We start from the raw sequence: 110,324 nt of genomic DNA, 5'->3' as shown, positions 1-110,324 counted from the left end.
CTCCTCATCAGCATCTCTCTCCAACCCATTGTCCAGTCCAATCTGTGTCTGGCTTCGGGAATGGTTCCTGTCCTGGGCCAATGGAAGGTTTGAGGACCATGACAGCCGGGGTCCTTCTTGTCTCAGTCAGACCATTAAGTCTGGACTTTTTATGAGAATTTGGGGTCTGCATCCCACTGTTCTCCTGCTCCCTCAGGGGTTCTCTGTTGCGTTCCCTCTCAGGGCAGTCATCAGTTGTGGCTGGGCACCATCTAGAACTTCTGGTCTCAGGATGATGGAGTCTCTGGTTCATGTAGCCCTTTGTGTCTCTTGGGCTCATTATTATCTTCTGTTCTTGGTGTTCTTCATTCTCCTTTGATCCAGGTGGGTTGAGACACATTGATGCATCTTAGACGGCCGCTTGCTAGCATTTAAGACCCCAGACGTCACTCTTCAAAGTGGGATGCAGAATGTTTTCTTAATAGATTTTATTATGCCAGTTGACTTAGATGTCCCCCTGAAACCATTGTCCCCAAACCTCTGCCCCTGCTTCGCTGACCTTCGAAGCATTTATTCAGGAAACTGCTTTGCTTTTGGTTTAATCCAGTTGTGCTGACCTCCCCTGTATTGTGTGTTGACTTTCCCTTCACCCAAAGTAGTTATGGTCTACTGTCTATTTAGTAAATACCCCTCCCCCACCCTCCCTCCCTCCCACCTCTCGTAACCACAAAAGAGTGTGTTCTTCTCATTTTAAACTATTTCTCAAGATATTATAATAGTGGTCTCATACAATATTTGTCCTCTTGCAACTAATTTCACTGAGCATAATGCCTTCCAGGTTCCTCCATGTTATGAAATGTTTCACAGATTCATCACTGTTCTTTGTCGATGTGTAGTATTCCATTGTGTGAGTATACCATAATTCATTTATCCATTCATCTGTTGATGGGCACCTTGGTTGCTTCTATCTTTTTGCTATTGTAAACAGTGCTGCAATAAACATAGGTGTGCATATATCTGTTCGAGTAAAGGCTCTTATTTCTCCAGGATATATTCCGAGGAGTGGGATTGCTGGATCGTATGGTACTTCTATTTCTAGCTTTTTTAAAGGACGCGCCGAATCGATTTCCAAAGTGGTTGTACCATTTTACATTCCCACCAGCAATGTATAAGCGTTCCAACCTCTCTACGTCCTCTCCAACATTTATTATTTTCTGTTTTTCGGATTAATGCCAGCCTTGTTGGAATGAGATGGAATCTCATTGTAGTTTCAATTTGCATTTCTCTGATGGCTAGTGATTGAGAGCATTTCCTCATGTATCTGTTAGCCACCCGAATGTCTTCTTTAGTGAAGTGCGTGTTCATATTCTTTGCCCAATTTTTAATTGGGTTGCTTGTCTTTTTGTGGTTGAGTTTTAGCAGAATCATGTAGATTTTAGAGATCATGTGCTGGTTGGAAATGTCATAGCTAAATTTTTTTTCCCAGTCTGTAGGTGGTCTTTTTACTCTTTTGGTGAAGTCTTTAGATGAGCACAGGTGTTTGATTTTTAGGAGCTCCCAGTTATCTGGTTTCTCTTTGTCATTTTTAGTAATGTTTTGTATTCTGTTTATGCCTTGTATTAGGGCTCCTAACGTTGTCCCTATTTTTACTTCCATGATCTTTATCGTTTTAGATTTTACACTTGGGTTTTTAATCCATTTTGAGTTAGTTTTTGTGCATGGAGTGAGGTATGGGTCCTCTTTCATTTTTTTGCACGTGGGTAACCAGTTATGCCAGCACCATTTGTTGAAAAGACTGTCTTTTCCCCAATTAACTGACACTGGGCCTTTGTAAAATATCAGCTGCTCATACGTGGATGAATTTATATCTGGGTTCTCAATTCTGTTCCATTGGTCTATGTGTCTCTTGTTCTAAAATCAGGTAGAGTAAGGCCTCCCACTTTGTGTCTTTTTCAGCAATGCTTTACTTATCCGGGGCTTCTTTCCCTTCCATATGAAGTTGGTGATTTGTTTCTCCATCACATTAAAAAATGTCATTGGAATTTGGATCGGAAGTGCATTGTATATATAGATGGCTCTTGGTAGAATAGGCATTTTTACAATGTTAAGTGTTCCTATCCATGAGGAAGGTATGTTTTTCTACTTACGAGATCCCTTTTAGCTTCTTGCAGTAGTACCTTGTAGTTTTCTTTGTACAGATCTTTTACATCTTTGGTAAGATTTATTCCTAAGTATTTTATCTTCTTGGGGGCTACTGTGAATGGTATTGATTCGGTGATTTCCTCTTCGATGTTCTTTTTGTTGATGTAGAGGAATCCAAGTGATTTTTGTATGTTTATCCCGTAGCCTGAAACTCTGCGGAACGCTTCTATTAGTTTCAGTAGTTTTCTTGAGGATTCCTTAGGGTTTTCTTTGTATAAGGTCATGTCGTCTGCAAATACAGATAATTTTACTTCTTCCTTGCCACTCCGGGTGCCCTTTATTTCTTTGTCTAGCCTAATTGCTCTGGCTAGGACCTCCAGCACAATGTTGAATAAGGCCAGTGATAAAGGGCATCCTTGTCTGGTTCCCGTTCTCAAGGGAAATGCTTTCAGGCTCTCTTCATTTAGGATGATGTTGGCTGTTGGCTTTGTATAAATGCCCTTTATTATGTTGAGGAATTTTCCTTCAATTCCTATTTTGCTGAGAGTTTTTTATCATGAATGGGTACTGGACGTTGTCAAAAGCCTTTTCTGTATCAATTGATAATTTCATGTGGTTTTTGTCTTTATTTTATTTATATGGTGGATTACATTAATGGTTTTTCTAATACTGAACCAACCTTGCATACCTGGTATAAATCCCCCTTGGTCATGGTGGATTTTTTTTTTGGTATGTTGTTGAATTCTATTGGCTAGAATTTTGTTGAGGATTTTTGCATCTAAGTTCATGAGGGACATAAGTCTGTAATTTTCTTTTTTTGTAGTGTCTTTATCTGGTTTTGGTATCAAGGATATGCTGGCTTCATAGAATGAGTTAGGTAGTATTCCATGCTTTTCTATACTTTGAAGTATCTTTAGTAGTAGTAGTGTTAACTCTTCTCTGAACGTTTGGTAGAACTCTGCAGTGAAGCTGGCCGGGCCAGGGCTTTTTTTTGTTGGGAGTTTTTTGATTACCTTTTCAATCTCTTCTTTTGTTATGGGTCTATTTAGTTGTTCTACTTCTGTTTGTGTTAGTTTAGGTAGGTAGTGTGTTTCCAGGAACTCATCCATTTCTTCTAGGTTTTCAAATTTGTCAGAGTACAAGTTTTCGTAGTAATCTGATTCTTTTAATTTCAGTTGGGTCTGTTGTGATATGGCCCATTTTGTTTCTTATTCGGGTTATTTGTTTCCTTTCCTGTATTTCTTTAGTCAGTCTGGCCAATGGTTTATTAATTTTGTTAATTTTTTCAAAGAACTAACTTTTGGCTTTGTTAATTCTTTCAATTGTTTTTCTGTTCTCTAATTCATTTTATTCTGCTCTAATTCTTATTATTTGTTTTCTTCTGATGACTGACGGATTCTCTAGGATATATTCCAAGGAGTGGGATTGCTGGATCGTATGGTAGTTCTACTTCTAGCTTTTTAAGGAAGCGCCAAATCAATTTCCAAAGTGGTTGTACCATTTTACATTCCCACCAGCAGTGTATAAGTGTTCCAATCTCTGCACAGCCTCTCCAACATTTATCATTTTGTGTTTTTTGGATTAATGCAAGCCTTGTTGGAGTGAGATGAAATCTCATCGTACTTTTGATCTGCATTTCACTAATGGCTAATGATCGTGAACAGTTCCTCATATATCTGTTAGCTACCTGAATGTCTTCTTCAGTGAAGTGTCTATTCATATCTTTTGCCTATTTTTTAATTGGGTTATTTGTCTTTTTGCAGTTGAGTTTTTGTGGTATCCTGTAGATTTTAGAGATAAGATGCTGATCAGAAATGTCATAGCTAAAAACTTTTTCCCCAGGCTGTGCGTAGTCTTTTTACTCTTTTGGTAAAGTCTTCGGATGAGCATAGGTATTTGATTTTTAGGAACTCCCAGTTACCTAGTTTTTTTCTGCATTCTTTATAATGTTTTGTATACTGTTTATGCCATGTATTAGGGCTCCTAACATTGTCCCTATTTTTTCTTCCATTATCTTTATCATTTTAGATTTTATATTTAGGTCTTTGATCCATTTTGAGTTAGTTTTTGTGCATGGAGAGAGACGTATGGGTCTTGTTTCATTTTTTTGCAGATGGATATCCAGTTATGCCAGCACCATTTGTTAAAAAGACTGTCTTTTCCCCATTTAACTGTTTTGGGGCCTTTGTCAAATATCAACTGCTCATATGTGGGTGGATTAATGTCCGGATTCTCAATTCTGTTCCATTCGTCCATGTATCTATTGTTGTACCAGTACCTGTTGTCACATCTTTTTTTATTTTTTTAATTAATTTTTATTAAGCTTCAAGTGAACATTTACCATTCCAATCAGTCTGTCACATGTAAGTTTACATACATCTTACTCCCTTCTCCCACTTGCTCTCCCCCTATTGAGTCAGCCCTTTCAGTCTCTCGTTTCGTGCCAATTTTGCCATCTTCCCTCTCTCTCTATCTTCCCATCCCCCCTCCAGTCAAGAGTTGCCAACACACTCTCCAGTGTCCACCTGATTTAATTAGCTCACTCTTCATCAGCATCTCTCTCCCCCCCGCTGACCAGTCCTTATCATGTCTGATGAGTTGTCTTCGGGGATGGTTCCTGTCCTGTGCCATCAGAAGGTCTGGGGAGCATTGCCTCCGGGATTCCTCTAGTCGCAGTCATACCATTAAGTATGGTCTTTTAGTGAGAATTTGGGGTCTGTATCCCATTGGTCTCCTGCTCCCTCAGGAGTTGTCTGTTGTGCTCCCTGACAGGGCAGACATCGATTGTGGCCGGGCACCAACTAGTTCTTCTGGTCTCAGGATAATGTAGGTCTCTGGTTCATGTGGCCCTTTCTGTCTCTTGGGTTCTTAGTTGTCGTGTGACCTTGGTGTTCTTCCTTTGCCTTTGCTCCAGGTGGGTTGAGACCAATTGATGTATCTTAGATGGCTGCTTGTTGGCATTTAGGACTCCAGACGCCACATTTCAAAGTGGGATGCAGAATGTTTTCATAATAGAATTATTTTGCCCATTGACTTAGAAGTCCCCTCAAACCATGTTCCCCAGACCCCAGCCCCTGCTCTGCTGACTTTTGAAGCATTCATTTTATCCCGGAAACCTCTTTGCTTTTAGTCCAGTCCAATTAGGCTGACCTTCCTTGTATTGAGTGTTGTCTTTCCCTTCACCCAAAGCAGTTCTTATCTACTGATTGATCGATAAAAAACCCTCTCCCTCCCTCCCTCCCTTCCCCCTTTGTAACCACAAAAGTATGTGTTCTTCTCCGTTTTTTCTATTTCTCAAGATCTTATAATAGTGGTCTTATACAATATTTGTCCTTTTGCCTCTGACTCAATTTGCTCAGCATAATGCCTTCCAGATTCCTCCAAGTTATGAAATGTTTCAGAGATTCGTCACTGTTCTTTATCGATGCGTAGTATTCCATTGTGTGAATATACCACAATTTATTTACCCATTCATCCGTTGACGGACATCTTGGTTGCTTCCAGGTTTTTGCTATTGTAAACAGAGCTGCAATAAACATGGGTGCGCATATATCTGTTTGTGTGAAGGCTCTTGTATCTCTAGGGTATATTCCGAGGACTGGGATTTCTGGGTTGTATGGTAGTTCTATTTCTAACTGTTTAAGATAACGCCAGATGGATTTCCAAAGTGGTTGTACCATTTTACAATCCCACCAGCAGTGTATGAGAGTTCCAATCTCTCTGCAGCCTCTCCAACATTTATTATTTTGTGTTTTTTGGATTAATGCCAGTCTAGTTGGTGTGAGATGGAATCTCATCGTAGTTTTAATTTGCATTTCTCTAATGGCTAATGATCGGGAGCATTTTCTCATGTATCTGTTGGCTGCCTGAATATCTTCTTTAGTGAAATGTGTGTTCATATCCTTTGCCCACTTCTTGATTGGGTTGTTTGTCTTTTTGTGGTTGAGTTTTGACAGAGTCATGTAGATTTTAGAGATCAGGCGCTGGTCTGAGATGTCATAGCTGAATATTCTTTCCCAATCTGTAGGTGGTCTTTTTACTGTTTTGATGAAGTCTTTAGATGAGCATAGGTGTTTGATTTTTAGGAGCTCCCAGTTATCGGGTTTCTCTTCATCATTTTTGGTAATGTTTTGTATTCTGTTTATGCCCTGTATTAGGGCCCCTAGGGTTGTCCCTATTTTTTCTTCCATGATCTTTATCGTTTTAGTCTTTATGTTTAGGTCTTTGATCCACTTGGAGTTAGTTTTTGTGCATGGTATGAGGCATGGGTCCTGTTTCATTCTTTTGCAAATGGATATCCAATTATGCCAGCACCATTTGTTAAAAAGGCTATCATTTCCCCAATTGACTGATACTGGTCCTTTGTCAAATATCAGCTGCTCATACATGGATGGATTTATATCTGGGTTCTCAATTCTGTTCCATTGGTCTATGTGCCTGTTGTTGTACCAGTACCAGGCTGTTTTGACTACTGTAGCTGTATAATAGGTTCTGAAATCAGGGAGAGTGAGGCCTCCCACTTTCTTCTTCTTTTTTAGTAATGCTTTGCTTATCCGGGGGTTCTTTCCCTTCCATATGAAATTGGTGATTTGTTTCTCTATCCCCTTAAAATATGACATTGGAATTTGGATTGGAAGTGCGTTATATGTATAGATGGCTTTTGGTAGAATAGACATTTTTACTATGTTAAGTGTTCCTATCCATGAGCAGGGTATGTTTTTCCACTTAAGTATGTCCTTTTGAATTTCTTGTAGCAGAGCTTTGTAGTTTTCTTTGTATAGGTCTTTTACATCCTTGGTAAGATTTATTCCTAAGTATTTTATCTTCTTGGGGGCTACTGTGAATGGTATTGATTTGGTTATTTCCTCTTCGGTGTTCTTTTTGTTGATGTAGAGGAATCCAAGTGATTTTTGTATGTTTATTTTATAACCTGAGACTCTTCCAAACTCTTCTATTAGTTTCAGTAGTTTTCTGGAGGATTCCTTAGGGTTTTCCATGTATACGATCATGTCATCTGCAAATAGTGATAGCTTTACTTCCTCCTTGCCAATCTGGATACCCTTTATTTCTTTGTTTAGCCTAATTGCTCTGGCTAGGACTTCAAGTACGATGTTGAATAAGAGCAGTGATAAAGGGCATCCTTGTCTGGTTCCCGTTCTCAAGGGAAATGCTTTCAGGTTCTCTCCATTTAGAGTGATATTGGCTGTTGACTTTGCATAGATGCCCTTTATTATGTTGAGGAATTTTCCTTCAATTCCTATTTTGGTAAGAGTTTTTATCATAAATGGGTGTTGAACTTTGTCAAATGCCTTTTCTGCATCTATTGATACGATCATGTGGTTTTTATCTTTTGTTTTATTTATGTGATGGATTACATTAATGGTTTTTCTGATATTAAACCAGCTTTGCATACCTGGTATAAATCCCACTTGATCAGGGTGAATTATTTTTTTGATGTGTTGTTGGATTCTATTGGCTAGAATTTTGTTGAGGATTTTTGCATCTATGTTCATGAGGGATATAGGTCTATAATTTTCTTTTTTTGTAATGTCTTTACCTGGTTTTGGTATCAGGGAGATGGTAGCTTCAGAGAATGAGTTGGGTAGTATTCCGTCTTTTTTTGCTTTGAAATACCTCAGTAGTAGTGGTGTTAAGTCTTCTCTGAAGGTTTGGTAGAACTCTGCAGTGAAGGCATCTGGGCCAGGACTTTTTTTTGCTGGAAGTTTTTTGATTACCGTTTCAATCTCTTTTTTTGTTATGGGTCTATTTAGTTGTTCTACTTCTCTTTGTGTTAGTTTAGGTAGGTAGTATTTTTTCAAGAATTTATCCATTTCTTCTAGGTTTTCAAATTTGTTAGAGTAGAATTTTTCATAGTAATCTGAAATGATTCTTTTAATTTCATTTGGCTCTGTTGTGATGTGGTCCTTCTCGTTTCTTATTCGAGTTATTTGTTTCCTTTCCTGTTTTTCTTTAGTCAGTCTAGCCAATGGTTTCTCAATTTATTTAATTTTTTCAAAGAACCAGCTTTTGGCATTGCTAATTCTTTCAATTGTTTTTCTGTTCTCTAATTCATTTAGTTCAGCTCTAATTTTTATTATTTGTTTTCTTCTGGTGCCTGATGGGTTCTTTTGTTGCTCACTTTCTATTTGTTCAAGTTGTCGGGACAGTTCTCTGATTTTGGCTCTTTCTTCTTTTTGTATGTGTGGATTTATCGATATAAATTGGCCTCTGAGCACTGCTTTTGCTGTGTCCCAGAGGTTTTGATAGGAAGTATTTTCATTCTCGTTGCTTTCTAAGAATTTCCTTATTCCCTCCTTGATGTCTTCTATAACCCAGTCTTTTTTCAGGAGGGTATTGTTCATTTTCCAAGTATTTGATTTCTTTTCCCTAGTTTTTCTGTTATTGATTTCTAGTTTCATTGCCTTGTGGTCTGAGAAGATGCTTTGTAATATTTCGATGTTTTGGATTCTGCAGAGATTTGTTTTATGACCTAATATGTGGTCTATTCTAGAGAATGTTCCATGTGCACTAGGAAAAAAAAGTATATTTTGCAGCAGTTGGGTGGAGAGTTCTGTATAAGTCAATGAGGTCAAGTTGGTTGATTGTTGTAAGTAGGTCTTCCGTGTCTCTATTGAGCTTCTTACTGGATGTCCTGTCCTTCTCCAAAATGGTGTGTTGAAGTCTCCTAGTTTAATTGTGGAGGTGTCTATCTCACTTTTCAATTCTGTTAAAATTTGATTTATATATCTTGCAGCCCTGTCTTTGGGTGCATAAATATTTAATATGGTTATGTCTTCCTGATCAATTGTCCCTTTTATCATTATATAGTGTCCTTCTTTATCCTTTGTGGTGGATTTAAGTCTAAAGTCTATTTTGTCAGAAATTAATATTGCTACTCCTCTTCTTTTTTGCTTATTGTTTGCTTGATATATTTTTTTCCATCCTTTGAGTTTTAGTTTGTTTGTGTCTCTAAGTCTAAGGTGTGTCTCTTGTAGGCAGCATATAGATGGATCGTGTTTCTTTATCCAGTCCGTGACTCTCTGTCTCTTTATTGGTGCATTTAGTCCATTTACATTCAGCGTAATTATAGATAAATAAGTTTTTAGTGCCGTCATTTTGATGCCTTTTCATGTGTGTTGTTGGCCTTTTCATTTTTCCACATACTTTTTTGTGCTGAGACATTTTTCTTAGTAGATTGTGAGATCCTCATTTTCATAATGTTTAACTTTATGTTAGTTGAGTCGTTAGTTTTTCTTGGCTTTTTTCTTGAGTTATGGAATTGATATTCCTTTTTGTGGTTACCTTATTATTTACCCCTATTTTTCTAAGTAAAAACCTGACTTGTATCATTCTATATCGCCTTGTATCACTCTCCATCTGGCAGTTCAATGCCTCCTATATTTAGTCCCTCTTTTTGATTCTTGTGATCTTTTATCTATTGATTTCCATGATTCCCTGTTATGTGTATTATTTTGTTTATTTATTTATTTTTTAGAATTAATCTTAATTTGTTTGTTTTTGTGCTTTCCCTATTTGAGTTGCGTTGATATCAGGACGTTCTGTTTTGTGACCTTGTATTTTGCTGGTACCTGATATTATTGGTCATCAGGCCAAACAATCTCCTTTAGCATTTCTTGCAGTCTTGGTTTAGTTTTTACAAATTCTCTAAACTTGTGTTTATCTGTAAATATCTTAATTTCTCCTTCATATTTCAGAGAGAGTTTTGCTGGATATATGATCCTTGGTTGGCAGTTTTTCTCCTTCAGTGCTCTGTGTACGTCGTCCCATGCCCTTCTTGCCTGCATGGTTTCTGCTGAGTAGTCTGAACTTATTCTTATTGATTCTCCCTTGAAGGAAACCTTTCTTTTCTCCCTGGCTGCTTTTAAATTTTTCTGTTTGTGTTTGGTTTTGGCATGTTTGATGATAATATGTCTTGGTGTTTTTCTTTTTGGATCAATCTTAAATGGGGTTCGATGAGCATCTTGGATAGATATCCTTTCGTCTTTCATGATGTCAGGGAAGTTTTGTGTCAGGAGTTCTTCAACTATTTTCTCTGTGTTTTCTGTCCCCCCTGCCTGTTCTGGGACTCCAATCACTCGCAAGTTATCCTTCTTGATAGAGTCCCACATGATTCTTAGGGTTTCTTCATTTTTTTTAATTCTTTTATCTGATTTTTTTTCAGCTATGTTGGTGTTGATTCCCTGGTCCTCCAGCTGTCCCAGTCTACATTCTAATTGCTCGAGTCTGCTCCTCTGACTTCCTATTGCGTTGTCTAATTCTGTAATTTTATTGTTAATCTTTTGGATTTCTACATGCTGTCTCTTTATGGATTCTTGACTTATTAATTTTTCCACTATGTTCTTGAATAATCTTTTTGAGTTCTTCAACAGTTTTATCGGTGTGTTCCTTGGCTTTTTCTGCAGTTTGCCTTATTTCGTTTGTGATGTCTTGAAGCATTCTGTAAATTAGTTTTTTATATTCTGTATCTGATAATTCCAGGATTGTATCTTCATTTGGGTAAGATTTTGATTCTTTTGTTTGGGGGGTTGGAGAAGCTGTCATGGTCTGCTTCTTTCTGTGGTTTGATATGGACTGCTGTCTCCGAGCCATCACTGGGAAACTAGTTTTTCCAGAAAATCTGCTAAAAAAAAATGCAGTCAGATCCCTATCAGAGTTCTCCCTCTGGCTCAGGCTTTTCGGATGTTAATGGAGCCGCCTGGGGAGGGTGGGGGAGGGGCCAGAGAGCTAGGAGTGTAGCACCTCAGAATATAGCCAGAGTTGTTTGTCTTACTTGGAATGACATATCTGAGATTTCCGCGGGGCACGTCGCCTATATGTACTGGGTGTGTGGAGATTACCCCCTGGGGGGTCTGGCCCGCTGGCGTCACGGTCAGATCCTCCGCTGTCAGCCCCACCCTCAAGGTTAAGGCTCCCCTACTGGGACGGTGCACTCCCGTCTCCAAAATCCGTCGCTTCCTCCTGGGGGCTCCCCGTCCCTTCAGCCGCGTCACGCACCGCTCCCACGAACCAAGTGCGACTGTGCGTCCCGGCTGGGACGCCGCTCTCCCCGCTCCAAGACCAGCCACTGCCTCCCGGGGACTTCTCCATCCCGCGCACCACGCCCCTCGCGCGAACTGGGTGGGCGCCTCCCACACGAATGACTGGACCCCCCCCCAGGGTCAATTCAGGGAAATGTAGGTGGTCCCCGCGCTCACGCCCCGCCTGCGCCGCCAAAATCCCAGCGGGGCGGCTCCCCGGCTGGGACGCTGCTCTCCCCGCTCCAAGACCTGTCGCTTCCTCCCGGGGACTTCTCCCTCCGGCGCGCCACCCCACTCGCGCGAAATGGGTAGGCGCCTCCTGAGCGAACGAGTGGGCCCCCCCCCGGGTCAATTTAGGGAAATGTAGCTGGTCCCCGCACTCGCGCCCCGCCTGCTTCCTGCCAAACTCCCGGCGGGACGGCTCCCCAGCTGGGACGCTGCTCTGCCCGTGCCAAGACCAGTCACTGCCTCCTGGGGACTTCTCCCACCGGGTGCGCCGCCACGCCGCCCACGCCAACTGGCTGGGCTCGCTCCCGGGATGAGTTCGGGGGCTAGGGCTGGGCCCCTTGTCTGTGCCATCTGCCCCCCTGGGCTCTGCCCCAAATCGGGCTCCGAAGGTCACCTGCCTGGTGCGCTGGCTCCTGGCTCTGAAAACAATCGCTGTCTCCCCGTTTTTGTTCGTTCTCCGTCTCTAAATCTGTGTTTGTTGTTTAGAGTTCGTAGATTGTTATGTATGTGATCGATTCACTTGTTTTTCCGAGTCTTTGTTGCAAGAGGGATCCGCGGTAGCGTCCACCTAGTCCGCCATCTTGGCCCCGCCCCAGGTACTCTGTCACATCTTTTTAACAGATGCCATTTAAACCCTTACACTTCCTCCAGCACACAGTGATCAGCTGTCTATGATGGGTCACGTTGCCCCTCCTAAAGTTCTGCAGCACAGGATCCAACACTACCTCAGGCCAGCTCCCTCCATGCAATCCAGATCCTTCCCAGGTGGGAGTTAGGCACCCATCTCTGTTTCTCCCTAATGCCAGGGTAAAGGGAAAGTTCACCTAAGGACACTTCTACAACACTCCCCTGTGGATCAGCTGGGTTTAAGAATAAAGAACTTGTCATTGATTTTCTTGTGCACTTTCCACTGCAGTCATTATGTTCCCATGAGTTACTCTCATTAAGTCGCAAGAGGTAATAATCCCCACTGAAGACTGAATTTGAGGGTGGAAGAGTATAGGGGTGCAATATAGATTGGGAGAAGGGAGTCAAAGCCTCTGAACATAGACTTTGAGATGGAATGAAGTAGGAAGGACACATCCATGTCTAAGGAAATTCGGTTGAAAAGGCTGTAGAGTCAGTAGCACTGGGAACCTGATTCTCATCCTGATTTTCACTCCAGAGAAAATCCAGCAAACATCTAATTCTACTCAGAGCACCAAGTTCTTATCTTCAGAAAATATTACTACTAGTCTTCATTGGAAACCCTGGTGGCGTAGTAAAGTGCTATGGCTGCTAACTAAAAGGTCGGCACTTGGAATCCACCAGGCACTCCTGGGAAGCTCTATGGAGCAGTTCTACTCTGTCCTATATGGTCGCTGTGAGTCAGATTCGACTCGACGGCAGTGGGGTTTTTTTTTTTTTTTTTTTTTTTGGTTTTAGTCTGCTTTACCTATCTTTGCACCCTTTAATTTTCAGATAAGGGCCTTAACATGAAAGGATATCCTCGTATGATAATCATTAAAAGGGCTCACACTCGAGAGTGGATAACGGTGCCAAGTCATTCCACCTACCTACTTTAGGAAAGAAACCATAGGTGTCTGCCATGCAACCATTCTCTCCTGGAACAAACTGCTTGTTGTCGTGACTGTTCAACTCTAATCAACTGCATTGCTCATATCAGAAACCTCAGTGTCATTTGTCACTCTCCCTTCTCTTCCTACATCCAATACATCAGCAAGTTATGACATTTCCCCCTCTAATTGCATCTCAAACCCATCTATTCCTCTTTATCTCTACTATCAACACATTGTTAGTCCAAGCCACCATTACATCTTCCTTGGATACAGTTGCCTTCTTCTTTTTTAGTACAAGCCACCGTTATCTCTTCCTTGGATAGAACTACCTTATTCTTTTTCTTTATCTTTGCCCCCTACTTTTTAGCCTCCCTGCTTCCAATCTTCTCTGCTGTTTTCCTGTTTAAAGTTAAAGTATCCAAAAGAATGAGCCTTACTTAAGATAATTAGGAGGCCCCACATAGCATAAGGAGCCCCAGTGGCACAGTGGTTAAGAACTCAGCTACTAACTTTAAGGTCTGCAATTTGAACCCACCAGTCACTCTGCAAGAGAAAGATATGGAAATTTGATTCCATAAAGATTACAGCCTTGGAAACCCTATGGGGCAGTTCTACTGTGTCCTATAGGGTCACTACGAGTTGGAATCAACTCAGAGGCAACGTGTCTGGTGTTTCGGTTTGGATGGCATAAATGGTTAAGCCTTCAATTACTAGCTAAACAGTTGGTAGTTCAAACCCTCCCAGTGGGCACCTCGGAAGACAGTCCTGGTGATCTGTTTCCAGCCTTGAAAAACCTATGGAGCAGTTCTAATCCACACATATGGGGTCGCCATGAGTCGGAATTGACTCTGTGGCAACTGCCTTACTTATCTAGTGCTGCTTTAACAGAAATACCACAAGCGGGTGGCTTTAACAAAGAGAAATTTATTCCTCACAGTCTCAGGTTAGAATTCTGAATTCAGGGTGCCAGCTCCAGGGGAAGGCTCTGAGGGAAGGTCCTTGTCATCAATCTTCCCCAGTCAAGGAGCTTCTCAGCGCAGGGACCCCAGGTCCAAAAGCTGCACTTTTCTCCTGGCTCTTGTTTCTTGGTGGTATGAGGTCTCTCTGCTCACTTTTCTCTTTTATATCTCAAAAGAATTGACTTAAAACACAACCTAATCTTGTAGTTTAAGTCCTGCCTCATTATCATAACTGCTGCTAATCCCACCTCATTAACATCACAGAGATAGGATTAGGATTTACAACACATAGGAAAATCACATCAAATGACAAAATGGTGGGAATACTGGGAATCATGTCCTAGCCAAGCTGACACATAATTTTAGGGGACACAATTCAAACCATGACAGTGACTAACAACCACAAAGTTATAATTGAGCTTTAAGTGGTTTAAGGAATTTATATTAATCAAAATTAGTAATCGAGTTTAAATGCTTAAGAAATATTGGTTATCAATATTTTGTTCATTAGATACACAAGTTTAATAAGGTAGATTTTGAAGAAAACACAAGGACAGTAACAGTGAAGAGCTTGGCGTACATCAGAAGTCCTGTAAATTCGCACCCAGTCTGAAGACGGCTGGCTTGTTATATACCTCTTACCACACCACTGCCCTCCCCCAGAAGCAGACAAACATAGGGAGAGTAATCCCAGGGACAGTTCATAACCTAAGGCAATCTGGGCACGCGGCTTCTTTGCAACCAGAAATAAACTAAATAACTGCTACCATTTATTAAGTATTTACTATTCTTCCATCGATCAAATATTTACTGAGATACGTGATGGCCATTGTGGTAGATGCTAAAGACCGAATAACTAAACAAAAGACGAGAAGAAGCCCCTCCTTTCACAGACTTCACTATCTATCTACAAAAAATAAAGTATAATGCTACACATTTTGTGCATCTATAAGGTAAAAAAAATTTTTTTTTTAACAAATTGCTTGCGTGCAGCGTATACAATTTAAAACCCTCTTATTTTCATTTAGGAAACGCTGGTGGCGTAGTGGTTAAGAGCTATGGCTGCTAACCAAAAATCAGCAGTCCGAGTCCACCAGGTGCTGCTCGGAAACCCTATGGGGCAGCTCTACTCTGCCCTATAGGATCACTATGAGTCGGAATCGACTCAGTGGCAACGGGTGGTTGTTTGTTATTTCATTTCAAGTGATACTGGAAGCCCTCCTACACCTCCGCTGGTGGTAACTCATGGCCATGAGCTGGCCGCTCCACATACAGCACCACAGCCACAGTCCAGGCAGGAAGCAGAGAGGAAGGGGGCCAAGAGAAAAAGTACCCATTGAGCCTGTCCAGCCCCCATCCCTAGTCTTTAAGTAGCTGGATGAGAAGCCCTATCTAGCAACTTTGCTTACAACTATAGGATCGCTGGGCTATAATCCACTCAATGGCAACAAGTTCACAGTGGTTAAGTGCTCGGCCACCAACGAAAACGTCCGCATTTCAAATCCACCAGCAGCTCCTTGGAAACCCTATGGGGCCGTTCTACTCTGTCTTGCAGGGTTGCTATGAGTCAACGTTAACACGTTGCTTTTTTTTTTTTTTAATAATAGGGGAAGCTAAAACATAGATTTTTCCCCCTGCTGTTTGTCTTTAAGTTGGCCACAGTTCCTTCAACCAAAATCAGGGTTTTATAGCAGTAAAGGAGGAAATGGATGTTGGGTTAGCCACACGAATGACAAATGCGTTAAAAGACTTCTGGGTGATGCAAATGGTTAAGTGCTTACTACTAGCCAGCTCCACTACTAGCAGAAAGGTTGGCGTTTTGGAACCACCCGCTCCACTACTAGCAGAAAGGTTGGCGTTTTGGAACCACCCGCTCCACTACTAGCAGAAAGGTTGGCGTTTTGGAACACACACACACACACACACACACACACAGAAGAGGGAGGTCAGAGGAAATTGGGGCTTCCATCTAAATCCTAGCGTCATAGAGAAGGGCCAGGGTCTTTGCTGTCAAGGGGATGAGCTTCCCATATTCCCAGGGCAGACGGCTGAAGTCACAACTCAGTCACAGATATACCTCCCCTCTCCCTCCACACACATTCCCAATCTTATCCCTACACGGTGACAAACAGTCACAGCTACACAATCACAGGCCCTCCAATCCCCAATCCCACCACACAGTGCTACTACACAGTCACAATCCAGAGGGGCCAGAGTCTCAGCCGCGCAGTCACAAAGCTCTCTATACCTGCGCACAAAGTAAGTCACAATCACACACCCACCGCAGAGACAGAGTCATACCCGCTCAGTCACAAACCCCGTATCCACACACACAGGGTCACACAATCACAATCATACACACATACATCACTGGGACAAAGCCAAACAATCAAAATTTCACAGCCACCCCTTCCCAGCCCGCTGCAACCATGCAGACTTGATACTCAGTCTGCGTCCCCGCCCCCGCCTCTGGTTTCCACAACCGGCCTCCCCGGGATCGCGTAACCTGTACTGGCGGGGCGGAACAGTTTAAAGACCAGCCCTCGAGCGCCGGGTAACTACCCTCGGAGCCCGGAGCCTGCCGGGAGCGGGGGCGAGGGACGCGGAGCCTTCTGGGAAGTGTAGTTTCATGCTGCCACCTGGGCGGGCAAGATGGCGCCCGGCCTGACCGCGACCAAAGGGATTGCCTTCCAGCGCCGCACCGCACCGGGGGGGTCTTCTGGGGCGGGGGGTCTCAGCCTAGCCTCGAAACGCGGCTCCCACATGGACCCAGCCCGACGTGCTTGAGCTGAACCTTCTCCTGAGACTTGGCTTACTTACACCCCTCCCCCCAGCAAGAAGACAGTCTCACAATCTCTGGGGGAGGAAAGAATGATCACGGTATGTTTTGGACGTAAAGCAGATTCTGTATGTCCAAAACATACCGCTGCACGTTCTGGGAAATGTAGTCCACAGTCAGAAAAATGGAGGCCAGGCCAAGATCGGCTGGTTTCGTTCAGTCCTAGGCTGAGTCCGGAGGTTGTCTGGGAGTGCCAGCCCGCCCCAGGAGTGCGCAGGCGCAGACTCCCGCGTTCGCCATCGTTGTCTTTGTCTCCTGGTGAGTATGATTACTGCTCCGCGCAGGGCGGCGCCTGGGTCGTAGCTGGGCTTTTACTTCCCGAACCGGGCCGGGGAAGCTCAAGGGGAGGATTCGCGGAGCCTGCGAGGAGGCTGAGAAGGCTGCAGGAGGACTCGTCTTCTGTGACGTGGTCGTGTTCAGAGCTTATGTGGATGGGGGAGGGGTACAGAAGGAAACCGGGGTGGGTTCTGGGGTGGCTGAACGTGGATGTGACGGGATGTTCGGGGTGTCGAGTGAGTGAGAACCTGCGTTTGCAAGTTTGTGTGGATAGATGGATGGATGGGATTGTGAGCTTTGTGAGGCAGTAACCTCTACGGTTCACTTTTGTAGTCTCTAAAATAATGATAATAAGAATGCTTCTGGAGCATCCATTTTTCTGGAAGATAAGGGAAAAGTCTATTATTGATTTTTAAAGTATCAAAGCAGACTCATTATGGAGTAGAAACAAAACCAGCTTTTTTTTTTTTTTTTTTTTTTTAAAAGAGGAAAGATTTCTGAAAAACTTGGTACAGAGTGCTCAGCCTCCCAGTACCTATTTATTTTTCTTAATACTTTTGGGAAGCTTTGGTAGGTCCACTTTGAGAAGCCATAAGCTAAGGAATAGCTCTAAGAGGTAGTGTCCTTTAGTGTAGACGGCACAAAATTGGGGGTCAGTGATTCCTCGATTCTAGGTCTGTCAGGAAAAACTTTGGATCAGAAAAGTTAAGAAATCTATTTAAGACCCTCCAGTTTGTCAGTGAGCATGCCAGTCTCACTCCAAATTTGCCCAGGTTTTCCCCCAAACCAAGTGACCTTTGTAAATATGTTGAAATTTTCTTACTTACAGGGATACTTTTTTCAAGTACTTTGTCACTTCTAACATATCTTCCAACTAAACGTAGAAGGAAGGTACCAGAGTATAGAATTTATATATGGAAATAAAAGTGTTGATATATACAAAGTATAACAAGTTAAAAGCTAGAGAAAAAGTTAAAAGTTATTTACAACAACAACGAATCAGATGAAACGCCTAGGGATGAACAAGAAATTATAAAATGTATATCCCCATTGCTGTCAAGTTGATTCCCGCTTAAAGCAACCCTACAGTACAGACTAGAACTGCCTCATAAGGCTTCTAAGGCTGTAAGTCTTTATGGAAGCAGACTGCCACATCTTTCTCTGTGGAGCAGAGTGGCTGGTAGGTTTGAACTGCCAGCCTTTTGGTTAGCAGCCAAACACTTAACCACTGCGCAGCCAGGCCGCCTTATAAAATCTATATGAAGATTATTTTAAAATGCTATTAAAGGACTCAAAATAAGACTGAACAAATGGAAACGTATACTATAACACAGATTGAAAAAGTCTGCAAGGTATTTTGTTAAATGAGGAGAGCAAGGTGCAGAATATTTGGTGTGGTATACTACAGTACTTTTTTGAATAAGGGGATAAGAATTGTAGCGAAACCTGTCTTTTACCCTGTTAGAAGTGAAAGCAAAGGGTTTTATTGAGATATAGGGAGATGCGTGAATCAGGAGACATGCTAGCATCCAGGCAGCGTACTGTAGTGTTCCGAAGTGTGGTAGAGTGAGGTTTTTATGGGGTAGAGTGAACAAAGGGCTGGGTACTGGCAGGCATGCGACAAAAAGCTACAAGGGGGTCATTAAACCACAGTCTTTGTTAACAATCTTAACATTATCGATTTGATTTTCTAACTTCCTGGAACATGTTGGCCAAGGCATTCTCCCTGGATCAAACTGCACAAACATTCTTGGCAAAAATCTTTTAACAGACATTTCTTGTACAAACCCAAATTTTGACCCTTACTCTTTTCAAGCACTTAAACCTTTACGAGAAGCTCAATTATCTTTTCAGAATAGCAGAAGCAGATATTTTAGGCTAAGCTGCAAAAAAGCAGCAGTTAATTCAAAATGGAGTTAAATTTAGACCTGGGTCAGCCATTTTGGTCACGTCCGGCACCTCTGTTTTGGAGGTCACTTACTCAGGATATATATCTAATTACATGAAGAAACTTGAAATTTACACAGAAATAATAAAAGTGGCTGTAGGGGAAAGGAGATGCAGCAGCTAGTGCAGGGATGAGAACCGCATTTTCCCCGCCTTTTTCCTGTTTTATAGTTATACATTTTCAACTGTAATAGATGTCCGTGCTCATCCCGTTCCTTTTTGGACAATTATCGCTGCCTCATTCTTTTTTTTTTTTTATTAACTTTTACTGAGCTTCAAGTGAATGTTTACAAATCAAGTCAGCCTGTCACATACAAGTTTACATACACCTTACTCCATACTCCCACTTGCTCTCCCCCTAATGAGTCAGCCCTTCTAGTCTCTCCTTTCGTGACAATTTTGCCAGCTTCCAACCCTCTCTATCCTCCCATCCCCCCTCCAGACAGGAGATGCCAACACAGTCTCAAGTGTCCACCTGATATAATTAGCTCACTCTTCATCTGCATCTCTCTCCTACCCACTGTCCAGTCCCTTCCATGTCTGATGAGTTGTCTTTGGGAATGGTTCCTGTCCTGGGCCAACAGAAGGTCTGGGGACCATGACCACCGGGATTCCTCTAGTCTCAGTCAGACCATTAAGTATGGTCTTTTTGTGAGAATTTGGGCTCTGCATCCCACTGATCTCCTGCTCTCTCAGGGGTTCTCTGTTGTGCTCCCTGTCAGGTCAGTCATCGGTTGTTGCCGGGCACCAACTAGTTCTGGTCTCAGGATAATGTAGGTCCACTGCCTCATTCTTGAAATGTTTCCTGCACTTTCACATCAGTACTCTCATTTTTCTCATTCCAGGAAAAATCAACAAACAAAAACCCCTCCGAAAGTATGTTTTTTGCTTGTCCCTTAACGAGTGGTGTTCCTCAGTCCCTGACCTTGATCATCCTCTAAGTACTCTGTAAGAAGTCCTGGTGGCGCACACAGTTAAGCTCTCGGCTGCTACCTGGAAGGTTGGCAGTTCACACCCACCCAGCAGCTCTACAGGAGAAACACCTGCTGATCTGCTTCCATGAAGATTACAGCCAAGAAAACACTATGGGGCAGTTCTGCTCTGTCACGTGGGGTCACTGAGTCAGAATCAACTGGATGGCACCTAACAACAACAAGAAGTACTCAGTGAGCAATGGCATTCTACTGCTATGGCTTCAGCTAACACAGATGACTAACAAATGTCCATTTTTATCTGAGGTTAGCCTGACCTCCTGATCTGACTGCCTAACGGACAGCTCTGCTTGGACATTGCACAGGAACATCAAATTCTTTATGTCCAAAATATACTGATAATCTCCTTCCTGCAGCCTGCCTCTATCCTTTCCCCCGTCTACATGACCTGTCTCAGCAAGTCACACTTCTGTCCAGCCAGGTTCTAGGCCTCTTACCTCTGAGAACAGGAAGAGCTTGAGTAAGTTTGATCTTCTCATCTGTTATACCCACTTCAATTTGGAGACCAAGGTCTCTTCATCACACAAATAAATGATACATATATTTGCTGAATCAGCGAATGAGCGTGTAATTATAGGACATAAATTATATTTAATTTCTCATTGCCGCTGAGTTGATTTAACTTCATGGTGACCTCACTTGTTTCAGAACGGAACTGTATTCCGTAGGGCTTTCAATGGCTGTAATCTTACGGAAGTAGATCACTAGGCATTTCTTCTGTGCTGCCACTGGATGGATTTGAACCACCAACCTTTCAGTTAGTAGTCCAGTGCAAACTGTTAGCAACACCGAGGGACCATATGTAAAATACTCTGTTGCCCTTGAGTTAATTCCAACTCAGTAACCGTGTAGGACAGAGTAGAGCTGCGCTGTAGGGTTTCCAGGCAGCGGCTGGTGGATTTGAACTGCTGACCTTTTCGTTAGCAGCCGAATTCTTAACTACCACTAGGCCGCTATAAATTTTATTAGGCCTCTATAAATTGTTTAAGAGCTTTGACCCATGAATACTATCAAGTAACTTCCTATACGTTTTGTCCATATCACTCAAGGTTGGTGACTTCACATTTGTGAAAAAAGCGTCATAGTGAGCTTATGGGGAAAAGTGATACTAAAAAATGTGACTGTTTAATCAGGAAAGAGCCACAAGCAAAACCCACTGAGAGAAACCTGTACATGTTGTGATCCTGGAGAACTCTGGCACCCAGTCTTGTAGTTTCTGTGTATAACCTCTGTTTTTCATCTCTGAGATGTGTGGAGCCTTTAAGTGGCATGGTGGATTTGGTCTCCATGTGCTCACGTGTATGTGTGTGCTTCAGCTTCTAAAGCAAAGGCTTAACGTTCCTTTGTTCTTTTCACAGGCCAGCTTCCTTTGCTGCACCTTCCTTATCTTTCAGAAGCTCTGAGAGTCCCTCAGGGCTCAGCTTGAGTTCTGGGATGCTGCCTTGACCCTCAACAGCAACATCCAAGTTCTCTGTCACTTTTCTGTGTACAAGTTTAAAATCACTGCTTCAAACAAGAACAACAATGGATAACTGAGAAAAAATGTAAAGGAAGTGCTGTCCTGGTAAGTGAGAGCCAAGGAGATGTGAATGGAATAAAGGCTCAGATAGTTACTCAGAGTTTGCAGCCTCTGAAGGTTTTTTTTTTTTTTTTTTAGATTTTCTTGTCTTTTGGAGTAATGGTTATTGGGAATTCTTTAGATATCTAAATGACATTTCCAGGTCTTTTTTCTGGATCTGTGCTCTTATTTTCTTAGCTTCTGAGGAAAATAACATCAATCCTGGATGTCAACCTCTCCGCATCATTTGCAGCCTCAGTTTCCTGAATTTTACAGTCTTATTTCATGTCTGTTCTCTTTTGAAGTAACATCCTCAGTTTCTCACCCCCCCCCCTTAGATTCATTTCCTTAAGCACGCAGTCCTTCATAGATCTGTGATCTGTCAAAAGCTGTAGCACTTGGGTTCTTTTAAAAATTTTAACATTTTATTATCTCTCCTTCCTTTCACTGTTATTTACCTCAGATTTGGATTTTAACCTCTTCAGGATTGTTCCCTAGTGTCGTCTTACCTCCAGACATGATATCTCAACATTTCTCCTCACCCCCTGCCTTTTGGCAGTATTGCAAGCTTGGAAATTACTGCTGCTTTCCTATTCGTTCATCCCCTATGACTTTTGAAAAGAAATAATAATATTATTCTTCAATTTTGATACGTATGCTTGACAGAAAATTAAACAGTAAAGATCTTCCTCTCACTTCTGGCCCTCAGTTCCACATTCTGTTCCCCACAAGCAGCCGCTATTAACAGTGTCTTGTATATGCTTTCACATGTTTTTGTGAATGTACAAGGCTTTTAGGCAAAATTGATTTGACTGAGACAAGATTATTGTGGCCACTGTGTTGAGAATAGTTACACAGAGGCAAAGACAAAAGCAGGAAGGTCATTGAAGAGCCTGTTAATACAGGAAGACATCATGTAGCTTTGACCTTGGTAGTACCAATGAGACTTGTGAGAAATGGTCAGATTCTGGGCATATTTTGAAGATACAGTCAACAAGGTATGAAGATACAATGGATGTGTGAACTTAAAGAAAGGAACTGTCAAGGCTTGAGCAACTGAGAAAATGAGATTGCTGTGTAAAGAGATGAGAAGAATTTTGGAGGATCTGGTTGGGAGACAGTTCAGGAGTTTGGTTTGGGGCAGGTTAAATTAGATCCCTGTTAGACACCAGGTGGAGGTGTTGAATAGCCAATTGGATATATTAATTGGGTGGTGAAAGAGGTCCAGCCTGTGATTGACATTTGTCAGTCATTGGCACAGACATGGTATGTTAAGCAGTGAGACAGCAATAGTACACTAAGAAACATTAATCCTGGTAAAGCTTAGTGCCAAAAATAAATCTCCAAGTATACTGCTTTAAAGTAATACAAGAGGTGATTTTTTTTATTATTATTCTTTAATGAAAGTTTACAAATCAAGCCAGTCTCTCATACAATAACTCATACACAGCTTGCTTTGTACTCCTAACTGCTCTACCCTAATGTGACAGCACACCCGTCTCCACCCTGTCTTCCCCATTTCCATTCAGCTAGCCCCTGTCCCCCTCTGCCTTCTCATCTCCCCTCCAGACAGGAGCTGCCCTCATAGTCTCACGTGTCTACTTGATCCAAAAAGCTCACTCCTCACCAGTATCATTTTCTATCCCATAGTCTAGTCCAATCCCTGTTTGAAGAGTTGGCTTTGGTAACGGTTCCTGTCTTGGGCTATAACAGAGGGCCCGGGGACCATGACCTCTGTGTCCCTCTAGTCTCAGTAAGACCATTAAGTCTAGTCTTTTTACAAGAATTTGAGGTCTGCATCCCTCTGTTCTCCTGCTCCATCAGGGATTCTCTGTGTGTTCCCCGTCAGGGCAGTCATCGGTGGCAGCCAAGGAGTTGATTTCTTGCTCACGATCAGTTACATGTTGAGTAGTCCATATTTGCCTGGTGGTTCTGGTCCTTGTAGTCCTTTAAGGAACCACGTTTTCTGGGTCGTAGGATCTCTGTCACAACTACTTAATGCAGGCATCATGGCACAAAAACATCCACAGAGTATAAGAAAATGGACAAGAAAACTAGCAGACGTGTCAGTGTTTCAGTAAAGGTGTTTACACAAACAGGTAGTAGGGTGTAGTTTGCCAACCCCTGCTCTAATGGGTTACTAGTTACACAGAATACAGTTAAGAGTTTGCTTGAATTAGAGCATTGCTATATATATTTTGAAAATATTTTTTAAGCCACAAGATCCACGTACTGTCAGAAGGACCATTTTACCTGGTGTTTAGATGATGTTGCCTAGTTAGTTCGAAACTGCCATTTTACAGTATGAAGAATTCAATTCTGAGATGTATGAAGGATGTCGATGTAATCCCTATAAAAATACAAGAGGCTCTAGTTGCCAAGGAGGTATATTTTTGTGTTACTGTTTTCTTCTGGCTTGTTAGGAATATAGTAAAGTTTTGATCTGTTGTGCATCATATTTTTGCAACTTTAACAAATTTTTAAAATTGAGTAATGCGAAATAAATGGTATTACTGTTGCCTGTTCGTTAAAAGTTTAGTAAAGTTCACATGTTAAGCCATCTATTTCTTGGGCTTTTTAGGCCATGAAATACCTTAACAATCGTCTCTCTTTTTTCTATGTTTAATTTCCTGTTTAGATTTTTTATCTTTTGTGGCCTAGGGTTATATTTGCCCCTTTTTCAAATTTATTTGCATAGGGCTGGACAAAATAATCTCTATAATCCTTACTTTCTATGGTTATGTCCAAATAATCATTTTTTATTTTGATACTTTATTCCTTTTTAATTTTTCCCCATTAAATCAGCTTATGGAGCCTTGGTGGCACAGTGGTTAAGAGCTACAGCTGCTGGATTGGCAGTTTGAATCCACCAGCCACTCCTTGGAAACCATATGGGGCAACTCTGTTCTGTCCTGTAGGGTCGCTATGCATTGGAATCGACTTGATGGCAACAGGTTTGGTTTTTGGTTTAATCAGCTTATGAATTTTTTGTCTATTTGTTTTTAGTACATTAATTTATTTTTAATAATTGTTTTTCATGTTTACTTTGCCTTATTTTAATTGCTTAGTTTATTAGTGTTATGTCTTTTTTTTAATAATGTAAACATTTACGCTGTAACTTTCTCCAAACAAGGTTCTGATGTATATTGTTTTTGTGAATAGTATTTCTGCATGTTCTTCAATCTTATTCTAATTCCCCCTTTCATCAAAGAGCTTGTTGAAAGCCAGTACATTTTTAAATTTATAAATGAAGTTTTCGTTTTAGTTTTTGTAATTTCTGTTGTTTTGTTGTTGTTGTTGTTCAGAGTATCTTGTCAGCCTCATTTCTACTTTGTGGAATATTCGAGGTTTTACAGACCTATTTTGAGAAGGGGTATTTAAAAAGATGGTGAATTATCTATTTTCAGGATACAGAATAATCTGATTAGCTCTACGTTATTAATTAGTACATGTTTTTCTTTTACATTGTTTTATTTTATAGGTTTGATCTCTCATTGGATCCCTGGTAGCATAGTGGTTAAGAGCCCAGCTGCTGACCAGAACTAATTCAAAAGGGACTCTCTCCTATAGGGTCAATTTAATCTCTCATAGATTGAGAGAGATGGTGTGATACGAAAACTTCGACCGTCCTTTGCCTTTGGTTCCTGAAAGATAGCTCTCGGAATTTGCCAGCAATTAAGGTGCCTTTGTTTTCTAAGAGGAGCCCTGGTCACAGTGGTTGAGTGCCCAGCTGCTAACTGAGAGGTCAGTGGTTTGAACTCACCAGCCGCTCCACAGGTGGAAGTTGTGGTAGTCTGGTTCTGGAAAGGTTACAGACTTGGAAACCCTGTGGGGCAGTTCTGTTCTGTCATATAAGCTTGCTGAGTCAGAATCAACTCGATAGCAACCGACTTTTTAATAGCATCTTTTCATGTGCTTGTTGGCCATTTGTATATCCTCTCAGGTGAAGTATTTATTCAGATCCTTGGCCCATTTTTCGATTGGGTTGTCTTTTTCTTGCAGAACTGTAGTAATTTTAAATCTTTATTCTCTATATGGTTCCCAAAGTTTTTTTTCAAGTTCGTAGATTGTCTCTTCACTTTGTTGATACAGTTATTTGATGTAGAGAAGTTTTTAATTTTGTTAAGATCTTATTTATCTATTTTGTCTTTTCTTGCTCGTGTTTTAAGTTTCATTTCTGAGAATCCAGTGTTGAAGACTAGGTCCCAAAGCATTATCCCTGTTTTCTTCTAAGAGTTTTATGGTTTTAGGTTGTACATATAGGTCTTTGGTCCCTTTTGAATTAGTTCTTGTGTGTGATGTGAAGTATGCGTCTAACTTCATTCTTTTGTGTATGGAAATCCAGTTGTCCGAGCAACATTTATTAAAGAGACTATTTTTTCCTCTATTGATAGATTTAGCACCCTTGTCAAAAATTAACCATATGGGAGGAACCTGGAAGGCATTATGCTGAGTGAAATTAGTCAGTTGCAAAAGGACAAATATTGTATAAGACCACTATTATAAGAACTTAAGAAATAGTTTAAACTGAGAAGAAAACATTCTTTTGTGGTTACGAGATGGGGGAGGGAAGGAGGGTGGGAGAGGGGTGTTCACTAACTAGATAGTAAATAAGAACTACTTTAGGTGAAGGGAAAGACAACACACAATACAGCGGAGGTCAGCACAATTGGACTGAACCAAAAGCAAAGAAATTTCCTCAATAAACTGAATGCTTCAAAGGCCAGTGTAGCAGGGGCAGCGGTCTGGGGACCATGGTTTCAGGGGACATCTAAGTCAATTGGCATAATAAAATCTACTAAAACATTCTGCATCCCACTTTGAAGAGTGGCATCTGGGGTCTTAAATGCTAGCAAGCAGCCATCTAAGATGCACCAATTGGTCTGAACCCACCTGGATCAAAGGAGAATGAAGAACACCAAGGACACAAGGTGATTACAAGCCCAAGAGACAGAAAGGGCCATATGAACCAGCGACTACATCACCCTGAGACCAGAAGAACTAGATAGTGCCCGGCTACATAGGCTACAACAGGTGACTGCCCTGACAGGGAACACAACAGAGAACCCCTGAGGAAGCAGGAGAGCAGTGGGATGCAGACCCCAAATTCTCATAAGACCAGACTTAATGGTCTGAGACTGGAAGGACCCCAGTGGTCATGGTCCCCAGACCTTCTGTTGGCCCAGGATAGGAACCATTCCTGAAGCCAACTCTTTAGACATGGATTGGACTGGACAATGGGTTGGAGAGGGATGCTGGTAAGGAGTGAGCTTCTTGGATCAGGTGGACACTTGAGACTATGCCTGGAGGGGAGATGAGAGGGTGGAGGGGGTTAGAAGCTGGCGAAAAGGACACGAAAAGAGAGAGTGGAGGGAGAGAGCGGGCTGTCTTATTAGGGGGAGAGTAATTGGGAGTGTGTAGCAAGGTGTATATGGGTTTTTGTGTGAGAGACTGACTTGATTTGTAAACTTTCACTTAAAGCACAATAAAAATTATTAAAAAAAAAAATTAACCGTATGTGTGTGAGCCTATGTCTGGACTTCAGTTCCATTGGTCTGTATGTCTGTCGTTATGCCAATAAGAGACTATTGTGTTACTGTAGCTTTATAATATGTTTTGAGATTAGGAAGTATGAGTCCTTCTCATTTTCTGTTTCAAGATTGCTTTGGCTATTTGGGGTCCTTTGCAGTTCGGTGCTTTTTCATTTCTATAGAGAAGACTGTTGGGAACTTTGATGTGTATTGTATTGAATTTATATATTGTTTTAGGTAGTATTGTCATTGTCTTAGTCTGAGTTCTCTAGAGGAGCAAAACCAATGGGTTTGATGGCATATGTATGTACTTTTGCAGTAGCAACAACCAAAAAATACATGTGTATGTGTGTAAACATATGTGTGTATATATCCTGTTGCCATTAAGTCAATTCCGACTCAAAGCGACCCCATAGGACAGTGGAACTGCCCCATAGGGTTTCCATGGAGCAGCTGGTGGATTTGAATGCTGACCTTTTGGTTAGCAGCTGAGCTCTTAACTACTGTGTCAGCCTGGATGGAAGGTGTAGAGCAGACCATTCCCCAACACTCAAAAAATAAGAATATTACCCATGAGTACTGTGCTCCTTTAAAAGGTCATCTGTATGAGACCAAACAGTCAACAATTAATTTAAAATAAAGATGAGAAGTTAAGGGGTAGGGAAAGTAGATCAATGGAAATGGAACAACCAGAACAAAAATAATGAGAATGTTCACACACTGTGAAGAATGTAACCATTGTTACTGAACACTTTGTGTAGAAATTGTTAAACAGGAACCTAAACTGCTGTGTAAACCTTCACCAAAAACGCAATAACTCTTTAGTTACCAAAGTTTAATTTTTTTGGTGGCATGTATTTTCAGTATTGGAATGCATGCTTACTAACTGAATGTGTTTAAAGTTTCGGTTGTTAACACAGATTTTGGGGACTATTGATCTGATAATACAATCCACCAATGAAGCTAGTGGCACATTGGTGCTGCCGCCAATCTGTAATATGACAATATACCAATGAGATCTATAGTAGTAATTTGTTGTGGGCTCCTTTCCACTAGATTATGTGGGGAACCTCTGGTTTTTGAAATATGACACAGAAAAACCAAAACAAACCCGTAAGGGCTCCCTATCTATCATACAGGAATTATGCTTCCAAGCCTTATCTCACAGAAATACAAAGGGGAAAAAAGGCAAAAGTTTACAAAACTAACATCCAGGAAGTATCACCTAACAGAATGTTCAGCCTACACAACAATGAGGCTCCAACTCAGGTCTGCTGATCTTCACGCATTTCGAAAGAGACCCACCTTGATGCTAAATTCATTAGAACTGGAATAACGTAGTACGTTTTATGAGTTGAAACTGACTCAGCAGCAACGGGTTTTTTTTTTTTTTTTGGGTAAGAGGTCCAGAGGCATAAAAAGTGGCTGTTACACCGTTAATACCAGTGGTAACGGAAGAGATAAAATATTATTTAAACAAAAAAAAAAGTCATGTGGGATTCACTTATTAATTTACAGCACTCTTTTCTTTCCTTCCAAAAATTTCTTAATACTTTTCCTCTACTGGTGTCTCTTCAGTCTTTAAATTTTGTTGAGTATTTGCCTCCCTCCACCACCTTTACTGTTATTTTAATAGAGGAAGATGTAGAAATAAATACACGAGTTTAGTATGTATTGGTTTAACCATACACCCTCTTTAATAATTCTTATATTCATTTCACTTTTTGTTCTGTCATCTTAGGTGAACACTTCCACGTCTTATATCTGCCCTGTCATCCTGTTTGGCACCAGTTCTTGTTTTCTTATACTTTACTATGAAGTGTGTACGGTTACATTTAAAAGCACTTAAAACTACATGTACCTATGAATATCATTTGCATTTGAACTTTTCTTTTATACTGGGGAGCTAGACTTGAAATAAGAATCTACAGTAGTATATTTCTGAAATTATATAATTAATAATGGAAAAATTCACAGGTGGTACTGGTGATATTGATAATGATGATAGTTAATTTATTGAGGACTTACTAAATGCCAATTACTAAAATGCCTGTTAACTCTCATAAATGTTTCTTTCTTTTTTTTTTTTTTGTGCTCTCTTAGGAAAAAAAGCCTGGGAAGTTTATAAACAGAAACATATAATAACATGAAAGATGTGTCAGTCAGGTGTTATGCTTCTCCATGAAAATACAAACTGACGAAGAAGTCAGAAAACATAAACTGGAAAATATTTCCGCTTAGCACAGACTTTAATTCTTCAAAACTGCACCTCTGTGTACGTGATGCAATTTGAATGTTTGGAAAAATAATTTATAGTTAAATATGAAAGAAGCTGTGTAAGAAAGAACTATTGTGAATATAATGAGAATTCTATATTTTATGCCCTTTTTATAGTCATGTCATCTTAGGGTAATCAGTATGAGAAAAGAAATTCAATTTGATTAGATACCTGAGAGTTAATCACTGGAGAGAAAGCATCAATTTAGTGAATATGACAAAGTTTTCATCCATGTCACATCTCAAGCAATACTAGGGAAGTCTTGTAGGAGAACTCTGTGTAATAGGAATGTTGGAAAACCTTCAGCCTGAATCAGATCTTCAGCATGTACAAATTCACACTGGAGGAAAACGTTATGGATATAACAAATATGGGAAAACCTTTAGCCTGAAGCAAAACCTGATAGACCATAAGAAAATGCATAGTGGAGAGAAATCCTATGAATGTACTGAATGTGGTAAAGTGTTCTCTCGAATCTCATCCCTTACTCAAAATTTGAGAAGTCATACAGAGAAAAAAACATATAAATGTAATAAGTGTGGAAAAGCCTTCAGCCAGAAGGGAAACTTCCTTTCTCATCAGAAACATATTGCTGAGAAACCTTACGAATGTGGGAAGGCTTCTATTCAGATGGCAAGCCTCATTAGACGCCAGAGAAATTATACCGGAAAACCATGTGCATGTAAGGAATGTGGGAAAACCTTTAATGGCAAATCATCTCTCTCTGAGCATGAGAAAATTCATACTGGAGAGAAACCATTTGAATGTAATCAATGTGGAAGAGCCTTCAGCCAGAAGCAGTACCTTATTAAACATCAGAACATTCATAGCGGAAAGAAACCTTTTGAATGTAATGAATGTGGAAAAGCGTTTAGCCAGAAGGAAAACCTCATTATCCATCAGAGAATCCACACTGGAGAAAAACCATTTGAATGTAAAGGATGTGGGAAAGCTTTCATTCAGAAGTCAAGCCTCATTAGACACCAGAGAAGTCATACTGGAGAGAAACCTTATACATGTAAGGAATGTGGGAAAGCCTTCAGTGGCAAATCAAATCTCACTGAGCATGAGAAAATTCATATTGGAGAGAAACCCTATAAATGTAATGAATGTGGAACAATATTCAGGCAGAAGCAATATCTCATTAAACATCATAATATTCATACAGGAGAGAAACCCTATGAATGTAACAAATGTGGAAAAGCCTTCTCTCGAATCACATCGCTTATTGTACATGTGAGAATTCACACAGGTGATAAACCTTATGAATGTAAAGTATGTGGGAAAGCTTTCTGTCAAAGCTCATCGCTTACCGTACACATGAGAAGTCATACAGGTGAGAAACCCTACGGTTGTAATGAATGTGGAAAAGCCTTCTCTCAGTTCTCAACCCTTGCTCTACATATGAGAATCCATACAGGTGAAAAACCTTATCAGTGTAGTGAGTGTGGGAAAGCTTTTAGCCAGAAGTCACATCACATTAGACATCAGAGAATTCATACTCATTAAAGCCATGTGACTGCCTTTAAGAAAGCCTTCAGCAAAATTTATACTTAACAGCACATCAGAACATTCACTTTAGAGCAAAGTGACATTAATGCTGAAAATTCTTCAGCAAAAACTCAAAACTGAGATTTTTAACAACTATCGTGGTATGATGAACACCTGTACCCCTCGAGTTTCCACAGCAAACGTTGTTAATGCTGTACTTTTAGGAGCATTTTCATTAAAGTCAGGATCCAGACATGGACATTGCTAACTCACTACTAATCAGTATGCTCCTAGAAGGCCTACCTGATACAGGAAGACAAAGGTACAAGAGATACACGGATCTGAACTTGACACAAAGTTGTTTTTAAATTATATGATTTGATATATGTATGACTTGTAAAGCTATAATCAAAATTACTTGGTTTTGATGTAGTCATAGATAATAGAGATTAGAAAAGAATATCATGTACAGAAACATGCATATATGGGAAATTGGTAATAGGGTGGCATCTCAAATTAGGGACATCATGGATTATTCAAAAACTGGTCTCAGGTTAATTAACTCTTCTGTGTAAAAATAATAGATCTCTGCGATCATCAAAATACTTACTATGAGTTTTAAAAATATTGAAGATTAGAATGCAAAAAGCAAAACTTAAAAAGAATTTTATAGAGAATGTCTTTAGAACCTTGGAGTTAAAGGAATTTCTAAAATAGCTTGCAAAACCAAAAACCAAATCCACTGCTCTCAAGTCAATTCCAACTCATAGCAACCCTATAGGAGAGAGTAGAATTTCCCCATAGGGTTTCCAAGGAATGGCTGATGGATTTCAACTGTTGACCTTTTGGTTAACAGCCAGGTTATTAACCACTTCGCCACTAGGGCTCAGACAGGTTCCAGAATACGCACTCTTAAGTATGTATACATACCTCATACCAAATAAACTGACACATGTACCCAGGGAGCCGCATACCTGTATGTTTGTTGCAGAATGAATTATAGTAGTCAGAAATTGGGAAAAACATGGCACTTGTGAAATGGATGAATCAAGTCAGGTAGTCATATAGTAGAATACTGTCTAGCAGTTAAGTAAAATATATTAACAGGAAGATCTGAAAAATCGTGTGTAAAAATGAAGGAAAATTATGAGTATTATAATGAAAGTTATGTGAATAAAATCACCACTAACCAATACTCGTATACGGATAAACATCTTTATGTAAAAGTAGTGGGCTCTAGAAGGAAGGGAGGTAGAAGGAAAATGGGACCAGGTGTGGTACTGGTAGTACAAAAGTACGTTGGTTTTGTATACTAATTAAATTGAAATAAAGATTTCAAGTAAGTATAACAAGATTTTAGTTAGTTCTGGTTGTTATATATGTGTATATATATATGTGTTCATTCTATTTTTTGTGCTGTTTCTTAACTTTTTGAATAAGAGGTGGAAATAAGGTGGGGAAGCTGTACATGTAGTACATGTTATAATGAACTCACTTGCTCATACTAATATTTTTATAAGAAATATTTCTAAAATCTTTAAAATATTAAATGTTTATTTTAAAATTTGGGGTGGCAGCTTAACACATCTCATTATTTAAATTTACTCTTACATGTCATAAGTAATGTGCATAGTCTTTACTCAGAAGTTGTAGCATGATTCTGCCACAGGTTCTTTTTTTTACATAATTTTAAGGATTATGTCATTAAATGATAATATTTGCACACACGTGGAAAGAGTTTGTTTTTACTGAAACATCAGAAATTTCAGTTCTCCACATAACCAGTATGGCATTGTTGTTCTTAGGTGCCATCCAGTCAGTTCTGACTCAGCGACCTTATGTAAAACAGTATGAAACACTGCCCAGTCCTGTGCCGTCCTCACAACCATTGTTATGCTGGAGCCCACTGTTGCAGCCACTGTCAGTCCATCTCATTGAGGGTTTTCCTCTTTTCCCTGACCCTCTACCAAGCATGATGTCCTTCTCCAGGAACTGGTCCCTTCTGATAACATGTCCTTGAATCCAAGGAGCATTCTGGTTGTACTTCCAGGATACATTTGTTCATTCTCTGGAAGTCTGTGGTATATCCAGTATTCTTCACCAACACCATAATTCAAAAACACCAATTCTTTGGTCTTCATTATTGTCCAGCTTTGACCTGCATATGAGGCAATTGAAAATACCATTGCTTGGGTCAGGCGCACCTTAGTCTTCAAGGTGACATCTTTGCTTTTTAACACTTTAAAGAGGTCGTTTGCAGCATATTTGCCCAATGCAGTACATCATTTGATTGCTGCTTCCATGAGCGTTGATTGTGAACACAAGTAAAGCCCTTGACAACTTCAGCATTTTCTCCATTTATGATGATGTTGCTTATTGGCCTAGTTGTGAGGACTTTTGTTTATGTTGAAGTGCAATCCATAATGAAGACTGTAGTCTTTGATTTTCATCAGTAAGTACTTCAAGTCCTCTTCACTTTCAGGAACCAAGGTTGTGTCATCTGCATATTGTAGGTTGTTAATGAGTCTTCCTCCAATCCTGATACTTGTTCTTCATACAGACCAGCTTCTCAGATTATTTGCCCAGCATACACACTGCATAAGTATGGTGAAAAGATACAACTGTGATGCACACCTTTCCTGACCTTAAACCACACAGTATACCCTTGTTCTGTTGGAACAACTGCCTCTTCATCTATATACAGGTTCCTCATGATCACAATGAAGTGTTCTGGAATTCCCATTCTTTGCAGTGGTATCCAAAATTTGCTTAGATCCACACAGTCAAATATACTTGCATAGTCAATAAAACAAAGGTAAACATCTTTATGGTATTCTCTGCCTTCAGCCAGGATCCATCTGGCAGTAATGATAACTCTCATTCCATATCCTCTTCTGAATTCAGCTTGAACTTCTGGCACTTCCCTGTGGATGTACTGCTGCAACCACTTTTGAGTGATCTTCAGCAAAATTTAATTGTGTGTACTGTTAACAATATTGTTAGATAATTTCCGCATTTGGTTGGTTCACTTCTTTGGCATCCAAAAAAAAAAAAAACAGATCTCTTCCAGTTGGTTGGCCAGGTAGCTGTCTTACAAATTTTTTGGTATAGACAAGTGAGCACTTCTAGCTCTGCATCTATTTGTTGAAACATCTCAATTGGTACTCCATGAATTCATGGAGTCTTGTTTTTTTGCCAGTGTCTTCAGTGCAGCTTGGACTTCTTCCTTCAGTACCATTGGTTCTTGATCATATGCTACCTCCTGTAATGGTTGAATGTCAACCAATTCTTTTTGGTACAGTGACTCTGTATTCCATCTTCTTTTGATGCTTCCTGCATCGTTCAGTATTTGTCCATAGACTATTGCAACTTGAGGCTTGAATTTTTTCTTCTTTCAGCTTGAGAAATGATAAGCATGTTTTTCCCTTTTGGTTTCCTAACTCTAAGTTTTTGCACATGTAATATTTTGTCTTCTCAAGCTTTCCTTTGAAATTTCTTCAGCTCTTTCATCATTTCTTCCTTTTGCTTTAGCTACTCGATGTTCAAGAGCAAGTTTCAGAGGCTCCTGGCATCCATTTTAGTCTTTGCTATCTTTTTAATGACTTCCTGCTTTATTTTATAGGTCAGCTTATTATTCAACTGGAAGGTGGCCTCTAGGAGTGGCTTCAGTTCAGAGTTAGAATGTTAGGGCAGTAGTCTAGGGTGTTAGTGCCTTCTTTTGAATAGTGATGCAGATGAGTATACAGCATTTAAATCTGAGACGGATTTCAGATACATCAAAATTTATCTTAAATGGGCAATAATGAGACGCCTATATAATTGAAGCACTGCACTGCTTCTTATTAGCAGTTTTGAAGGTTGTCTTGAGGTAAATGTGTGTGGTTGATTTCCTGAGGTAAGATTTCTAAATAACATACCTGTATATCTACATGACTCTATCCTTTTCATCATTATTTCACTATTTTTTGGCTTTTTTTTAAATTGTGCTTTAAGTGAAAGTTTGCAAATCATTAGTCTCTCATACAAAAATTTATATACACCTTGCTATGTACTCCTAGTTGTTCTCCCTCTGATGAGACAGCACACTCCTTCCCTTCACTCTATTAGTGTCCATTTGGCCAGCTTCTGACCCCCTCTGCCCTCTCATCTCCCCTCCAGACAGGAGATGCCAACATAGTCTCATGTGTCTACTTGATCCAAGCAGCTCACTCTTTACCAGTATTGTTTTATTTCCCGTAGTCCAGTCCAATCCCTGTCTGAAGAGTTGGCTTTGGGAATTGTTCCTGTCTTGGGCTAACAGAAGGTCTGGGGACCATGACCTCTGGGATCCTTCTAGTCTCAGTCAGACCATTAAGTCTGGTCTTTTTTATGGGAATTTGGGGTCTGTATCCCACTGATCTGCTCCCTCAGGGATTCTCTGTTGCGTCCCCTGTCAGGTCAGTCACCAGTTGTCTGGCTGTTCTTTTTGAGAATGGTGGTCATGGTGGTATTAGAAGTCAAGATAGTAGTTACCCTTAGCACGTGGGAAGGAAAAGTAGTGACCTGAGAATTGTTGCTTTTGAGAATCCCTCAGTCAGTGTAATTTTTGTTCCTTTCATAGTAATATGTATTCTCTGTGTTGCTCTTTGGATCTTCTTTTTCTCTTACGTGTTCTGCACTTATAATGAGACTGAATATATATTCTATTTATTGTGTTTGGGATTGGTTGTGTTTCCTGAAATTGAGATTTGGTGACAGTAGTCAGTTCTAGGAAATTTTCACCATTAGCTCTTTGAATATCGCCTCTCCAGTTTTATTATTCTCTCTGCAACTCCAGTGAAACTTCAGTCATACCTTTTCACTTGGTCTTACATGTCTTTTTTCATATTTTGTATCTTTGTCTCTGTGTGCTATATTTTGTGTCATTTCCTTAGATAATTTCCAGTTGTGTATAATCTACCATCTAAGAAGTCTTATCGAGTTAATTCAATTATTTGTAACTTTAGTTTTTGTAATCTATCTGGTTTTAATCATTTCATTTTATCCTTACATTGGCCCTGTTAAAGAAATTGAGGCTTAAGTGGGTTTCTTAACCAGTCAGTGATCACACACATGAAATGGCAGAGATGGGATCAATACTTGTGTTTGACTTCCTTTATCCAGTGTATTTTCTACTCCACTCTCTTCTCCAAACACTTTAATTAATAGGGACACTGTGCCACAATATTCCTGGCCGAGAGCAGAGAAATGAAGCTTTGAGTGGAGGAAGAATATATATTCACACAGAGAAAGTAGGTCAGTAGAGATGTATCCGTAGTGATGTAGTCTTTTATTCGTGTTCTGCTTCAGGCATGGGTGGTACTGAGATGGTTTCCAAGGTTTCCTCATTTTCCTGGATCATTAAAATACAGTTCACGTAGGAGAGTAGTTTTCCACCCAGGTATCTCCAAAATGGAAAGATGAAGAGTCTAAGTGATGTCTGGTGATTCAGCCTGAAGTTTTTAAATGTATAAAACATTTCCAATCTAGTGTTTTGTCTTAAAAATATATAAAATTACATATACTATATGATTCCATTTCTGTAGAATTCACAACAGAAAATATTCTGGTATTAGAAGATAGCAGTTAACCTTTGAGGAAGGAAGACTAGGTGGAGGCATGAGGGGGCTTTTGAGGTGGTGGTAATGTTCTGTTTCTTGACATAATTCTGGGTGTTCCCATTATGATAATTTGATCTGTACACTTGTATATTTATATGAATTTGTATATTTTATACATATTAATGATCTATTTCTAAAATATCCTTATTTATTATGAAGTAATGTTTTAAAATACTAAATTAACATTACCAGTACCAGTTACTATCAAGTCGATTATGACTCATGGAGAACCCACATGTCAGAGTAGAACTTTGCTCCATAGGGTTTTCAGTGGCCGACTTTTCAGGGTAGATTTCCAGGCCTTTCTTCTGACCCTAACCTTTTTCTTAGCAGGTAAGCTCATTAATCGTTTGCACCACCCAGGGACTTCCAGTCTTCCTGTAGAGTTGATTGTGTAGGAAAATGCTCCATATTTGCCCTGTGACTTTGCTTGTCATAACTGTATTACTTTTTAAAAAATTGTTTCCGTATTTTAAAAATCATGAGGATCATACCAGGATTATTTAATATGAAAATTCACTGATTTCTTTTACTAATGGTTTCCTCAATCTGTAATAAAATTGGGCAATCACCAGTGAAGAATGAAACTATTTAAAATTTTCACTATTAATTGAATCATAACCTTTTGAAAGAGTAAGTTTTTATTTGATTTTAATATATTTACTAATCAACGTTTATACGGTCCCCCCCGAGATATTTAATAAAACCCATTTGTAAATTTAGGAATGGACCCAAATGGCTGGTCTCATTACAATAACTAGCTTTTGAGTTTGACACACGGGGTGCAAGATAAAAATTCCAAGCACTTCGGATAAAAATTTGAGGCAATCTAATTTTTTACCTCATTTATTATCCTCCATTTGTTTATGTGAGACATGGAGCATACTATAGAGATGACAAATATTTTGTGGGATCACCAGGTGACAAACTTGGTGTAAATTACATTTTGGAATTTAAAGCAAATATTTGAAACCTTAAACAGATACTTGGGATTTCTTTTCAAATGAAAGCATTCAGTGTGACGACTCCACATGCCTACGGGACAGATGAACATTAAGTGAGACTGATGCGCATGTGGCAGAACTGCAACACTCAGACCTCGCTGGTGGGAATTGAAAACGGTGCGACCACTTTGGCAAGCAGTTTGGCGGTTGTGTTTGTTTTTTTTTTTTAAAACAGATTTTAGGTTTACAGAAAATTTAGAATACAGAGTTCCCCTGTACTTTGCACTCATTTTCCCCTATTAACATATTGCATTACTATGGTATATCTGCTACAATTAATGAAGCAATATCGATACATTTTTATTAACTAAAGCTTATTTTTTATTCACATTTCTTTAGTTTTTATCTTTCTCTGTTACAGGATCCCATTCAGGATACATTTAATTGCTACGCCTCCTTAGACTACTCCTGGCTATGACAGTGAAAGTGGGGGGAGGGAGGAGTTGGGGTGAGTGTTGGGAAACAAGACAAAAGAGGTAGGGTTGTGAGGGATCTGTCAGTTTCTGTCCCGTCATATAGGCCCTGGTAAGGTCTTTGCATTTACACTGAGGTATAAGGCCCTTGGCCAGAGTCCCTAAGGTTGGTAGTTTGAACCCACCCAGAGGCGCCTCGGAAGACAGGCCTGGTGATCTGCTTCCAAAAGGTGACAGCCTTGAAAATCCTATGGAGCAGTTCTACTCTGCACACGTGGGGTCACCATGAGTTAGAACTGACTCAATTACAACTGACATAAAGCACTGAAGGAGCAGAAAGTGATGTGATCCAACTTGTATTTTACAAGGATCACCCTGGTTATAGGGGTGAAGTTGGAAGCAGACGAAATAGTGGGCTCTTTCAGTAGTTCAGGTGAGATACCATGGTAGCTTAGAGACCACAGTGCTAAGAGTGGAAATAATGAGAATTGGTCACATTTAAGATCTGTATCAAATGTAACACCAGCGGGATTTTCTGCTTGAGTGGATGTATTATTAGCCATCCTAGTGGGAGTGGAATGGTATCATTGTGGTTTTGATTTGCATCTCTGATCGCTGATGTCAGTGAACATCTTTTCATATGTTTGGTGAACATGAGTGCCCTCTTTGTTGAAATGTCTATTCAAGTCCTTTGCCCATTTTGTGATAGGGTTGTCTTTGTTGTTGCCAAAGTTTTATATATATATTGGTTATTAGGTTCTTATCAAACCAAGCCCCAGTGCCATCGAGTCGATTCTGACTCATAGTGACCCTATAGGACAGAGTGGAACTGTCCCACCCACAGAGTTCCCAAGGAGCGCCTGGTGGATTCGAACTGCTGACCCTTTGGCTAGCAGCCGTAGCACTTAACCACTACACCACCGGGGTTTCCTAGGTTCTTATCAGATATATGGTTTTCAAAGATAATCTCTAGTCAGTAGCTCGTCTTTTTCCTCTTTTAAGTCTTCTGATGAACAAAAGTTTTTCATTTTTATGAGGTCTTATTTATTTTGCCTTTTGCTCTTTGTGCTTTTGTTAGATAATCCATTGTCAAAAGCTAGGCCTGACAGTGTTGCCCCTGCTTTTATTCCTAAGAATTTTATGGTTTTAATTTCACATTTAGGTCCTTAATCCATTTTGAATTTGTTCTTGTGTATGGTGTGAGGCACGGATCCTGTTTGATTTTTCTGTATGTGGAAATCCAATTTTCCCAGCACCATTTAGCAAAGAGACTCTTCCTCGTTGGATGGACTTAGCACACTTGTCAAAAATCAGTTGGCCACAGATGTGTGGGTTTATTTCTGGACTCTCAATTCTATTCCATGGTCTATGTGTCTATTGTTATGCCAATACCAGGCTGTTTTGACTACTGTCACTATATAGTATGTTTGTATTCCATATAGTTTTAATGGCATCTTATTATGAGTGAGGTTGCATATCCCTTTGTATATTTGAGAACAATTCATAGATCCTGTTCTGTGAATTATTTTTTCATTTCTTTTTCTATTGTTAGTCGTTTTTCTTGCCAATATTTTGGTGTTCTTTAAGTTTATATAGTCTTATAAATGGGAGATTAGCTATTTGTAACATTAAATACAAATATTTGTTTTCAGTTTGCCTTTTTTTTTTTCAAGTAGTAGAGAAGATCAATTTTTTTATGTTACAGCTTTGGAATTGTGAATAGTTAGAAAGGCCTTCCCCATTCCATGGTTTTAAAGGAACTTGCCCAAGTTTTGAGCCTTTTTTTTTTTATTGTACTTTCAAGTTTTGACCCATTTGGAGTTGACCCAGAGTTCTGTACAAGGTATAACCCATTCTTTTTTCCCCAAAAAGTCCACCAAACCATCCCTGTCACCTTTATTGAAAATTCCATTTTTTCCCAAATGATTTGAGATGCCACATTCACCATACACTGAAATTCTTTAATGACGGATTTTCTATTCTGTCTCACTGGCCTGGCCAGTCAGATGATAGTCCCAAATTACTATAATCTTTTAAGATTTAGAGTATATATTGTCACCTAGTAAGACAAGCCTTGACTGCTATGCATCGCTTTTTCTCCCCCAGAGACACTATTCTGGCTTTTGTTCTTCCACTTGAATTTTAAGAATAATCCATCTATTTAGAAAAAAAAATGAAGTCCCTGGGTGGTGCAAAAGGTTAACACACTTGGATGCTAACTGAAACGTTGGAGGTTCAAGTCCACCTAGAGCCACCTTGGAAGAAAAGCATGGCAATCTACTTCTGAAAAGTCTACCTCTGAAGGCCCTGTGGAGCACAGTTCTATTCTGTACCTATGGGGTTGCCATGAGTCAGAGCTGACAGCACCTGGTTTGGTGGTCACACAGGAGGAATTATCATTGTCCATGACTCAGCAAGGAGATGACAACTGGAAGCTCTGCATTGTCCATGACTCAGCAAGGAGATGACAACTGGAAGCTCTGCATTGGGAACCTTCCTGGACTCTGCCCCAGGCATCTTTTCCCTTGGCTGATTCTAATCTGTATCCTTTTGCTGTAATAAACTAATTGTGAATGTTGTGGTCCGCAGTTGAGTTCTGTGACTCCTTTTAGCAACAGTGGTCTTGGGAATCCCTAAAGTATGCATTTGGTGTTAGAAGTGAGAGCAGCCTTGTGGGCTATCCTCAACTTCACAGAATTCCTACTCAAGAATATGGTATAACTTTTTATTTGCCCAAGTCTTTTTTTGTATCCCTCAGTGTTTTTTTTTTTTTCCTGTGTAAGTTTTGTGTATTTGTTAAGGTTATTGCTAAGTATCTTACCCTGTGTTGTTTTTGAAAATGAGGTCCTTTCTTCCATGGTTTTGTTTGTATATATGAAGACTATTTATGCAAACTTTATACCCAGCTACCTTACTTTATTTAAAATGACTTAAAATCTAACAGTAGCAAAACACTTGGAGAAAACGTATTTGTAGTTAGAAGTGATTTATTACCTAACAAAATCCACATGGTCTGGGAGCAACCAGTTAGTAAATCAGATGATACCTGCAATCCTTGACGAACTATAAACTGACACTCCTTGACCACATCTAGACCATGGTTTTCTCTAAAGAAAATTTGCAGTGGTCAACACTACTCCTCAAACTTTAAAGTTATTCCTTAATCCGGGACTTCTCATGTCAGCCCCCTGTATCCCTACACTACCTCCCCGCCCCCCTCCCCCCCAGGGCCTTAAAAGAACCCAGAAGATTGAATAGCTGTGTCCCAGGGCCTGGCTTATATGCAACAGCCGGTACTCCATAAAAGAAAATCCTCTGCAATTCTTTCTTTTTGAAGAAAACAATATTGTTTTCTACTTCATTAATATCTTTTTCCGGTTTTATACAGAAATCACGTTTTAAATCATTTATCAGCTCAATTATGTAGCCTTTTCTCCTCCAGATCTTCAAGAAAAATTGATGCTGCTGGAAGATCGATTCTTGTTTTACAGATGAAGCTCAAAGATTACGCTCTCCAAGATATGCCGTCCCAGTCGCACCTACAGTTATAGTCATTTATCATTTTCACGCGTCTACAAAATCTTGAACCTAGTTTCTCCCTCACTCTTTTACTCCAAACCCCAGCTACACCCACGGTTACACACACCCGCACACCTGCTTCCTGTAAACCTGCCTGCCTGCCCCCTCATCCTCCTCAGCAACCCATCCCCAGATGTGTACACAGAAGTCAGAAGCTCAAAATAACAGTCGCTAGGCATTTACGGAGACTCCTCCCTTTTAGCTTCCAGTCCCTTCGCGGTTCAGTGATCAAAGCGCTTGGCTGCTAACCAAAAGCTCCGCAGTTAGAACCCGAAAGCCGCTCTGTGGGAGAAACTGTGGCAGTCTGCTTCCTTAAGAGATTTACAGTCTTGGAGACCCTATGGGGCAGTCCTACTCTGTCCTACAGAGTCACTACGAGTCGGGTTCACTCCGCGACAGTGGGTTTGGTTTTGGTTAGTCCTGCCGCACGCTTAGCGATCTTTGCCCTTCGACCTCCTCAATGTGGTCAGAGGTTTCTGGTCTCCTCCCCTTCGCTCTCCTCATCTGGTTTACGGTCTGAGAAGCCCCAATCCCACATCCCTGTGAGCTTGAGGTACCTGAAGCCAAAAAAAAAAAAAAACTGCCATGACTCATAGTGATCTTATTATGACAGAGTAGGGCCGCCCCATAAGGCTTCCAAGGCTGTAAACCTTCACGGAAGCAAACTGCCACATCGGCCCATGGAGCAGCTGGTAGGTTCCAAAAATCGATCTTCCCTTTAGCAGCAGAGCACTTTTACCACTGAGCCACGAAGGCTTCTAGCCGAAACCAAACTCACCCAGAAACAAAGGCCAAAATGGCGGCCCAGGCCGTCTGCGCCTGCGCAATCCTCGGCGCTCTAGCACTCCCGTGACTCTCCGGGGTGTGGCCAGGCTCAGGTTCAGCTTTGCGAGGATTCCAGGGAGCTTTCCAACGGTCCATCCGCAGCTTAGCCTGCGCCGAACTACACTTCCCAGAAGGTCCAGCGTTGCGAATTCTCTACTCAAACAAACTTGCCCTCCTCTTCCCAACCTGTCCAGCTCTTAGGTATCGTAGGCCGGGTTCGGGAAGGAAGCCCAGCTCAAATGCTCCGGACTGGCCTTATTTAGGAATCACGGCCCGAGGTTCAGTCGGGACTTTGTGAGGTTTCCGGGGCGCAATTTGATGAGGTGGTGCAATCCTCGCGGAGCCGCAGCTAAGCGCTGAAAGGAATCCTAACGACCGACATCGAAGTTCTTCGCCGCCGGTACGTCTCTAACTACGTTTCCGAGAGGACTCCGCGGCATGACCGTGCTTCTCGCGGGAATTCAGCCTCAAAGTCACGCTCTGGCGGGACCCTCAGGGCTGCACCGGCCACTGCTCCAGTGCTGTGGGGGTCTCTGCTACTTCGGAAGCTTGAAAGGCTTGAGGTAAGGGGCCCGAGTCCAGGGCGAGGCTGGAGCCGCAGCCTCGGTCTTGGACGGGGGAGGAGGCGAGGTCGTGAAAGTGTCTGTGTGGTGAATGACCGTACGGTTGTGACGGGCTGTTCCCGTGGTGGGTGGTGTGGTTCTAACTACAACACCGCGCACAGCACAGTCTGGGAGCCTGTGGCTGTTGCGCGACCCCGCCGTTTGTGTGTGATTGTGACCACGTGCGGCTTTGTGTGTGCGGGTGTGGGGAGCTTATGATTGGTTGGGTGTGATCGCGTTCGTCTCCGGAGGGCTGTGTGATTGTGTGACTGACGTGTGAGGTACTGCATACAGGCGGAGGTACCTGTGACTGCGTGACCACGTGCAGGTGTGGGGGTGCCTCTGACGGTGCTGTTGTAACTTGGTAATAATATGCGGTTGTGCGTGCTCCCTTTGGTAAATGTGATTGTCCTTATGTGACCGTTTGAGGTGTAGGGTGTGAGGCCCTGTTGCCTTGGGGGTGGGTTGCCTATAGAAGTGTATCCCCATGGTGAGTGTGCGACTGGGTATGTGTGTACAGTTTTATCACTTATGTATAGCTTCCTAAGCATTATACTGTGATTTTCCGCGGTTTTTCAACTTTATATGAATGCTGTCATAAGTCATGTCTTTTGCTATGTTTATGAGTATCATCCGTATTAGATACGTTAAAAAAATAATCAAAACATAAAGAAATTAAAACATAGGGCTTGTTTCAGCAGTTATGCCATATGCCTATAGGGAGTCAATTCTGTTTATTAAAAAAAACGAATGGCTTAATGTAGGCTAGTTACAGTGAAGCTTTTAAAGTGAAGAGGAGGGAGCAGAATAGAAAAGCAACCATTGGCTAATTTAACGTGGTTGATTAAACCATGCCCCTCCCCGCTTGCTGAAATCAGCTGGCTTCAGGTGGTATCTAGGTCTCTAGCCTGGTGGAGTGTGGCAGGCATCATTAATTTGCACAAATCTTCGGGTGTCGTCTGGAGATTTTAAAATGATAAAAGGTACTGGAGAAAAGACCTAGCCATCTGCTCTCTTAAAGATTAAAACCTAGGAAACCCTATGGGGCAGTTCTACTCTGTTCTATAAGGTGACTATGAGTTGAAATCAACTTGACAACACACAACAATGAAAACAACTTCAATTATTCAGGGAATTCGTGGGGTTAGCTCTCAGAAAACAAGGGAAATTACCTGAAGTTACATTCTTTGCATTAGGTGAAGTCCAGCTAGTTTATGGTTAACAAATGTCATTGTCACAAACAGGGTTTGCAAAGACTTAAATCATTGTGTCAATCTGAGCCTCTGTTTCCTTATTATTAACAGATATAATAGTGGTTTATTCATTTTCTTTACTATTTTGTATTCTAGATTTTAAGTATACCACAATTTTTCATCCCTTCTAATAATGGTGGACGTTTGAGTTATTTCCGTTTTTTTAATTTTATGAACAATGCTGCCATGAACATTCTTTTACACAGGGTACACCTGCATGAGTTCACCTACCCAGGGAGTTGCTGGGTCATAGGATATATTCCACTTTACTAAATAGTGCCAAAATATTTACCATAGAGGTTACACAGATTTGTACTTGCACAGCAATGTTTTCGTTTTTCTTAGTCGTGAAAATATACAAACCAAAACATTCACCATTCAACAATTGCCATTTACAGTTCAGTGACATTGATTACCTTTATTGCTACCCTTTTCCAAAACATTTCACCATCATTAATATAGACTTAATATTCCTCAAACAAAAATTCACCCTTTCCTCCTTCTTTCCAACCCTGTTGTTGTTAGGTGCAGTCGAGTGGGCTCCGACTCATAGCGACCCTATGCACAACAGAACAAAACACTGCCCGGTCCTGCGCTATCCTTAGAATAGCTGTTATGCTTGAGCTCATTGTTGCAGCCACTGTGTCAGTCCACCTCCTTGAGGGTCTTCCTCTTTTCTGCTGACCCTGTACTCTGCCAAGCAAGATGTCCTTCTCCAGACACTGATCCCTCCTGACAACATGTCCAAAGTATTTAAGACACAGTCTTGCCATCCTTGTGCCCAAGGAGCATTCTCATTGTACTTCTTCCAAGACAGATTTATTCACTCTTCTGGCAGTCCATGGTATACTCAACATTCTTCCGCCAACACCACGGTTCAAAGGCATCAGTTCTTCTTCAGTCTTCCTTACTCATTGTCCAACTTTCACATGCATATGATGTGATTCAAAATACCATGGCTTGGGTCAGGCCCGCCTCAGCCTTCAAGTCTTTGCTCTTCGACACTTTAAAGAGGTCCTTTGCAGCAGATTTACCCAATGCAATGCATCTTTTGATTTCTTGACTGCTGCTTCCATGGCTGTTGATTGTGGATCCAAGTAAAATGAAATCCTTGACAACTTCAATCTTTTCTCCGTTTAGCATGATGTTGCTCATTGGTCCAGTTGTGAGGATTTTTGTTTTCTTTATGTTGAGGTGCAATCCATACTGAAGGCTGTGGTCTTTGATCTTCGTTAGTAAGTGCTTCAAGTCCTCTTCACTTTCAGCAAGCAAGTGTCATCTGCATAACGCAGGTTGTTAATGTGCCTTCCTCCAATCCTGATGCCCCGTTCTTCATATAGTACAGCTTCTCGGATTATTTGCTCAGCATACAGATTGAATAGGTATGGTGAAAGAATACAACCCTGGTGCACACCTTTCCTGACTTTAAACCAATCAGTATGCCCTTGTTCTGTCCGAACAGTGCCTCTTGATCTACGTAAAGGTTCCTCATGAACACAGTTAAGTGTTCTGGAATTCCCATTCTTTGCAATGTTATCCGTGATTTCTTATGATCCACACGGTCGAATGCCTTTGCATAGTCAGTAAAACACAGGTAAACATCCTTCTGGTATTCTCTGCTTTCAGCTAGGATCCCTCAGACATCAGCAATGATATCCCTGGTTCCATGTCCTCTTCTGAAACCGGCCGGGATTTCTGGCAGTTCCCCGTCAATATACTGCTGCAGCCGTCTTTGAGTGATCTTCAGCAAAATTTTGCTTGCGTGTGATATAATTTCCACATTCGGTTGGATCACTTTTCTTGGGAATAGGCATAAATATGGATCTCTTCCAGTCAGTTGGCCAGGAAGCTGTCTTCCATATTTCTTGGATAAACGAGTGAGCACCTCTAGCACTGCATCTGTTTGTTGAAACACCTCAATTGATATTGTTTTTTACCAATGCCTTCAGAGCAGCTTGGACTTCTTCCTTCAGTACCATCGGTTCCTGATCATATGCTACTTCTTGAAATGGTTGAACATCGACTAATTCTTTTTGGTATAATGACTGTGTATTCCTTCCATCTCCTTTTGATGCTTCCTGCGTCATTTAATATTTTCCCCCATAGAATCTTTCGCTATTGAAACTCAAGGCTTGAATTTTTTCCACCACTAATAATCTTTGGTTTCTGTTTATTTGCTTATATATAAGTGAGATCATACAGTATTTGTCTTTTTGCAACTGACTGACTTCTCTCGGCATAATGTTTTCAAGGTTGACCCATGTTGTGGCATGTACCAGGACTTCATTTCTCTTTTTAGCTACATAATATTCTGTTGTATGTGTATACCACATTTTGTTTATCCATTCGTCTTCTGGTGATGAACATTTCAGTTGTTTCCACCTTTTGGCTATTGTAGGAAGTGTTGCAGTGAACTTTAGTGTACAGGTTTCTGCTTGTGTTCCTGCTTTCACTCCTTCTGAATGTATATGTGGGATTGAGATTGCAGGGTAATATGGTAGTTCTGTATTCAACCTTTGGAGTAACTGCTAAACTGTTTGCCATGGTGGTTTCACCACATTACATTCCCACCAGCAATGGATGAGGGATCTGGTTTCTCCACAACCTCCCCATCATCTGTTGTTCTCCATTTTTTTGATCTTTCAAATGTGGTGAGTTTTTATTTACATTCAAATGTGGGTGAGTTTTTATTTACATCCCCCTATGGCTGCTAACCAAAAGGTTGGCAGTTCACATCTACCAGGAGTTCCGTGGAAACCATATGGGGCAGTTCTGCTCTGTCCTGTTGGGTCACTATGAGTTAGAATCGACTCAGTGGCAACGGGTTTGGTTTTTTTTTTTTAATAATTTTTATTGTGCTTTAAGTGAAAGTTTACAATCTCTCACGCAAAAACCCATATACACCCAGCTACACACTCCTTTTTTACACACTCCCAATTACTCTCCCCCTAAAGAGACAGCCCGCTCTCTCCCTCCACTCTCTCTTTTCGTGTCCATTTCACCAGCTTCTAACCCCTTCCACCCTCTCGTCTCCCCTCCAGGCAAGAGATGCCAACATAGTCTCAAGTGTCCACCTGAGGGTTTTTTTTTTTTTTTAATGGCTATTGATGTTGAGTATCTTTTCAAGTGCTTGTTGGCCATTGAACATCCATTTTGGTGAAATGTCTGCCCATTTTTTGACTGGGTTTTCTTTTGTTGTTACATCATAGAAGTTATATATAGTTCAAATGTTATTAGGCCCTTATCTGATACATGAGGCCCTGGTGGCACAGTGGTTAAGAGCTCGACTGCTAACCAAAAGGTCAGCAGTTCAAATCTACCAGCCGCTCCTTGGAAACCTTATGGGGCAGTTCTGTCCTGTAAGGTCGCTATGAGTTGGAATCAACTCGATGACATTGGGTTTGGTTTGGCTTTTGGGGATCTGACATATGGTTTCTGAAAATTTTCTCCAAGTCTGTAGGTTGTCCTTTCACTTTGTTGATAAACTCCTTTGATGCAAAAAAGTATTTCGTTTTTATGAGGTCCCACCTATCTATTTTGCCTTTTGCTGCTCAAGCTCTTGTTATCATATTTCATAATCTGTTAGTATCAGTTGATTCTTTTTCAGGACTTGGGACCTGTCTTAGTCATCTAGTGCTACTATAACAGAAATAGCACAAGTAGACAGCTTTAACAAAAAGAAATTTATTCCCTTACAGTCTAGGAGGCTAGAAGTCTGAAATGAGGGTGCCAGTTCCAGAGGACGGCTTTCTCTTTCTTGTCGGCTCTGGAGGGCGGTCCTTTTCATCAATATTTCCCTGGTCTAGGAGCTTTCCAGCACAGGGACCTCAGTTCCAAAGGAAACGCTCTGCTCCTGGCATTGCTTTCTTGGTGGTGTGAGGTCTCGCTGTCTCTCTGCTCGCTTCCCTCTTTTATATCTCAGAAGAGATTGGCTTAAGCCACAATCCAATCTTGTAGATTGAGTCCTGCCTTATTAACATAACTGCTGCTAATCTCATCTCATCGACATCATAGAGATAGGATTTACAAAACAGGAAAATCCCATCCGATGACAAAATGGCGGACAGTCACACAATACTGGGAACCATGGCCTAGCCAAACTGATGCACACATTTGGGGGACACAGTTCAATCCATGACAGGACCTGATTGCACAATGCAGTATCACCAAAAACTAGTTTGACCAATGTATATGAAAACTTACAATGTATAAGACCTTTGTATCAAAAAAATAATCCACCACAACCAAGTGGGATTTATACCACGTATGCAAGGTTGGTTCAATATTAGAAAAACCATTAATGTAATCCACCATATAAATAAAACCATAGACAAAAACCACATGATCTTATCAATGGATGCAGAAAAGGCATTTGACAAAGTTCAATACCCATTCATGATAAAAACTCTCAGCAAAATAGGAATTGAAGGAAAATTCCTCAACATAATAAAGGGCATCTATACAAAGCCAACAGCCAACATCATTCTAAATGGAGAGAGCCTGAAAGCATCTCCCTTGAGAACGGGAACCAGACAAGGATGCCCCTTATCACCGCTCTTATTCAACATTGTGCTAGAGGTCCTAGCCAGAGCAATTAGGCTAGACAAAGAAATAAAGGGCATCCGGATTGGCAAGGAGGAAGTAAAATGATCTCTATTTGCAGATGACATGATCTTATACACAGAAAACCCTAAGGAATCCTCAAGAAAACTACTGAAACTAATAGAAGAGTTCAGCAAAGTTTCAGGTTACTAGATAAACATACAAAAATCACTTGGATTCCTCAACATCAACAAAAAGAACATCGAAGAGGAAATCACCGAATCAATACCATTCACAGTAGCCCCCAAGAGGATAAAATACTTAGGAATAAATCTTACCAAAGATGTAAAAGACCTATACAAAGAAAACTACAAAGTACTAGTGCAAGAAACTAAAAAAAAAAAAGAGTAGAACTGCCCCATAGAGTTTCCAAGGAACACCTGGCGGATTTGAACTGCCTACCTCTTGGTTAGCAGCCGTAGCACTTAACCACTACACCACCAGGGTTTCCGAGAAACTAAAAGGGACCTACGTAAGTGGAAAAAATACGTTGCTCATGGATAGGAAGACTTAACATAGTAAAAATGTCTATTCTACCAAAAGCCATCTATATATACAATGCACTTCCGATCCAAATTCCAACGACATTTTTTAATGTGATGGAGAAACAAATCACCACTTCATGTGGAAGGGAAAGAAGCCCTGGATAAGTAAAGCATTACTGAAAAAGACACAAAGTGGGAGGCCTCACTCTACCTGATTTTAGAATCTATTATATTATAGACTGGAAGGAGGGAGCAGGCTGACTCATTAGGGGGAGAGTAAATGGGAGTATGTAGCGAGGTGTATATAAGTTTATATGTGAGAGACTGACTTGATTTGTAAACTTTCACTTAAAGCAGAATAAAAATTATTTTAAAAAAAATGTATATGACCTTTGACCAATTATATTTTCAAGAGCTAATCCTTCAGAGTTCATATATGGATAAGGTGATACATGTACAACGGTATTTATTATAGCATCGTTCGTAGTAGCAAAATACTAGAGATAAACCATCTGCAGCAGATTGGTTAAATAAATTAAGGTGTATCCATTTGTTGGAATACTTTTTGCTATTAAGAGAATTATTTAGCTCTATGGACTAGTTGGTATTAGTCCTAAGATATATTGTTAAAAACAGCAATGTGGATAACAGGGTGTATAATAACCTCAAATTTATGTAAAAAAAATTTTTTTTATATCTTTGTGTGTGTGTACATGCATGTGTCTGCAGGCATATTCTCTAAGTCAGATCATGTTGCCCAAATCCACCCAGTTCCAGTCAGAACTGGGGTCTTTGGAATCGGGGATAATGAGAGACTTGCCCATCCTTCTCACTAATGCCCCTTAAGTATTGTGTGTGGTGAACAGAGGGAAGGGGATCATTCTGGGAGCTGTGAGTCAAATTAGGTCTGAGATAACTTCTTTTTCTTTCCCCAGATCTGCCATTTTCCAAAAGAGGTGCCCAGAAGAAGGGTTCTTTTTAGTAAATATCAAAGCCATGGCTCAGGTGAGATGCTGTTTCCTTTTGCTCAGAGTCATTTTTACCCCTAGTACATGTATGCATTTGCTTTCCTTTTCATGACACTTTTGCTGTTTACAAAAAACTTTCTGATAGTTCAGTTGTAAGCAGCTGTCAGTTTTCTTACCCTTGCTCTAAAGGGAAAGGGTTCTAACAGCCCAAGTCAAAAAGTTTCTCTCTTGATGAAGACGTTTATAGAAAAAAGTGCTTGGATGATCATTGTTAGACAAAGAGAAGAGAATATCTGGTTAAAGATTTTCAAGCTTTTAACTGACAATTAGTTGTTAGTCAGGTAAGTGGTTAGCTAACAAGTTTATCAGAAGGTGTTTGGATCAGATTAAAATCCATCAGGTAATTGCTTATGAATTTCATCAAGAATGCTCATATTTTCCCACAAAGAGATTGTGAATTACGTAACATGAAATGGTCTGACCCAGAACAGGTTTGGAGCAGTTTTCTCTATGCTGGCTAACGGGGTCCTCTATCAGGATGCTGATCCCCATTTCCTCCTCAACAACCCAGTGCTGTTCCCAGTTCCCCTTTCTTCTTCAAGAAATTTTTATTTACTCGTTTAGTAAATCCTTCAGCATCCCCTCCTTCAGATTTCTGCCAGAAGTTCTGTTGGAACCAAAGTGTGTTCCCTAATTATTAATGAAACTGATGTATTTGGACAGTGATTTGACGGGATGGAGATGAATAATTAGGGGCATCTCATAGGGATTCCTGGTGGCACAGCGGTTAAGAGCTCAGCTGTTGACTAAAGTTCGAATCTACCAGCTACTCCTTGGAAACCCTATGGGGCAGTTCTTCTCGTTCAGAATCAACTCTACAGCAACAGGTTTGGTTTTTTTTTTTTTTTTCCATAGGAAAAAGCCCTGATGATGTACACAGGCCTGGGTGTCTTAGTGAGAAAATATGTACAGTGGTGTTACTAGATTTCAGTCCTAGTGCATGGTGAGACCTCCTGGTTTATGAGGTCTTTCAGGCTCGTGGGTGTGACTGGTGGTCTGTACAAAACCCTGACATCCCACCAGGCACCCATGAGAGGTAGGCTTCAGTAAAGCCGTTGTGGGCATCTAGATCATTCTCCATCAACTTCCTGTAACTCAGGAACAGGGAGAATTTGCAGTTGGGTGATGGGTGGTTATAGCTAAGATTGAACTAGTGCTGGGAGGGTCCTTAATGGTCATCTCCAGTCTAAAGATCTAAAAACAAGAGCAGAGTCGTCGCTATATCCATATAATGGGATATCAGTCAATTTTAAAAAATTATGCTTATGAAAGAATTTGTTGCAACAAAGGATAATTCTTACGTAATGGTGTGGCATGAGAATGGACCAGAGTCTTAAAACTCTTAAATTATATGCAAATTTAATTTTCTAAAATAAAAAATTTAAAGTCATTTTACACATATTTACAAGACTTATTCCACCCTTGCCCCATCACTAGCCCCACCGCCAAAAGGTGGCTGCCCTCAACTCTTGAATATGTTTTATTTGCTATTTTTTGATGAATAAATTTTACTCATCGTCTCTTGCCTTTCTGCAGAGTAGAAGGGGACATCGTACGCCCTCAATAAAAAGAAATTAAACAGTTGCCATCGAGTCAGTTCTGACTCATGGCATCTCCGTGTGTTTCAGAGTAGAACTTAGCACAGGGCTTTCCATATCTGCACCCTTTTGGAAGTAGATCCGCCAAGCCTGTCTTCCGAGATGCTTCTAGGTGGATTTGAACTGACAACCTTTCAATTGGTAGTCGAGTGCTTAACGCTTTACACTACCTGGGAACTTCTCTCCTCCTGTATTTCATCCCCTGTTTCTCTGCCTCTGTTATTAATTACATCCCAATTTTCAGCTAAATCAATAGTGTACATATTATTGTGACTGCAGGTGTTCAGTCCTAACACAAGCTCAGCCCTAGCTCATGGTTTCATTCTAGGACAACCTTTCATATTTTTGTACTTGTTTGCTTTTTTTTTCCCCTTGTTTGCTTAGTGATCCGTGTGTTTATACCCAAAATACCAAGCGTCACTACCATATGCCATCAACCATGTTTTTCCATCTGGTCAGTACATCATTTCTTTTTGAACATGGTGCTGCAGTACAGTGGGTTTCTCTTTATATGTGACTTTTCTGGCCCTGCATTTGTAATTCTGCCATGGTGATTTGCTAGGCCGCAGTCTTGCCAGGGGGATTGGACAGTTTACTGTGCAAATAAGGCACGTAAAACCTGTACAGGAATTTGACAGTTTATCATGCAGATAAGGTGCCTGTGGCCCACCAAGGAGATTGGTCAGCCTGTGGTCTTAGTGGGAGGAAAAGCTTAAAAAGGCTAATCCCACAGTGGTTGGGGGGGACCTCACCACCATCAAGAAGAAGAACTTGGGGTGGGGTGCATCCTTTGGACCCAGGGTCCCTGTGCTGAAAACCTCCTAGACCCAGGAGAGAGAGAGAGTTGTTACCCTGAAGACAGTGAGAGACGGCAACAACAGGAGGATGCAGGAGGCTTGCTGGTAGAGTGGGGTGCCTCTGGGCACTTAACAGAGGAGAAAACAGCTGTAGCAGGCCAGAGGCTAGGCCGAGTGAGGCCTGCCTGCAGGCATGGCTGAGAGAAAGCTGAGAGCTGTCCTGGTTGGAAGGTGTCCTGACTGATGAACTTACCCTGACTCCTGAATTGTGACCTGTTCCCACTGCCCGCTGCATCAAGATTCTGACTCACAGCGACCCTATAGGACAGAGTAGAACTTCCCCATAGCGTTACAGGGCTGTAAATACTGAAGCAGACTGTCACATCTTTGTCCTGCTGAGCAGCTGCTGGGTTCAGACCACATACCTTTTGGTTAGCAGCCGAGCACTTTAACCACTGCACAACCAGGGCTCCTGTTGTAACCTGTTACTTCCCTAATAAGCCCTGTAAATGTGAGTATGGTGTGTCAGTTCTGTGTGGCCATTGCGATGAATTATCAAACCCAGCAGAGAAATAAGAGTGCTATGGGAGGACGGCTGGCGTCAGAATTGGTGAAAAGGTTGGAGAGTACAGGTGTGTGTGAGCTCCACTTCCCAGGAATCAGCTTGGAGCTGATGGTTCTTCTCATTCCCCTTTGTGCAGTCAGGTGACTTCTGCTGCCGCTACCTTACTGTTGGCATCAGAAGTGGGATCCTTTGCAATGGCTCCTGACTGATGGAAACAAGGGGTTTTGGAAGGAAAAGGATGAAAGGGCGTGGGAAGTGAAACTTGATTCTTGGATAGTTGCTTCTGTGGTTGTTACCTGTAATGGCTAAAAGGAAGGTAAGAGACATTATACTGGAGCAGCCAATAGGGAAACTGAGGATAAGAAAGCCTATCTGGAGTGGCCTGGGGAAAAAGCTCAGCAGGTTAAGAAAGATGACTGATAGGGGGCATTGGGCCTTTGGGTTCTACCCAGCCAGAGGCCCAGGGCTATATGAATATGAAGGGGAAGATAGTCTAGGGGTGAAGAGAAGATGAAACCAGAAGGTTTAAAAAGGCTATGTGTTTCTGGGAGCCCTGGTAGTGCAGTGGTTAAGCATCTGGACCAAAAGGTTAGCAGTTCGAATCCACCAGCTGCTCCTTGGGGCAGTTCTACCCTGTCCTATAGGGTTGCTATGAGTCCATATCGACTTGATGGCAGTAGTTTGAGTTTATGTGTTTCCCCTATCTGGTGTAAAACAGACTTAAATGTTTGATCGAGATGAATATTGTGTATTGTAAAAAACAGAGCATGTAACTCCGCCCTTCAGGCAATACTGATTGGATATGCTAAAAGGGAACTAAGATTTACCCTAAAGAAACACAGGCTGTTTGTTTCAATACAGTAGCCCTGTGTAGAGAGTATTGGAGGCTTAGGTTGGAAATCTGAGCCCCACCCAGAAACTTTGGAGCAGGAAATCTGCATTTGAAGGACATGCACATGAACTGATGGGAGAGCAGGAAAAAAAGGGGACTGTTCTTGCCTTTGGACTTGGGGCAAGTGGTTTGCCATTGGCTGCATCAAGGCATGAAACGTCAGTGCCCGTCAAGAATCCCTTTCCAGGACTGGAAGTTACAGGGAGCCAGCAAGTAGCTAGCCTAGTGTGCTTGCTGAGGTGACCACCTGGATCCATGAGATGAGTGGAAGTGGGGGAGGTGCAACAGTGAAGGGATGGGTTTGAGTCTGGACAGGTTCCTTTGGCACTCATTGACCTAGCTAGTCCTGGTGGCTAGGGAGGGATAAGAGAGAGGAAGGCGCTAGCTGGTCTGAAGTGCAGGGCGTTGTGTGGATTCCCGAGTCCGCAGCTTGTACCCGTTGACCTAGCCCACAGGGGTTAGGGATGAGCTGGCCAGACCCCGAGTAAATGGGGAAGAGAAAGAGGACTGACGCCATGAGTTGGTGTAAATTGCTGCAGTTTGGTGGCTTCCCCTGGACTGGACTTTGCTTATGGATACAGACGCTCAGAGTTCTAAGCAGAACAGAAAATTCTTCAGAAACATACTTGTCTCCTCAGAGTACTGGTTTGACAGGGACAAGCAATTTAAACATTGGCTGTCTAAAAAGAGGGGAAGTGAGATAAAGGCGTGAAGTAGCTGGCTTCCACACTTTTGTGAGTGTGCTTACACCCAAAATGAGGGCGACATGGGAGGATCCCCACTGAATAGATTCCTCTTTTCCTCATGGGTCTGGGGACAAGAGGATGGGAGAAGCTGCTGGTACAACTGTGTGATTCATTTGTGAGTATTGGCTGCTAATCGGGCAATTGTGATTGCAACAAGTGTAATTGTAGAAGCTGTAGCTGTGAAGGAGTAGACCAGAGGGGAGCCACTGCTGGACTTGAGTACAGTGGCCGTACCGAAAGTCCCTTAAAGGTTTTGCTCAGGGTAAGAGAATAATATTCTCTCAGTTAAATTTCATCAGAGGCCAGAAAGGATGGAGCCGAGACACCTTTGGAGAAGCTGGCCAGGTCAGATGGTCACCTGCAGCAGACCTGAGTGACTGGTACCTGAGACACTCGCCCTGAGGAGTATTTGCCCTACTGAAGGACTAGTTGTTAATAACTGATCTGGACTGGTAGGATGTACAGGGAGAGAGAAGTAACCCAACAAATGTTAAGTATGTGTAAGAACCCATGGCCAAAAAGGGCCAAGGGGTGGTCAGAATTGGTTAAAAAAAAAGGCTAGAGAGTGGAGGTATGTCTGATCTGCACTTCATAGGAATCAACTTTGGGCTGATGGTTCTTCTCATCCTCCCTCCTGAAGTTAAGTAATTCCCAAGGCTACATGACACATGGCTTTTGTCTCCGTGCTCTCATCTGGTCTGGTTCCTCTCTAAGCCTAGTGTACGGTTTTCCTGAGATTTCCCTTTAGTTGTTGTCGTGGGATTTTCCTTCAGCATCACTGCTGTCCTGTGTTACTTCTATTTTCTGATCCTATGTCTTTCTCTTATTTGGTTTACTCCCTTGTTTTGGGGGAGCACATCCTCCAGTAGTTTCCTAAGAAATGGTTTTTGAGTCTTGGGATGCCTAGCAATGTCTCAACCCTCACAATAGAAATGATGGGTTGGTTATAGAATTCTGTGGCAGAATTTTTTTTCCATCAGAGTATTGAGGAATTATTCATATTGTCTTCTTGCTTCAACTGGTGTTCTTGAGAATTCCGTTGCCTTTCTGATTCCGGATGTGTTTTATATAACCTATGTGCCTCCCCTCTGGAAGATTTTAATGTCTTGTCATTTCTCTTATTCTGAAATTTTACTCTTAGATAGTTGAGAAAGAGGAGGGAGGGAGGGAGGGGCTCATATCTATTGATTTACTGTATGACGGGTTTTTTTTTTTTTTTTTCGCTAGATGTTTGTACAGACTATTTCATTTAATTGGGGACACCCCTGAGCTGGATTTTGTGCCGTCCCAGATCTGTTTGGATAGCGGATAGGTCCCTCTGCACGCGGGCGGTTTTGTCCGGCGGAGCAGGATGCCGGGACGGCACACTGATTCATTCACACTAGTGTCCTCACACTTAACTCCCCCACCGGCTTCCCGAACATGTAGCCCCACCCTGTACGCTCACTGTCTGTCACTCCCTCTGCCTTCATGTTTTTTTTCTCTCTCCTTCACAAAAGCATTTCTTCTTATAATTAATAAAAATGCTTGATTAAAGTAATAAACTTGGTTGTTATTCCAGGAGTCAGTGATGTTCAGTGATGTATCCGTAGACTTCTCTCAGGAAGAGTGGGAATGCCTGAATGAGGACCAGAGAGACTTGTACAGAGATGTGATGCTGGAGAATTACAATAACCTGGTTTCAATGGGTAAGGACGCCTGTCCCTAATAATTCAGATTCTGCCCTCGGAAGGTCTGCCTCCTCCAGTGTGAAATGCTCAGCTACCTTTCAAGTAACCAGTTGGATTTCTGCTTCCTGTTCCCAAAGGAATGTTTGGGATGTTGTAGAGTTAGAAAAGGCAATTATGGGGTATGTTTCAAATCCTCTGTTTTTCTGAGTCTTCCTGTAATGTCATGTCTTTGTTGATAATGAAGGGACTGGATTTGAAACCTGGGAGATTCTTAGCTTAAATTTGTTTCATGGCTGTTTTTTTTTTTTTTTTTTTAAGCAGGATGTTCTCTTTCCAAACCAGATGTTATCTCCTTCTTGGAGCAAGGGAAGGAGCCCTGGGTGGTTGACAGAGAGCTGACAAGGGCCCACTGGCCAGGTAAGTGGAGCACAGCAGTGCATAGACTGCACCTTTGAGATGTTACCTGAGAAGCTGCCCTCAAGATCCTAAGACCTGTGTACAAAAGTAAGACCTTTCAGCATGAGCTTTCAGGTGACTTGACCTCGCCTGCGGCCTGTGTTTCCTCTCCTGTCGTACTTCTCCTCCCAGTCTAACCTGCTGGTACTGTCCCCGCCTTGTCCAGCAGCCTCCCTTCTGTGTGCATTGTGGATCACTTCTTCTTCAGCTTCTGATCCTCTTTGTATTTATTCTTATGAAAGCATCACTCTCTTCTGAAATACATTTTTCCTACTGTGCTAAGTACTTATTTTCATTAACAAGGTTTTTTTTTTTTTTTTTGGATATAGTAGTTCATGTATTCATTCTCTACTTCATGCCTTTAACCAGCATTTATTAATTTCCTAATGTGTATGAAATACTCTGCTAGGTGTTGCTGAGATTAAAAAAGGAAGAAGCAATTTCAGAATTCACAGTCTCATAACACACACACACTCATAGCGACCCTATAGGACAGAGTAGAACTGCTCCATAGGGTTTCTAAGGAGCAGCTGGTGCATTTGAACTGCTGACCTTTTGGTTAGGAGCTGAGCTCTTAACCACCGTGCCACCAGGGCTCCTGCAGTCTTCTAGGGGTGCTAAAACTAAAACAGGTCTATGATAACTTCTACAAAGTAAAATCCACCATAAGAAAAGTTTAAACTAGGGAACTCAGCAGGAAGTAAGGCTAAAAATGTAGACAAGGAAATGGTCCACATAGAAGTCATGGGGCAGATTTAGCCCGAGATACCGTTGCCTTGGAAAGAGTATTGGAAATAAAGGGTCTCTGGCCTATAGAGTCGCTATAAGTCGGAATTGATTCGACGGCATTGGGTCGGCATTGGGTTGCCTCTGTTGAGAAGTTAGAGCTGGCAGAGATAGATTTAGTGTGATGGAGGAAAAACAGGACAGTGCTTTTCATTCATTCATTCATTTATTCATCGTATATTTGTTGACCACCTGTCGTATGCCTAGCACTATTCTCAGTGCTAAGATTATACCATTGAATATTACACACAAAATCTCTGTGTTCGAGAGCTTACCTTCCAGTGAGGGGAGATATAAGCAGCTAATTGAATATTTAACATGTAATAGTAAGTGCTAAAAAGAAAAATAAAGTGGGGAAAGAGGGTACTATTTTATGTGAGGCAGTAAGAGAAATTTGCCACTAAGGTGACACGTGAGCAGAAACCTCATGAAGTGCAGAGTAAGTCATACCGTGTGTCATTACTGGGAGGAAGAGCACTCCAGACAGAGGAAGCCAAACGTGCAAGGGCCCCGAGGCAGGCCATGTGCTGGCCGTGCGTCTGAGGAGCAGCTGGGAGGCCAGTGACAAGGACAGAGTGAGAGTGATGGGAGACGAAATCAGAGAGGCAGAAGCAGGAAAGTGTGGTCAGCGTATGCACTGCCACACGGAGCACAGGAAGTCTTTCCACTCTAAGACAAGAGGTCACTGGAAGGTTGTGAGCAGGGTTGACACGATCCAACTTATTTTTAAAAGCTTCACCCTAGTTGCTTTGTAGGGTGAGGCTGAAGCAGGGAGACCATTTAGAGGCTTTTGCAATAGTCTGATTGAGATATCAGTGATGGGTTGGAGACCCTTTAAAATGTTACCAATAGTGGTGAAGGGCAGGTGGGATTTGGAATCTTTACCAAAGAAGAGCAGGCAGGATTTGGTCTTAGAGTGTAAGAGAAAAAGAGAAGTCAAGCTTTTTGGAGAGAACACAGGGAAAAGTGAGTTTTGTTTGTATGTGCGTTTATTGAGGTAGGGAAAGGGTGGGTTTAGTGGGTTTATTACTTCTTTGCGTGTATTAACTTTGAGATGCTAATTGGACACTGAGCATGTAGGCAGTTTGATATATAAGTCTGGAATTTAGGGGGAAGATTGGTGTTGGAGAATAATTCTTCGGTGTAGAAACACAGAGCCTTGTGACTAGAGGAGAGAACCTAAGTGAGCATAGATAAAGGCAAACACAGAACCCTAGGGCGTCCGGCATCTAGAGGTCTGCAGGATGGGGAAGGTTTAGCAAGAACTGTAGGTTAGCAGCCAGTGGGTAGAATGTTAGCTCATAGGAGGCCAAGTGTCATAAAAGGAAAGATCTGCCCATACAAATTAGAATTGTTGTTGTTAGGTGCTGTCGAGTTGGCTCCGACTCATAGCGACCCTACGCACGACAGAACGAAACACTGCCTGGTCCTGCGCCATCCTCACAGTTGTTGCCATGCTTGAGCCCCTGTGTCAGTCCACCTCATTGAGGGTCTTCCTCTTTTTCGCTGACCCTGTACTTTATCAAGCATGATGTCCTTCTTCAGGGAGTGGTCCCTCCTGATAAGATGTCCAAAGTATGTAAGACGTAGTCTCGCCATCCTTGCTTCTAAGGAACATTCTGATTGTACTTCTTCCAAGACGGATTTGTTCATTCTTTCGGCAGTCCATGGTATATTCAATATTCTTCGCCAACATCACAAATCAAAGGCGTCAGTTCTTCGTTCTTCCTTATTCATTGTCCAGCTTTCACATGCATATGAGGTGACTGAAAACACCATGGCTTGGGTCAGGTGCACCTTAGTCTTCAAGGTAACATCTTTGCTTTTCAACACTTTAAAGAGGTCTTTTGCAGCAGATTCGCCCAATGCAGTGTGTCTTGATTTCCTGACTGCTGCTTCCATGGGTGTTGATTATGGATCTAAGTAAAATGAATCCTTGAAAATTTCAGTCTTTTCTCCATTTATCATGATGTTTATTGGTGCAGTTGTGAGGATTTCTGTTTTCTTTATGTTAAGGTATAATCCATACTGATAGCTGTGGTCTTTGATCTTCATAAATAAGTGCTTCAAGTCCCCTTTCAGCAAGCAGGGCTGTTGTCATTTGCATTAAAATGAACATAAAAATGAACCCAGTGTAATTATAAATTGTGAAAATACTGTCGAGGAAGAGAACAGAGTGCTAAAAGGGTAATTACAAGGAAAGCATAATTTGGTCATGGGATCAGGGAAGATCTCAAGAAGTATGACCTTTAAGTGGAAATTTGGAAAATACATAGTTGTTATTGAGGTCAAGAGTGAAAGAAAACACCTTCAGGACATAAGCAAGAACACCTGGAAAGGACTTGAGAGGGACAACGTCCTTGAAGCATTCGAAGAACTGAAACACAGGACCAGTATGGATGGGGCTTAGAACGCAGTGGGGAGCGTAGTGTGAGATTGGGCTGAAGAGACAGGCAGGAGCTAGAGCAGTCAGAGCTTTACACACCATGTTCAGGAGTTTGGCTTTTATCATAAGAGCGATGTTGTATGGAAAGCCCCTGAAAGATTGTGAGCAGTGCAGTGACGGGCTGAATGTCATTCTAGTGCCCTAAAGGATTCAAGATTGCAAACCTCAGGTGGGGAAACTAGGCAGGAGGCTATTCCTGGAGTGTGAGGGATGGATGTTTTCCATTAGGTATTGGTGCTGGACATGGGGGAAGAGAAGAGTTTCAGGAGATTTTTTAGGAGCAAGACTTGGCAGGGTTTGCTGAATGGTTGTACGGGAATAGGAAGGAGATGACACTGGGGTGATTGTTACCATTGTGGCAGGAGCCTCTCCTCTAGGTCCGTAGTGTGTTCTCCTAACCACTTCATTTGCCAGATGTCCCCATTTTTATACAGTAGTTAATATTATCCACCAAATAGTAAACATTTGTTTTATACTGGGTAGTTTACATACATTATGTCAACAAGGAACTGGGGACTCAGAAAGATGAACCAATTTTCCCAAGAATATCAAACTTGTAACTGTCTGAGTTTGAGTTTAAAACTGAGTTACAACCTGAATCTACTTCCTCTGATCTTTCAGTGGCAACACACTGCCTCCCATCTTATTCGCTTCCCTCTCTTTAATCCTACAGATACGTTTCCTGTCAGCCAGTCAGTCGGCCATCACTGCTGTAACATTTGTGCACCTACGTCCCCTCTCCTAAGGCCAGCGTCACAGAATTCCAAGGCAAACATGTTTTCATCAAACCCCAAACATATATTTTATTGGCAAAAGAATCTTCCCTGTCTACCATTCATGCTACATTCATTCAGCATTTGACTTTTCCTAATATATTCTCCAGTCTAGATTGTCACAATTTCCTTATCATTTGTTAAAAAGCCCCCAGCCCTCCAGTTACTGAGTGTAGACAACTAGTGTCCAGTAGAACTTTCAGCGATGATGGAAATTTCCTGTTTGTGATTTCCAGTATGGTAGCCACTAACCACATGTGGATATTAAATCTGGATAATACAACTGAGGAATTAAATTTTATTTAATTTCAGGTATTTTAAATTTAAATAGCCGCATAGGGCTAGTGACTGTTAGATGAATATACATTTAACCAGGTGTCTGTAAACTTTTCCTTAAAGGTCCAGGTAATTACTGTTTTAGGCTCTTAGGCCATGCAGTTTCTGTCACAACTACTCACCTCCACCGTTGTAACTCAAAAGCGGCTATAGACAGCACGTAGACAAATGGGTGTGGCTGTGTCCCGGTAAGGCGTCAATTACCAAAACGAGCACAGTGCCACCGGTTGTCGTTTGCCAACCTCTAGTCCTCATCAAGTAGGCACATTCATTTAATTCTGACAAGAATCTTATTAAAAAACCAAAACCAACCTGTTGCCGTCCAGTCGATTCCGACTCATAGCGACCCTATATGACTGAATAGAACTGCCCCATAAGATTTCCAAGGAGCAGCTGGTGGATTCAAACTGCCGATCTTTTAGTTATCAGCTGAGCTCTTAACCACGGAACTAGCGGGGCTCCTCATCCTATTAAGCAGATATGATAATTTCTCTTCTTTTACACTTCGTGCTGTGTGATGCTGTGTGTGTCTGCTGTGCAGTGACTACCTACATATACATATATGTGATTAGACTCATCCTTGTCATAGCAAGCTGTGTACTTAGCAAGCTCCCTAAGTCACCCCGATCTATACCAGTGTTTGGGAACTGATGACTTCCTTTACTCCCCTAATCACTGCCCTCTTCCTACTGGGTGACCTGTCTTCTATTTCTCTTCTTTTCTTGTCTGTTTTTTAAAATTTAGTTTAATTCTCCCATTTTAAAGTTTTATTTCCCCTGGAACAAGAAAAATGTGAGTAACTGCTTCTGTATTTTCTTTCAGTCCTGGAATCAAGATGTGAGACCAAGAAATTATATCTGAAGAAGGAAAGTTATAAAATAGAACCATCCCAGTGGGAGATAATGGAAAGACTTACAACACATCATCTTCGGTGCTCTAGCTTCAGAGGTGATTGGGAATGCAACGGCCAGTTTGAGAAACAGCTTGGCTCTCCGGACGGGCACTTCAGTCAGCTGGTATTTACTCGTGAAGACATGCCCACTTACCATCAGCATCCATCCTTTACGTTACAGCAAATCATTAGCAGCAAAGAAAGATACCGTGAGACCAAGGAATTTGGGAAAGCCTTCCGACGTGGCCCCCAACTGACTACACATCGGATAATTCATACCATTGAGAAACCCTATGAATGTAAGGAATGTGGAAAGGCCTTTAGACATCTCTCGAGACTCACTCATCATCAGAAAATACATACTGGCAAGAAACCCTTCGAATGTACAGAATGTGGAAAAACCTTTATTTGTGGCTCAGACCTTACTCGCCATCACAGAATTCACACTGGTGAGAAACCCTATGAATGTAAGGAATGTGGAAAGGCCTTTAGTAGTGGCTCAAACTTCACCCGACATCAGAGAATTCACACTGGTGAGAAGCCGTATGAATGTAAAGAATGTGGGAAAGCCTTTAGTAGTGGTTCAAACTTTACTCAGCATCAGAGAATTCATACTGGTGAGAAACCCTATGAATGTAAGGAATGTGGCAATGCCTTTAGTCAGAGCTCACAACTTATTAAACATCAGAGAATCCACACAGGTGAGAAACCATATGAATGTAAGGAATGTGAAAAGGCTTTTCGTTCTGGTTCAGACCTGACTCGACATCAAAGAATTCATACTGGTGAGAAACCCTATGAATGTAAGATATGTGGGAAGGCATATTCTCAGAGTTCACAACTTATTAGTCATCACAGAATTCATACTGGTGAGAAACCCTATGGATATCAGGAATGTGGAAAGACTTTTAACTATGGCTCACAACTTATTCAACATCAAAATTTATACTGGTGATAAACTGTAAAATACGGAAATGTGTATGAAGGCTTTTAATTACAGCTCAAAACTATGTTCAACATCAAAGAATTTATCTTGATAGTAATCCCTATAAATAGAATAACTTAGAAATATCTCACTTGTTCAGGTACTTAGCCTGAGAAAATTCAAGCAAGAGAAACATCCTATGGATAGAATACATTTTGGAAGTCCTTTAATAAAAGCTCATATTTTTTTGATATCAGATGATTCAAACTATATAAAGCATTGAAAATGAAAGCACTTTGGACACTTTCCTAACCTCATCTTAAACATCAGAGAATTCATGCTGAAATGTAATCCTGTGAATTTTTTTTCTAATTTGTCTATAATTCTTTCTTAATTTTTTAATCCTTGATTTGACTGTACAGTCCCTACTGTTTATATCATAGATTATAAAATACCATTATTTTTAAAATACTTTAATACCTGAGAGAAGTGCCCTCTTTATTTTTGAAGATGGCTTATTCTTTTTGCTCTTTACAAAATTAAGGCTTTCTTACTGTAAAAGCAATAGCGAACAACTTTCAGTGAATTAAAAAAAAAGAAACCAAACCCACTGCTGTTGAGTCTATTCCAACTCATAGCAACCCTATAGGACAGGGTAGAACTGCTCCATAGAGTTTCCCCGGAGCGCCTGGTGGATTCGAACTTCGACCTTTTGGTTAGCAGCTGAGCTCTTAACCACTAGGCCACCAAGGTTTCCAGCTTAGTGAATAGAGGTTCATTAGTAGCTTCTTGGTGTTTTCTTGTGCTGTATTATGTTTTCAGTTCCCTATTTTGGATATGGTGGCTTCTTTCCAACTTTTTGCAATTATACACAGGACCCTGACGGACATGACATTATCCCTCAGCACATCTTTGTATCATGTTGTCTTTTTTTTTTTTTTCCAGAAATAATGCACGAATACATTTTCCTTATAAAAGATTTAAACATTGCAAATAAGGTGAAAGTACCCTTGGACCATCATCCCTGTACCATTTCACTACCCAAAGAATAGCCATTGTTATCCATTTATTATTTATCCTTCCTGATCGTTTTTATATATTTTTATAGATGTATGTCTCTGTAGAAACAAATGGGATTATAATACCTACCTCATAATGTTGTGTGAAGATTAAATGAATTAAGACACATAAAGTGCTTAGAACTGTGCCTGTCATTTAATGCTGTGTTCACCATTGCCATTGGTATTATTTGTGGAAAGACTTTTATTGTTAAGCACACCTTACTCAGTATCAGGCAGGGTACTCACATTGAAGAAATACCCTTTCAGAGGGTAATGAATCACTTACTCCCTGTTGAACATGAAATAATAACGGGGAGAGTAATAGGTGCAGCGTGTGAGAATGACTTTATTCAGACTGGCACCCTTTTTGCTATGTTACACGATACCCAATGTAAAACTTTCTTTAAAGAAACAGGTATATAGATAAAACACTGGTGACACTGATAAAGAAAAAAACATGAAAGACAAATGAACATCATTATGTTTGAGAAGTGATAAAACCTTATAGTTACAAATTTTAAATGTTCTACTAATTACAGGGCTTTTTCCTAATACATCGGAAAACCCAGACAAATTAAAAAGGTACATATCTTGCCAGCATTGACTCAGAGAATTAGAACTCTTGGAAGACTCTCTTATAAATACAGGAAATGGAAAAATCAGCATGAACTCTTATTAGGTATTACTAATAAAGCACCAAACACAATTTTTTTCCAGCCAAAAATATATCAAGGGTTCCAGGAACTGATTCAGTTATAGAGAAGTAGACATCTCATTGTACCCCATGATCCTGATGTCAGAAATGGATCAGGAGAGCGCAAGAAAAGAAAGCTATTTTTCTGTATCATATGTGAAGATACACGCGAGCATCCTGAACAGGTTAGCAAACTCCAGGTAACTATTAAAAGAACAAGAGTCACGAACCTGGTTGAGACAGTAATGGAAGAGGGTGCCCACTGCCGGATCCAGCTGGGATGCTGCAAGGAAATGGAAGTCCCATTTTGCCAGCTCTTTGGACATTTGGAGAGAATCCAGAAATTTTTTTTTTCAGTGTGTGATGTATCTTGATTTTTAAACAGCAGCTCAAATTAAATAAAATAACACTGTGAGAGCCAAAGAAGATACACGGGCTCTGGCAGTAGCAAGTGGCCATGGCTTCTGGACACTAAAGCAGCGAGCATGTGAAAAACTCAGAGGAGCGTTTAAAAATGCAAATTCCCTGGTCCCAACCACAGTGGTTCTGATTAGGTAAATTTAAGGGAGGGGAGAATAGCACAATACAAGTTAATTAACCAAGAGTTTCTTGCATGTGAACTGTTTCAGATTAACAGTCTTTGCAGAAATTAAATAGCCAAACTCCAAACATAAAGATTTAAAATAAAAAAAGGACTTGATCCAGCCCCAGTATTTTCTACATGCAGTTTTTGTTCGTTCTAAGCATCATATTGATCTTAAAAAGGAGGGGGAGAGGATGTATTTTATGTGTCGTATTTTCCATTCTTGAACTGTATATACACACAACTGAAAATACAGAATTTTAAAGAGTTAACCTGTCAAGGGAAAAAAGAAGGTAGAACTGTCACAGTTGCACCCTAGCAGCAAGTGTGTCCCGGCAATTATGTGTTCTGCCCTAGACAGGGATGGACAGACTTCTCTAAAGGGCCAGGCAGTAAATATTTTAGCGTTTGCAGGCCATATGTCTCTGTCACGACTACTCAAACCCTCAGCTGCTCGTTACCAAGTGGAAGCCATGTGATAGAAATCCTGAAGGTGAAATCCCACAGTCAGCTTGCTGTAGGTTAGTGTTTTGAGATGTGCCTCAGTTTTCATGTTGAGCAAGCACCTTCCTACACGGGATGGATACTATCCGTAGAAGGAGAATCCAGACAGCCAGAGTGACGAAAGGTCTTTCATTCCAGGCTCCACTCCCTTTTTACCTACATCCCATGGGAGTTTTTGTAAGATTGAGTTACTTTAATTTATTCAGAATAAAGATAAAAAGTTAATCTCTGTGCACTTCTCCATTCCTCACTCCCTCCCCCGTGTCCATTTCCTTCTGTGTAATGTTTAAACATTGTGTATGTCCTCCATGAGGAGCCCTGGTGGCGCAGTGGTGAAGCTCTCAGCTGCTAACCAGAAAGTCAGCTGTTCGAACCCACCAGCCGCTCCACGGGAGAAAAATGTGGCAGTCTGCCCCCGTAAAGACTTGTGGCCTTGGAAACCCCGTGGGGCAGTTTTGCCCTGTCCTGTGAATAAACTGGATGGCAATGGTTTATATCTCCATGTATTTCTTCATGTTCAAATATTAACACACAAATAAATGATTTAGTATATTTTTGCCAAAAAATGGCTGATAGTTAATACATTTCTCTGCAATTTGTTTTTGTAAATTCATCCATTTTGGATTTCCCTTCAGGTCAGTAAATAATGCTTAACTTAGTCTTTTTAATGGCTGCGGTATGTTTCACAGTGTGGTTGTCTCAATACCTGTTCAACCATTTCCCCAATTAGAGTACTTCATATTGTCTCCTCTTTTTGCCATTTAAAAGCAATGCTGCAATGAACATTCTTATGTTATATCCTTTTGTTTTTGTTGTGTGCCATCGAGTTGATATTTCTGTGTTATAGATTTCTTGAACCGTTTTCGTTGTCTCCTGTGTTTCTTAGGAATGTTTCATAGCATCAGCTGCTCACTGAAAATCTCAGAGGGCTTGAGGACAAAAGAACAGAGTTGCAATTTTTCATACACGTGTTTACTTAGGAGTCTGTGCACACAAAAAGATTTAAAATTTTAACCCATCAGGAATTGATATTTGTATAAGGTGTGATACCGTATTTCAGCTTTGCTTCCAGCAAGAAGAAAAGCCAGTTACGCCAAAACCAATTAGTCATCTTTCTGCTACCGAATTAGAATGCCATCTTCGTCATATATTAAATGCTCATATCTTCAGATCTACTTCTGCACTGAGTTTCCAGCAATCTTTGACTTAAACTTTTCAATAAAAGATAAGTACATTATAATTAATTATGTATTATTATTTGGAACTAAAGAGAATTATTTCTTCATAAGTATTTTTAAATTGTCCAGTTCCAATAAAAAATTCCTTTGTCCTGACAGGGAGCACGACAGAGAGTCTCTGAGGGAGCAGGAGAAAATGGGTGCAGAAGTCAAATTCTAGTAAAAAGATCAGACTTAATGGTGTGACTGAGACTGGAGGGACCCCAGAAGACATGGCCCCCAGACTCTCTGTTAGCCCAGAACTGAAACCATTCCCAAAGCCAGCTCTTCAGACAGAGATTGGACAATAAGAAAATGATACTGGTCAGGAGTGTGCTTCTTAGTTCAGATAGACCCATGAGACTATGTGGGCAGCTCCTGTCTGGAGGGGAGATGAGAAGGCAGAGGGGGAAAGAGGCTAGTTAAATGGACACAGGAAATACAGGGTGGAGAGAAGAAGTGTGCTGTCACATTGTAGGGAGAGTAACTAGGGTCACATAACCATGTGTGTATAAGTTTTTGTATGAGAAACTGACTTGAACTGTAAACTTTCACTTAAAGCACAATTTAAAAAGGAAAAATTCATTGGGATTATACTTTGAATATTATTCAATTTAAGTACAGAGTATTCCAAATGAATGCACAATTAGCATTGACTAATATACATGCGTCTTAAAATTTCTTGATAACTCATTCTCTTGACCCTCTAATATCCTTGTAATGCTTCAAAGTACATAAAATATGTTTGTAACATCTGAAAGATTAATATATTTTATCAAGACACTGATTCTAAAATGGTAAGACTCCTTTGGGCTTTATAGTTCTATAGATAAAGCTGATAAACCGCATTCACAATATTTGTCATTTATACCCATTTTATTGTCTTACTGCATGTTGTAGACTTGCCGATGGTGAGTTTTGGGCAGGCCTTATTCTTTTTACCATATTCCCCATTTTTACACACTGGAGGGTCATCATATTTTCATTCATACTCTTGTTTGTGCCTCTGCAGGCAGAGTATGTTTGAACAGCTAGAGTTTGAATGAAGTATTAGGATGTGCATATTAACTCAGATTCAAGCTGTATCTTGCAACAAAACATTACTAACAAAGTCTGTTTCTCAAAAATAGTCTTTCTCAGAAATCAAGAGAAGTGTAATGATCACCACAAAGCTCTGTTTGTCTTATTTCTAATTTTAATTGAAACATATTCATTACAGTCCTTATGTTCTATATTTTGTAATTTGAGCAGATAAGGAATTCATTGAGAGCTGGGGGTCGGGGGGTAATGCTGAGAAATGCCCATGGTTGGCCACTCCCAGGAGGATACTCTGGCTCTCACCGGGGAAGCGGAATGAGAAGGACCCTTGAGTTTTTAACTGTACTGGCCTGTGGTGGAGTTTCCATGACTGAGCTGGGAGGGTCATGGGAAGGAGTGGTTAGTCATGGATTCACTGCCACAGACTCTCTCTGTTCTTACCAAGTTTTAGTGGATTTGCTCGAAAAATGTTTCTTCACCTGTTGTGTGCCCTTAGGACAGTTTCCAGAGACTTTACAAGTTTGTTTTATTATTTTTTAAAATAAATTTCACAAGTTCTGCTTGTTTTACTGGGGACCAGATCCACATTCTGCCTCTCCAGAAGCTACATTGCTCATTCACTTTTGTGTTGAGAGGCATTTTGGGATTCATCCAAGTTTTATTTATGGTAACTGGCTACCAAGGACAAATACATGTCTCCTAATGGGCACATGAAAGTTTCTCATTAGCTTACGTGCTACGGCTGCTAACCAAAAGGTCCGCAGTTCGAATCGGCCAGGCGCTCCTTGGAAACTCTATGGGGCAGTTCTACTCTGTCCTATAGGGTTGTTATGTTTTTCTCTTTTCTATTTCATCTAATTCTGCTCTGATTTTTATTATTTGCTTTCTTCTGGTGCCTGAGGGTTTCTTTTGTTGCTCTTTTCCTATTTGTTGAAGTTGTAGGGATTCTTTGATTTTGGCCTTTTCTTCTTTTTGTACATATGCATTTATTGATATAAATTGACCTCTGAGCACTGCTTTTGCTCTGTCACAAAGGTTCTGAAAGGAAGTGTTTTCATTCTCATTGGATTCTATGAATTTCAGTATTCCATCCTCAATGTCTCCTATGACCCAGTCGTTTCTGAGCAGGGTATTGTTCAGTTTCCAAGGCTTTGATTTCTTTTCCCTGCTTTTTCTGTTATTGGTTTCTACTTTTATGGCCTTATGGTCAGAGAACATGCTTTGTAATATTTCGATGTTTTGGATTCTGCTAAGGCTTGTGGTCTCTTCTAGAGAATGTTCCATGTGCACTAGAAAAGAAAGTATACTTGGCTACTGTTGGATGGAACATTCTGTATATGTCTATGAGGTCAAGTTGCTTGACTGTGGCATTTAGATCTCGGTGTCTTTACTGAGCTTCTTTCTGGATGTCCTGTCTTTCACTGAAAGTGGTGTGTTGAAGTCTCCTACTATAATTGTGGAGCTGTCTATCTCACTTATGAATGCTGTTAGAGTTTGTTTTATGTATCTTGCAGCCCTGTATTGGGTGCATAAATATTTAATATGGTTATATCCTCCTGGTATATATAGTGTCCTTCCTTGTCCTTTGTGGTGGATTTAACATTAAAGTCTATTTTGTCGGAAATTAATACTGCCACTCCTGCTCTTTTTTGATTGTTGTTTGCTTGATATATTTTTTCCCCCTCCTTTGAGTTTTAGTTTGTTTGTGTCTCTAAGTCTAAGGTGTGTCTCTTGCAGGCAGCACATAAGCAGATCATGTTTTTAATCCCTTCTGCCACTCTCTCTCTTTATTGGTGCATTTAGTCCATTTACAATCAGCATAATTACAGACAGGTATAAGGTATATCTCATCTTGATGTCTTTTTTTGTGTGTTGTTGAGAGTTTCTTTTTTCCACTTAATTTTTTGTGCTGAGTAGTTTATATATTCCCTTTTCCTCTTATTCGTTGTTGATTTTGTTTCTGCTGAGTCTCTATTTTTTCTTGTATTTTATTTTGATGAGTAGCATAGTTAGTCTCCTTTGTGGTTACCTTAATATTTACTCCTATTTTTCTAAGTTTAAACCTTTTATTTCTTTATATTGCCTTGTCTTCCTCTCCATATGAAATATCTATGACTACATTTTTTAGTTCCTCTTTGTTTTAATGTTATCTTCTTTTACATAATAACATCGCTGTTTCCCTGTTGTGAGCGTTTTTTTATCTTATTTTTGTGATTTCCATGTCTGGGTTGACATCTGATTGCTCTGTCCAGTGTTCGAGTCTTGGGTTGATATCTGATATTATTGATCTTCTAACCAAAGAACTCCTTTTAGTATTTCTTGTAGTTTTGGCATGCTTTTTATGAATTCCCTAAACTTCTGTTTATCTGGAAATATCCTAATTTCACCTTCATATTTGAGAGAGTTTTGCTGCATATATGATTCTTGGCTGGCAATTTTTTTCCTTCATGTTTTATATAAGTCATCCCATTGCCTTCTTGCCTGCATGGTTTCTGCTGAGTAGTACAAGCTTATTCTTATTGACTCTCCTTTGTAGGTAACTTTTCATTTGTCCCTAGCTGCTCTTAAAATTCTCTTTATCTTTAGTTTTGGCAAGTTTGATTATAATATGTCTTAGTGACTTTCTTTTAGAATCTACCTTATGTGGAGTTTGATAAGCATCTTGGATAGATATCTTCTCATCTTTCATGATATCAGGGAAGTTTTCTGCAAATAATTCTCTCTGTATTTTCTGTTGTCCCTCCCTGTCTTGGTACTCCAATCACTCGTAGGTTATCGCTCTTGATAGAGTCCCACATGATTCTTAAGGTTTCTTCATTTTTTTTTAACTCTTTTATCTGATTTTTCTTCAAATATATTGGTGCCAAGTGCTTTATCTTCAAGCTCACCAATTCTGCCTCCCACTTGCTCAGTTCTGCTCCTCTTTCTATTGAGTTATCTACTTCTGTAATTTTATTGTTAGTCTTCTGAATTTGACTGCTGTCTCTCTACGGATTCTTGCAGCTTATTAAATTTTTCATTATGTTCTTGAATAACCTTAATTTCTTCAACTACTTTATCTGTGTGTTTCTTGGCTTGTTCTGCATATTGCCTGATCTCCTTCCTAAATTCATTCCTGATGTCTTGAAGAGTTCTGTATATTAATCTTTTGAATTCTGCATCCAGTAATTCCAGGAAGGCACCTTCATCCAGAAGATCCGTTGATTCTTTGTTCTGAGAGCTTGTTGAGGCGATCATGGTCTGTTTCTTTATGTGACTTGGTATTGACTGTTGTCTCTGAGCCATCTATAAGTTATTGTATTATTTTATGTTTGCTTACTGTATCCTAGCTTTTTGCTTTGTTTTGATATGTCCAAATGGGTTGCTTGAGTGAGGCAGCTTGATTATTTTCACCTTTGAAGCTCTGATGTCCTGTCACCAGATGGCTACAGCTTTTATCAGGTATATCAGTCTGAATATGAATATTATCAAACATCTAACTCAAAACTTTTTGTTATATTAGGTAGGATTAGAAAAGACAGATTCTCAAGGGTGAATGTATGTGGACATGAAATAAATATAGCCATATCTACTCCAAAGAAATATTGTGCATCAATTAAAATACTTCTTATGGGTACGTCATACATTTAAATACTTGTGATGTCATTTTTAGTGTGATCATAACGTACGAAAAAATGTGAAGTGGCATTTAAATACTGATTATTTGAATAGATTTTGTATACATATCAAATAGATTGGTAATTGTTTTCCTTCGTTGTGAATATCTAGGAAGTAGAATTTTCCTTAAGGTCATACACGGGCAGACTATGTGCACAATCTAAGTTAATATGGATATAATATGTACAATTGAAGAGAAACAGCATCGCATTAATTGTCACAAGGAACATTTCAAGATCTATCCTGAGGTACAATGCTGTCATTCATAATATCCATATGCCTACAAGGAAGACCAGTTAATACAATTATTCAAATTTATACACCAAACACTAATGCCAAAGATGAAGAAATTGAAGATTTTTATGAAATGCCGCAGTCTGAAATTGATCAAGCATGCAATCAAGATGCCTTAATAATTACTGGTGATTGGAATGTTTAAGTTGGAAAGAAAAAAGTAGGATCAGTAGTTGGAAAATATGGCCTTGGTGACAGACATGACGGAGATTGCATTATAGAATTCTGCAAGACCAATGACGTATTCATCAAAAATACCATTTTTCAACAACACAGTGACTACACATGGATCTCACCAGATGGAATACACAGGAATCAAATCAACTACATCTGTAGAAAGAGACAATTGAGCAGCTCAGTATCATCAGTCAGGACAAGGGCTGACTTCTTCGGAACATACCATCAATTGTTCATAAGCAACTTCAAGTCGAAACTGATTAAAATTAAAAGTCCACGTGAGCCAAAGTATGACCTTGTATACATCCCTCCTGAATTTAGATACTGTCTCAAGAATAGATTTGATGCACTGAACACTGATGACTGAAAACCAGAAGAGTTGTGAGATGGCATAAAGGACAACACACGTGAAGAAAGCAAAAGGTCATTAAAGACAAAAAAGAAATTACCAAAAGGGATGTCAGAAGAGACTCTGAAATTTGTCCTTGAGGACAGACTAGCTTAAGCGAATGGAAGAAATGATAAAGGAGCTGACCAGAAGATTTCAAAGGCCAGCTCTAGAAGACAAGGTAAAGTATTATAATGAAATGTTTAAAGACCTGGAGCTACAAAGCCAAAAGTGAAGAATACAATTGGCATTTCTCAAGCCAAAAGAACTGATGAAAGAATTCAGGCCTTAAGTTGCATTACTGAAGGATTCCATGGGCAAAAAATTGAATGACACAGGAAGCATCAAAAGAAGATGGAAGGAATACACAGTCAACTATACCAAAAAGAATCGGTCGATGTTCAACTATTTCAGGAGGTTGCATATGATCAAGAATCAATGGTACTGAAAGAAGTCCAAGCTGCACTGAAGGCACTGGCAAAAATCAAGGACTTGGCAATGGAGAGAGTATCAATTGAGATGCTTCAACAAGTGGAGGCAGTGCTGGAAGCGTTCACTTGTCTATGCCAAGAAATTTGGAAGACAGCAACCTGGCCAACTGACTGGAAGAGATTCATATCTGTGCCCTCTTCAAAGAAAGGTAATCCAATGGAATGCTGAAATTCTTGAGTATCATTAATATCACATGTAAGCAAAATTTTGCTTAAGATAATTAAAAAATGGCTGCAGCCATTACATCAACAGGGAACTACCAGAAATTCAAACTCAATTCAGAAGAGAACGTGGAACAAAGGATATCACTGCTGATATCAGATGGATCTTGGCAGAGAATACCAGAAAGATATTTGCTTTTGCTTTATTGGCTAAGCAGTGGCACTGGACTGTGTGGATCGTAACACATTATGGAAAACATTGTAAAGAATGGGAAGTCCAGAACACTTAATTGTGCGTATGTGGAGTTTGTACATAGCTCAAGAAGCAGTCTCTCAAACAGAGTAAGGGAATACTGCACAGTTTAAAATCAGGAAAAGTGTGCATCAGGGTTGTATCCTTCCAGCATACTTATTCAATCTGTTCAGCAAATAATCTCAGAATCTAGAGTATAAGAAGAAGAACGTCACATCATGATTGGAGGAAGACTCACTAACAACCTGCAATATGCAGATGGCACAATCTTGCTTGCTGAAAATGAAGACGATTTGAAACACTGATGAAGACCAAAGACCACAACCTTCAATATGGATTACAACTCAACATAAAGAAAACTAAAATTCTCACAACCAGACAACATCCTGATAAATGGAGAAGCTGAAGTTGTCAAGGATTTCATTCTTCTTAGGTCAACAATCAATGCCCGTGGAAGCAGCAGTCAAGAAATCAGACGACGTATTCCATTGAGCAAATCTGCAGCAAAAGACCTTTTTAGAGTGCTAAAAAGCAGAGATTGACACCAAACCTAAAAAAAAAAAAAACCAAACCCATTGCTGTCGAGTAGATTCCGACTCATAACGACCCTATAGGTCGGAGTAGAACTGCCCCATAGAGTTTCCAAGGAGCGCCTGGTGGATTTGAACCGCCGACCTTTCGGTTAGCAGCTGTAGCACTTTAACCAATACGCCACCAGGGTTTCCCAGAGATTGACACAGTGGCTGCCAAATGGGCTCAAGCGTAACAACAATTTTCAGAATGGCGCAGGACTGAGCAGTGTTTCCTTCTGTTGTACAGTAGGGTTGCTATTGGTTGGAACCAACTCAACAGCACAACAGAAAAACCAAAGATGCCACTTTGATGACTAAGGTGCACCTGACCCAAGCCATGGTATTTCCAATAGGCCCATGTGAAAGCTGGACAATGAAGACTGAAGAAGAATTGATGCATTTGTATTTTGGTGTTAGGGAAGAACACTGGATATACCATGGACTGCCAAAAGAATGTCTTGGAGGAAATGCAGCCAGAGTACTCCTTAGAAGGAAGGATGGCAAGACTTCATCTTACTTACTTTGGACATACTATCAAGGAGGACCAATCCCTAGAGAAGGACATCAAGCTTTGGTAAAATAGACAGTCAGTGAAAACGAAGAAGACCGTTAACAAGATGGATTGACACAGTGGCTGCAACAATGGGCTCAAATATAGCAATGATTTCGAGCATGGTGCAGGACTGGGCAACATTTCATTTTGTTGTACAAAGGGTCACTATGAGTCAGAGCTGACTTGATGGAACCTAACAAAAACAACAAATTTCACTCATCACTCAACTACCGATCAGACTGGAGCCCTGGTGACGCAGTGGTTAAGAGCTACTGCTGCTAATCAAAAGGTCGGCAGTTCGAATCCACCAGCCGCTCTTTGGAAACCCTATGGGACAGTTCTGCTCTGTCCTAAAGGGTGGCTATGAGTCGAAATCAACTCAATGGCAATGGGTTTTTGGGTACAGACCAGCCTATACATGGCATATTTTGCCCTAGATTAATATTCTATATTTGGAACCCCAAAATTTAACTACTTCATCATGTACCTCTGTAATTATAAGCAATGCTGGGGTGAACTGGCATTCATGCATACTTTTGTGCACTTGCCCACTGTTTTCTTAAGATAACATCTTAAAAAGTTGAATCCCTGGCCTCAGCTACATATTACTAAATCTCCGTTAAACAAAATGTGGCAATTCAACAGCATAACTGTTTTCCACTTCCATGCCTGTAAGAATCAATTTACATCAATTCTGTTACCCTCTGTTCCATTTCTGTTCTGACACCAGCTGCACCTGGCGCAGCCCTGACCCTAATCACCCTGAACTAGGACAGACCTCATAAGATAAACAGCACAGTTCTCCAGTCTGCCAAGTCTGCCCAAGACTTCAGATGCCAGCCAGAAGCTTGGGAGTCCCCATGACGCCCCTCCCTTCTGAACTTCTGGCTAAAAATTCAGAGGTTCCTTCTATCCTTCAGGATACCAGCTGTAAGTCCCTAGCTCATTCTCACTTTTTTTTCACACCACTACAGGGTACCTCCAAAAAATGGCCAATAGCCACCAAATTGCTGGTGAGATGCCTGGGGGCAAAGCCTGGAAAAGAAGTGCCAGGCCTCCAGACTCCTTGCAGGCCCACCACCCCAATTCACAGTAGACAGGTGACCACTTGAGGGTCTTTAAACCTTGTGCTGGGACTGCTAGCTACCTGGACAGGTGGTGTGCAAGGGGGACCTGGTTCCCCTCGCTTCTGACATGCTGGCTCTCCCTATTCCCTTTGGTTTGATAATTAGCTAGAGCCATTTAATCGCTTCGTATGCATGCAAAAGCTAGACAATAAATAAGGAAGAAGGATTGACACTTTTGAATTACGGTGTTGGCAAAGAATATTGAATATACCATGGACTGCCAAAAGAACAAACTAACCTGTCTTGGAAGAAGTACAACCAGAATGCTCCTTAGAAGCAAGGATGGTGAGACTATGTCTCACATACTTCGGACATGTTATCAGAAGGGATCAGTGCCTGGAGAAGGACATCGTGCTTGGTAAAGTACAGGGTCAGTGGAAAAGAGGAAGACCCTCAATGAGGTGGATTGACACAGTGGCTGCAACAAAATCCTGACCCAGGACTGTTCTTGCCTGCAGCTTAGCTGGCCTGTTTTTTCCAAGCAAACCTGCTAATTAACTTTTCTTTCCTGTTTGAAGAGCAGTCAATGACAAAACCTTTTTTATTCTGATGTAATAAAAAAGACTCTGGGTGTCTCCAAATTTTAATTTCAATCGATCTCATAGCTAACAATGGGTAAAAGGCCAAATTTTTCAGGAGTTTCTTTTTAAGGCTAACTCAGTAGCCATTAACTACTTCATCACCACTGAAACCTGTATTCATTAAGCAAAAATTATTTTGTCTCTGTGAATTCTCCATTCTCTGGAAACAGGCTCCTCTTGGAGTAGTGTGTCCCAATTTGTAAATTGTTTATTAAATCATAGAACAATCAAATATTATAATTCTTTTGAATACCTGATTTTATTTTTTAACAAAAGCATAAACTCTTGTGAAGTTATAAGTTCATACTGCCATTTGTTTCATACTTTAAATATCAGTGTGAACTCATACTTTAAGTCTTGAGTTCTTGCCCTTCTTGAATAAAGGGAAAAAGTGTGCCTGATCTAGGGCCCAAGATATCTGACTCCCAAATCCTGGGCTGTCTACTCTGACTATACTGTTTCCCAATGAAATCCTCTTAACACAGAGAAAAAGCCTACTCCTGGGAATCTGGGGCAGAAGTAAATTACTCCATGACGGAAATTTCCTTTGAAATCTTATTTTAAAATTTTTGTTCATTTGCATTCTTCTCCACAACAAACTGTGTGACTAAATTAAACAATTTTACAGGAAAAATATCACTATTTTTTAAACTAAATCTTCCAATAAAGCTGATGCTCCATGAAGATGGAACATTCTTCTATTTCAGAGCTGAGGAGAGTGAGACTCGTGGTTACATCCAATCGTCCAAATAACCAACTTGCTACAGAGCCACAAGAACACACTATCAGGCGCGTCGTTTCTCAGACTCACAATGACTGACCCACAATCATGGTCCCCAGGGAAGGCCTAACAAGGAAAGCAAATCTATCAAATAAATGTCCAGAGTTAGTTCCAGGCACGTTCACAGAAACACAATCTCACGCATGCACAGTCAACCCCATGTAACCCAAGGTACCCAGGTCACTCTCAGTCCTACAGAGCCCGACATACAATTTCAGTTATAAAATCTTCCTCGCAAACCGAATTCCAGCCCCCCCGCAGTCGCACGGTCTCAAACACAACCTAGCCAAACCCCAATGAAAGAATGACACTCAGAATCACCTCACAGATACACCAAAACCAAAACCCACCGCCGTGGAGTCATTCTGACTCATAGCGACCCCATAAGACTGAGTAGCAGAGCCCCTTGGGTTTCAAGGCTGTAAATCTTTGCGGAAGCAGACTGCCACGTCTTTCTCCGGAGGCTGGTGGGTACCAACCGCCGACGTTTCGGTTTGCGGCGAAGCGCTTTAACCACTGCTCCATAATCATAGCTCCCCAGTAGGCCCCACAGCGTCACATTCACGTACCTCCCGCTTTACGACCCTGTCGTACGTCCAGCTCCCGCTCAAGACCCTGTGACTGTTTCCTCAGAAAACCCCACCCCCGCCGGTGCCCAGCGCGACCTCCCGCCCGCACTCTCGGCGGCTCTGAGACTCCGTTCCCTGGAGACCGTCGCGCCTGCGCACTCAGCGCGCTCGGCCGGCGCTCCCCGCATGCCCCGCGCGCTGGCCGTTAGGCCCGGGGAGCGTTGTGCTCACTTATGTTGGCCGTCGTGCCCTCGGCTCCGCTGCCTGTCACCACGTGCCGGGTTCGGGGCCCCAGGTGAGCAGTCCTGGCTGGCAACGTTAGTCCGGGCCATCGGCATGGAGGACGCTGCGGTCCCGGGGATGAGAAGGGAGGGCGGTCGTTGCGGTACGACTGGGCGATGAGAGCCCCGCGCCTGGGCCCGAGCGTTTGTGAGGACACGGTGTGACTGCGTGTGTGTCTGTGGGCGTGACGGGACCGCAGTGTGGAGTGGGATTGTGTGCCGTTGTGAGATCCGGACTGGTACTTGACGGCGTTTGTGTGACTGAACTGGACGCGGAGCCTTTGTGTGAGCTACGGTTTCTGTGAGCTACGGTGTGTGAGCTACGGTTTCTGTGAGCTACGGTGTGTGAGCTACGGTTTCTGTGAGCTACGGTGTGTGAGCTACAATCGTGTGTACACAGTGTTTAATGGGCTTCGCTTCAGTCCCCACAATGTGTCCGCACTCTCCCCATTTCCGCTTTGGGTTCCCCGTTTCCCTTCGTCCTGATTTTCTCCCCTTTCCTGCCTTCTCATCCTTGGCGTGGGGTATGTGACTCTGACCCAGCATCGCAGCTGAGCCTTCTGCCCTTTGGCTACGTGGGGTCCAGCCCCAGAGAAATGGTCCTCAGTCCTCAGTCATATATCTGAGATCCAGAGAGAAGACTCCTGAGAATGTTAGTACTGCAAATGCCCCCACAGGCCGGCTTCTGGGAGGACTCCAGGCTTTCTCATACTTTCCTCTGGATATGTGTCCATGGTGGTTGATAGGGGCAGATGTGGTTGTGGGGTTGGGCCCTAATTTTAACCAGGCTAGACTGGGCTCCCAGAAAGGCCTGTTGTCTTAAGATTCCCTTCTTCCCCAAACCAAAACAACCAAACCCATTGTCACAGACTCCAACTCCTAGTGACCCTGTAGGACAGAGTAGAACTGCTGCACAGGGTTTCCAAGGCTGTAAATCTTTACAGAGGCAGACTGCCACATCTTCTGCAAAGCAGCTGGGTTCAGTCTGGCAATCTTAACTATTAGCAGCCCTACTGCTTAACTACTGTGCCACCAGGGCGCCATTCTTTCCCAGTTCTGCAGAATTCTAATAAAAGGAAAGAATTGCTGTTGCCCATTTAAAAGCCAAGGTCTAGGCTAGTGAGTATTTCCTCTTTGTTCTGTGAAATGCATTTTTATTTTTTAGGGCATGAGAAAATTTCCTTCTCCTTAAATGTCTTCCTATATGCGTGTATCGCTTTGGCAGATGGTTTTGTTCTGTGAGCTTTTTACCTTTTTGTGTGTGTGTGCGTTAGGTGAAAGTTGACACAAATCAGATTCCGATTCCATAGTTTGTACATAAAGTGTTTCACGGCCTTGGTTTCATTCCCCACAGTGTGTCAGCACTCCACCCATTTCTGCCCTGGATTCCTTGTTTCCTTTTTTCCTGATTTTCTACCCCTTTCTGCCTTCTCATCTTTGCTTTTGGGCCAGTATTGCTGTTTCAATCTCGTATAATTGGTTGTTCTAAGGAGCATGTTCCTCTCAGGTGTTATTGTTTATTGTATGGGCTTGTCTATTGTTTGGCTCCACAGTGCTCTCTGGAATGGCTTCAGTTCCAGGTCAGAAGGGTTATTTTAGGGCCATAGTCTCAGGGTCTCCTTCAGTCTCTGTTAGACCAGTAAGTCTGGTGTTTTTTGTGAATTCGATTTTTTGTTCTACATTTTTCTTCCACTCTGTCCGGGACCCTCTGTTGTGATAGCAGTGAGAGAAGTTTGTAGTGGTAGCCAGGCACCATCTAGTTCTTCTGGTCTCAGGGTCATGAAGGCTGTGGTTTCTGTGGTCCTTTAGTCCTTTAGATGAATTGCTCCCCTGAGTTTTCTTCACTCCCGTTTGCCCTGGACAGAAAGAGACCAATGGTTGTACCTTAGATGGCTGCTCACAAGCTTTCAAGACTGCAGATACTTACTCACCAAAGTAGAATGCAGAATGTTGTCTTTATGAACTCTTGTGCCAATTGACCTATGGTCCTTTGCCTTCAAGCCTAGGAACTTCATCCCACAAGGTGTTTGATCATTGTCTAAGAGGTTTCCCTGACTGTGCCCCTTGTGTGCTCTATGTGAGCTGCACCTACAGTCATGTATGTAGAAGTATCCACCGCCATACCTGTATCTGCAGTCGGGTGTGCTCCTTTACACCTCCCCACACCTTTTGACATATCTGTCTATGTATCCATGCTAAATTATTGTTCGTTAATACTATTGTTGCAGGACTGTCTGTGCTATAGTAGGTGCTGTAGTTGCCCTTTATTCTTGCGTTCCTCTCAGTGTCCTCTCTTGCCTTGATCATGTTGTGCTGACTTCTCCCATATTGTGTATTTTCTTTCCCTTTGCCAATATTAACACGTGTTTCCTATTTGGTAATTTTCCCTCCCTCCTCCTCCCATCTCCGGTAACCATGAAAGAATGTTTTTTTCTTTCTTTTTATTTTTCTGTGTGTAAACCTTTTGTTGTTACTTTAAGTAGCGATCTCATACAGTAGTTGTGCTTTTGTGATTGACTTATTTCATTCAGCATAATGTCCTCAAAATTCATCCATGTTGTGAGATGTTTCGTGGATTTGTAATTTTTTATCATTGCGTAGCATTCCATTGTGTGTACGTACCATAGTTTGTTAATCCATTCATCTGTTGATGGGCACTTAAGTTGCTTCCGTCTTTTCGCTATTGTGAATAATGCTGCATTGAACACAGGTGTGCATATGTCTATTTGTGTCACGGCTCTTATTTCTTTAGGGTATATACTTAGGAGTGGCATTGCTGAACCATATGGTATTTCTATTTCTGGCTTCCTCAGGAAGTGCCATACCATTTTCCATAGTGGTTGTACCGTTTTACACTCCCACCATGAGCTTTCCTTTTATCGCTATGTGTAAAGATCTTGGAACAGTGCTTGGTAGTTCCTCAGTACTAAATAAACATTAGCTATATTTGTTGTTATATGGTGATTCTAGGCAATTATCCACCAACCTTCTACAGATCAGGAAAATTGAAAATATCAAGTTAACTGTGCTAGTGAGAAAATGAGCCGGATACTGAAATGGTTGAGAACAGGAATTTTTAACCTGAGGTAATTTGAATCCATCTGGTGCTTCCAGAGAACCAAAAAGCCCTCAAAATTGTGCATGAAACTCATCTAAGATGCTCTACTGGTCTCATCTCGTTGGGAGCGAGGGAGAATGAAGAAAACTAAAGACACAAGGGAAAGATTAATCCAGAGGACTAATGGACCACAACTACCACAGACTCCACCAGACTGAGTCTAGTACAAGTAGATGGTGCCCAGCTACCACCACCAGCTGCTTTGACAGGGATCACAATAGAGAGTCCTGGACAGAGCTGGAGAAAAATATAGAACACAACTCTAACTCACAAAAAAAAAAGACTAGACTTAGTGGTCTGATGAGAGTCGAGAAACCCTGAGAGTATGACCCTTTACCTCCGTAACGAAGTCACGCCTAAGGTTCATTCTTCAGCCAAAGGTTAGACAGACCCATAAAACAAAATGAGACTAAAGGGGCACACCAGCCTTGGGGCAAGGACTAGAAGGCAGGAGGGGGCAGGAAAGCTGGTAATAGGGAACCCAAGGTCGAGAAGGGGAGAGTCTCGACATGTTGTGGGGTTGTTAACCAGTGTCACAAAACAATATGTATACGGTTTAATGAGAAGCTAGTTTGTCCTGTAAACCTTCATCTAAAGTACAATAATTAAAAAAAAAAAAAAAAGAAACCTAAAAGAAAAAAAAAATTTTATTTTGAATCACTGGGAGGTAGACTACACCTACTGTTTGTACAATTAAGTCAAAAAAAAAAAAAAGGAAAGAAAAATTATACATTAAACTGTTGTATTTGTTACTATGTCATTTTTATAGAGAGAAAGTCTAAAATTTCATGAGATTATCAAACATGACCCAGAAAGTTTAATATCCACCAGCCTAAAATCAAAGACTATCATGTCTGGGAATGTTCTTTGAGATGATCTTATATAAAATCAGTGTCTAACGGTAAGAAATAATTGAATCATACTCCATCCATGTGATACAGTTTCATGCCATTAATGAATATTTTGTTAGTCGTCAGAGGGAAAAAAAGAAATGTGTGATCATTGTTAAGTTGTGGTCGTAGTTTTGAACAAGAAAAAAACCAAAACCCGTTACTGTTGAGTCAGCCAAACCTCCAACCTTTTTGGTTGGCAGCTGAGTGCATTAGTAGTTCACAAACTGCTAACTGAGAAGTTAGAGGTTCAGGTCCACCCGGAGGTGCCTTGGAAGAAAGGCCTTGTGATCTACGTCTGAAAAATCAGCCACTGAAAACCCTACGGAGCACAATTCTGCCCCGACACACGTGGGGTGGCTGTAGGTTGGAATTGTCTTGACACCAACTGGTCTGCTTTAAACAAGAAGACTCAATTTTTTTTCATTATCTACAAATCCTTTTAATAAGCTAAGGATTTATAAGACACTTTGCAAAGATTATATAAAATATGAAACCTTAATTAGTTATTCAGTGGAGGAAGGCAGGGATAAAATATCTATTTTGTGTCAAATACTTTGGTATACTCTTAGAGAACTTGGCAGCTCTGCTTACCTTGATTGTGTTCACTCACAGAAGAATCTTGATAATGAAGATGTCTCATCATTTTGAAGAACATAAAGGAACTGATGGGTGCTGTGTTTTAATTTTTTGTATTGTGGTGAAAATATACACAGCCAAACTATACCCATTCAACAGTTTCTGTATGTACGATTCAGTGACACTGATTACATTCTTCAAGTTCGGCAGCCATTCTCGTTGTTTTCCGAATTACTGCACCACCATTAACACAAACTCGCTGCTCCCTAAGCAAAAACTCTCTTTCCCCCTCCCTCCCACCCTGATAACCACTGTTCATTTTTGGTTTCTGTATGCATTTGCTTATTTCATATAAGTGAGATCATACAGTATTTGTCCTTTTGCGCCTGGCTTATTTCGCTCCGCATAATGTTTTCAAGGTTCACACATCATGGTGTACATCAGAATTTAATATAGCTCGTTGGGCCGAGTAATGTTCTGTAGCATGCACATTTTGTTATCCATCTGTTGATGGACATTTTGGGTGTTTCCACCTTTTGGCTATTGTGAAAAGTGCTGCAGTGAACAGGTTTCTGTTTGCTTTCCTGCTTTCACTTCTGGGTGTATACCAGGGATTGGGACTGCTGGGTCATATGGTAGTTCTATGTTCAACTTTTTGAGGAACCACCAAAATGGTTTCTACAGTGGCTACATCATTTTGCATTTCCACCAGCAGCGGATGAGGGTTCCTGTTCCTCTACGACTTTGGCTTTGCATTTTTTTAATCATTGCCATCCTAATGAGGTTGAGATGGTATCACTGTGGTTTTGATTTGCACCTTCCTAATGGCTAATGATGCTGAGCATCTTTTCATGTGCTTGTTGGTGCTGTTTTTATCACACTGGTTTCTTTGCTGAACCCACTTATGTCACAGGCCTATAGACTCACAGTTCCCAGAGTTTCTATTTGTTGGTGTTGTTTATATTGATACATACGTACACTTTACAAATGTAATCATGATGTCCACTATGTTTAATTTTTGTTAAGATTATATATCTTGGGTATTGCTGTGTCTTTAAGTATTTTCTGCAACTTGGCATGTAGTGATTACTGTGCACATACATGTATATGTACACATATAAGTGTTTTTACCTTGCCAAACATAATTACATTAGTCATACTGTTTTATTACCTGCATTCTTCACTCGGCAATGCATAGTAAACATATATCCATCTTTCTCATTAAAGATCTATGTGATCATTTTTAAATGGCAGCTGGTTTTTCACTGTATGGATGCTTTATAATTTATTTAATCTATTTGCTATTAAAGAACATTTAGGTTCTTTCTAGCTTTTCCATTATGAATAATGTCTGTCAGCACACACTTACATACATTTTTGTCTCCATGTACAATTATTTTCTTTAGTTCTAAAAGTAGAATTTCTGAGTCCAAGTGTTTGAGTGTTTAAATGCTACTTGAACATATATTTAATTGTACACAGTCTGCAGTGTAATGGTTGTTGTTAGGTGCCATCGAGTCGGTTCCAACTCATAGTGATCTCTTGTACAACAGAACGAAACACTGTCCAGTCCAGCGCCATCGTCACAATCAGTGCCATGCCTGAGCGCATTGTTGCAGCCACTGTGTCAGTCCATCTCATTGAGGGTCTTCCTCCTTTTCACTGACCTTCTGCTTTACCAAGCATTATGTCCTTCTCCAGGGACTGGTCCCTCCTGGTAATATGTCTGTTTTAGTTATCTAGTGCTGCTATAACAGAAATACCACAGGTGGGTGGCTCTAACAAAGAGAAATTTATTCTCTCACACTCTAGGAGGCTAGAAGTCCAGGTTCAAGTGGTCCCTCTAGGGGAAAGCTTTCTCTTTCTCTCAGCTCTGGGAGAAGGTCTTTGTCATCAATCTTCCTGGATTGAGGAGCTTCTCAGCACAGGGGCCCCAGGTTCAAAGGATGCACTATTTTCCTGGCCCTTGTTTCTTGGTGGTATGAGGTCCTCATGTCTGTCTGCTTGCTTCTCTCTTTTAAATCTCAAGAGACTGACTTAAGATACAACCTAATCTTGTAGATTGAGTCCTGCCTCATTAACATAACTGTCACTAATCCCATCTCATTAACATCATAGAGATAGGATTTACAATACTTAGGAAAAGCCCATCAGATGACAAAATGGTAGACAGTCATACAGTACTGGGAATAATCATGGCCTAGCCGAACTGACAGATGTTTTGGGGGACACCGTTCAATCCATGACAGTTATCTAAGTTGTTCTGAGTGGTTCCCTGGAGAACCCAGCCTAAGACAGTGTCCAAAGTGTATGAGACAAAGTCTCGCCATCCTCGCTTCCAAGGAGCACTCTGGCTGTACTTTTTCCAAGACAGATTTGTTCATTCTTCTGGCAGTCCACGGTATATTCAATATTCTTACCAACACCGTAATTCAAAGGCTTCAGTTCTTCTTCAGTCTTCCCTATTGGTTGTCCAGCTTTTGCATGCATCTGACGCAGTTGAAAATATCGTGGCTTCAGTCAGTTGCATCTTAGTCCTGACAAGGACATCTTTGCTCCTTAACACTTGTCTTTTGTAGCAGATTTGCCCAATGCAGTACATTGATTTTTTGACTGCAGTTTCCATGGGTGTTGATTGAGGATCGTATTGTGGTGACTTTTGTGTTGCTGTGATGCTGGAAGCTATGCCACCAGTATTTCAAATACCTGCAAGGTCACCCATGGTGGTCAGGTTTCAGCGAAGCTTCTAGACTAAGACAGACTAGGAAGAAGGACCTAGTCTTCAGTCTACTTCTGAAAAAATTGGCCAGGGAAAACGTTATCAATAGCAGTGGGACATTGTGTGAGATAGTGCCAGAGGACGAGCCCCTCAGGTTGGAAGGCGCTCAAAATACGGCTGGGGAAGGGCTGCCTCCTCAGGTGGAGTCGGCCCAAATGACGTGGATGGAGTCAAGCTCTCGGGAGTATGGTGGTAGTACGTTCCAAATTGCTATTATGGAGCATTGACACTCTTTAAGTGAGATTTAATTTCCCTGGTGGCGCAGTGGTTAAGAGCTCAGCTGCCAAACAAAAGGTCGGCAGTTCGAATCCACCAGCTGCTCCTTGGGAATCCTGTAGGGTGGTTCTACGCTGTCCTGTAGGTCCTGTGAGTCGGAGTCGACTTGACAACAACGGGTTTGTTTTTGCTTTTGGTGAGCTGATGTGTTAATGTCTGTTGTTTTGGTGAGTCATGCATGCTCAGGTTTCTTTAATTGGAACAAGAAATTCTCGGTTTCAGAGGCAAGAGCCAGAATTCAAAGAACTAGCTTTGTGGTTAGAAAAATAAGTGGCAGTTTTGATTCTTATAAACTGAATTTCTGTGAGTGATTTCACTTCTTCTAGAGTGAGTTTTCGGATCCATTACATGGATAGAATAATTACACTGCACAGTAATCCCGAAGATAAAGTTAATGTGTATAAAGTACATGCCTAGCACATGGAAGTTCTCAGTAGATGTTGTTGTTGTTGTTAGGGGCCCTCAAGTCGGTTCCAGCTTACAGGGACCGGTGTGCACAACAGAACAAAACACTGCCCAGTCCTGTGCCGCCCTCACAGTTGTTATGCGTGAGCCCATTGTTGGAGCCACTGTGTCAGGCCGTCTTGTTAAGGGTCTTCCTCTTTTTTGCTGACCCTCTCTTTTACCAAGTATAACGTCCTTCTCCAGGGACTAGTCCCTCCTGATAAAATGTCCAAAGTATGTGAGACGAAGGCTTGCCGTTCTCCCTTCTAAGGAGCATTCTGGCTGAACTTCTTCCAAGACAGATTTGTTCATTCTTCTGGCAGTCCGTGGTCTCAGTAAATAGATATGTGTTATTGTCTAGCTACATAGGGCGTGAATCCTCTCCGCTCCAGCCTAGGTTGTAAGAAACAGAAGAGAATGACAAATGAAGTCTTGTAGAAAAGCAGTGTGAGTGGTTCTGATTAGAAATAGAAAGTGATAAGTCCGGAGGATTCTGTAAACTCTCGTGGCCGGAGGTCCCCAGGACTACCAGAGCAGCAGTTTTGCAGTGGTAAAGGTTGGCAGGCTTGTCCTTGTGAATTTTTCTCTTTATGTCTGGTGAGTCCAAGCAGGTCTGCAAGGCTTTGAAAGAGATTCTGGTTTGGATGATGTGGCCCTACGTTAGCTCTGAAAGGTAGGTACGATTAGGGATGAGGTTTGTCCGTACTACCTCACGTCTCTCAGAACGTGTTTCTCTGTGGTGGGGAGGTCAGGAGAGGAAAAAGGTCATACTGACTCCAGTCATTTTGGGAGCTCTGAGGCCTACCTGATCTCATGGCTGCCTTTTCCTCCCCCTAGCTCTGGCTTCTGTGAACTCTGTGCTTCTCCAGGAAGATTAACCTCAAGGAGGACCGACCAGTTCTTGAATTTCTAAACCATGGCCCGTGTAAGTTAATGTTTCTTTCTCCTTCTGGAAATACCGTCATGTTTAAGTTGTGTGAACATTCCTTTATCCTGAAACTTCTTACCTGTCAGAGCCCCATCAAATTCAGTGGGAATGAAGCTAAACATTGCAGTGTTTATCCTCGGTGCCCATTTTTTCCAATCATTGTTCATGTATTTATTGAACAAACCATTCAGCGTCTTGTGTGCGCTCAGTCCTCCGCCAAGAGCCCCGTGTAACAGAAACGAAATCCCTTGAGGGAGGTGTTTAACCAGCCCTTGTGAGTTGATGAGGGAGCATGGACCCATCTGACCACTCGTGAGAAAACTCAGGACTTTTCCAGGCTTGAGTTTTTTAATTCCTTACGACAGGATTTGCTGTTGGTTGGCCTCAGCCTGAGTATGTGGTGAGATGGCTTGCTTTGATTGTTTTGCCAGGCTTTAGGACTGGGTAGGGATATGATTAGGTCTTGCATACAGAGAGACCAGGGATCTTCTCTGGGTGTCCCCAGGGCTGTACACCAGGAGCCAGGTCTCGTTTGTAGTTGAGCAGCATGTGCTGGTCTGCGGTGGCATCGTGGCGATTCTGGATCATGCTACAACAGTGTCAGGAACGAGTGAGGGATGGACAACCGCAGGTACGATCCTCCAGTTACCTAAGTGGTAGGTGATGGTAGACTCTCACAATTGAGGAGGACCTTAGAGATGTTCTCCCACCGAAACATCTTACGCACAGAAGCATTTTTTTTTATGTCATTAAAGAATTTAGCAAAGAAAAATGCCAATGATAAAATCTGTGTCAATGATGAACTTGAAATTCTTTAATTGTATTTAGACCCATTTCTAAGATAGAAATTTCATAGGGAAACTTTAAAAATGTTCTTTACGGGGAAAAGGGTAGGATTATTCACTTTTCGAGAATTTATAAGGGAAACGTACAGCATGTAGACAGCTTATGTATCGTATTTCATCTAATTGGAAACCTGATTTTTTTTCCTTCTTTCTCTGACATGTTTGGATAACTAAGATATGCCAGAGTGTGCAAGAGGAATACATGGCACTCGGCTTCAGGCACCCTGGTTTCCCGGCTCACTGTGTTACGGGCACTTGGCTTCAGGCACCCTGGGTTCCCAGCTCACTGTGTTACGGGCACTCGGCTTCAGGCACCCTGGGTTCCCGGCTCACTGTGTTACGGGCACTTGGCTTCAGGCACCCTGGGTTCCCAGCTCACTGTGTTACGGGCACTTGGCTTCAGGCACCCTGGTTTCCCGGCTCACTGTGTTACGGGCACTCGCCTTCAGGCACTCTGGTTTCCTGGCTCACTGTACTATGGGCACTGGGCTTCAGGCACACTGGTTTCCTGGCTCACTGTACTATGGGCACTCGGCTTCAGGCACGCTGGTTTCCTGGCTCACTCTGTTACGGGCACTGGGCTTCAGGCACGCTGGTTTCCCGGCTCACTGTGTTACGGGCACTGGGCTTCAGGCACACTGGTTTCCTGGCTCACTGTGCTATGGGCACTCGGCTTCAGGCACACTGGTTTCCCGGCTCACTGTACTATGTTCACTCGGCTTCAGGCACACTGGTTTCCCAGCTCACTGTGCTATGGGCACTTGGCTTCAGGCACCTTGGTTTCCGGGCTCACTGTGTTATGGGCACTGGGCTTCAGGCACCCTGGGTTCCGGGCTCACTGTGCTATGGGCACTCGGCTTCAGGCACGCTGGTTTCCCAGCTCACTGTGTTACGGGCACTCGGCTTCAGGCACGCTGGGTTCCTAGCTCACTGTGTTACGGGCACCTGGCTTCAGGCACCCTGGGTTCCCAGCTCACTGTGTTACGGGCACTCGGCTTCAGGCACCCTCGTTTCCTGGCTCACTGTGTATGGGCACTTGGCTTCAGGCACACTGGTTTCCCAGCTCACTGTGTTATGGGCACTCGTCTTCAGGCACACTGGTTTCCTAGCTCACTGTTATGGGCGCTCGGCTTCAGTCACACTGGTTTCCTAGCTCACTGTGTTACAGGCTTCTAGCCAAGACTGTTTGTTTGTGGATGGTCCCTTTTCTTGCACTGTCTCTTCCATCTATTCTCCCTCCATCTTAAAGCAGATATCCTTTAATTTCAGTTTTAATGCACAGGTTTGTCATTTCAGGGATCAGTGGTGTTCAGTGACGTTTCCATAGTCTTCTCTCGGGAGGAGTGGGCATACCTGGACTTGGAACAGAAGGACTTGTACAGAGATGTGATGTTGGAAAACTACAGCAACCTGGTCTCACTGGGTAAGTGTAGACTGTCCTGTGGAATATCACCTTTTTCCTCTGGAAAATTTAGGGCTATCTTTCAAGAAGCTAGCTATGTTTCTGTTCCCTCTTCTAAAAGAAGTGCTTTGCACTTTATTAGGTTGGAAGTCTGTTGAATAGCACGTTCATTTTCTCCACCCTTAAGTGGTCTTCAGGCCTGCCTTAATGATGATGGGGCTGAATTTGAAATCTCAGTGATTTTTGGCCTAACCAATGTCAAAGAAAACAGGTTTTACTTCTTGTTTGAACTCAGAATTTACTATAGATCTTTTGTTATTTGTTGGTACACCTATAAGGAAAATAGCTAGACTTGGGTTCTTGGTTTATCCCTCTTGCAAGAACACATATAATTTATGTAGTGGTAAGTTGGATCAACAGGATTTATTTATAGTTCAAGAGAACACAATTCTTTTTTAAAATAAATATATTCATTTTTACCTGCTTTTGGTTTGAAAGTTAAAAATCCAAGAACTTTGCATTTAACTTTGTATGACTCTCCTATGAAATAACAGTAAATGTCTCAGGCAGCTTATTTTCCTCTCAGCAAAATAATAGTAATAATCAATAACAGTTCATAAAAATATACTGTGCTATACTATAGGCACTGTCATGAGATACAGATATTTATATCACTGTAGTCTTCACAACAACCACTGAAGGTAGGTACTACCGTTACCCTGTTTTACCGCTGAGGAAAACGAGGTACAGAAGTAACTTCCCCAAGGTCACACCCCTGGGATGTGGCAGAGGCAAGATTTGAACCCAGGCAGTCTGTTCTCAACCACAACACTACTGCCTGTCAAGAGGGATGCATGTACGGATATGAGTTAAAGTAAGACCTCTTTCCCTCCGTCTCTGATCTCTCTTCATTGTGTGACCTTAGTGTGAGTATTTTTTATCCAGCCTCCCCTTCTTTGTTCTAAAGCCTTTATCAGTTACCGTTTTGGCCTATAGTTTATTACAGGTTTAAACTAAACTGAATCAAAGTTATTTTGATCTTATTTCCATTTCTGCATCACCTTACGTTTCTTTTCTTGGAAGCAGGATGTTTTGTTTCTAAACCAGATGTGATTTCCTTACTGGAGCAAGGAAGAGAACCCTGGGAGGTTGTCAGGAAAGGAAGAAGACGAAACCCAGGTGAGTGGAGGCCACGCAGGCAAGGGGAATCCATCACCACAGGAATCGGCCCAGGTGGTTGGGGAAGAGACACACCTGTGTGCTGTGACTTCGGAAGCTCACTTTAAAGTCCCCTGGCCTGAGGAAGAGCAAAGTAGATTAAGGTCTTCTTAGCTGGGGATACTAAAATAACTGTTTTATCCCATTTACTCCTCTTCTTGCTTTGTTCTCCCCTATTTTCCTCCTCTTCGAAGGAGGTGGTTTTGGGGTTACTCTGTTTGTTCCCTATTGACAGCTGTTCAGCTTATTGATTCACTTGCTTTCTTTTGCATTTAGGCATATGTACATGTCTCGGTTACCTAAAAGTACGTTCTTCCATTTATTTAGCAAATACTTCCCAAATGCCCGCTCTGAGCCAAGCGGTAAGCTAGGTATTCTCAGTACAGTGGTGAACAAAGCCAATAACTTTTCTGCTACCATGTTGTTTATATTGTACTAAGGGAAACATAGTAAAAGAACTTTTATTGGGGCCTCATTACATAGGCATGATTGATTGAGTCGTGCCTTCCCTTGTTGGATCTCAGCTGATACCACCTGGTGGGTCTTCCTGGCATGGCTGGCCCCAACCTAAGTCACTTCCTTAGTGTAATCTGTCAGATCAGGGGCCTCTGAGAAGTCAAAGCCACTTCAATCACTGGGGAGATTCCAAGGTTTTAGAGCGGTTCTCTCTCAGGAACCAAGGACTGAGACCAAGTTCTTTGGGTAAAGTTCGTTGTAAACCTCACAGTCAGAGAAGCTGGTTTTTATTTATTTATTTATTTATTAACTTTTCTCATAAATTTTTAAATGGGAAATAAAAGACTACAAAAAAAGATATGTTTGATGTTTAGGTAATACATGTTTTATTAGCAACTAAAGTTTTATATGAATTATTGTAGAAGGTAGTTTCTTGGATCATGGAATGTCATTCTCTTACTTGCTTTTTTCCATCTGTGTATCTGTCTACCTTCACACTAGGGTGAAACATGAAAGGTTCTTGGTTTAGCATCTACCTCTGTGCTACTTTTATCTCTCCTTTTAAACCTTTTGTTGAAAAGACCCCATAGTCTATATAAACTGTATAGAGACATGTGGTATCATTCTGTATGTTGCCGTCTATATGTTCAGATGTGTCTGGGGTTCATGTTGAGCCAGCAGTTCTTTTTTTGTAACCATAGGGCCATTTCTTGCCCACACTGTTAAATATCTTCTGATTTACTTTCTACTAAAGGAAAGGAAAAACAGGCTTTTTGAAATCTTAATCTATTTTCTTATTTATATTAATACTCAAGGAAATGAAATGCAGATCTTCCAAGTGAATAAGAAAGTAGTAGTCAGGCAGCATGGGTCCAGAATAACGACTGCTGGCTCACAGTTAGACATCTTAAACAAGTTTATTCATTTTTTTCCTTCTCTCTGTTCTTTTAAGTTAGATTTTTGAAGTATAACATGCATACAGAAGAGTGACAAATGACAAATAAGAGAAGGTTTTATTGAGGAGACACATTACGTAAGGGCTGTTCTGAGCAGATAGGACAGCAGGTACAAAGGCCTGATGGGCAAGCTACATTGTGTGTTCAAGGAGCAGCAAGAAGGCAAAATGACTAGAGCTGGGGAAAGTAATAAGAGATGAGATCAGAGTTAGGCAAGGGCCAAATAATGTAATCATGAAGGGAAATTGGAAGTCATGATCTACTTTATGTTTTAAAATAATCCTTCTGATTGAGTGCCGAACAGGGAGGATCAGTACGGAGACAATTTTAGTTGTCCAGCCGAGAGGTAATAACGATTGGACAAGAATGGTGATGGTCGAAAGTAGAAAGAAGCTGTCAGATTCCTGAGACATCTGTAGGTAGCACCAAAAGAACATGCCGATGGGATTATAAGAGGAATGGGGTGAGGACTAATCTCAAGGGAGTTGTAGTTAGGTGCCGTTGAGTTGGCTCCAACTCATAGCAACCCCATGTACAGCAGAAGGAAACACTGTACCGCCCTGTGTAATCCTGACAATCGTTGCGGTGTTCGAACCCATCGTTGCAGCCACTGCATCAGGCCACCTCATTGAGAACCTCCCTCTTTTTTGTTGAGATTCTACTCTACCAGGCGTGATGTCCTTCTCCAGGGACTGGTCCCTCCTGATAACATGTCGAAAGTATGTGAGACAGAGTCTCACCATCCTTTCTTCTAAGGAGCATCCTGGTTGTACTTCTTCCAAGACAAATTTTGTTCATTCTTTTGGCAGTCCAGGGTATATTCAATATTCTTTGCCAACACCCTAATTCAAAGGCGTCGGTCTTTCAGACTTCCTTATTCATTGCCCACCTTTCACATACATATGAGATGACTAAAAACATCATGGCTTGAGTCAGGTGCACTGTAGTCCTCAGAGTGACGTCTTTGCTTTTCAACACTTTATAGAGGTCTTTTGCAGCAGATTTGCCCAGTGCAATGTGTTGTTTGATTTCTTGACTGCTGCTTCCGTGGGTGTTGATTGTGGCTCCGAGTAAAATGAAATCCTTGGCAATCTCAATCTTTTCTCCGTTTATCATGATGTTGCTCATTGGTCCAGTTGTCAGGGTTTTTGTTTTCTTTATGTTGAGGTGTAATCCATACTGAAGGCTGTGGTCTTTGATCTTCATCAGTAAGTGCTTCAAGTCCTCTTCACTTTCAGCAAGCAAGGTTGTGTCATCCGCATAACACAGGTTGTGAATGAGTCTTCCTTCAGTCCTGATGCTCTTTCTCATATAGCCCAGTTTCTGGGCTTATTTGCCTAGCATACAGATTGAATAAGTATGGTGAAAGGATAGAACCCTGACACACGCCTTTCCTGATTTTAAACCACGCAGTATCCCCATGTTCTGTTCAGGTGACTACCTCTCACTCTGTGTACAGGTTCCTCCTGACAACAATTAAGTGTTCTGGAATTCCCATTCTTCTCAGTGTTATCCATAATTTTGTTAGAATCCACACAGTCAAGTGCCTTTGGATAGACAAGGAAACACACGTAAACATCTTTCTGGTAGACTTTGCTTTTAGCCAAGATCCATCTGACATCAACGGTGATACCCCTCATTCCAAGTCCTCTTCTGAATCCGACTGGAATTTCTGGCAGTTCCCTGTGGATGTACTGCTGTGATCATTTTTGAATTATCTTCAGCAAAATTTTATTTGCATGAGATATTAATGATATTGTTTGATAATTTCCACATTCAGTTGGATCCCCTTTCTTTGGAACGGGCACAGGTACGGATCTCTTCTAGCCAGTTGGCCAGGTAGCAGTTTTCCAAATTTCTTGGCATAGACGAGTGAGCGCTTTCAGCACTACATCTGTTTGTTGAGACATCTCAGTTGGTATTCCGTAAATTCCTGGAGCCCTGTTTGTTGCCAATGCCTTCAGTGCAGCTTGGATTTCTTCCTTTCCTACCGTCAGTTCTTGATCATATGCTGCCTCCTGAAATGGTTGAACGTGCACCAATTCTTTTTGTTACAGTCACTGTTTATTCTCTCCATCTCCTTTTGATGCTTCCTGCGTTGTTCAATATTTGCTTATAGAATCCTTCAGTAGTGCAGCTTGAGGCTTGAATTTTTTGTTGTTGTTCTTTCAGCTTACGAAATGCTGAGTGTGCTCTTCCCTTTTGGTTTTCTAACTCCAGGTCTTTCTACATTTCATTATAATAGTTTACTCTGTCTTCTCTAACTTCCCTTTGAAATCTTCTGTTCAGCTCTTTTATTTCATCATTTCTTCCATTCACTTTAGCTACTCTGCATTCAAGAGCAACTTTCAGAGTCTCTTCTGATATCCACTGTGGTCTTTTCTTTCTTTGCTATCTTTTCAGTGAGCTTTTATTTTCTTCATGAATGATGTCATCTCACAACTCGTCTGGTCTTTGGCCATTACTGTTCAATGCGTCTATTCTATTTTTGTTTTTATTGTACTTTAAGTGAAAGTCTACAATTCAAGTTAGTTTCTCATACAAAAATTTATACACATATTGTTATGTGATCCTAGTTGCTCTCCTTATAATGTGACAGCACACTATTCCTTTTCACCCTGGTTTTCCTGTGTCTATTCAGCCAGCTCCAGTTCCCTTTTGCCTTCTCATTTCACCTCTGGACAGAAGATGCCCTTTTAGTCTCATGTATCTACTTGAGCTGAGAAGCGCTCTCTTCACGAATATTATTTTATGTCCTATAGTCCAGTCTCATCTTTGTCTGAAGAGTTGGCTTCAGGAATGGTTTCAGTTCTGGGCTAACAGAGAGTCCGAGGGCCCTGTCTTCCAGAGTCCTTCCAGTCTCAGACCAGTAAGTCTGGTCTTTTTACTAGAACTTGAGTTCTGCACCCCAGTTTTCTCCTGCTCAATCAGGGACTCTCATTTGTTTCCCTCTCAGGGCCATCATTGGTGGTAGCTGGGTACCGTCTAGTTCTTCTGGTCTCAGGCTGATGGAGTGTCTGGTTTATATGGCCCTTTCTTTCTCTTCGGCTAATATTTTCCTTGTGTCTTTGGTGTTCTTCATTCTCCTTTGCTCCAGGTGGGTTGGGACCAATTGATGTATCTTGGATGACTGTTTCCTAGCTTTAAAGACCCCAGACGTCACTCACTTAAGTGGGATGCGGAACATATTCTTAATACACTTTGCTATGCCGATTGGCCCAGATGTCCCCTGAAACCATGGTCCCCAGACCCCTGCCCCTGCTACTCAGTCAGTTGAAGTATTTGGTTGTGTTCAGGAAACTTCTTAGCTTTTACTTTAGTCCAGCTGTGCTGACTTTCCCTGTATTGCGTGTTGTCCTTCCCTTCACCTAAGATAATTCTTATCTACTATCTAATTAGTGAATACAGCTCTCCCTCCCTCCCCACCATTGTAACCATCAAAGAATGTTTTCTTCTGTGTTTAAACCATTTCTTGAGTTCTTATCATAGTGGTCTCATACAATACTTGTCCTTTTGCAACTGACTGATTTCACTCAGCATAATGCCTTCCCCGTTGGTCTATGTTATGGGATGTTTTGCAGATTCATCATTGTTCTTTATCATTTCATAGTATTCCATTGTGTGAATATACCATAATTTGTTTATCCATTTGTCCATTGATGGGCACCTTGGTTGCTTCCATCTTTTTGCTGTTGTAAACAGTGCTGCAATAAACATGGGTGTGTATATGTCTATTCGTGTCATGGCTCTTATTTCTCTAGGATATATTCCAAGGAGTGGGGTTGCTGGATCGTATGGTAGTTCTACTTCTAGCTTTTTAAGGAAGCGCCAAATCAATTCCCTAAGTGCTTGTACCATTTTACGTTCCTGTCAGCAGTGTATAAGTATTCCAGTCTCTCCACAACCTCAACATCAAATATGTTCTCTAAGTGGTCTCTAAATTCAGGTGGGATATACTAAAAGGTTGTACTTCGGCTCTTGTGGACGTGTTTTAATTTTTTTCAACTTGAACTTGCATATGAGCAATTGATGGTCTGTTCTGCAGTCGGCCCCTGGCCTTCTTCTGACTGATGATGTTGAGCTGCTTCTCAACTCTTTCTAAGATGTAGTCAGTTTGATTCCTGTGTATTTCATTCAGCGAAGTCCATGTGTATAGTCTCTGTTTATGTTGTTGAAAAAAGGTATTTGCAATGAAGAAGTTGTTGGTCTTGCAGAATTCTATCATGCGATCTTCAGAGTCATTTCTGTTACCAAGGCCATATCTTCCTACTACTGATTCTTCTTAGTTTCCAAGTTTTGCGTTCCAGTCACCAGTAATTGTCATTGCACCTTGACTGCATGTTTGATCAATTTCAGACTGCAAAAGTTGGTAAAAATCTTCAATTTCTTCATCTTTGGCCTTAGTGATGGTATGTAAATTTGAATCATAGTTGTATTAACTAGTCTTCTTGTAGGCATATGGATATCATCCTATCACTGAATGACACCGTTGTACTTCAGGGCAGATCTGGAAATGTTCCCTTTGACGGTGAACGCGATGCCATTCCTCTTCAGGTTGTTGTTCCCAGCATAGTAGACCACGTGACTGTCCGATTCTAAACAGCCAATACCAGTCCTCTTCGGCTCACTAGTGCTTGGGATATCTGTCTTTATGTGTTCTGTTTCATTTTTTATGACTCCCTGTTTTTCTAGAGTCATACTTCATACATTCCATGTTCTTATTATTAATGGATGTTTGCAGCTGTTTCTTCTCATTTTGAGTCGTGCCACATTTGCAAGTGAAGGTCCCGAAAGCTTGACTCCATCCATGTTGTTAAGGTCGACTCTACTTTGAGGAGGCAGCTCTTCCCCGGTCATCTTTTGAGTGCCTTCCAACCTGAGGGACTCATCTTCAGGCACTGTATCTGACAGTGTTCAGCTGCTATTCATTCATAAGGTTTTCATTGGCCAGTCTTTTAGAAATAGACCACCAGGTCCTTCTTCCTGGTCTGTCTTAGTCTGGAAACTCTGCTGAAACCTGTCCACCATTGGTGACCCTGCTGGTATTTGAAATATTGGTGGCATAGCATCCAGCGTCACAGCAACATGCAAGCCACCACAATATGACAAACTGACAGATGAGTGGTGGCCTCAAGGAGAGACTAGGGTTTTTTTGGCTGGAACAGCTGGGTGAATGAAAGCTCAGTTTACTGAGGTGGGGAAAATAAAACAGCACTTGGAAGATAGAGCTCTGTTTTTAGATATTTAAGTTTAAGATGCCTGTCATTCATCCAGTTAGAGGTGTTGAGGAGAAGGTTGTATATACATTTCTTGGAAATCAGGGAGATGATGGTTGTTATTGATGGTGGTCCCCAGCATGTTGATTTCAACTCACTGGTGACCCCATGTGTTACAGAGTAGAACTGCTCCACAGGGTGCCCTGCTGGATGAGTCAGAAAGACAAACCTTTAGGCTGTCAGGCGTAAACGGAGGAAGAGATTAGGGCCTGATACGTGCATCCTCAGTATGACTACAGAATACTTCTCGATTGTTATGTTTCCCCCAATCCTTTGCTGCTGTCCCTTCCACACTTGATTTTTGACAGTGTGATTTTTAGCAGTGTGCGTTTATGGCCAGTATTTCTAAAGCAGTCAGTTTCATTTTCATAGAATCAGTTGTCTTTTCCCAGTTATTCTTTCATGGAATCACATGCTTTCAGGCAAAAGTACAACTGGCTTAAACTTGTTAGGAACTAACAGTTGTGTCTTAGGATGTGCTTTGCCAGTTGGGCCTGTGGCTGTGGCTTATCCCAGGACATGACCAGCCGCTGGCGTGTCTTCGTACCTTAACCCCTTTGCCTGTTGCTTCCTCTGGAGCAGACGATAATAGTTGCTGCCTAGCCTAAGGGAGATAATGTATGAGATTAAATCCATCTGGCCACTTTGAACACCGTGTTTACCCTGTTGTTTGCCGGTCCCCACACCTGCTGGTTGCCCGGCAACGACTCGGTGTGAACACCTGTGGGAGGCCAGGCTCACCTGGTACAGAGTAATCTCCCTCTTGCGATTTCGCCTGTGATTTCTTGGAACTATAATGCCAAAGGCTTCGTGAGTTTTCCTCATAAAAGTCATGTATAGATTTTTAAGTTTACCCTTTTTTCCATTGTGAATAGGATCTTCTTCCTCCCATTGTAGCTTATTAAATGTATATATGAAAACTATTGGGTTTTGTATTTTGATTTTATATGCTGCTATGTTACTATATTCTGCTATGATTTATATTACTTAAATCTCTCGAGTTTTCCAATTATGCAGTCCTTTATCTGGAAAGTTTCACTTCCTTTCTTGTCCTTCTACCTCTGATTTTCTTTTGCTGTCTAGTTGTGTTGACTGATAACCAGTATGTGACTAAACGGTAGTGGCGATGGTGGACAGGCTGCCTTTCTGGCTGAGATAATACATATTTTATCGTCCCAGCGAAGCAATCACTCCAGCTTTTTTGAGCTGTTTTTTAAAAATCAGAAATGGTTCTTGACTTTTTTTAGTTGCCTTATCAGTGTCTGTGGACATGATCATGTGATTTTTTTCCTCCTTAGTTCTGTTGATATGATAAGTTATAGTAATAGATTTCCCCGTATCAGACCACCTTAACATTCTCGAAATAAGCAGTACTGGTACTGGGTCTTTCAATATGCTGTTTTATTAGAATTCGTACATCAGTATTCATTAGAGAATTGGTTTTGTAGTTTTTTGTTTTTTAATGTGTAATCTTTATTCAGTATGATATCATTTCATGAAAACAATTTGGAAGTTCTCCTTTTTCTTGTTTTCCAGTCTAAATAGAGAATGGATTGCCTGTTCTTTAAAGATTTCATAACTTTTTAAAAGCTTTATTCCTAGGGAGACCGGAAGGTGGTAAGTCTGACCAAGTTCTGTATTTGCTTTGTGGAAATTGATGTGTTTATACTTCATTCTATCTCTTCTATGGTCAGTTTTGGTAAATTATATTTTCCTAGAAAATTTTCAGCTGTGTTTTAAAAATTTATTGACAGTGATCTTTTTGTTAAACTACTGTAGAGAACTGGGTGATGCCTGGCTACAACTGATGACTGCCCCAACAGGGAACACAACAGAGAACCCCTGAGGGAGCAGGAGAGCAGTGGGATGCAGACCTCAAATTCTTATAAAAAGACCAGACTTAATGGTCTGACTGAGACTAGAAGGACCCCGGAGGTCATGGTCCCCAAACCTTCTGTTAGCCCAATACAGGAACCATTCCCAAAGCCAACTCTTCAGACAGGCATCAGACTGGACTATGAGATAGAAAATGATACTGGTGAGGAGTGAGCTTCTTGGATCGAGTAGACACATGAGACTATGTGGGCAGCTCCTGCCTGGAGGGGAGGTGAGAGGGCAGAGGGGGTCAGAAGCTGGCTGAATAGACATGAAAATAGAGAGTGGAGGGAAGGAGTGTGCTGTCTAATTAGAGAGAGAACAACTAGGAGTATATAGCAAAGTGTACATAAGTTTTTTATGAGACTAAGTTTGTAAACTTTCACTTAAAGCACAATAAAAATTTAAACTACATTTTTACTTTGCCATTTCTTATTTCTATGTCAGTTTTTCTTGCTGTTTATATTAATGGTTTGTCTGTTTTGCTGATTTTGTTTTAAAAAAAAGAACCAATTTTTGCTTTATGTATTAGTTCTTTTTTTCTGTTTTCTAATCAAATTCTGTTTTTTTATCAGTGAATTTCCTCCTTCTGCTTTGCTTCAGTTTATTGTTCTCTTTTTAATTCTTAGTGGAATTCTTAGGTCATATTTTTCTTTCATTTTTATCAGTGTAAGTATTTAAGTCTTCAAATTTTCTTCCAAGTATTGTTATATTTCATAGAGAATTATGTGTGTTTTTTTATTACCATTGTTTTCTAAAAAGTAAAACTACTATTTTGGATTTTACTTCTCTTTTGACATGAGTTATTTAACATTCCAGAAAAAAACCCAGTGCAGTCGAGTCGAATAGAGTTTTAAATTTTTGGTTGCATAAATTTTTGTTTTTTCTGATTTTGTTATGAATTTTATCACTAAGAAAATGTCTTTTTTATAGACCATACTTAAGCAATTTAAAGCTTCCTCCCTTTTTCTCTGTTGTATACAGCTCATTCAGCACTGAGATTTCCCTGTCCATTTCCACATTGGCTTGCTGTCCTCTTGTCTTCATCCAACATGTCTGTTAGCAAGTCCTTCACACTCAGTCCTGTGTAACGTGTCCCCATTAAGCCAAAAACCAAACCTGTTACTGTCAAGTCGATTCCAACTCATAGTGACCCTATAGGACAGAGTAGAACTGCCTTGTAGAGTTTCTAAGGAGCGCCTGGTGAATTTGAACTGCCGACCTTTTGGTTAGCAGCTATAGCACTTAACCACTATGCCACCAGGGTTTCCCCATTACTGAGTTAACTCACAGGCCCATATCTTTTTTGGTAAAAATTTTGTAAAATCAAAAACCTGTTGCCATCAAGCCTATTCCTACTGATAGCGACCCTATAGGATAGAGTAGAGCTGCCACATAGGGTTTCTTAGGAGTACCTGGTGGATTTGAACTCCTGACTTTTTTGTTAGCAGCCATAGCTCTTAACTACTACACCACCAGGGTTTCCCAAAATTTTGTCAGTACTTCCATATGGCTTAAACATACTTCCTTGTCTGAAAAATCATTGATCCACATCTCTAAGAATTATAAGAATGGCGTTCTTTATGACAGAATGGAAGGCAGAAGAGCTAGGCAAACTAGTTGAACATTTGTAAAATAGATGAGTAATAGAATAATTTTAAGGGGAGATAAATGAGTAGAACGCCCACTATCTGAGCACCGTGGGGACAAAGAAAAGTAATCCGTGGTTATGTGAAGGAAGAAGACAGAGAAAAGTAATCCGTGGTTATGTGAAGGAAGGAGACAGAGAAAAGTAATCTGTGGTTATATGACGGAAGGAGCGGGCGGTGCAAGGGAACACTACACAGGTGACATATGCAGTGGAAAAAAAAAAACCCAGGAAGGAGGCACGGAAATATACAGTCACCTGTTTCCATTGACAGTCACGTGCCACATAATGTCCGTTCAGGCAATGTCTGACCGTAAGGATGTCTGTGGTCCAGTGAGCACCCTCCAGGGGATGCCCACAGCCCAACTCAGCAGCCAGCCTGCCCTGTCCCCCCTACCCGGGGACACTGTTGCCCCTGCCACTGGGAGGAACGAGTGCCTGATTGTGCTCCTGAATGCCCAGAGTCAGGAGGCATCTCGGGGCCCAGCTGGGGCAGGGGTGCCAAGTCACTGAGACCCCTCCGCTGCTGCCCCCAGGCCCATGCTCCCAGGAACCCTGTGCCCCAGGGACCCAGGTGTTCACACAGCATCCAGATTATATAACATCCTGTTTCACGGAACATATGGTGGACATGAAGCAGTGTGTGACTGTATATATTCACTGAACTACCTTAGAAGAATAAAGAGGTTATTTAATCATTATAGTAAGGTGTGAGAGACAAGAGGCATAGAGACATATTCAGAACAAGTTTGTAACTGGGAATTAAAGGAATAAAACCTACTGTGTGCTATGGATTTATTAACAGAGTAAAGCAGGGATTTTAACGAAGTGTAAAACAGGGATTGTTTCTGTTCTTGGAGTTTTAGGGGCAAGAAAATAAGCAGAACAGTGGGGAAGATTAATAATTTCAAAATTTAGAAGTGTTCCATTGATGAGGAGTAGAGAATAACAACATAGACTTAGATACCGTCAAGTAGAGTCAGCCTTAAATCAAGTGACTTTTAACCTCAGACCTCAGGGCTGAGGAGCCAGTCATGCAAAGAGCCCAGTCAGAGGACTTGCAGGAGAAATAGCAGACTGTGAAAAGCCCTAAAAGATGGGGCTGAGTTGGGGTATGTTCGGAGATCTGAAAGGAGGCCCTTCCAGTTAGCAGTAAAGGGGACAGTGGTTTGCGATGATGTCGAAAAGTAAGCAGAGGTCTTGTTAAACATGGTGAGTTTGGATTTTATTCTAAGAATAGAGATTATTGAAAAAATTTTAAGTAGTAATTCTCAACTTTTGATCTCCATCAGAATCCTTATATGGAGACTGTTAGATATAGGACTGCCCAGGACTGTAGAATCTGATCCAGGTGGTTTGGGTAGGTCTGAATCTCAGTATTTGTAACAAACTTCCCAGCTGATTCTGAAACACATCTCAGTTTTGGGAACTCCTGATTTAAATTATTTACTAAATCTCTATCCTCATTATCTTATGTCAACTCTCATTCCTATAGTTCCTTTTTTTTAAACCAATTGCATGGCAGAGTTCAGAGCTCAGTTGGGCATTACTTTGATTATCTTTTATTTCTGCTGTAGAAATTTTACTTCTCCTAGAACAAGAAAACAGCATGTGTTTACTTTCTCATTTTTTTTCAGATTTGGAGACCAGATATGACACCAAGAAGTTATTTTCAGAAAATGGTATTTATAAAATAAATTTATCACAGTGGAAAATAATGGAGAGAATGAAGAACCATGGCCTTAAGGGCCTTGTTTTAAAAAATGATTGGGAATATAAATGCACATTTGAAGGACAAGAGAGACCTCAAGAAGGATACTTCAGTCAAGTGACCATCACCCCTGGAAAAGTGTCCTCTAACCAGAGACACGCATCTCTTACTCCACGTCAGAGAATTCAATTTATTGAGAAACCCTATGAATGTAAGGAATGTGGGAAGGCCTTTAGAGTGCGCCAACAACTTACTTTTCATCACAGAATTCATACTGGCGAAAAACCCTATGCATGTAAGGAATGTGGGATGGTCTTCAGGCAGACTGCACACCTTACTCGACATCAGAGACTTCATTCTGGTGAGAAACTCTATAAATGTAAAGAGTGTGGAGAAGCTTTCATGTGTGGCCCGGACCTTCGAGTACATCAGAAAATTCATATTGGTGAGAAGCCCTATGAATGTAAAGAATGTGGGAAGGCCTTTAGAGTGCGAGGACAGCTTACCCTGCATCAGAGGATTCACACTGGTGAGAAACCCTACGTATGTAAAGAATGTGGGAAAGCCTTTAGACAATATGCACACCTTACTCGACATCAGAAACTTAATATTGCTGACAAACTCTATGAATGTAAAGAATGTGGGGAAGCCTTTTTGTGTGGCTCAGGCCTTAGAGTACATCACAAAATTCATACTGGTGAGAAACCCTATGAATGTCAGGAATGTGGGAAGGCCTTCAGAGTTCGACAACAACTAACTCTCCATCAGAGAATTCATACTGGTGAGAAACCCTATGAATGTAAAGAGTGTGGAAAGACCTTTAGTCGTGGTTATCATCTGATTCTTCATCACAGAATTCATACTGGTGAGAAACCTTATGAATGTAAGGAATGTTGGAAGGCCTTTAGTCGTTACTCACAACTCATTTCACATCAGAGCATTCATATTGGTGTTAAGCCCTATGACTGTAAGGAATGTGGGAAGGCCTTTAGACTACTCTCACAACTTACACAACATCAGAGTATTCATATTGGTGAGAAGCCCTATAAATGTAAGGAGTGTGGGAAAGCCTTTAGATTGCGCCAAAAACTGACTTTACATCAGAGCATTCATACTGGTGAGAAACCCTTTGAATGTAAGGAATGTAGGAAGGCCTTTAGACTTAATTCATCCCTTATTCAACATCTGAGAATTCATTCTGGTGAGAAACCTTATGAATGTAAGGAATGTAAGAAGGCCTTTAGACAACATTCACATCTTACCCATCACCTGAAAATTCATAATGTAAAAATATAAGAATTGTAATTAAGTCTCTTGGTAAAGTACAGGGTCAGCAGAAAAGAGGAAGACCCTCAATGAGATGGACTGACACAGTGGCTGCAACAATGGGCCCAAGCATAACAACGATTGTAAGGATGGCTGAGGACCGGGCAGTGTTTCATTCTGTGATACGTAGGGTCGCTGTGAGTCAGAATCGACTCAGTGGGACCTGACAGCCACAACAACAATTAAGTCTCTAAATCTAATTACCAGTTTATAGGAAACTTGGGCAATAAAGGAATAAACTAATGACTGAAGGAAGCAAGCAACCTTATGTAGAATATGGGATATTCTGCAGAACAGATGTCCTGGTTTCTTAACCAGTACGTGTCATGGGAAAATGAAAAAGAGGAATTTGTTACAAAATAAGGGGCTGAAGTGACATATCAATCAAATACAGTATATGGAATCCATTGGATCTTGATTTGAATGAATAAATTAAAATTGGGGGGGGACTTGAAATGTACATGTGGACTGTATTAACTGATCAACAGTTTTCATTTTGTTAGGCATGATGACATCATGCCCACGTGTGTGTGTGTGTGTGTGTGTGTGTGTGTAATCCTTGTATGGTAATTATTGAAGGGTGAGATTATGTCTTGTCTGATTTGCTTTGAAATACTTCAGAAAAAAAAAAGAAAGGATTGGCGAAACAAGATTTGCCAAATGTTGGTAAGTGTTGAAATTGGATAATGGGTACACAGGGTTCGTTGGTGCTGTTTTTACTGCCTTTACATGTATTTGAAAATTTCCCTAATAAAGTTTCCTTTAAAGGTAGAAAATCAAATCTGAGATTTTAGACTACTCAGAGATGAATGATAGTTTGGTGCCTACAAATAAAGATTTGTGGGATGTTGCCGTAGCTCTACTTGATAGAAGTCTCCAAACGTAACACATTCTGAGAAGCTGGATTGAGGAGCCAGTCTTGGCCTTGTTTACCACTCTGTCCCCACACCTGATACGATACTTGTCGCATAACGGTAAGTGTGTTAAGCCAGAAAAGTAATTTAAGAGAAAAACCTAAGCTGAGTAGCAGAAAGTGATTCATATAATAGAAGTAGAAATTCATGAAATAATAAAATAGACTTTTTCCAAGGATGTTTTCTTTGAAAAGACCATTAATACAGAATTGGCAGCCCCTATTAAGAGGAAAACTGTTGACTCAATTGCAGCTTTATGCATGGGAAAGTGAAATAGTTACATATATCGAGATATTTCTAAATTATAAGGTGGTACTATATACATGTATTCTTATAATGTACAAAAATAGAATAAATTAGAGGAACTTAAATGATCACAACCGACTCAAGATACTACCAAAAATCCAAAAAGACCTATAAAAAACAAAGGAAAAATGTTAATGTAGTTATTAAAAACAAAACCCTAGAATCTGATTGTTTTGCAGGCAGTAAAATATTTTAAAGAATAGATAACCTCTAACGAGGATGAGTCCCCGAAGAAGGACATCGTGCTTGGTTAAGTAGAGGGTCAGCAAAAAAGAGGAAGACCCTCAACAAGGTGAATTGACATGGCGGCTGCAACAATGGGCTCAAGCGTAGCAACAATTGTGAGGATGGTGCAGGACCAGGCAGTTTCGTTCTGTTGTGCACAGGGTCACTATGAGTTGGAACTGACCTAGTGGGACCTAACAACAAACTTCTGCCGTATCACTCTGGCAAATATCCCATTAATAAAATTAGATGAGGATACCAAAAAGAGCCAAACCCATTGCCATTGAGTCAATTCCAACTCGTAGTGACCGTATAGGACAGAACATAACTGCCTTGTAGGATTTCTACGGAGCAGCTGGTAGATTCAAGCTGACATTTTGGTTAGTAGCCAAGCTCTTAAGCACTACGCCTCCAGGGCTTCTAGGTGAGGATAGTCCCTAAAAAGCAAAATCTGGACCAATTTCACTTAGATAATATAAAAATTCCAAATAAAGTGTCAGTAAATTGAGCTCAGTCATCTATTAAGAGAATTGTAGAACGGAAAGTGAGTACCCAGATCCTGACCTGTTGTGATTTAATTGCGTATCCAGATTTTAGGTATTCTAATTTGAACGATGTAATGGTCATGGAAGAAATGTAACGATGTGACATGACCCATCCCCAGTATCTTGTAGATTGTTTCTGGTTGTTTAGCTTTGCCTAGCTTTACAAAATAATGAATACATATGCAAAATAGGAAGTCAACACTTAAAAATTATTGCCTTCCACAAAAATGAGTATTGCCACAATTCATTTTGAACCAAACTTTTGTAATGTCATTGTAGTTCTATACAAGTCAACAACTTCAGACAAAAATATCTTTAAACATAATGATTTTCCTCGTTTCCAAAGAGCTTCAGATATAACACATAAGAATCTTGAGACATGGTACCACATAGGTTATATCAATATATTAAGCTTAACATTTGGTAATAAAAACTATGGGTAAACAATGTGAATCTTTTACTTAAAACCATTGGCTTTAATGATGCTAGATTTAAAGGAAAGTAACTAAATAAAATTATGACAATATGTGCTTGTTTCATAAAACAAAAACAACCTTTTGTGGCTTTCTACTTTCAAAGTTGTCAGGAGTTTATTATAGATTACTGAGAAGTAATACTTTGGTTATTTAAAGAAAAGGTTTTTGTTTTTTGTTTTTAACTATGCAGCTTTGTTTTTGATTCAGGAATTTATGTTGTTGAACCTTTGCCTTCAAGGCAGATTGCATAAAGAATAAAATCAATTTTTTAACCTAGCAATTAAGGAAAATTTTGTTACCTTAAACAGTGAGAGATCCAACTCTTCGTTTTATATGCTATTTGATATTAAGCTCTTAAAAATTCTTACGAATTAACTCATTAAACCTTCAGTTGCAATAAGCCAGAACCTTGATTATATTAAACAAAAATCTTTAATAAACTTTCAAATTTCTTGCCTTTGTTATATATATAGTGTAACCTTTTAAGTGACATAAAATGAACATATCATCAGATCTAAATATACAAGCATACCTCATTTTATAGTGCTTTGCTTTATTGTGCTTCCCAGATACTAGGTTTTTTACAAATTGGAGGTTTGTGGCAACCCTGCCTCGAGCAAGTCTTTCGGCACCATTTTTCCAACAGCACATGCTCACTTTGTGTCTCTGTCACATTTAGGTAATTCTTGGAATATTTAAATTTTTTTCATTATTTTTTTATGGTGATCTCTAATCAGTGATCTTTGATGTTACTATTGTAATTGTTTGGGGGCTCCACGAACCACACCCATATAAAACAGCAAACTTAACTGATAAATGTGTGTGTTCTGACTGCTCCACTGACCAGCCATTCCCTCTCTCCCTCTGTGCGGGCCTATTTTTTTTTTTTAATTATGACACAACATAATTCCTTGAGACACAATTTTTTTCCCTTTTTATTGTACTTTATATGAAGGTTTACAGAACAAACTGGCTTCTCATTAAATGGTTAGTACACATAATTGTTTTATGACATTGGTTAACAACCCCACGAAATGTCAACATTCTCCCTTCTCTACCTTGGCTCCCGATTACCGGCTTTCCTGTCCCCTCCTACCTTCTAGTTCTTGCCCCCAGGTTATTGTGCCCCCTTAGCCTTGCTTTGTTTTATGGGCCTGTCTAATTTTTGGCTGAAGGGTGAACCTTGGGGGTGACTACATTACTTAGCTGAAGGGGTGTCTGGAGGCCATACTCTTGAGGTTTCTCCAGCTGTCGGGTCAGTAAGTCTGGTCTTTGTGTGTGTGTGTGTGAGCTAGAGGTTTTTTTTTTTTTTTTTTTTTTTTTAATTGGGGAGACAGTTTTGAAATTAGGCCAGTTAATAATCCTACAGTGGCCTCTAAGTGTTCAAGTGAAAGGAAAAGTTGCACATTTCTCACTTTATATCAAAAGCTAGAAATGATTAATCCTAGGAAGGTGTGTTGAAAGCTGAGATAGGCCAACACCTAGGCCTCTTGCTCCAAACAGTTAGCCAACTTGTGAATGCAAAAGAAAAGTTCTTGAAGGAAATTAAAATGCTACTCCAGTGAACACATGAGTGATGAGGAAGGAAAACAGCCTTATTGCTGATACAGAGAAAATTTTAGTGGTCTGGATAGAAAAGCCAGCCACAACGTTTCCTGAAGCCAAAACCTAATCCAGAGCAAGGCCCTAACTCTCTTCAGTTCTATGAAGGCTGAATTGATGCTGCAGAAGAAAAGTTTGAAGCTAGCAGAGGTTGGTTCATGAGGTTTAAGGAAAGAAGCCATCTCCATAACAAAAGTGTAAGGTGAGGCAGCAAGTTATCCAGAAGATCTAGCTGAGATAGTTGGTGAAGGTGGCTACACTAAATAAGAGTTTTTTGATGTAGGCAAAACAGCCTTATATTGGAAGAAGATGCCCTCTTGGACTTTCATAGCTAGAGAGAAGTCAATGCCTGGCTTCAAAGCTTCAAAGGACAGGCTGACTCTCTTGTCAGGAGTTAATGCAGTTGGTGACTTTAAGTTGAAGCCAGTGCTCATTTACCATTCTGAAAATCCCGTGGCCCTTAAGAATTATGCTAAATCTACCCTGGAACTACAGAGCCTGGATGACAGCACATCTGTTTACAACATGGTTTACTGAATATTTTAAGCCCACTGTTGACACCTACTGCTCAGAAAAAGATTCCTTTGAAAATACTACTGCTCACTGACAATGCATCTGGTCACCCAAGAGCTCTGATGTAGGTGTACAAGGAGATTAATGTTGTTTTCATGCCTGCTAACATAGCATCCATTCTGCAGCCCATGGTTCAAGGAGTAATCTTGACTTTCAAGTCTTATTATTTAAGAAATACACTTTGTAAGGCTATAGCTGCTGTAGAGAGTGATTCCTCTGATGGATCTGGTCAAAGCAAATTGAAAACCTTCTGGAAAGGATTCACCATTCTAGATGCTATTAAGAACATTCATGATTCATGGGAGGAGGTCAAAATATCAACATTAACAGGAGTTTGGAAGTTGACTCCAAGGCTCATGGATAATTTTGAGGGATTCAAGACTTCAGTGGACGAAGTAGCTGCAGATGTGGTGAAAATAACAGAACAAGAATTAGGCATGGATCCTGAATATGTGACTGAATTGCTGCAATCGCATGATAAAATTTTAATGGTTAAAGAGTTGCTTCTTACAGATGAGCAGAGACAGTGGCTTCTTGAGATGGAATCTGCTCCTGGTGAAGATGGTGTGAACATTGTTGAAATGACAACAAAGAATTTAGAATATTACATAAACTTGGTTGATAAAGCAGTGGCAGGGCCTGAGAGGGCTGACTCCAATTTTGAAAGAAGAAATTCTATTGTGGGTAAAATGCTATCAGAGAGCATCGTATGCTACAGAGAAATCTTTCATGACAGGAAGAGTCAGTCAATGTGGCAAACTTCATTGTTGCCTTATATTAAGAAATTGCCACAGCCACCCCAGCCTTCAGCAACCACCACCCTGATCAGTCAGCAGCCATCAACAATGAGGCAAGACCCTCTACCAGCAAAAAGATTATGACTCACTGAAGGCTCAGATCATGGTTAGCATTTTTTTAGCAATAATCTATTTTTTTAATTAAGGTATGTACTTTTTTTAAGACATAATGCTGTTGCACACTTAATAGACTACAGTATAGTGTAAACATATGCACTGGGAAACCAGAAAATTCATGTGACTCACTTTAATGCGGTAGTCCAGGACCGAACCTGTAATATCTCCGAGGTATGCCTGTATACTTTTTCTGTGACATACAAGTAAGAGTCTATAAACTTTAATAATAATGAATAACTTAGTCTAATATTAGTAAGTTACCTAGTAATTTAAGTTTATATATTACAAAATATAAGCAGTTTAACCTTCCTTCTTATTCTGGAATTAATAAAATTATCCCTTTCCGTAAATAAAACCTATTTCATATAATACTTAGCTTAAATTACTTACAAAGGTTTTACTTTTAAAATTGACATATTACAAAACAAATCTTTATTAGAACAAACTCACCTTTATTAATTTCTGGAAATATTTGAACTATTAAACTTATGGAAGTGTTTATTATTAAACCAGTTAGAGCAAGTTCTTTGAGGAAATATTAAAATCAAATTTAATAATACCAACTGGAAGTAAGAAATTATATTTTCCTAATCCTGTCTTTTGCATGCTTCATAGGATCCTTTAGAGAGAAACCAATTTAGAATAATTTATTTCTTTTTAAGGCCTTGTTATATCAGTCAAAAGAAACAATTTCTTTTTTAGTGCACTATTTTAAGTAGACAAATTTGTATCAAAGTTTCTCAAAATGTATACAGCAATTCTTTGTTAAGATCCACCTGATTTATGAGACCAGAAGAACTAGATGGTACCCGGCTATCACCAGTGACTGCCCTGACAGGGAACACAACAGAGTCCCTGATGGAGCAGGAGAAAAGTGGGGTGCAGAACTCAAATTGTGATGAGACTTAATGGTCTGACTGAGACTGGAGG

The 110,324-nt window shown here is 40.9% G+C and overlaps 2 protein-coding genes across 7 annotated transcripts; both read left to right on the top strand.

Moving 5' to 3' along the window:
* Window positions 1-16,565: 16,565 nt before the first annotated feature.
* ZNF260 (zinc finger protein 260) lies at window positions 16,566-39,973 on the top strand. Of its 6 annotated transcripts, none has more exons than XM_064293281.1 (5): window positions 16,566-17,002; window positions 19,813-20,419; window positions 21,318-21,523; window positions 25,088-25,261; window positions 29,152-39,973. In XM_064293281.1, exon 5 carries the CDS (start codon window positions 29,615-29,617, stop codon window positions 30,833-30,835), a length of 1,221 nt encoding a protein of 406 aa, XP_064149351.1. In that variant the 5' UTR covers window positions 16,566-17,002; window positions 19,813-20,419; window positions 21,318-21,523; window positions 25,088-25,261; window positions 29,152-29,614; the 3' UTR covers window positions 30,836-39,973. The 6 variants fall into 6 exon arrangements, with proteins under 6 accessions (XP_064149351.1, XP_064149350.1, XP_064149349.1 ...); XM_064293280.1 differs by lacking the exon at window positions 25,088-25,261 and adding an exon at window positions 24,323-24,471; XM_064293279.1 differs by lacking the exon at window positions 25,088-25,261 and having other exon boundaries at window positions 19,813-19,843.
* A 1,442-nt stretch (window positions 39,974-41,415) lies between these two features.
* On the top strand, window positions 41,416-107,553 carry LOC104847148 (uncharacterized). The gene is given in 11 exon segments (XM_064293473.1): window positions 41,416-42,840; window positions 50,155-50,224; window positions 56,407-56,533; window positions 56,834-56,932; window positions 62,135-63,143; window positions 63,145-63,165; window positions 77,807-78,216; window positions 88,283-89,115; window positions 89,268-89,394; window positions 90,457-90,552; window positions 102,440-107,553. Coding segments are annotated over 11 exon segments (4,287 nt in total). The 5' UTR covers window positions 41,416-42,715; the 3' UTR covers window positions 103,810-107,553.
* Window positions 107,554-110,324: the final 2,771 nt, after the last annotated feature.

Source organism: Loxodonta africana, chromosome 11 (genome assembly GCF_030014295.1).
Source record: "Loxodonta africana isolate mLoxAfr1 chromosome 11, mLoxAfr1.hap2, whole genome shotgun sequence".
In the NCBI taxonomy this organism is placed as follows: Eukaryota; Metazoa; Chordata; class Mammalia; order Proboscidea; family Elephantidae; genus Loxodonta; species Loxodonta africana.
Note: the sequence above shows the minus strand (reverse complement) of the source record. Positions and strands in the feature narration are given on the sequence as shown.

What these genes read in the sequence shown, in the direction of transcription:
- ZNF260 (XM_064293277.1), top strand. Translation starts at nt 29,615, where the DNA reads ATGTTGGAAAACCTTCAGCCTGAATCAGATCTTCAGCATGTACAAATT.